The 122,400-nt window shown below is 41.0% G+C and overlaps 6 protein-coding genes across 15 annotated transcripts; 3 read left to right on the forward strand and 3 right to left on the reverse strand.

Moving 5' to 3' along the window:
- The first annotated feature begins 17,470 nt into the window (after window positions 1-17,470).
- Window positions 17,471-25,688, forward strand: LOC119657529 (T-complex protein 1 subunit beta). The gene is made up of 4 exons (XM_038064471.1): window positions 17,471-17,557; window positions 23,670-24,719; window positions 24,834-25,101; window positions 25,163-25,688. The coding sequence occupies exons 1-4, from the start codon at window positions 17,555-17,557 to the stop codon at window positions 25,447-25,449; spliced, it is 1,608 nt and encodes a 535-aa protein (XP_037920399.1). The 5' UTR covers window positions 17,471-17,554; the 3' UTR covers window positions 25,450-25,688.
- A 4,372-nt stretch (window positions 25,689-30,060) lies between these two features.
- Window positions 30,061-72,005, reverse strand: LOC119658463 (probable phosphorylase b kinase regulatory subunit alpha). 7 transcript variants are annotated; one of them, XM_038065871.1, is made up of 16 exons: window positions 71,337-72,005; window positions 71,144-71,278; window positions 66,257-66,787; window positions 65,999-66,175; window positions 65,563-65,886; window positions 65,184-65,331; window positions 45,748-46,077; window positions 45,477-45,692; window positions 45,020-45,124; window positions 38,750-38,779; window positions 37,977-38,236; window positions 37,834-37,917; window positions 31,247-31,514; window positions 30,976-31,181; window positions 30,460-30,839; window positions 30,061-30,393 (listed from the first exon to the last, which is right to left on the reverse strand). In XM_038065871.1, the coding sequence occupies exons 1-16, from the start codon at window positions 71,736-71,738 to the stop codon at window positions 30,288-30,290; spliced, it is 3,702 nt and encodes a 1,233-aa protein (XP_037921799.1). In that variant the 5' UTR covers window positions 71,739-72,005; the 3' UTR covers window positions 30,061-30,287. The 7 variants fall into 7 exon arrangements, with proteins under 7 accessions (XP_037921799.1, XP_037921796.1, XP_037921795.1 ...); XM_038065868.1 differs by lacking the exon at window positions 65,184-65,331 and adding an exon at window positions 57,937-58,084 and having other exon boundaries at window positions 45,020-45,178; window positions 71,337-72,004; XM_038065867.1 differs by having other exon boundaries at window positions 45,020-45,178; window positions 71,337-72,004.
- A 6,817-nt stretch (window positions 72,006-78,822) lies between these two features.
- Window positions 78,823-85,168, reverse strand: LOC119658464 (zinc finger protein OZF-like). Of its 2 annotated transcripts, XM_038065875.1 has the most exons (5): window positions 84,769-85,168; window positions 84,215-84,415; window positions 79,592-79,825; window positions 79,041-79,466; window positions 78,823-78,977 (listed from the first exon to the last, which is right to left on the reverse strand). In XM_038065875.1, exons 1-5 carry the CDS (start codon window positions 85,124-85,126, stop codon window positions 78,880-78,882), a joined length of 1,317 nt encoding a protein of 438 aa, XP_037921803.1. In that variant the 5' UTR covers window positions 85,127-85,168; the 3' UTR covers window positions 78,823-78,879. The 2 variants fall into 2 exon arrangements, with proteins under 2 accessions (XP_037921803.1, XP_037921804.1); XM_038065876.1 differs by lacking the exon at window positions 79,592-79,825 and having other exon boundaries at window positions 78,838-78,977.
- A 5,166-nt stretch (window positions 85,169-90,334) lies between these two features.
- Window positions 90,335-97,344, reverse strand: LOC119657414 (zinc finger protein 300-like). Of its 2 annotated transcripts, none has more exons than XM_038064311.1 (5): window positions 96,917-97,343; window positions 96,672-96,863; window positions 91,063-91,296; window positions 90,584-91,008; window positions 90,335-90,518 (listed from the first exon to the last, which is right to left on the reverse strand). In XM_038064311.1, exons 1-5 carry the CDS (start codon window positions 97,272-97,274, stop codon window positions 90,450-90,452), a joined length of 1,278 nt encoding a protein of 425 aa, XP_037920239.1. In that variant the 5' UTR covers window positions 97,275-97,343; the 3' UTR covers window positions 90,335-90,449. The 2 variants fall into 2 exon arrangements, with proteins under 2 accessions (XP_037920239.1, XP_037920240.1); XM_038064312.1 differs by having other exon boundaries at window positions 90,423-90,518; window positions 90,570-91,008; window positions 96,917-97,344.
- Window positions 97,345-97,475: 131 nt separating this feature from the next.
- On the forward strand, window positions 97,476-104,744 carry LOC119657234 (PR domain zinc finger protein 15-like). Its single transcript, XM_038064047.1, has 5 exons — window positions 97,476-97,891; window positions 103,588-103,767; window positions 103,829-103,918; window positions 103,981-104,428; window positions 104,636-104,744. Exons 1-5 carry the CDS (start codon window positions 97,591-97,593, stop codon window positions 104,727-104,729), a joined length of 1,113 nt encoding a protein of 370 aa, XP_037919975.1. The 5' UTR covers window positions 97,476-97,590; the 3' UTR covers window positions 104,730-104,744.
- Window positions 104,745-109,901: 5,157 nt separating this feature from the next.
- LOC119657617 (DDB1- and CUL4-associated factor 6-like) lies at window positions 109,902-120,220 on the forward strand. Of its 2 annotated transcripts, XM_038064619.1 has the most exons (7): window positions 109,902-110,005; window positions 110,076-110,228; window positions 115,509-115,658; window positions 115,715-116,159; window positions 116,345-117,027; window positions 117,154-117,635; window positions 119,704-120,220. In XM_038064619.1, the coding sequence occupies exons 3-7, from the start codon at window positions 115,562-115,564 to the stop codon at window positions 119,884-119,886; spliced, it is 1,890 nt and encodes a 629-aa protein (XP_037920547.1). In that variant the 5' UTR covers window positions 109,902-110,005; window positions 110,076-110,228; window positions 115,509-115,561; the 3' UTR covers window positions 119,887-120,220. The 2 variants fall into 2 exon arrangements, with proteins under 2 accessions (XP_037920547.1, XP_037920548.1); XM_038064620.1 differs by lacking the exons at window positions 109,902-110,005; window positions 110,076-110,228 and having other exon boundaries at window positions 115,519-115,658; window positions 115,752-116,159.
- Window positions 120,221-122,400: the final 2,180 nt, after the last annotated feature.

The following is a 122,400-nucleotide window of genomic DNA, read 5'->3' on the forward strand; positions in this document are numbered from 1 at the left end:
GCAGCCTGGCCTACGTCATCGTTCCATCTCAGGCAAGGTCTGCCTCATCTTCTTTTCCTACCATAGATATTGCCATTATACACTTTTCGGGCTGGATTATCATCATCCATACGGATTAAGTGGCCCGCCTACCGCAACCTATTGAACCGTATTTTATCCACAACCTGATGGTCATGGTATCGCTCGTAGATTTCCTCGTAATGTAAACTACGGAATCGTCCATCCTCATGTAGGGAACCAAAAATTCTTCGGAGAATTCTTCTGTCGAACGCGGCCAAGAGTTCGCAATTTTTCTTGCTAAGAACCCAAGTCTCCGAGAAATACATGAGGACTGATAGGATCATTGTCTTGTACAGTAAGAGCTTTGACCTTATGGTGAGACGTTTTGAGCGGAACAGTTTTTTTTTAAACTGGAATAGGCTCTGTTGGCTGCCAACAACCGTGCGCGGATTTCATTGTCAAAACTGTGATTTTCGTCGGTCTCCGAGTTGTAGTCTCCTATCCTTATTCTTCTCGTTTGACCAATGCAGTTTGATGTCGTTGGTTGGTTGGTTTTTGGTGCTGACATTGCCACCATGTATTTTGTCTTGCCTTCATTGGTGTGCAGCACAAGATCTCGCGCCGATTGCCGCCTGCCCGATCTGGATGAAAGCAGCTTGTTTCGGGTCGTTCTTCACATGATATCGATTTCGTCGCATAGACCAGTAATTGGGTGGAGTTAAAGGGAATCGTGCCCCACGCATTTACGTCAGCATCACGGATCACTTTTTCCAGGGCCAGGTTAAAGAATACGCATGATAGGGCAACTCCTTGTCTTAGATCGTTGTTGATGTCGAATGGTCTCGAGCGTGATCCTAGTGTTTTTATCTGGCCTCGCACATTGTCAGGGCCAGTTTAGTCAGTCTTATCAATTTCGTCGGGATACCGAATTCTCTCATGACCGTGTACAATTTTTACACTGGCTATGCCATCATAGGCGGCTTTAAAGTTGATGAAAAGATGGTGCAATTGATGTTCATATTCCAACAGTTTTTCCATCGCTTATAATAGAGGGAAAATTTGATCTGTTGCTGATTTGCCTGGGGTGAAGCTTTTTTGGTATAGGCCAATGTATGGGGCTATCTTATAGATGGTACTCAGCAATGTAATAACTCAATAATTGCTGCACTGCGTGATATTTCCCTGTTTATGTATGGGACAAATAATGCCTCGTTGCCAGTTGGCAAGCATTAATTCGCTGTCCCGCACCTTGAGCAAAAGGTGATGAAGCGCTTGTTGTAATTGGTCGCCCCCATATTTAACTAATTCGGCTGTAATTCCAACGACTCCTGGCTTATGATTTTTTAGCCGATGAATTGCATGGACTGTTTCTCCTACTCAACCCATCGCCTCAATATGCCCATTCTGTCGGAAATCAGATTTCCCTCTTTGTCTCAGCAGGATAGGCATCGAGGTGTGTAAGGCTTCGTCCTGCTGACTTGTTGGTAAAGCTTGCACGCTTAGTGCGGTTACTCCCTGTACTTTTCGAGTTCACAGACCTATTGGTTCTCCCAGATTTCCCTTTCCCGTCTATGAAGTCGTCTGAGAATTTAACATTACTCGGTATGCAGCACTCTTTCGTTCCGTTGCTGGCTTACATTCATCGCTGAACCAGCCGTTCCGACTCCTTTTGCGGCAGAAAATGGCAAGTATAAATGCCACCTAATTATTATCAATTCAGATGAAAATTTGTTGCACATCAAATAGTGCTAAGATTATTGGAAAATAAAAACTATTGACTTCTTTATAACCAACGACCTTTCTTCCACAAAGAAATTGTATTTTACAACACCAGAAGGATTTTATAATAATAACGGATTTAAGTAGATGGCTACCAATCGATCCAGTGTTATAGAGGTGCTCACATCTAAGGATCGGCAAAATTTTATTCTAAAAAAAAATCCTGAGAAAACCTCCCTTCAAAAGCATTTAGAGATAATTAAAAGGTAACACCGTTGATTGAAGTGTGAACGTACTTATCACCGAAGCAATGTAGTAAAGCACATATGATGAGTTTTAAAATTTCTGACTTTCTAAATAGAAAATAAGCCGCATTGAGTCGACCCCCCAAAGCAATAAAGGACACGAGTGTTGACGCAACAACCACTAATAACATAAACTTTCAAGTACAGCTCACTAAAAGTTGACTTTGTGCACTGTGTCAAAAGGTCTCTTGACACATCGCTTCAAGGACCCTCACGAATCCCGAAATACGCACAAGTACTCCAGAATATTTGAAAACCATAGAATGGAAACATTTATGGGATTTGTTCAACTCTAGCGTGGATGTGCATACCGTGGCACACTTTTGTCTTATGCCGACGCTCATTTCACCCGACATTCATATTATGAGTTCTTGAAACTTCATAGAATGTGTTCAGCCTTCAAACTTGGTGATGAGATTTATCCTTTGCCCAGGATATGCACTGAAAGCATAGATATGAACGTTTTCAACACATGTAGTTCTCTACCTACGCATCTATAAGGCTTAGAGTTCTCATATCCACATCAAAAGTACATGGCATGCAAAAAAACGTAAAATTCTATTTAACGGAAAAAATTTGCAGATTTATAAATGACGAGCTACTGGAGCGCAAACACGCCTAGAGGAACCCTTTATATGAAAATAATATGCAAAACTTGCAAAAAATCGTTTCCAAAAGAAAAATTTGGTTGAAGCGAACAAAAAATTAACATTAACAAATCGCTCAAACTGTATTTTTTCAACTTTCCAAAAATTGAAGAAAGCGAGCTCATACATACTTTGTATCCATGAGCTCGTATGAGGGTCTTTTGCAGATAAATTTCAGATATCATAACTTAAAAGACAAAGCAACGGCGTCTTGGTGTGACACGTTTTGATCACATCCGAAATGAGGATATCCGCGATCCCCCTAGGGTTGCACAGATCGTGAAAAAATTGTGGCAGAGGCGTCTGAGATGGTATGGTCACGTAATTCGCGCTAAGTAGAATTTACTTACTAAGATTGGTCTGAACATCGAAGTCCATGGTAAACGACCAAAAGGTAGGACGAAACAACGGTGGCTTGATACGCTCGCGATTGCACCCAAATGGCGAAATTGATCACGACGAGCCGACCCCGCTTGTGAACGGGGCAAAGGCTGAAGAAAAAGAAGAACATAACTTAAAAGCCATTAATTTCATCTGGAAGCTCCTTTATTTATATTTGACTGATCTGCAAACTTTATTGATCGATTCCGCCATTTGGCTCTATCGAATGCCTGATCTGGGTGCAATCGCGAATCTTTTAAATCCCCATCCAGCGTATCAAGGCACCGTTGTTTCGGCCTGCCTTTTGGTCGTTTGCTATCGACTTCGATGTTCAGACCAATCTTGGCAAGTGAATTCTCATTAGCACGAATTACATCCGCTGTCTCCTGGATGTCCGTAGCAAAATATATCGGCTTCGAAAGAGAACACTATCCAATGGTCGTTCACGTTCGCTTGTGTGCTGGATCCGCCACGTCTCACAGTGTTAGAGAGCTCCGACTCCCCAAGTCCAACATTGACCACGTGTTTGAACCAGCTATTGCTTGACAGTGGGAGAGCTATCTTACTAATCGGACCGCAAATACATTGAGTAACTCGCCTGAGAATATCAATGAGCATTAGGCTACCATCAAAATTGCCCTTTTCTTGGGTACGGGCAGGTCTTCGGCCACGTCCCCAAGAAGCGTCATAAGATCAAGCTTAATACGGATACGTAGAAGCGGCTTTGTTGACCACTTCGAATTATGATCGACGTGACGTATTTGACGCCGTTAACGTTTGAAATCCCGGGAAGTTCAACCTAGTGTGCACCGTGACAAAAGGGGATTTGCTATTAAGTTAGTCAGGGAAGCGGATGATATCGCAGATTGCAATAATTTCGCAAGTGTATACCGCATCATGATGGAACTTCGATCTGGTTGCATATCTTTCGATGGTCCTGTAAAGAAAATTGACGGTTGACTCCTCATCCAGGACAATCAGCAGCTAAAGAGGTGGAAAGAGCACTTCACCACAGTTCTTAACCATGTTATATCCGATGATGCTCCTCCTTTTATGGATGAAATGGCTAATCGCGTAATATACATGTACGGATTGTTACTGTAAGCAGAATAGAAATCATCTCGGCCATCAGTGCATTCAAATGGAGGAAAGCCTCTGGGCTCGACAGCCTCATGCAGAGTTGTTTCTCACTGCACCTGCAATTTCTGCAGATCTGCTACTTCCACTCCTACGGAAATTCTGAAATTCTCGGATTTTCTCTCCAGAGAGTGGAAGAAGGGACCGATCTTTAAAATTACAAAAGAAAGGCACCCGTTTTGAGTGTGACAATTGGAAGGGCATCTGCGTATCCCCTACCCTCCCAAATTTAATAGCTAAAATAATTCTGGAACAAATCAAACAACATCTCGAAATCTTGATCGACAGAGACCAGGCTGGTTTTCCCCGCCACATCAACGGATAACAGTGTACAGAGTGTAGACCTTCGCTACACCTACTCTTCATCGATTTCGAGGAAACTTTCGACAACCTGAACAGGAAATTCATCTGACGTACTTTACGCCGGAGCTAAAATGAGAATGTCACGCGCTACACGCTACACGATGAAAACTCTCAGTGGAATTCGAGGTCGAAAACGGAGTTCACCAGGGTTGCATATTGTCACCGATTATACTTCTTCTTGTTATGGTTGACGGTCTTTTTGCCTTATCCGGAGGATTTGGAGGATTTCAATAGACGATAACATCTTCCCTCAAACACCTCGACTTCTCTGATGAAATCTGCTCTCTCTCCCTCTGCCACCAGACCATAGACTTTGGATTTGTAAAGGGAGGCAAGTAGAGTTCGACCGAAGATAAACACCAACCATCTTGCTCTCCCTATCTGTATCTGTTTACCTAGGAATCGTAGTTTCTGCCAACCGTGGCACTGAACTGGATGTCGCTCGACACATTAAATCTAGAAATGCAATTATCTTACCATCAAGATCAAGTTGAGATTGTTCTGTGTTAATGTCCTTTCTGTGTTACCATATGGGAGTAGCACATGGACAAGTGACCATTACTGTAACTCAAAAGCTCCAAGCCTTCGTGAATACCTGTCTGTCTATTTCAAACAGGTCTGTCACCTATACACGATAAGGCGGAAATGGCAATGAATAAATCACACTTTAAGGGGAAGCGATAATAAGCCATTCAGTAAAACTTACTCTCCCAAGAGTAGAGAAAGGTGTTCGGACTTTTTGAAAAGTCCAGGGGGAGCTGAAGCTTATTTCAGTGAACCACAATCAATGGCGCGCGGTTATGGTTGACGCGCTATACCCCACCAGGGGGTAAATCGCATCAGTTTAGACATTTGAGGCAAAAGGAAGAATGCACGGGCTGGAAAATTATCATTTCTTTCACAGATCCTTTCCCAGAAACCACTCAACCGAATTATCTAAAAAAAATCACCAAGTTGCCACTATACGGTTTTTAGGCCTCAAAACCCTTTCCATGGCGATACCTATGAAAATAAAGTTAATAATAGTATATCACTATATTTTTGAGATTTACTGAATACTCCGGTTGGATCATGAAATATTGGAGTAATATGTATAATATATGATGATACTACCTAATTCAGTCGTACTATTCCTAACAAATTGGTTTCTTTGTGCCAACTTTGTGTGTGTCAATATCACACCAAAACGAATAATCGTTACGAGCTACGTACAAATAGGATAAATGTCCACTGAAATACACAAAACCATTAATACTTGAAGTGCCGGGCGAGAAGATTGATGTCATGATGTCATGATGGCTTCGAGCTACTTTTGACGTTCGTCTTTAGGACTAAACTCCTGACCTCATGCCTAACGCTCTCTAGTAGTAAAGGCGTAACAATTTCAGTTTGCTCTGTGGCCAGGGTAATGGTTATGCTTTTGTCTAATGGACATATTGAGCTCATCAGCTTGAAATTCTAAGAATAGTGTCTCCTGTTCACTCCTTGGCTAAGTATAAATCATCCACACTGTCAGATTATGCTTCAGTTTCACTAGCATCACACTTAACGCTGTGCAAGTGATAAACTCACAGCAGCGAGACAAACACAAGATGAATACAGACACCCATGACTACTAAGATACGAACCCAAAGCAGCGAGATTAGAAGGCTGACAGTCTACCCCCTCAACTATCTCGCCGTCAACCTTAACCTTAACTTATTATGCAATAATATAGAGCCATTATTTCTCGATAATATACACGATAAAGTACGTGGTACTATACTACTAAAACGGTTAGTCATGAGGATAAGGAAGGATAGTAAAACGAATCTTTGTATTGAAGTCAGGACCGGCGCTGAGCCGGCTGAGGACCAAAGTTCTCCCTCAGGCAACGACCGGATCTTGTTCGAGGACAATCATCATCTTAGTTCAGTACGGGGCCCGACAACCCACACTTGAAAAGGCCTCAGTGATAACTGGAAAGAAGAAGTGGTAACCTAAGGGAGGCGGAAAGCGGGAGAACTGCTGGAAAGGCACATGCTACATATGCTCCAGGAGAACGCGTCGAACCAAGAAGCAGATTGAGCGGGACTTTTGCGAACGGAAGCAAAAACAACATCCGATTAGCAAATCACCAGGGACGTACGAACCAAACTGCTGTAGAGTAGCACCAGCTCTGGATCCCGGGGCTATCCAGGCATTAGAAATGGGAATCAGAGCCATGTTAAAACAATGAATAAAAGAACATTAGGACATTGTTGTTTAATCTAAGAACAGAAGTTTTAATATACGGACTAAATCCCATATGAAGCTAGGCCGTACCCGTACCAATGTTTAACCTAGAGATCCAGAAACCATAGATGTACTGCTTCATTTTGGAAAATAGGTCCCAAGACGCACGGTTGTAGTACATAACATAGCACATATGTATAGTGCGAAGCCCAATTCTTTCGACTGACATCGTATAGAATATTCTAAACATCAAGGTTTGTACACCGAGGATACATGGAGAGATTAACTATAATGTCACTCTCTTGACATTGAGAATACCATAAATGTCTAAACTGGTAAGTTCGCAGAAAAACCCAGAACACATTTTCTTGCATTGTCCGTCGTTGGATGAAAGGTGATTTCCGGACAATATAGTCTAGAATGGAAAAATGTGTGTACTCTTGTATTTCAGGAAAATGCAATTTATAACATACTCGTAGAATGACACATTCAGTGATTTTAATGGACCAAATTCCCACTCGCTGGCAACATATCGTCAGTTTTTTTAGAAGATTTCTACCTTCGACGGGAAGACACATTGACCGACAGTGAGCCGGTAACACTAAGGTTTTGTCTTACAGGTAACTTTAGAAACAAGTTCAACCCAAAATTAAGGCTTTCGCTGCATACCCGGGATTCTAAAAATTTTCGGCTATTTGTGAGGGGCATTCACACGAATGGACCCAAAATTTCCACGAAATCTTAAAAGAGAAACATAGGTTAACCTCAACCCCCCTCATTTCAAAAATACATCGTCCTTCATAGCCGTTGTATAGTTCAATTAACTTTTAGAAAAAGTAACGCCAGAAGGAAGCGAAAGTCAAATTTTGATATTGTGTAATCCTCTCAGAAGAAATGCACCCTTAACCACTCCTGTTTCTTTCAAGCCTCCTTGTTCTCACTCACCATTATCCAGTGAAGCACAGTTACTTAATACTACCATTAAGCTCTGTTTAATGAGAAAACTTTATGGTAAATCCTTTTCATCTAAAAACATTTTCTTACATTTAACCTTCGAATCACGTTCCGCAAATATACGAAACGAACGAAAGAAGAAAGTCAAAGCACATATGAAAACCGAGCATTGCGACGAGCATGTGGTGCGTCCTGTCGTGGCTTTTCCCAGCATCAATCCCGTCTTACTCTGTCACGGCTCCTAGTTGCAGTGCACCCAGACATCCTCTTCCAGTGTTTCCTTCTGTTGGACGTGGCGGCACTCCATAGGTACGGCAGACAGTGTTTTCCTGTGGGAATTCAGTGTTCCCCGGAATCACATCCATCTGAATGTTGTTATCGCGTCACCGATGCGTTCTACCCCAGATAGCTTTCCGTGTGCAGAAGAAGTTCAAGGATGCCAGAACGGAATGCTATTCTTTTTCCCCGAAATCCGGTTTTCGAGCAATTCCGATTTTAAGTTTTTAGGTTTTCCTGCCGTCTTCCAGTCTACATAGCATGTTATCCTACTCGACCAGCAATGTTTAAAGAGAAACAACATAAAAGCGAAACTTGAATAGCAAACAATTGAATGCAGAGCACAGAAAAAGGTCGGCAAAGACGACTTCAATGTCGACGCCAGGATGCCCTTTTTGCTGCATTTGTTATTGAAACCTATGCCCCAAAGGAAAAAGTACTTCCTTGGTAAATAGTCAGGTTCTATGGCTCAGCGGAGCTTTTTTAGTTCCTTTGTGGGGGATGATTAGGTTAGGGGATGTATAGTAAAACAAAAACACGTTTTCAAGGATCACAACATTGTTAATTAAAAATCTAAAATTTCAATAAGGTATGCCTCTGCAGCCAAACGTATTGTTAATATGGCCTTAGATACGCATTAGAAGCATATTAGCTTATTGGAAGAATAAACAGTTGCTAAGGACGTTGATTCCAGTCCCGCTCCAGACAATCCTTCAAGCAGTAATTACGGTATTCAGAGGCGAGAAACCAAACTACCGATGATAAGGCTAAGGTAAGTGGTTGATTGAAATAGTGAATACATATGTATGTTCCCATGTGAACAAAAAAAGTGAGTGTTTGGTAACACAACTGCGGATATTCATTGCGTGTATTAGAAAAACGATAGCTGCGTTGAAGAGGAAGAGACCCTCAGGCACTTCCTTTCCTTTCCAATTCCACAAAACCTCGGGACCTCGAAAAGAGATCTCTGGTAGTGTAGGGAGTTGCTACTCTCGTGAATGCAATAGACCCGTTTTGGAGATCTTAGCCACACCATGTCCTTCCCAAAACTGTCTACATTTTATTGGCTAATTGAGCTTCTTCGGTCAAAGGGTAGTATAGGTCCATGATCATGGATTGATACCCACGATGGAGCATGAAACCGGGAAAACGCCTGCTAAACTAATACCAACAGCTCTACTACCAAACCCTATCTCCACCTACACGTGGTGACCGCTGGGAGCTCTTTTTCAACGAAAAGTTACAAATAGAGAAGGATGATGGCGAATCTCCTAAAAACGGGAGAAATTGTACCAACTGGTCCTCCAGGTTGAGGGTTGGGTAGAGGCTGTCAATCCTACACGGAAAACAACCTGTTACGAAGCCACAAAAGGAGCCCCAAACTGGATTTACTACACAACGACGATTGCACATTTTCTCATGTACAGAGATGGAGTTGATGTAACAGCGTTGCAGGAGATCCGTTGGACAGAGACTGGCTTCCTCGAGAAAAGTCACTACACCATATATTATAGTAGCCATTCAGTACTATCAGTCACTACCTCCTTGGCATGGTGCTTCAGACTCGAATAACAACACCACCTAGAATCCCCTCTGACAATAAGTTGAGAGTTAACACTGAAGCGATCCACAGCAGAGCCCTCCGTAACACCTTAAAGGCCGAAATGGATGCCGCAACAACCGCAGTCAACCGAGACCCTGGAGATGAAGCATCAACAAATGACCTCCACAATCTCCTGAAGAACATTATCATAAATACGGTCACAAACATACTTGACCCCAGCCGCAAAAGGAGCCGGAATGGCTGGTTCGATGATTAATGTGAACAAGCAACGAAACGGAAGAATGCTGCACACCAAGTAATGTTGCATTCTCAAAGGATGCGAGCCGGTGCGGAAACTTATCACGAACTCCGGCGAGCGGAGAAGCGAGTTCATCATCATCATCAACGGCGCAACAACCGGTATCCGGTCTAGGTCTGCTTTAATAAGGAACTCCAGACATCCCGGTTTTGCGCCGAGGTCCACCAATTCGATATTCCTAAAAGCTGTCTGACGTCCTGGCCTACGCCATCGCACCATCTTAGGCAGGGTCTGCCTCGTCTTCTCTTTCTACCATAGATATTGCCCTTATAGACTTTCCGGGTTGATCATCCTCATCCATACGAATTAAGACACCCGCCCACCGTAACCTATTGAGCCGGATTTTATCCACAACTTGACGGTCATGGTATCGCTCATAGATTTCGTCATTGTGTAGGCTACGGAATCGTCCATCCGCATGTAAGGGGCCAAAAATTCTTCGGAGGATTCTTCTACCGAACGCAGCCAAGAGTTTGCAATTTTTCTTGCTAACAGCCCAAGTTTCGGAGGAATACACGTAGGTTTGACCCTGGTAATTGAATAATCCGCAGTCCGTTATCATTTGTATTTTCGTGTAAGCTATGGGAGCCAACGTATCGCCTGAATACGGGCTCCTTCCCTACTTGGCTGTTAAAATCCCCAAGTATGATTTTGATATCATATCTGGGACAGGCTTCGAGGGTTCGTTCTACTGCCTCGTAGAAGGTGTCCTTCTCCGACTCTGCAGTCTCCTCTGTAGGGGCGTGAACGTTAATGAGGCTTATATTTCTAAACTTGCCTCGCAAGCGCAGAGTGCATAGCAGTTCGCTTATGTTTTCAAAGCCGATAACAGCAGGTTTCATTTTTTGGCTGACTAAGAAACCTACCCCGAGCACATGGTTTACTGGATGGCCACTATAATATATGGTGTAGCGGCTCTTCTCCAGGAAACCGGTCCCTGTCCATTGCATCTGGGACCTATACTACCTTTTAACCACCACGAACTCCTGCAAGCGAAAAAGTGACTTCACACAGAAAACTAAACATGGTAGAACCAACAGGTCTGTGAACTCGAAAAGTTCAGGAAGCAACTGCACCAGGCGCCTTATACAACTCGATGCTCATCCTGCCGAGCCAAAGACGGAAGTTTGATTTTCGACAGAATGAGCATATTTGAGCGATGGTCTGAGTACTTGGATGAACTGCTGAACAACCAGAATATCGGCGAGTTGGAGGTCCCGCCAACTGAAGGCGACGGACAAATACTGCCACCACTTAGTATAGAAGAAACAGTCCGCGCAGTTTATCATAAGTCGCTGGAGCCTATGGAATTACAGCCGAATTAGTTAAATATGGAGACGACCAATTACACCAAGCCGTTCATCAACTTATGCTCAAGGTGTGGGACAGCGAATCAATGCTTGATGACTGGCAACGAAGCATTGACTGCCCCATACATAAAAAGGGAGATATCACACAGTGCAGCAATTATAGAGGTATCAGGTTGCTGAGTACCATCTATAAAATATTTTCTACTATCCTCCTAGATCGGATAGCCCCATATGCCTAGAGCATCTTTGACCCATACCAAGAGGCTTCACAACAGATTAGATTTTCTCTCTACTGCAAGCGATGGAAAAACTTTTGGAATATGGACATCAGTTGCACCATTTTTTCACCGACTTTAAAACCGCCTATAATAGCATAGCCAGGGAAAAGGTGCGCACGGCCATGAGAGAATTCGGTACCCGACGAAATTGATAAGACTGACTAGGCTGACCCTGACCAATGTGCGAGGCCAGATAAAACCACCAGGACCACTCTCAAGTCCATTCGACATCAACAGCGGTCTACGACAAGGGGATGCCCTATCATGCGTCCTCTTTAACCTGGCCCTCGAGAAAGTGATCCGTGATGTTGAGATAAATACAAGAGGTACGATCCTCTTTAAGTCCACCCAACTACAGGCGGCAAGCGGCGCGAGATCTTTGGCTGCACATCAATGAAGGCAAGACAATGTATATGGTGGCATCGTTAGCACCAAAAACCAACCAACCAACAACATTAAACCGCATTGGTCAAACAGGAAGAATAAAGATAGGAGACTACAACTTTAAGACCGTTGATAACTTCTCCTATCTAAGGTCGAAAATCACGACCGATAACAGCTACGATGATAAAATCCGCGCACATTTGTTAGCAGCCAACAGAGTCTATTTCAGCTTACAAAAACTGTTCCGCTCGAAATATCTCACCATAGGGTCAAAGCTTTTACTGTACAAGACAATGATCTTGCAAGTCCTTATATATTCCTCAGAAACTTTGTTAGCAAGAAAAATTGCGAACTGTTGGCCGCGTTCGAGAGAAGAATCCTCCGAAGAATTTTTGGCCCCCTACATGAGGATGGACGATTCCGTATCCTAGATAACGACGAAATCTATGAGCGATACCATGACCGTCAGGTTGTGGATAAAATCCGGCTCAATAGGTTACGGTGGGCGGGTCACTTAATCCGTATGGATGAGGATGACCCAACCCGGAAAATCTATAAGGGCAATATCTATGGTAGAAAAAGAAGACGAGGCAGACCCTGCCTAAGATCGAGCGATGACGTAGACCACGACGCCAGACAGCTTTTAGGAATATCGAATTGGTGGACCTCGGCGCAAAACCGGGATGTCTGGAGTTCCTTATTAAAGCAGGCCTAGACCGGATACCGGTTGTTGCGCCGTTGATGATGATGATTGAAACAAACGGGATCTGTCCCCATTTGAAAGCTCCTCAGACTGTACGAAGTGTTGGAAAGTGTTGCTATACACCATCATTCATAAATTCATTTAATTAAAAAGAAATAATTATAATAAGAAAACATATAAAAAGCAGAGAAATCTTATAACTCTCTAATGGAAAAAAAAATAAATTTAAGAAATTTATACATATAGTCAGTTTGCTACTAGACTTTTTAAGACACGCCACAATTATCTGTACAAGTCGGCAATCGACTACATTTATATATGAATTCGGTAAAGTAAAATTTTATTTAAATTTATTAAAACCTAGTTGAGCTTGTATAAACATTAATTAATTTATTTGAATTAACTGAATTAAGATAGGTTAAGTTGTTTGTGCTCTAGGCTCCCCAGGAAAGCGTCAACCCCCCATTTATATAAGGTCCCCCCCATTACATTGGAAGTGGCAAGCGGCGAACGTTTAGGTTGGAGTGGGCCGCGCACGTCCCCTCCCTTATTAAGCCGTTTGGCAGTTTAGCTCCTTTGGGATTGACGTCTTTTGGTGGTATCAATCCGCCTCAAGACTTCACGTTTCTATTAGAGTAGTATACCGCGGGTGGGTTTATTTTTGTTAACTCATGAGTCAAGGCACGTGACAAAATCTCTGTGTCCTGACAAGAAGATAATATTGGAGATCCAAAAACCCCGGCGCTCACCTCACCGAACTGCTAGTATTCGGGTTAGCTCCCGCACGTGCCGTCCGGTCCCATATATTATCTCGCGCATTCAGTGTTCACGACTGGCAAGCCTGTCAGGAGAGCCTGGTTGGTTGACAGCCTTAATAACCGTATTGCTGCCAAAGTAATGCCACGCAGGACTCTCATCGTAACATACCACTTATCCAGGAATTCCCTGAATTAAAGATCTCTGCCGTCTTGGGTACGGCAAAGGGTGGACTATTTGTATGCAAGAACGTGGACTCGCCGAAGGAGCATTCCGAGGACATATGACGCCGACAAGGATCATGTGCTGCATCGAGGTAAAGTTTTTGGAGAAAGGGCAAAACCTCCGTTGCTGGTTATGCCTCTAATTTAGTAGCGTAGAATGGTGGTCAAAGGGTAGTATAGGTCCCGGGGCGAAACGTGGATTGGTACCCACGATGGAGCATAAAACCTGGGAAATGCCTGCTGAACCAACACCAACAGCTCTACTACCAAACCCTATCTCCACCTCCACGTGGTGACCGCTGGGAGCTCTTTCTTGACGAAAAGCCGCAGACGGAGAAGGATGAAGGCGAGTCTCCCGCGCCTAAAAACGGGACAAATTGTACCAACTGGTCCTCCAGGTTGGGGGTTGGGTAGGGCTGACAACCCTACACGGAAAACAACTTGTTACGAAGCCACAACAGGAGCCTCGGATAGGACGGATTTTTAAACGACGGACCCGGCAACGAAAAAGGAACAACGATTTGCGCATTTTCTCATGGAACGTGCGCTCCCTGTACAGAGATGAAGCTGATAAGCAGCTAGCCAATACCCTGTCCCAATATAGGGCTGATGTAACAGCGTTGCAAGAGATGCGATGGACAGGGACCGGTTTCCTGGAGAAGAGCCACTACACCATATATTATAGCGGTCATCCAGTAAACCATGTGCTCGGAGTAGGTTTCTTAGTCAGCCAAAAAATGAAACCTGCTGTTATCGGCTTTGAAAGCATAAGCGAACGGCTATGCACTCTGCGCTTGCGAGGCAAGTTTAGGAATATAAGCCTCATAAAGTTCACGCCCCTACAGAGGAAACTGCAGAGTCGGAGAAGGATACCTTCTACGAGGCAGTAGAAAGAAGCCTGTCCCAGATATGATATCAAAATCATACTTGGGGATTTTAACAGCCAAGTAGGGAAGGAGCCAGTATTCAGGCGATACGTTGGCTCCCATAGCTTACACGAAAAAACAAATGATAACGGACTGCGGACTATTCAATTAGCAGGGTCACACGAAATGGTTGTTGGAAGTACCTGGTTTGCGCGGAAAGCGGTCCACAAACATACATGGGCCTCTCCAGACGGGACCACTTTCAACCAAATTGACCACGTGTTGATCGAACGCCGCCACCTCTCAGCCTTGATGAATGTCAGAACATATAGGGGGGCCAATATAGACTCGGATCACTATCTCGTTAGCATGGTGCTCCGAGTTCGAATAACAATACCACCTAGAATCCCCTCTGACAATCAGGTGAGAGTGAACACTGAAGCCATCCACAACACAACCCTCCGCGACACCTATAAGAGGGAAATGGATGCCGCAATAACCGCAGTCAACAGAGGACCTGGAGATGAAGCATCAACTAATGATCTTCACAACCACCTGAAAAACGTTATCATGGATACGGCCACAAATATACTTGGCCCCAGCCGCAAAAGGAGTCGGAACGGCTGGTTTGACGATGAATGTAACCTAGCAACGGAACGGAAGAATGCCGCATACCGAGTAATGTTGCATTCTCAAAGAACGCGGGCACGCGCAGAGATTTATCACGAACTCCGTCGAGCGGAGAAGCGACTTCACAGACGGAAAATGGAAGCCTGGGAGAACCAACAAGTCTGTGAACTAGAAAAGTACAGGGAGCAACTGCACCAGGCGCGGAAGTTTTACCAACAAGTCAGCAGGATGAAACCTTATACACCTCGATGCTCATCCTGCCGAGACAAAGAGGGAAATCTGATTTCCGACAGAATGGGCATATTAGAGCGATGGGTTGAGTACTTTGATGAGCTACTGAACAACCAGAACATCGGCGAGTTGGAGGTCCCGCCAACTGAAGACGATGGACAAATACTGAAACCACCAAGTTTAGGAGAAATAGTCCGTGCAATTCATCGGCTAAAAAATCATAAGTCGCCAGGAGCCGATGGAATTACAGCCGAATTGATTAAATATGGAGGCGACCAGTTACACCAAGTGGTTCATCAACTTGTGCTCAAGGTATGGGACAGCGAATCATTACCTGACGATTGGCAACGAGGCATTATCTGTCTCATACATAAAAAGGGAGATATCACACAGTGCAGCAATTATAGAGGTATCACGTTGCTGAGTACCATCTATAAGATATTCTCCACTATCTTGCTGGGCCGGATAGCCCCATACGCCCAGAACATCATTGGCCCATACCAAAGAGGCTTCACTCCAGGCAAATCAGCAACAGATCAGGTTTTCTCTCTGCGGCAAGCGATGGAAAAACTATTGGAATATGGACAACAGTTACACCATCTGTTCATCGACTTTAAAGCCGCCTATGATAGCATAGCCAGGGTAAAACTGTACACGGCCATGGGAGAATTCGGTATCCCGACGAAATTAATAAAACTGACTAGGCTGACCCTGACCAATGTACGAGGCCAGATAAAAGCAGCAGGATCACTCTCAAGACCATTCGACATTAACAACGGTCTACGACAAGGGGATGCGCTATCATGCGTCCTCTTTAACCTGGCCCTCGAGAAAGTGATCCGTGATGCCGACGTAAATGCAAGAGGTACGATCCTCTTCAAGTCCACCCAACTACTGGCCTATGCTGACTATATCGACATCATGGGAAGAACCACAGGAGATGTACAAACTGTCTTCATCCAGATCGAGCAGGCGGCGCGAGATCTTGGGCTGCACATCAATGAAGGCAAGACAAAATAATGGTGGCAACGTCAGCACCGAAGACGAATCAACCAACAACATCAAACCGCACTGGTCAAACACAAACACGAACAAGAATAAGGATAGGAGAATACAACTTTGAGACCGTTGACAATTTCTCCTATCTAGGGTCGAAAATCACAACCGATAACAACTACGATGATGAAATCCGCGCACGGTTGTTGTCAACCAACAGAGCCTATTTCAGCTTACAAAGACTGTTCCGCTCGAAACGTCTCACCATAGGGTCAAAGCTCTTACTGTACAAGACTATGATCATGCCAGTCCTTATGTATTCCTCGGAAACTTGGGTTCTTAGCATGAAAAATTGCGAACTCTTGGCCGCGTTCGAGAGAAGAATCCTCCGAAGAATTTTTGGCCCCCTACATGAGGATGGACGATTCCGTAGCCTACACAATGACGAAATCTATGAGCGATACCATGACCGTCCGGTTGTGGATAAAATCCGGCTCAATAGGTTACGGTGGGTGGGTCACTTAATCCGTATGGATGAAGATGATCCCACCCGGAAAGTCTATAAAGGCAATATCTATGGTAGGAAAAGAAGACGAGGCAGACCCTACCTAAGATGGAGCGATGGCGTGGGCCAGGACGCCAGACAGCTTTTAGGGATATCGAATTGGTGGACCTCGGCGCAAAACCGGGATGTCTGGAGTTCCTTATTAAGGCAGGCCTAGACCGGATACCGGTTGTTGCGCCGTTGATGATGATGATGATGATGAATGGTGAGGGAGGATTGCAAGTTTCTCCGAAGGTCAGAGGGTAGGCGACAGCCCGCAAATATGGTTGATGCGCTATATCCTGCATATATAAAGGTTTATGGCAGCCATATTTCCATCATGAAACGGAAGCCCCCTAATGGTGTTTACACATTTTTCGAAGAAAATTCAAAAAAAAAATAAAAACCATGGGGTTGCATTTACCATATTCATTTTTGTAATTCCTTAACTGCAGTTATACCCACACCCACACCCCACATTTAATCCAGGTTCATAAATTTTTAAAACCTCCCACGGATTAATAAGGACGATTTTTTCCCAGAAAAATATGCACATATTTTCCAGCGGTTTATTTTCATACTTTATTTCCCGCCTGTTCTCAAGCAAATCATAGCACATTTTAGTAAAGAGTCCTCATTCTGTTTCAATATGACAAGTCTGGACTGCATTCTAGTCATCTGAGAACTACATTACCATCTGTCATCAGTCTCAGTTCTCCTCGCGATAGGTTTGTCATCTGCTCTGTGAAGTCGCGAAGTTAATTTTGTGGAAAAATGGTAAAAATTCACTCACTTTTAAGAAGTTTCAGTTTTTATTATTATTTTAAGTGCTGTATTTGATTCCTCTGAAGTACATTCGGTTTGGGAGTCGATGTTTCAGTTAAAATTCAAGAATGGTCGCCGGCTGCACCCCACGTGAGAGTGTTTATGCCTTCTGGAGAGTTCTTTGTGGACCTGACAAGTTTTTTGTGTTGCTAATTAGATATTTGGTCAAAATAATTACAATTCAACTATGAAACTCGTGCTTAAAAGGTGTTTCAGGCGAATCTTTTCAATTTGACCAATGACATGACTCATGGGACTGAACCCCGGTTTTTAGGTTATCGTCAATAGAACGCACGGTCTAGACGTTTCTGATGTGCCGTGAATTCTTTCCAGCAAACTGACGCCGAATATTGTTTTTCACATAAACCCGAATACTGCGGCCTTCCCATAGTCTGATATTGTTGAAAGTAAACTCTTCCGAATTCAGAACAGCCGCAAAACCAAAAGGTGTCTGCTGCACGCAGTCTGGGTTTACCCAATTGCTTCTCCCACTTTAAATCTAGGAAGCAAATTGGTGACCATTTGTTTAGATGTACTAATATAAATACAACAAAAAGGCTAACGGACACTTTCGGGATTCTATATTGCAGGATCTTTCTGCAAATAAGATAAATACTTATTAAAAGAGATCAACAATAATTTAATTAGTACAGCAGGGCCGAGACAATTAAGATTCGTATGAAGTCAGTCCAATGAAACAAAGTTCATAAAAATCCACTCCCTTTCTATGACTATCTTCAAGGACTGAATTTGATTAAGCGGAACAACTGCTCCATGAGATTTTTATAAAAAAAAAAAGGGTAAGGAACCCCGCCTGGGTAAGGAACTCCACACAATCCAGTTTTGCGCCAAGGACCACCAATTCCAGATCCCTAAAAGCTGAGTGGCTTCCTGGCCTACGCTATCGCTCCATCTCAGGCAGGGCCTGCCTCGTCTTCTATTTCAACCATAGATATTGCCCTTATAGACTTTCCGGGCTGGATCATCCTCATCCATACGGATTAGGTGACCCGTTCACCGCAACCTGCCTGGCCGGATTTTATCCACAACCAGACGGTCGTATGTCGTATGTAATCTATGGAATCGGAATTCTTCGGAGGATTCTTCTCTCGAACGCGGCCAAGAGTTCGCAATTTGTTTGCTGGACTGGCAAGATCATTTGTCTTGTACTGTAAGAGCTTTTTACTCTATGGTGACACGTTTCGAGCGACAGTTTTTGTAAGCTGAAATAGGCTCTGTTGGTTGCCAACTACCGTGCATGGATTTCATCGTCATAGCCAGGTTAAAGGGGACGCATGATAGGGTATCCCCTTGTCTTAGACCGTTGTTGATGTCGAATGCTCTCTAGAGTGATCCTGCTGCTTTTATCTGGCCTCGCACATTGTTCAGTGTCAGTCTTATCAAGTTCGTTGGGATATCGAATTCTCTCATGTTCAGTTTTACTCTTGTTATGTTGTCATAGGCGGCCTTGAAGTCTATGACAAGATGGTACAACTGATGTCCATATTGCAACAGTTTTTAAGGTTTTGTGTAAAACAAAAAATCGGTTTACTGTCTGTTTGTCTGTCCGTCATAGGCATTTTTCTCGGAGGCTGTAGCCGCGATTGCCATCAATTAACTACTCTCCAAAGCTGGTGTTAGTTTTGACATTTGTTGGAAAGGCGGGGAGTTCGGGGGTCGAAATTGGTCATTTATTTAACGGGGCCATTCCCAGAAACTGCCCAACCGAAAAATCTGAAAAAAATCAAGATGCTGCTATATAGTGGCTAAGTTCCGAAATACCTTCCATACCGATATCCTTTCAAATAAAGTTAATATTACTATAATTTTCAGTAGTTGGCTGTAGAACCCCCCTTAAGTTCATCCTAGCACCACCAAATTTTCCAGCAGTGTAGCCTATAATATTGATCCTACCTTGATCCTACCAAGTTTGATGAAATTGGACTATTACTAACAAAGTTATAATAGGTCAAATTTCTCACTTCTATGTAAATACAAGATTTTGAATGTCAATATCACTCGGAAAGTGAATATTCTCACATAATATATGCGTAAATTACGTGTTACGTACTAGTGGGAAAAATTCACACTCAAATATCATTATAATACATAAAATCTTTCATACCTGAAGCGGTCAGCTTCCGGTTTCCCGACTTGTTTGTTCCTGATTTGCCTGGAATGAAGCCCCTTTGGTATGGGCCAATGATGTGGACTATCCGGCCTAACATGATAGCGGAGAATATCTTATAGATGGTACTCAGCAACGTAATACCTCTATAATTGCTATATTGTGTGATATCTCCCCTTTTTACGTATGGGACAGATACTGCTTTGTTTGCCAGTTGTCAGGGCATTGGTTCGCTGTCCGACACCTTGAGCATAAGTTGATGAACGGCTTGGTGTAATTGGTCGCCTCCATTTTAAACCCATTCATAATTCGATTGGCTCCTAGCGTATTATAATTTTTAAGCCGATGAATTGCACGGACTGTTTCTCCTAAATTTGGTGGTGGCAGTGTTTGTCCTTCGTTCATTTGTGGAACCTCCAACTAGCCGATGTTCTGGTTGTTGAGCAGATCATCAAAATACTCAACCCAACGCTCTAATATGTCCATTCTGCCGGAAATCAGATTTTCCTCCTTTATCAGCGGGATAAGCATCGAGAATTCATCTTGCTGACTTTCCACGCGTACCCAAATCCTTTGAGAATGCAACACCACTCAGTATGCAGCATTCTTTAGTTCCATTGCTAGCTCACATTCATTGTCGAACCAGCCATTTCCACTTTTTTTGCAACTGGGGCCAAATATGATTGTGGCCGTATCAATGATAACGTTCTTCAGGTGGTTGTGGAGATCATTTGTTGATCCTTCATCTCCAGGATCTCTGTTGACTGCGGTTATTGTGGTATCCATTTCGCTCTTATAGGTGTTACGGAGAGCTCTGCTGTGGATGGCTTCAGTGTTAACTCTCACCTGATTGTCAGAGAGGATTCTAGATGGTGTTGTTATTCGAGCCACCATACAAACGAGATAGTGATCCGAGTCTATATTGGTCCCCCTATATATTCTGCCATTCATTAAGGCTGAGAGGTGGCGGCGTTCGATCAGCACGTTGTCAATTTGGAAGGCGGTTCCGTCTGGAGAGAGGCCCATGTATGTTTTTGGACCTAAAATCCCCAAGGACGATTTTGATATCATACCTGGAACAAGCTTCGAGGGTTCTACTGCTTGGTAGAGGTTAAGGCTGAGACACAACAGCGGAATGAGTGCATGCGTGCAGAGTGAGCTCCTGAAGTTCATTACACGGACTTGTATGAAACAATACACAAGAAGTCCTATGCGCAATGCGGCACGCAAAAATGTTCGGAAAATTGAACTTTTTCGATGCGTGACAGATAATATGTTGAATTATGTTGACACTTCACGTCATTTGCAATATGACGGCGTTTTTCGTTTTCGCCAGTTATTGTTGAATGTGAATGAATTCGTTTTGAGAAGTGCGGAAGGCATTATTTGCGTTGCATGTGTTAATTGTCAATGTCACTTGTATTAGTCCCATCGCTTCCATTCATAAGAATTGAATTTAAGCCGGAGGTATGTGCACTCTTAGTGGCATTTAAGTGTATAAATTTCATAACGTAAAATATTGGAAGAGGCATAAACTTGGAGATTATGTGCAATGCCGTTATTTTGTGCGCGGATAATCGACCTGCATGCATATTTCATGTTATTAAAATCATACAATTGATGCCGCTAAGAGTGTACTTAAATTAAATTTTTATGAATGGAAGCTTCGGAACTAATGCAAGTGACATTCCTATTTGGCACTTGCGACTCAAATAGTGCCTTCCGCAGTTCTCAAAACGGATTCATGTAAATTAATTACAATCAAAAGTAACAGCAGAAAACGAAACGCCCCGCCAAATTGCAAATGGGGTAATCTGTCATCACAATGAACCTTACCGTCGTGGAATCTTCATTGTACATCGAAACTGCGTGCGGTCCGCAGCTTCTCTCATCGGCATTCCGCACGCATCGTAATTGTGTTTCCCGCTTTATCCTTCTCCGACACTACAGTCTTATATAGAAGGCTTCTGTTTCTAAATTTGCCTCGCAAGGGCAGAGTGGATAGCCGTTCGCTCATGTTTTCAATGCTGATAATAGCAGGTTTCATTTTTTACTTACTCCGCTAGTCCTCGGAGGACTGGTCGGCCACTGTAATATATGGTGCGATGGCTCTTCTCCAGGAAACCGGCCCCTGTCCAACGCATCTCTCGCAAAGCCTTAAAGGCCGCTTGACTACCAGTCGGAATGACTATGTTATGCTTGGGGCTAGTATCTTGCACAAGACACCGATAAGTTTACAGTATCGCTAGTACCTCCGCCTACAATATACTGACGAATCCTGGAAAACCGTAGGATACGCCTTCCCCCATATTTAATCCATTGGCGAAAAATACTATGTCATAACCTAGCAAAACGTTGCCGGTCCTCCACTCTGCCCTGTTTGGAGATCACACAACAAGATTCTTCTTGAATCTGGAATTACGTGCGGCGAAGTCCTGCTAGGAATTCCCAGAATTCGAAGGTACTTCGTGTAGGATGTTACTTGGCCACAGGGCTTCGCTGTCCAACATCCAGTCTCACGTTGGGGTGAAAAGAGCCAAGAAGCTGTTTTTATTGTACGAAGGTGAGAGTTGCCATATAACCCCTTCTCTGATGAGACCCCATTTGTTAGCGAGCAAAATGATCGGGTTTATTTGCCAAATAATCAAAAGAGAGATGAAGACGGCTACGGTTTCTTACCAGGGCACAGGCAAATCCTCAGGCGCTGCCTCATCTCTACCCTGGGAGCAGCGTGACCGAAGCGGCTCGCCAGTGTTGTATGCTCCCTTTTATAATTCGTGAAACACAACAAGGGTACGAATTCTATTCAGCGTAAATCCGCCCACAGTTCGCACCAAAACTTGACCGGAGTTAAACAATTTATTTTTCGGGATTGAGAAGTCCTAAGTCCGCATCCACTTACTCTCGGACCGGACCAAATGGACAGCAACTTGCTCCCACTCTTTATGGTGCACGGACTCCTCTTTTTGGATTAACACCCAAAGTTCAAAAATGAAAAGAGGGACGAAGACGACTACGGTTTCTTACCAGGGCACTACTACGTGGACCATAAAGAGCGCGAGCAAGTTGCTCTCCATTTGGTCCGATCCGATATTAAATGGATGCGGACTTAGGGCTCCTCAATCCTTAAAAAGAAATTGCTAGATAAATCAAACGAAAATTTACAACTTCGAATGATCACCAGAAGCAGGGCCCATGACGTTGGTTTGATCGCCTATAACTGCCAATAGACGCTCTTCGTCTTGGATGGTGTATTGAAGCCATGGGTAAATCACTAGTTCGGCCGGAAATGCAACCCGTGACAGTTTTCTGCCTAAAGATATTGGACAGAAAGGTTGAGATCGTTCATTTCAAGCAAACTATTGGCTTGACGGAGCCACTTGCATACAGCTTATGGTGCGTTCGATAACCGCATCAAGACTATAATTCGCGTTAAAGGCGATGTAGTGCAAAATCACCCAGATCAGGCATTCGATAGAGCCAAATGGCGAAGCCGATCACGACGCTTGTGAACGGGACAAAGGCTGAAGAAAAAGAAGAAGTGCAAAATCTAAATTATTTATGAACATTTTTTAATTTGGGTTAATAAAATTCATTCAAAAGTTATTATAGCGTCGCTTTTTCGCCCCACGCACACTGGTTTTTTTTCTTTCTTTAGTTTTCGCTGTCCTCTCAGTGGTAATCTCGTATTGTGTAATCCATTCATCGGTTGACTGTCCCTGATTCTCGTTGTAATACAGAAAGGTAATGCTCACCGAGGTATGCATTATTGGACTAAGTCAGCAGTCCTTTTTACCTATTTCCCTTTATAGGAACAACTGGTACTTCTACATTTCTGCCTCTCATAAGAGAGGTGAACAGAAAATCAGACGACACATTTCATTAGCTTCTATTCAGCTCCCGAATTCTAATTGAAAATATTTTATCTCATTGCAGGAAATGTCCCTGAACCCTGTTCGTATCCTCAAAAGTGAGGCCCAAGAAGAGAAGGCTGAAATCGCCCGTCTATCATCATTCATTGGGGCTATCGCGATTGGCGATCTGGTGAAAAGCACATTGGGTCCCAAAGGAATGGACAAAATTCTCGTTGGTATGGGCCGCAATGCAGGAACCGTAGAGATCACAAATGATGGAGCAACTATCTTGAAATCCGTCGGTGTTGATAATCCAGCTGCCAAGATTTTAGTCGATATGTCTCGTGTTCAAGACGATGAAGTTGGCGATGGTACCACTTCAGTCACTGTTCTTGCAGCTGAATTACTTCGTGAAGCAGAAAAACTTGTTGAACAGAAGCTGCATCCACAAATCATTATCGCTGGATGGAGGATGGCTGCTCAAATTGCACGAGATGCTCTGACTAATACCTCCCGGGACAATTCAGCTGATAACACTAAATTCAAAGAAGATTTGTTGAATATTGCACGAACCACATTAAGTTCTAAGATCTTATGCCAACACAAAGAATTTTTCGCAAAACTTGCTGTCGATGCCATTCTTCGTTTGAAAGGCTCTGGAGAGCTTCATGCCATTCAAATTATCAAGAAAACTGGCGGCACATTGGAGGATTCATTCCTGGACGAAGGATTCCTGTTGGACAAAAAACCCGGCCTTCATCAACCAAAACGTGTTGAAAATGCGAAAATTTTGATCGCCAATACTCCTATGGACACGGATAAAATTAAAGTGTTTGGCAGTCAAGTGAAAGTCGATTCAATGGCGAAGATCGCAGATTTGGAATTGGCTGAAAAAGAAAAAATGAAGGACAAGGTCAACAAGATTTTGGGTCACAATTGCAACGTTTTCATCAATCGGCAGTTGATCTATAACTATCCCGAGCAACTGTTTGCTGATGCCGGTGTCATGGCCATTGAACATGCCGATTTCGATGGTATCGAACGACTTGCATTGGTCACCGGTGGTGAAATCGTGTCTACATTCGATAATCCATCAATGGTCAAACTCGGTCACTGTGATGTTATCGAACAGGTTAGTATTTTGTATTCAATTTAGAAAAAAATCGAAAATAATTTCTAACCTTCTGCGGGAACTTAAATCAGATGTAATAATATTTCATAACTTTTTTGCAATCCAATCGTGTAGGTGATGATTGGTGAAGATGTTCTGCTTCGCTTCAGTGGAGTCGCTCTAGGAGAAGCTTGCACAATTGTGATCCGAGGCGCCACACAACAAATTGTCGATGAGGCAGATCGTTCTCTTCACGACGCACTTTGTGTATTAGCTGCAACCGTTAAGGAATCACGAGTTGTATACGGAGGTGGATGCTGTGAAGCTTTGATGGCATGCGCCATCTTGAAAAAGGCTGCAGAGACACCTGGAAAGGAAGCGATAGCCATGGAGGCCTTTGCTCGTACGTCCCATTTTCATTTTGTAATCTCTATGGAAATAAACAATATTTTATTTTAACTTAGGTGCCCTTCTTCAACTCCCCATTGCGATTGCCGATAACGCTGGTTACGATTCGGCGCAACTCGTTTCAGAATTACGTGCAGCTCATGCACAAGGTAAACATTCCTACGGTTTGGATATGGAGAATGGAAAAGTTGCATGCATGAAGGAATTAGGTATAACCGAATCGTTTGCCGTGAAGCGTCAGGTGCTCCTGTCGGCTGCAGAGGCAGCCGAACTGATTTTACGAGTTGATAACATTATCAAAGCAGCGCCACGAAGACGTGTGCCAGATCGTGGCTATTGTTAAAGAGAAACTATTTATCGTAACTTTACGTCTAGCCTTATATTCTATATCTCATACATGCACCTAACGAGTAAATGTTTCCCTAAAATCCTTCAATCCTAATATTTAAAACGCTACTCTATGCAGAGTATGGAGCGTCTTGATTTGCATTATTTTAATTATCATTTAAATAAATGAAAATAACATTGACTTTTGTTCATCATCACTTTATAAGCGATCAAATTAAACGGATTAACATTCGATTCGAAACTTGTTTAACTAATTGGTTTTCCCCATGTTCTAGAAACAAGCTACTCAGGGTGTAAAGAATCACGCCCGTTATCAGAAAATATGAATTATCTCACGCCCAGCAACCTGGCAAGGCTCGAAAGTGCAATCAAGCTAAAAGCTGCAAATTGGATTGATGTAGGCTATGTACTCTGCACCACTACACTGTCTGATTAAGCCAGAACTGAACTGTGCATACACAATATTAGATGGATGTATGTATTTGTATTGAATTCGTTGCGTTCCCTGAGGCCCTGGCAAGTTAAAAGGAAGGCATTGACCGACACGCCTCAGGATTACTTCAGACGGACGAATGGGAACCTATTTATTATCTATGACCCCAGCGGCATCGATACCCTGTTTTCCATTTTATTGAAAATAATTGTTCTGCACAATTAATGTTGTATTTGGACCTTCTCTTAACTTGTATGATGGTATAGTATCTAAAATGTTTGTGTGTGTTCTAAAAAAGAAAGAAGGTGGAACGTCCCGTCCTATTCATCTTGCATGGTTTAAAAGTTAATTTTGCAAAGATAAAACCAGACGAGGAAACTGGAATTTGTGAAAAATGGTGGAGTCCTAAAATTTTATTCACGATAGCGCAATAGGCTCTCCTAGTTCTTCGACGTGACCCGATTTTTTATTTTTAGAAACTGCTTCTAGGGAGTCAAAATCCCCGTCTTTAACGTACTTGTTTTTGAGAACCTCACGCTGAAGACATTTATCGTTAGTTTCTCTAACCCCACACATGTAGGATTAGATGCTGCCTACCTTTATAAGGAAAGATTTGTTGTACGAGTGGTTTGTCAAGAGGGGACACTGGGGTCCACTAAAATGATCAGAAAAGGGTTAGGTTGGTTTGCGCTATTTAATGCTCCACTCGTTTATAATCCATATTTTTAGAATGCTCCAAGGGTCTGTGGGAGTAGACTTGGTAGTTAGCGCACACCACACTAAGTGTCGCTAGAGCTACATTATAAGTGGCCGCATTTACTTGATTGCCATTATCCGCTGGACACCGGAGTGAATTAAGACTCTCAAACTTTGATTCAGTTTTTACAGGCATGAACGGAGAATGATTTTCTTGATGTTTTCTCTTAGACCTTTTTGATGGCTTTGATAATGGTGCAGAGTTATGTCCTCATTACCAAGATGTTTTCTGTAATGAAACGGAGGTTGGGTTTTTCCTAATCACTAAGCACTTCCAGCCTTGTTCTCGACTGCAGCTGCGTCGGTAGCAACCAGAAGGTAATCCTCTGCTACAAGCCTTTTTGTCACCTCCTCAAAAGCTTTGGCTGCGGCACAGAATTTACTGCAGCAATTATTTTCAATGTTATCAAACGTTGGTTTGAAAATTCTATACATACGTTAGGAGTTTCTTGTACATAAGATGGGGCTTTGTTCATTAATTCTTTTGCTGCTCGAAAAGTCGTTCTTGATTGAGGCAGCGGTTTATTTGCAAGAACAGAAATCATCAGCCTCCAGTGCATGCGGGGCTCCCTGGGGAGCAGCCCCATTCTGGCCGCTCTTTTTTAAAATCAGTTCAATGTCTGTCTGTCACACCCGATTTACTCGGAAACGGCTGAACCTGTTGCCACGAAATTTGATGAGAAAATATGGTCTGTGTGTCCCTTTACGTGCAGGGAGTGGCGTCATTTTGTGTTGAGTTTGAAGAGGGGCTTCCCATACATGCGAAAGGGGGGTGTAACATTTTTTTTTTTCACAGAATATGGTCATGTGGGTTATCAAATGAAAGGGCTCAATTAGTGCTTTTCAAAACTCCTATATTTGACATCGGGTGAAATGTAGGGGGTGAGGGCTCAATTAGTGCTTTTCAAAACTCCTATATTTGACATCGGGTGAAATGTAGGGGGTGAGGGCTCAAAAAGCGTAACAGGTCTCGTTCTCAGAACATATCCAATCGAAAGATCTGAAAAAATCAGTGGTGTATCTACGTGAAATCTAGGCCTCAAAATACATCCCGTTCCGAAATGTGCACAAATAATAGCATATTTTAGAAATTTAGCCGGAAGCGCCCTCCACCCTTAAGTTCATGCTAGAAGTACACAATTTGACACAAGCATAAGGCACAACTTTGAAAATTTTTAAGGAAATCCAACTATTATTAACAAAGTTATAGAAGGGGAAACTTTTACATTTTATGTGGAATGGAAAAATGTGTGCAGAAAGTTTTTCACATAAGATGAAAACGAAACTTTCATACCCGAAGTACTAGCTTCTGGCATTCCGACTTATTTTTATTTTAGTGGTGGAAAGCATCGAATGTCACAGTGTGGGACTTTAACCCACTAAAACCACCTCTTCTCACCCGCTATGCCATACGGAAATATCTATAAATATTACACCGTGAGGCGAGTTAAATACCGTACCGGTTTACACCTACGGTGAGAATCATTTTCCCCCTGGCGCATCTTTGTAAGCGCGCTAATCTTTGCAACTCCTCCTGAATACAGCTTACGATACCATTAACTACATTCCATAATTCTTGGGATTGGAGCATTTGCGAACTGATCGTCTCTACTTGTAACGATCTCCTCAACAGTACGCAGTTAGCCTATGCGTTCACCTCTCTTTGTAACAATTATCTCAACGTTCCTGCCACTCCCTGATTGTGCGCTTTCTCTCCTCCATCGTTGCTCTTTGTCATTGTGGTCTCGAGTACCTTATTACTGTACAATCTCTGCATCTCCTAAGTCAAAATATCAATAGGCACCATTTCTACAACAACAAAAGCTGCCTCATTTGACGTCGTTCGGAATGCGCTGGCGACTCTTAACGCGCTCGGACGAAATACTGTCGATATTTCCTCTTAAACGCCCTAACACTAAGAGCCTTGATCCAAGCTGGTGCTACCTGCAGAAGAATGGATGAGCACACTTTGACTAGCAACAGCATTTTCGGTGGCTTGATCTTCCAAAAGTTTTCCTGCTCTCCCGCCCGCGTAGCTTAAGAGTTACTTGGAGGTCAATCAATGATTCAATATAATATAGCGAAGTATTTGAGGAACAGCTTGGACTCTATCATATGCTGTCCCATGCAAAATCTTAGAAATTCTTTCAGTTTGTGACTGCTGTCTTCGGCAGTTACATGGATTTGGTGGTATGCCTTGACTCGGTCCAAGGTCGAGAAAATAGGGCAGCCTGCGATAGAGTGCACAAAATCGTGGTTGAGCGGAATGGGGTATCGGTCTGAAATCGTCTGGGCATTTACAAGTCGGCCTAGGAATCATATAAAACGGTGAACACTATGAGCTGTCTGAAAGTCTGCAAATACCCTGCTTAAGAAGTTCTTTAAACTTTTTTCACGCAACTGCGTGCGATACAGCAGGCTCCTAAAATTCCTGGTCCTGCGCAATGCTAACGTCCCCCGTGTTTGCTGCTGTAATTTTGTGCTGATGGCTGATGGTTCACGGGTTGAAAAGCTTGCGTTGCCTAAGATTGATAGTGATTTTCAGTAGGCTTGTTCGTTTATGGTGTGGATTCTGAGCCTGTGATATTGTTGCGTAGAGGGGAACTGGAACGCAATTGCGCGCGTTCGACACGTAAGTTGTTGGCTCCGACACAGTGGAATCAAGCTTGTGTAACATATTGAAATATTTAAGTGACTCTCAACAATAGCCTTGAGATGCACACCACTATCTCATTTTGATGTTAGATAATTTAGTCTGAGAAACATATACCTCGACGTAGGCATAATGTCTGGTGGCAGGAACAATACTGCTAAATCAAAACCAACGAATTAACTCAATGTTTTCTGTGTAACATCCTTCTTTCTTGATTTGTCACAGTTCAGGATTTATGAATTCGGCGACATGAAACTCCTAAGTGGACACATAAGAAAAGGAAACGCTCTTTTCCAATCCTAATGAATTGAAAGAAAGTCAAATTCCATGTAAGTCGATGAGCTATGAGAGATTTCTAAGCACTCGAAAGATATTTTTCGTCACTGAACACGGTAAAAACCATTATATTTCTAACTGGTGAAATTTCTTCTACTTTCTTATGGTTTCAAATTCATTCACTTTATTTAATTATTAAATACTCATCGCTATAACAACTCCTTATGGTGGGAAATATGGAAAACGATAGTGGGCCCATAACGTATTTCTACCGCAGTGTAGTCCTAACGAAGATATACCATATAATCTTATGCATTGAAAAATATCTCCGAAATCCAGTCGTAACTTGGGCAATCTAAATGGATGGAATTGAATTCTAGAGGAAATAAAAAACTATCATGCAGAGAGGTTGACGAGGAATATAAACTTCTCTTTAAACAAACAATGATACTGGATTACCACCTAAACAATTAACGAAAACAAAGCAATTATATTTCTGAATTGTATATTTATAACTATATTGAAAACCAATTATACCATTTTTAAATAGGAACAGAATAATTCATTTCTTTTATAAATTATTAGATCATACTGTCAGCTAGTTGATTAGAGATACTTGCCTTTCATAGTGTAAATATTAGAGAACCAAAAAGTATTGCAACTACAATATTTCCAAACGCAATAACAGAGAAAAATTGTGCATGTTCAAAAATGTCTAACTAATTGAACAATCCATCTCGCCTTGCTTCGGTACACAATCGAGGACCATAGCAACAGCCCGTGCCATGTACGTCATGGTTCCAAAACTACCGCTTGGAGCACTGCAATCAGACAATAGACCGCATTTGAAATTATTTCAAAGAGTAAATATTCTCTAGACAATTTACCTGTCATATAAATGTTGGCAAATGTACGCAGCACCGCCACACAACAACATACCGGACGGCGTGGTGTCTTTTCCATCTTTTGATTTGGCACAACAGAGGGTGGCATCTCCCTGGACCTTACGTTGGTCCTCCAAGAAAAGTTGATTGGCCTTATGAACTAAATGTTCAACGTAGATTATTTCACCTAACCATGGGACCATATTGTGTTCTGTTATAAGCGTCAATACCATCAACGCTTCTACAACTAATTGTCGATATTCGGGCTGTGGGATTGTATTGAGAGCAGTTTCCACTTCAAGAGCGAACTTCAATTCACCCGGTGTCATTTCTTGAGTCAGACTCTGAGGTAAAACACGACCTTCGATAGCAAGTCCTTGGCACTGTAAACGTAAAGAACTAATTAGCCTAAATAACTGCCTGAACGGGGTGAATACAAGAAAAAATGTCTACATCTTGTTTTTCGTCTTTGAGCCTAAACAACATCAACTTTTAAGGAATGTTTTTAATGAAACTCACCCTTTCTAAAACCGTCCAGACACGTGAGTAGAAATCGCGTGGTACACGATTCAAAGCACCGTCCAAACGTCTGCGACGAATCCATTGGCCTTGTCTATCATCAGTGGTAGGAATAGCATCTTTATCCGGATCACCCAAACCAATTTGACTCTTTTTGCTGACTCGACTGGATTTGCAACTTATAATTGAGAAATTTCCGCGAGCCACTGCAAGAGTTTAAAAGATGATTATAACATTATATTTGGCACCTTTCACACCTCAAAATACTTACCACTACTAACGGCAAACTCCTTGCCACTCAAAATATGATACAAAAGATTTTTCATTTCGAATGGCGACAAGTTTAATAGATGCTCAGAAGCTTGTTCTCCATCGCAGTTCAGAGTTCTTGACAGCTCTTTGGCCATAACTTGGATGATTAAGCCAACACGGAGACGTAACATTTCGTGAAAGAGTTGCGGTTCAGTTCGAATGAACATGGCCAAGTACACCATTAGTTCTTGTGTTAACATTGCTGTACTCTCATCGTCACCGTAAGCCTGGAATTTATTGATGTATAGTATATCACAATAAAAAATTGATACATATGATGGGTGCAATTTATTCTTTTACTATACAAATACAAGAAAAGAAATGATTTAAATATTCATTCATGTGTTTCGGGAATCAGAATCTGTTATTTCATGCATTCATATATGTATCTCCTACTTTTCTATGAAGGGTTAAATAATAGAAATGATAAATCTAATGCGAGATGCCAGAATTATTGCTTATAACTGAAACGTGCACCCCTACACAAAGCTTCAATCAGACGGGAAATACAATTTACAGTCTGTCGTTCGCGGAGATTTTAAAAATGATCAAAGCTGATTCCGACCCAAAGACCTAGGAGGAATGGAATGGCTTTTCGGTTTATTTATTTATTAAAGGACGATAAACAGAGATACTCCAATTATATATTGCCTGCAGAAGGAAGAGAAAGAAGAAACCTTCACCTACTGTTAAAACTAAAGAACGTCTGTTATAGCACCGACAAAACCCTGAAATCGGTGGGTGGAAATAAAGGTGGAGCTCCGTGAAAGGCATTTCGAAAGTTTCGGGGTTGTGCGTGCTTTACAAAGTCGTATGTGATATCAGCAGAGGTGAAGCACTCCATCAGACCAGTAGCAAGTCTAAAGAGAAAACACATACCGAGGAAAGTTCTGCGAAATTTTAAATAATTGAGATTATGGGAGTGGAGTCGGCTAGGAGAATCCACGCGAGAGAAATTCTTTTGAAAGAACAGGGATCAAGTGAAATTGCGTTGGACTTTTTCTTTGGTAAAATAATTACAAATATAGAAGAAAATTACACTTCGCAAAGGCATGCGTCAATGGTATTGATAGTTCCGAGCGATGCAGAAGTTGTGGAAAGAAAAGTCATATTTCCCAAATGGGCCACAGAGAACCAAAATGAATATTGTTCGGGTGAAAGAAAGGATGGGTAACAGACAAATTCTCTGAAGTAACAAATGCCCGGAATTTAGAAAGGCATGAACTGCACGGTGCGGTAGTCGAAATGGTTGAGCGCCAGCATCTAGATCTCGTTGCCTTAGGGTTCAGCATGGAAGGCGTTCACAAGCCTTTGTGCTACCTTCTTGCAGCTGTAAGCTTATCGCCTGCATATCATTAAGTGCGTGACTGTGTGGATGCCCTATATTCTAAAAAGGAGTGAATAGAAAACATACATTGACTGCGAAGAGCAAATGAAATTTATTCAAATAAAGCAAGCAAACGTGTCCAGAATTCTGCTTGCACATGCCACTTACGAATGCTGCAGCAACCTTGGCGGTAACGTGTGGGTCACAGATGCGCCATACCAAATTGTATCAGTTAGCCGTGGCTTTATGTGGGCACAGATAAGCAGTGTATAGAGCTACTGCACACGGTCAAGTCTCTGCCTGAACTCGAGGGCACGCTTGACAACTTGGTTCTGGAGGCAAGGGGCGAGGTCCAAAGATTGTTACCAATGCTTCAAAGCGTTCATCCTCGAGTGAAGAAGTAGGGAAATTAATTTAGGAGAGCGCAATTTTGCACAGTTAGACATAATACTGACCAACAAAATTTATTTGAACATCTATCGAAAGGAAGGGTCTCGTTGATTTCGACAAGTGAATTCTATCAGCGCTTCCTGGGCGTGGTATGTCTTGTTAAGTCAACGAGAATTCATCTTTGGCTGTCGAGAGCACCACAGCACCGGAAACTCGCATAGCTCAACCCGAAAAGGACATCAAGTTGTTTTGTAATAGCATTGGATGAACAAACCTGTAGCTAGCCCAGCCTAATAAGGCAAACATCTCCACGAAACTCTCCAGGTAACGGAATGCATTGCAAAAGTATGCGACACTATCAACGTGGTACACATTCCCCAACAGAAGGACTGATGGAATAGTGAGCGTTAAGTAACAACGACTAGCTCACTATCTACTGGGACAAGATGGAAAGTATTAAGGAATTTCGTTCAGAAACCGACTTAGACTCTTGGGGAAACGCCTATAGAGGTGTAATTGGACAATTCGTGTGTCCCACGCACCTGCTGACAAATTTTCGAGGATTATTCCCGCAGCAGAAGAGGCGTAGTAGCGACCTGTGGGTATGACGGTCATTCTCGCCGTAACAAGAGAAGGGCATTTGGAAATCTGCACTAGAATACGTTATAATAAATGAAGCCTATAAACTCTCCGGGAGTCTAGACCGGGCATGTTCGCTGATTTGTTCGAAGGATGCCTGACGAAGGACATATTTCCCGTATTACATTTTGTTTAGGCACTATGGTGATGTCAGAGCGAGTAATAAACAATAGATCGGTAGTATGGATTTCGGAAAGCCAGATCCACCATTGATTCCGCCAAATAACATTCACAGCACAAAGCGCAACCAAGACAACAAAAATCTTCTTTCCGACAAATCTGTCATGTGTCGTGCAATTTCTGTGCATAGTCAACATATGAAAGAAAATTGTCTCCGGCATGACGTGCTAGTAAATACTCCCTGGCGACAGTTGATACGCCCTGTTATCTCACTACTATTGCCGGTGTTTATTTAGCAAAAGGAGGTTCTGGTGTGACAACCAGTGATGGACCCAAGTGGTATGTGTTTTCCGCCTTCAGGATCGTCTGAGGTGATGTAGCATTATTCATCTCGGGAATAATGTTGATAAATATATAAATGTAAAGCCCATCTCTGTTTTATCCCAGCAAAAAGCACTGAAAGGGAGAGATCTACAAGCAGATGGCAGCGGCGATGGGAACATTCAAACAAGTCGGGAAATCAGAAGCTGGACCCTTCGGGCATGAAAGGTTTTATGAATTTCGTATATAGAACATGACATTTATACCCAGCTCGTAATCGATATGCGTATATTAAGTCAGACTTGTCAGACTATTCATTTCAGCGTGATAATGACATTCAGTCTTGCAGCAAATTCACACAGAACCAACAACTTTGATCTAATATAATTAGAAGTGGAGCATGAGCAAATTCTTCAGTTGAAATCTGCTCGAAATATTCTCGCCATCTATCCGTTGCGGCTCGATGGTTGGAAAGCAAAGTACCGTTCTTGTCATTAACGCAACAGAAGTGTTCGATATCCTGTGTACGTTCTTTACGGCTTTTAGCAAGTCGATACAGATCTCTCTCGCCATCCCAAGTGTCCAGTTTATCGTAAAGATTTTTGTAATGGTTCGCTCGGATGACAGCGATCGCTTTCTTTGCTTTCCGGTTGGCATTCTTATAAATTTGCCAATTGGCCGGTGTTTTATCGTCGAGAAATTTGTGGTAGAGGCGTTTCTTTTCACGGACCTTCATTTCAATATCATCATTCCAAAGCCAAGTATCTCGGTTTATGTACCGTTTACCCGGCTTGGTGACCCCGACGGTTGCAAAGGCCGCTTTGTGGATCGTGTCTTTCATTTGGTTCCATGATTCTTCCACATTCGTAATGGTCGGCAATCGTATGAGTGAGATCGTTTCTTCTTTCTTCTCATGAAATCGTCACCATTTAATGCGCCGCGGGCCAGTGCGTTCCTCACACTGTTTTATCGGTGGCTTAATTCGCAGGACGGCAATCAGCGGCCGATGTTGAGGTGCGGAACGACTTTGCAATCAGTGACAGTGGTAAAATGTCGGGGTCTTATGAGGTTATAGTCGATTTGCGTTTTGCTGTTCCCACTATAAAATGTAGGAAGATGAGACAATCGTTTGATGAACCATGTATTCATAAGTACAAGGTCATGCGTGTCTGCAAAATCGATTATACGCTCGCCATCCTCATTGCGCGCTCCAAATCCCTTTCCCCTTGGCACCTGTTACCGTCTGCCTTTTCATCCACATGACCATTAAGGTCGCCGGCAATAATAATATAGTCGTCAGCAAGCGCGTGAAAAGTCTTTTCAACGAGAAGTTGCCAGAAAGCATCTTTTTCGGCATCAGGTCGACCTGTCTATGGTGCGTACGCGGTGAAGAAGTGAATAGTGCGATCAGCTGATATAATGATGAGCTTCATCAGCCGATCATCAAATCGTTCCGCTTCTTTAATGGCATCACGAAAACCCTCTGAGATGGCAAAGCCAACACCCTATTGAGTGTGTGGGTTAACAAAATAGAGAAGTTTGTAGTCATTTTTACCGCGTTCGCGTTCAATGTCGCAGCTTTTGGCACCAAACCATCGGGTTTCTTGCAGAGCGCAGATATTAATGCGCCTTTTCCAAAGGGCTCTTGCGAGTTCCTCAGTCTTTCCAGTTAGGGTACCAACATTCAGCGCGCAGACATGTATTTGCTTTGTTCGTTTTGTCCGGACTAACTTGCTTACGTCCTGATGCCGTCCATACGTCAAGAACCCTTGCCCATTTCTCGACAGGACCGGGACCCGTCCTACCGCGTCGACTGTGATGGACGTCCTAGCATTTCTCCGAGGCTTGTGACTCAATCCGATCATCATGTTTGTAACGACATTGTATGCAGTTTCTAGGTCGGCCTGTCTACTACATATTTACATTATTTGAGCAGATATCGGTGTGGAGGATATATACACCACATAGTAGCAGTTTCGTGATTTTTTTTTTAGATTTTCTAGTTGATTAGCTCCTCAGAATCGGTCCCCCACGTTCCCTCTTTTGCATCAAATGGCAGAGCTCTCAAGTTTGGAAAGCACTGTGGCGCAGCGGGGTTGATTCGATTGACAGTGTTCTCCGAGACGGAGCAGGCCGTGATTTGAAAAAAGAATAATTGAATTTGAAAAATGAATTAGTGAGATGTCAATTTTAAGAAAGGGAGTATACACAAACTTTCCATTTTTTATGTAATAAAGTTATTTACATTCTAAAATCAAATAAAATTTTATGATTGATTTCCTTCTGCGTTTTATCTAGAAGCGTGGTCCGATCGAAACCATATTTATCGCTACCAAGCTGTACTCCTGAAGAAAAGGTTTGACGAATCGAATTGCATTGAAGCCTTGCGGAAAGCTCAAGATTTCCTCGAGCGAGTTGCATGGAAGATTTACGGAAAACTCAAGATTCTTCCGAAAGTACCAATCGAAACCTTTCATTTAATACCCCACATGACACTCCCTTTAAATTCAACATAGAAAGATATTACTCACTGCATGCGCGGCAATTCACAGTTCCCACCATCGTAACAAATTCCATATACAGAGTGGTAATCAATTCTAGATGTGATAAACAGGCAAACAAACCGTTAAAAACTCAGGGGAACCAATTATAATTTTATCCAGTTGCACACTGGCATAGAGGATCTTGCCTCTATAGGTACAGGTTCAATTTAGACACATCTTTTGATTGTTCAAACTCCGATGAAATTCCTGAAAACCTATCCGACACAAAATCAACAAAACGGGGTTACGACGGCAGCGAACTAAAGAAAAAGATCTACAGTTAGCTAACTCCGTCCAAACAGGTAGTATCTTATGGTAGGTCTACAAAGCATAAGAGGAAGTGGGAGAAGGGGTTGGTTTTAGTAGCCAACACACTGACATGGAGAGGGCAGTCTCTTTTAAAGATTTCCACCCCCAAAAAGACAACTGACATCCATTGCGGCTGGACACTAGCATATATTTCTTTCTGGAATCTACGCATTCGTTTTATTAACATTATCCAATCTTTATAATACCAGTAATCAGAACGTGATGCCTCCCTGATAGCTTAGATAATACTTAGCCGCATGAAAAAAAAAAGATTGCTTCCATCGTGGATAAATTGCGAGATAGGCATCTTCGATGGTATGGTCATATAATTCCTACTGCCGAGAACTCACTAACCAAGATTAACCTGAACATTGAATTCAATGAAAAACTACCTAAAGACCGACTGAAGCAGCGATGGCTAGATACCTTTGATGATTTGAGAGGCTGTCGACTCCACCCAAACAAGTTTATGACCGAGAAAACGAGCAAATCCGGTCTAGACGAAATGAGCTCGCAACCGAACAGGACAAGCTAAAGAAAAAGAAAGATCTCGAGGAAGTCCTGCGCATTTCAAGAGACCCCCCAAAGTTATATAGTAATCGATGAGTTTATTCCTTATTTTTTTTATTTTCTCTCTGGGAAATAGAGGAATTCAATAGAGTGGCTATCTATGTTCCCTCAAGCACCTCAACAAAAATTCCGGCTGGGTTAAGGTGGATATAAATGCCATCAGTCATTGCGACCAGCCATCTCCCTCGTAATCCAACTTTATAGCAGGCAGGAAGTGCTCAATCACTCTGCGATAAGCTATGTTAATGTACTATTTTCCTATTATATATGCATTTCAATATTTGTGGAAGCATAGCTAATGATGTTTACTTAAAAAATCATACTCACCTCGTGTATAACTTGTCGCAGATCGGCTTCTGGCAATGGTGCCGTAATCGTAAACTCGTTATTCGGTGGCATGCCAACTGTCACCTGGATCGTAAAAATATGTTTTATTGAATATTAAAATCATATTTACCTTAAATGCTAACCTGTTTTTGTCTAACCAACAAATCTGTGATAGCTTTCGCCAAATCCTCCACACGCTTGCCTAACATGCCAGCGGTATGACGTACCAGACCCCATAGTTTTTGTTGACATGCTTTCTCATAAAGGCCCTTAAGAAGGGTTCTTACTGTAACCACACGACCTTCATCGAGCATTCCTTCAGATTGAGAAGAACTACTGTCATTTACTTTATCTTTATCCTCTTGCTTGGGTTTAGCATCATCATTGCCTGACAATGCGATTTCTGGTTATATATTTCATAGATTTGCGAAGCCATTGTATCCATGTTAATTGTATGCCACAATGCAAGGTTTTGTGCAATAGTAGTATTAGGTTATGCCGTCAGTATATCATATTCCAGACCCATTTATTATAGTAATAAATATATTATTTCAAGCGATGATTATGATTTATTCGCAATGCATTGTCGAGCGTATTTATGTTTGTTTTTGAAGAAGAGAAATGTTAAAAAGCATTGATTAAAATATGTTAAAACATTCAATTAAGATTATATCTTATATCAAGATCTTTTTAGCTATCCCTACAACTAAAGTGTCCATGTAAGATAGACAAGCAGACTTATCCAAATAGAGTGTAGGGGAATAATTTTGAATCTATAATGTTTCTTAGAATAACTGTTGACATGAAATCATAACAAACAAATGTTTTCCTCTTTCATTCATGAGCCCTGTTAGTTACAAGATACATACACAGATTCCCGATATGATTGTCTACATTGTCAATTTATTAAACTTACCCTTGGATTTGTTTTTAGTTCCAACTGCAGCTGCATAATTAACAAACATATAATGAGAAAATATTTAGTTTTGTCGATGTTCATGCAAAGATTATCACTTTTTTGGTACTTTATTGTGATTACGAAAGATTCTGTTTTATGTTGTGATTCAAATGTGTAAAATATGGAATTGCTCCCAAACCATTCTACTATCTCTTCATTACTCTACGGAGCAAATGGATTGTTGAATTCAGCAGTTGGACCTTATTTCTAGGTTGAAAATATTATTGTTTCCGAACTTAAAAAAAAAATCTTGGGTCCAATCCCCGATAAACTCTATGAATTCTTATTTCTTAAAAGATTAAATGCATAAATTATTTACTTAGAAAGCGGCGCAGGCTGTTGTTACTTCATAAAACAAAACAGGAATATAGTACATTACGTCAAAAAATAATCTGAATAGGAAAGAAAATCGACGCTCACCCAATGATCAAAATGGTTTACAAAGGGCCAGCAGAAATTTGTATTTGAATATTTCCGTCAAACCTCAGGGGATATTTTCGAGGAGTTAGAATGACTTCTAAGAGCAAAAAGTAACCCCATCCTACGAGCAAAAAACCGACGTCAAAACTCCCTGAGTTTTTGTCTATTCAATCGTTGGAACGCCAATTCTTTGGCAAAGCTATGCACTTTGAAACCATATCCTATAAAGAAAGACACTGAAATAACAGCAGACCAAAACGGGAGAAAAAACACGCACCTAAAAATGGTTTTTGAAATGATTTGTCCTTCGCTTGGAGGAAAGCGCACAAATTAACCAGAAAACTAGCTTTGCACTTTGACTTTGATTTTCAGCGTAGAAAACACAAGAAAATACTCTCCGCAAAACATCATGGAAAATAAAGTGAAAAAGATTGTAGACCAAGGTCCCATTTGGTCTGCCAAGACATACCTAACTGCATACAGAAGTACAAAAATCACTGGTCCCCCAAAACCGTTCCAAAAACGATACTTAAATTACGAAAAACAGGGTAGAAGCAGTAGAAGGGTAGATAGTCGATATCGTTAAAAGACCCCCGAGGACGGGAATTGAATGCTTTGGTGAATAAATACAGAAGAGTGCAGCATAAGGTACGAATGAATCGAAAGTATAAGTGATGTCCTCCTCATTCTCCCAACAGTAACTGTAAATCCAAGAAGAGAAAAAGTGAAGCAAAAGCAATTGATCCACATAAATTTTCAGGGGAAATAGTCAAAACTTGAGTGAAAATTTCGGAAATATAGAATGAACATCCTAAGCCTAAGCGAAATAAGATAGTGAAACTTAAGAGACTTCCCTCGCTCTTGCGACACTATCTTTTTATACTCTCTACACAAATCGGATGTTGGACTGTTGCTGACGACTATCGAAAGGCGCATTTTTATGACAGGATATTGACTGCCACATTCCTATCCAGGTTAAGAGGCTTTACAATTGTACAGTTCTACGCGCCAACGGAAATTTCCAATATAAAGGAGAAGGATGTTGCATTTAGTGGCACCATAAGCTGTATTTAGAAGGAGCTTCGAAGACTAGAGCGTTTGCGAAAAAGCAACAGGGAGTGAACAATTCTCACCGTAGGAGTAAACCGATAAGTCTTTAACCTGCCCCACGATGTAATGTCTCTAGATATTTCCGTGGGGCATAGCGAGTGAGGAGAGGTGATTTTAGTGGGTTAAAGTTCCACACTGCGGCCTTCGATGCTTTCCATCTCTACATAAAAAAAACAGACAGACCGACAAAGGTAAAAAGCGAACAAATCGTCTGTAAACCGATTTTAATCAGGTTTGACTTCTATACAAAACCCCAAAAAATGATTTGGTGTAGAACGGTTTAAGTCGAAAACAAAGGTCATCACTATGCGGCGTGAAATTGCTTAACGCACCAGCGCAACTTGGATGAAGCTGCGTTATGATCAACATATCAACGAACGTCTCAAATTCAAAATTTGCCACAGTATTACCCACTCTGCCGCCCTCTATGGCTTTAAGTATTGGCCGATTATCAAGCACAATGAACGGCGCCTAACGGTAATGAAGTCGAAGATGCACAGCATGATCACACCCAAAACGAAGATATTCGCGATCGATAGGGGTTGCACTGCTCGTGGGAAAATTGCGAGTGAGTAATTTTCGATTGTATTTTCAGGTAATTCGCGCTGACGAGAACTCACTTTTGAAGATTGGTCTAAACATCAAATCGATGGGAAACGATCAAAGGGCCAGCAGAAGCAACGATGACTTGATACACTGGATAGTGATTTGGGAGCCTCGTGATTCCATCCAGATCAGGCCTTCGACAGAGCTAAATGGCGCAACCGATCAAAACTAGCTGACCCCCGCCTATTTTTAGGTAGACCTTCCGCGTTCCTATTCTTTGGAAAACGTAAAAAGTTAGTCGTTTTTCAAATTATTAAATTTGCAAAATTCTTTAAGAAATTTGGAAAGCTAAAAGCACAAAAATGGAGCTTAAAAAAGTATTTCCGAGAAATGCAATGGTCGGGAGAGGTTTCCTAAATTTGACATTGTGATCTTGAGGGATAATCTAAATGACAAGCTCTGATAACAACTTGCTGGGCCACGCGGTGGGGAGGTATGGTCTTGGAGACAGTAACAACAATGGTATAAGATTTGCAGATTTTTGCAGCTTTTACGATCTGGTCATCGGCAGCACAGAACCAGTCGTAAAGTTAGCTGGGTTTCGACTGACCGTTAGCAAACATCTAATCAGATCGGCCACATTACGATCAGCAGTAAATTTATTAGTTTCTTTCTGCACCTACGATACAAACTATGATTACCCCGCCCGAAAATAACATTGAGCACTGGACCGCAATTAACTCTTTATTTCGGGAGAATATGAAGTTATCGGTTACGTCCCAAAAGCACGTTATAGAACCTGTCTAAGTGCGGAAAAACGGAAGCGAATTCATGATCGTGAGCTGAGAGCTCTGTTGATAGTTACGACTGGGGTTGAGCACAATGAGCACAACACACTCAATCTAAGTAGCATTACTTCTAACAACGGCGACACAGAATTTTGCGTCGCTCGACAACGCTACACCCGCTTTCACCGTTTTGTCCTAAATCTGAAAATATAACTACCTGAACATCGACATTAAGTTTATGATGTTTCTGAAACACGAAAACACAACAAATGAAGAACTTCGTGGAAGTGGGAGTTGACAGGTCACACATTAAGAAAGGATGGCCGGCGAATTAAGTTCCCTGGACCTACGTACGCGGAACATTAGAGTAAGGATGTAAGCTTCACGTTGCCAGGAGCGAACAGCGACCGCGCGAAGGCGTCCTTGACGCGCTATGCCCCACATCACGCTTTATTCAATTTGATTTTCCACAGAGATCCAAAAAAGGATATATCTTAAACATGCAGAAAGAAAAAAGTATGTTTCCGGAAACCAAACTGATGCCTATTTTAACACTTGTGTTTCTCCATAACATCGCGGTGTATCCCATTCCATTTAAATGCCAGCTAGCTCGTATCGCTTGCATTAACCTTTTCTTCATTGAGTTCGTCATTGTTAAATTTGACACTAAAATTAAGTCTAGTCTCGATGATCTTCCTGGACGTTTCCAACTGAACAAATCACATACGCCTCCCTGTGAGTATAATCGTTAACAAATCTTGGAAGGAGATATTTGTTACCCTTGTTACAAAATAAGCGGAAACCTCACTTTTGCAGATGGTTTAACTTCGTTTGGTGTGGAGGCGCCGCACTTCCAAACGTTCAGGACGTTTGTTAAGTTCATTGTACTGTCCCCTAAAATCGCCTATTTAATAACCAACCGCCTGCGGTTCGCAAGCCTTTGTGAATCTGAGAGCACCTTCCAGAGGCAAAGATGCGCAGATTCTTTGTTGAAAAAGGCCTGAGATATCTCTGTCTAAGATCTATGGAGGCCAGGCAGCTGCATATCACGTGCAGGGCCGTCTCCTCCTCTTCTTTAAATTATCCACATAAGTATATCCGCAATTTTTCCCATGTGGTAGTTTAAGAAACAATATCCCGTTTTCAGTGACACTTTCACTTCGTTCCCAGGATTATTCAATTGCCATGGCACACACCCTAGCAATGCTTCGTTCAGACGGTCAAACTTTAACAAAACCCCCACCCCAACTGGCTTGAATGTTATTGCTATTTAGTACTGATTACACTGCCCGACTATCGGAACAGATTCCAATGGTTTGTCGCAAACATTTTTCTGTTGCCAATAAAATCTGTGGTCAATCGTCGAACATTCTTCTCTTCTGGTAATAACGACACAGTATGTCTTCTAAAAGACAAACCTAGAAATGATATGATCGGCAAGCATCAGAGACTGATGTTTTTCAAAGGAAGATGCACGCATCCGCGTATGGTTGATTGCCTTCTCAGGCGCCACTGTTATCAAGCCTATATGTGTCCTTAGCTACTTTTAGTTGCGCCACCAAATGAATGGGGGTAGATTTAGGATATTTTCCGACTGTCATGGTCGGCGTAGTCTTCACTTTTCCAATAATACCTAAGCAACCGAGCCTTTGAATCTGCCCCAGCAGTTTCCTTCTGTTAACAAAGTTCAGTTCCGGCCGCCATACGATGCATGCGTACATCAAAGTGAGTATTATTATGGATGTCTACATCCAATGAATCCATTGTGGTTAAAGTCCCCAGCCCCCTCCTCAGAGCAATATGCAGGATTTCTGATATTGTTTCTGAATATGATGTTTCCACGCTTACTATACTCCTAAATACTCTTCTTTTTGTACTAGCTGCGTATAACTACCCCGACCTAACGCTCCTAGTGAACAAACTAGTTCAGTCTTCCTAGAGTTCACCGTCAATTTATTGCGTAAGTGCCACATTTGAATTACGTACTCTTGCCAATAACTACCGCCAAAAAAGGACATATTTTCCAAATTTTAGATCTGCGACAATTTCGATGACAAAGTTGACCCGATTCATTCCCTAAATTGTTGCAAGAAGGCCACATCATAGCCTACTAAGCAGTCTTTTCTACAAGGCAACGGTGGGAGGAGTTGTAGGCCACAATTTCTTTCCACGCCAAATTCAACATTCCGCAATAAATTCAAGGCTTAAATGTCTATCAGTCTCGCACCAGGCACAATAGATACAGTGCAGTAAAAGCAATATAAAGAAACTCTAACGGAACTGCCAACGATTATATAAAAAACCAAGAATAATTACAGAGAAAGGTTTTCTTACATCTTCTTCCACTTTGAAGGACACTATGAAAGTGAATTAATTTTTAGTGAATTAACAAAGCGAAACTCACCCTTTCTCCTAATCAGTATAAAACTTTCTATAAGTGTGTCGTATGGTTTCAAAGAATCTGAGTAAAGTACATCCGATGTCCCTTCTCCTCTACACAAACATAATCACTTTAGTCTACTGCTCTTTCGCTACTTTTTCCAAAACTTACAAAACAAGATTTTTTGCTGAGAGTTGCAACCGACATTCGCCTCAAAAGGCAACAATGGCACTAAAACTATGTGTTGTCGGAAATAGGGAGTCAATATTTGAACATAGAACCAGGTACAGTAAAGCTGATTTGGGTACCTGATCGTCCATGGTTGGTTACTGTATGGGAGATAACTCGCTCACGAAACGGTTACTGACTATTGGAAAAGATAAACAAAATCAATCAGGATATCATCAGGTGCTTGAGAAATAAAATAGTAATCGCTCCCATTAATGGAAGTTTTGAATTTTGAACTGCTGCCTAACAGGATTACAACAAATACAAGCGAAAAGTGGAGAGACTTTGCAGATCGCTTGGAAAAATTTTCTTCTTCTCTCCCTTCGTGGGGGAATATTGTTGAAAAATCGAAAAGAAAGATTCGGCGAAAAATAACGGTGACAGGATGTTGATCTATTTGATTCCTTGCAATGAAAGTTTATTCACACTGCGGAAAGAAAAAAGTATTGAAACCAACAGTTTCAAAAAAAGTTATGAACAGCCTTTTTCCATTTTTTTCGCCCCATATCTGATATGAAACCTAAACTAGAAGACAATACATTGAACACGGTTCACCAATATGACAAATACAATTTCCACAAAACAAATTATTGCTTATTAGAACTTGCTTTCAAATTAATAGAAAAAATTATAAAATCAAAACAAAACAGATAAGTTTTCAATAAAATCTGTAAATTTGCCAGTTAAGTCAATATTGTAAAACCTCAATGGAATCTTTGTGAAAATCTCTTTTTTCATAGAATATGAAAATATTACCTGTGTTGAAATCAAGACCTTGTGTGTCCACCAAATACTGCAAAATATCGCCTTGCTCCTCCAAATTTTCTGTTTCACGCAACATGGCAATGAGCTCTTCCACTTCTGCTTCCGCAAAGTTTGAATCAGGACGATGTCTTTGAATTAATATTTTTGGTACTTTGTATTTTCAAAAAGAAATATTTGTTTTCACGTTCAGAAACGAAATCATGGAGAAAATAAAAGGTCCAAAGAAATAACATGTAAGAAAGAAAAAACAAATTAACAAACTAATGCAATAACAACAAATAAATATAAACAAATATTGCTAGCCTGGATGGAAAATATTGTTATTTTCGTCGTAATATTCGGTTGGGCTCTACAGAATTATTTATATTCTCGCGAATTTTATTTCCGAAGCATAACATTATTTTCGACTCAGTCTAACAAGCCTAAATATTGAAAGCTGTCACATTACTATCAGTTGGTGCTTGATGTAGATGTCTCATTGGCACAGGCATGGTTATTTCTTCTGTTGGCGACTGGCTGCCAAGATTATCATCTGTCGGCGAAGCGTTCATGGTGAACGTATTATCTAATGCTGACTGATTCGGTTGCAACCACGGAGGAGGAATGACCGATGACAGTCGTCTTTCATCGAATCTACCCTCAAGCACCAAAGGTTCGGCTTCAGCTAAAATCAATATTCTTCAGCAACATTACAAACAAAAAACTACTGGAAGCCTTACGGTCAATATTGATTGATCTTGTCTTTTTAATAGCTCCTTTGCAAGACATGCGACGCCTTAATTGCCTTGGCCTTAGACCTGCTGTTCGTAAATTCAAAATATTCTTATGGCTAAATGATCGCAATAAGTGCTCTTCTAAATATATTTGCACGTCGGGATTCAAACGGTCTGGATAGCCGTCTTCTTGACTCCCCAGGAAACTCAAATCTGTTATAGCAGAAGTATTTAGGAAGTCTCCTAAATTCCCAAGCATAACACGAGTTCCGTTAATATATCCGGATTTCAATTTCCGCATCGTTTGTACCATGGCCAGTGGCACTCTGTTTTGATCTGTTAATGGAAAATTACTGTTACTTGGGTTCGGCTATAATTAACTTTCAACATTATACAAGAAAATATTACTAGAACCAAGCACAAATTACAAGCATCCAACACCCATGCTATATACAATACAATAACACCATCACCAAAAGCATTAGCAGTGCAAATCATGCAAATTTTGTTTTCAATAAATTTTTATCCGTAATGAATCAAATGTGTTTCTGTGTTTTTTAATTTTTTTTGTTTTGATTATATCTGAAAGTCAAAAGACAAGTTCAAAAGAACTTTTTAAGATGCAAAGCTTAAACAAGAGTTGCGAACATTAGAATTGCCAGGTATGGCAATTCATTCAAATATAACTTCAGATTTATTCATATTGTGGAACTAACTAAAAATGTCTAAATTGACAGTCTCTCAGAAACAATAGAGGATATAATTAAAGTCGAACTTAATCATTTCAAACTTTATTCGAAACCATCAGTCCTCATTTTAGAATAAATTGGTTACTTTGCCGAAAATAGCGTGGGAGAAAGCTCCTTCCTAGCTGGTCCGATTCGTCATCAATTGGATGCGCACAGGGACTCACTCGATCCTCAAACGAAGCGTTTAGTTTTTAATACGATGAAGATGCCCAGAATTTTGACTAAACCTTCATGGGAATAATGTCCCCGCTGACACCTAACTGCATGTTCGTGTTTCCGTTAAAAAAAAAACAAAACCATTGACTTGCCTCAGTCAACAGGACTTCTTTCTTACCCGAAGCCACTACCGATAAAATAAAAACAGAGCCGCCGAACGCCATACCGAAAAGTCAACTTCAAAATGCTTCAAACACCAATATTAGTGCGTTACATCTCAAGGGGTTTAAAAGGGACAAAATTGATGTCCACTGATAGAAAAGAAAATTATTTCTTATTACACCTCATAAAATAACGTAGAGTCGATTACGTAATACAATCCGCCGTAGTCGATCCCAAGCCCGGTTGTGAAAGGAGGAGGGATGGATAGCTTCAGTCTGAATGGCTGTACGCCACGGCAGCATCTCAGGGAGAAGGTGAGGATTACTCATTGAGGAAGCTATCACCACACCTGGCAGTTAGGATTAAAATACAAATCCATCTAATAAGAAGAAGGAGAAACTTGAGGTCTGGTGCGGATAACCCACGGGAGTCGTTTGACTTGGTGACTGGGTCGGGTTCCCGTAGTGGACAGCATGGCGTCGAAACCGCTAGTCGTGGGGCGGTTCGACGTCTAGGCGCCACGACGGCCAGGAGCATTGCTCCGCCTGCTGCAGCTTTTCGCCACAATCTGTGGCAACCACTTCAGCAGGTGCGCGTAGGCAGTGGATGAAGTGGACTGAGGTAATGAACTCAACATTATCTGCTCCTACTACGAAGTAACGGCGGAGGCGGTTACAACATCTTACCGGTCCTTGTTGCACCAGAGATTCGTCGAGCGGCATCAACAACACCACGCCGCACTGCAGGCAACAGTTCCAGTACCCGCCGACGCACTCTTCTCCACCGTCCAGCTGAGGTTTCCGCTAAGGTTCGGCACGAATTCCAAAGAGCGTGTATAGAATTCTCGGAAATAGATTCTTTACATAGACCAGGTATTCCCAGGCTCTATGCATCTCCAGCAATTCCGAGAATTCTATCACAGATCAATGATGAGATTGCATCTCGACTGTGTGCTGATATGCCTCTGCTGCAACTACAATCACTTGTGTATTGTAGTGTAGCTACGACAGACTAGACTGCACGGTCAGAAGATTCGCATTCGCTTTATTGGTTTGAGTGAACAAAGAGATCCACCATAGAAAATTCGTCTGGAACGTCGGCGGGACTCACAAAGACAAGACATTCTACTACTTGATAGTTCTGCTTACAGTATGTATTGGGACCGGCAAGTTCTAACTGATCGCCATATTCCACACAAGCCTGAGGTTCTGTTAGTTGACAAGACGGGACGCTCCGGGTACATTATTGATGTTATTATCCCCCATAATAGCAACATCGAACGGAAATACGTGGAGAAGAATGTAAACTATGACCGACTGGCTCGAGAAATCAAAGAAATTTGGCGTCTCGAGCGGGTGGTTGTAGTTCCCATAAGCTACAGATATGGTACCTAACTCCCTCACGGCTTCCCTTGATGTCCTAGGACTCTCACACACTCTGGTTCAAACCATACAGAAGAAAACCATTCTGCATACGTGCTGTATGTTCCGGGGAGTTCCCGACGGATTCTCCCATTGACCTACAACCGGGCACTACCACCAGCGCCCTTTTATAATTTAAGTAGGTATGATGGTCCGAGCCTAAATGCTTGCCACTTAGTGCATCTGCCGAGATTGTAACAACTCGGAAAGTAATAAATATAATAATCACTACACCTCTCACACTTCTTTCAGAATTTTACTCAATGTTCCAAAATGCATTAATAATTTGTAGATCCATTGCTGATAAATAGTGAGGCTACTCCTCAAAAATATTTCTATGTGTATATTCTGCACTTGGTCTAATCTTAGTGCAAAAGTCAAGGAGCAATATCAAATCAAAAGACTAGCTTGTGTTAATATTGCCGAGATCTTTAGAGATCCCCGTTCGATAGACTCAAATCCATACGGAACAAGCAAATAGGGTAATTTTCAGAAGGTTTGAGGGTAATAGTTAATCCTTTCCAGGCAATATCCCGAAATACTGACGACGAGAAACAACATGGTAATGCAGTTTAACTTCAATAAAAGATTTGGACCTCGAATGATCCGCACAGGAAAGTTTGGGGAAGTATAGCTAAAACCTGTAATCTAAACCAAGCTAATAATCAAGTAAGAGGGGGTCAGAGGAGGAAACAGGTCCGGAAGGAGAAAACTTTGAACAACGAGGTGCTCACTTCACTCTGCAAAAGAACTGCAGGAAGCAGAACATTGAAATTCTAACTAAGAATCAACCAACCCCAAGGTACTCAAAAACAACTACTTAAACTCCAAACAGGTATGGTAGGTACTTTCATAAATTTAATATGCTCGGCCTGTACATTAAAGTCTGGTACTCTGTGATCCGGGACATATTGGGGCAATAACGAAGGAGCAGACAAGTTAGTGGATTGAAAAACATGGACGCTGATCTGTGAGCTTGAAACTTTTTATGAGATTGGAAAGGGACTTATAAGTCATGAGATTCAAGGAGAAGGAAGAACGGCGGGATAATCACACTGGACAAGCCAGGAATTAAACAGTCTAAAGTGCTTCTGTAAGTATATAAATCAAAACGCTCGCAAGACTGTTTATAACTAAACAACATCGTTCACACTTCAGGCCAAACCATCTTCAAGCGAAACTGGAAAAATCCGATGCAGATTTTGGAAGGACGGTAGTTGAGCCGTCATACATACATACATAGTGGAGCAAGGTCCAGCCCTCATGTATAGCAGAAGAATACACCTGAGGGATTTTCAAATAGTTTTCATGGAATATGCTGATCATTGGCCATGTTTATGACATAGTTTGCCTTACTAAGTAAGCTGTAATTAAAACTAAATGTTATTTTTGTAAGCCGCATAGTCAAAAAAGCCGATAACGTTGGCTTGCCCCGCTGTATTCCATTTGAAGGTACTCAACGACTCAATAAAAGTTAGAATATTCCATGATGAACACAATGAGCATGATGAAAGGATATGTTCCGAAGTTCACATGAATGCTCTCTGTATCTAATCAGGATGAAGCTGTAAGCAATTTTCATATTTTTTTGTGAGGAAAATGCATTTTTTTTAGTACAGCATGTTCACTTGAACTTGAATGCTTTCAAGGGACCTCATTGTCGTTGACTATTTAAGTTTGCGATCGTTTGCGATTACTATCTGTTCAAACTACTGCAGATTTCAGGTTATTACTAAGAAACAGAAAATGGCATTACGAGTCTTCCTAGCAACGTTGGTTTAACACAAAATAGGGACTACGAATCATTAGCTAGCTTCGCATATTGAAACTGTCTTTTAATGAGATACGAAGCCCTTTGTCACTAGTTCATATTTTGGCAATTATTCGAACGTAATTTTGTTAAGATTGTGTAATGAGTTATTCCCATATTCCATACATGCTTTGAATACTGGCTGATTTTAATGAAGGTTCTGAAAATCAATGTGATGATCTAGGATGTGTTAGAAGATCAACAAAACCCCCTGGAATTGGCTGTGTATCCTAATTTCGTATATTCGTACATTTCTAAAAAAACTAAAATTCATTTCCGGGACTCAATTTACAATAAGTATTTGAATAAGATTTTCTTTTATTGTTCCAAGCCACCCTAAAAAAAAATTTCGCTGGCCATCTGGCGGGATCAGAAATATAAGTTTTTATTATGAACTGCCGAAACTAGGCGGAATTTTAATTGCAGCAACAACAACTAATGAATTATAACTTGGTATTAAAGGAAATAGGCGAAGAATAAACGAAAAGACACGATAAAATGATTTTGTCCCAAGAAGATATTCGTTTGCATCTTACCAAACTGGCTCACAAAACTTTGGAAATACTGAAATGGCACATGGACATAGGTTCCTCTGTTTGGTACTTATTTCATTAAATGCAGCACAGACTGACTATCGCAACAGCACTTCAATTCTAAGGAAGCGAAAATTTGGCCGCAAAAGATGAGTTCCTTAGGCAGAATATTTGAGATTTGCCGCAAAGGTAGACGAAGGTCATAGCTAGCGACAGCAAATACGTGCATCAATTGATAAATTGAATAAATAAATAAATTTAGTTTTTTAAAGATTACGGAGTTCCAGTTGATGACGGACCGGACCAAATGGAGAGCAACTTACTCCCCCTTTTTTTGGTCAATGAACCCCCCCCCCTCCTTAGGGCTTAGCACCCGAACTTCAAAAATATTAAGCGAAGACGGCTTTACGGTTTCTTACCAGGGCAGCGGTAAATCGTCAGACGATGCCTCACCTCTGCCTTGGGAGCAGCATGACTGAAGCGGCCCGCAGATGTTAAGTGCTCCTTTATATAATTTGCAGAACGCGACATGACTACGAATTATATTGCGCGTAAATCCCCCCACACTTTGGGCCAAAGCTTGGCCAGAGCTAAACGTATTTTTTTAAGGATTTCGGGGTCCTAATAAATTTAAATTTTACCAGATGTACAATTATGAAATGCAGATCTGATATGTGTATGTGATATAAAAATTTGGCCCTGATGCCAGTTTGTTAGGCCATCAGCAAGTATCAAAAGCGCATGCGTGATAAACTGAAGAATTGTTTGGATTGTGTTGTGTGCTTCGATTTAATAGTTCGCATTTTAGACCAAATAAAGAGCATTCGCGTTATTATTTTTGGTTCGACAAAAATCAAAAAATTGTAAAAATGTGGAAATGCAGGCATTGTTGGACGAAGATGATTCCCAAACACAACAACGAGTCGCAGACCAATCAAATATAAGTCAACAAGCAGTTTCGAAGCGTTTACGAAAGGTGGGAAAGATTCAAAAGATCGCAGATGGGTACCACATAAGTTGACCAAGAGAGAGATGGAGAGACGAGAAAAAATCTGCGAAATTTTGTTCGTACAATACAAACGAAAGGAAAGGAAAATTTTTATGTGAAATCGTTACTGGTATTAAGAAATGGATTCTTTTTATAGATCCTAAGCAGGAAAAGTCAAAGGTAGACAAAAGCAGATTATTCAAATCGCTTTGGCAGGACCAAGATGCACTGTGTTCGGTGGGATCGCAAGGGAATAGTCTATTGTAACCTGTTAACGCTCGGCGTAATGATCAATACTAGTCGCTACTAACAACACTCGAATGATTTTAACCGCCCGCTGCTTGAAATGAAACCAAAATACCAAACAAGTCGGGAAACGAGAAGCTGGACGCTTCAGGTACAAAATGTTGTGTGTATTTCTTTTATGAAGATGAAGTGACAAATTTGACATATTATAACTTTGTTAGTAATAGTGCGATTTCCACTTGAAAGGATCATGCTGTGTATTATAACCCACATTGCCGCAATTTCGCGATGCTAGGATGAACTTAAGAGGGGTTCTGCAGCCAATTACCGGAAATTACACTAATATACTATGATTAATTTTTTTTGAGCAGATATCGGTATGAAGGGTATTTCGGAGCTTAGGCACCATATAGTGGCAGACTCCTGATTTTTTCAGATTTTTCGGTTGGGTAGTCTCTGAGAATGGGTCCTTTAAAGAAATGATTACTTTCGACCCCCCGCATTCCCCACATTTCAAAGAAACGGTAAAGTTAAAACCGGCTTCGGAAAGTACTAATCGAGACCTTTCATTTGATACCCCACATGTACACCCCCTTTTGCATGTATGGGGACTCCTCCTTATATTCGACGTAAAAAAATGTAACTCACTGTATACTTGAGCCTTCACAGTTCCCACCTTTCCACCAAATTTGGTGTCAATCGCTATAACCGTCTCCGAGAAAAATGCATGTGAAACACAGACAGACAGTAGACCGATTTTAAAAAGGTTTTGTTTTACACAAAAGCTTGAGATGGCAACGCAACGTCATTTTCCTTCATGACAATGCTCTATCACATAAGGTAGAATCGGTTTGTGATACTTTAAAAACACTCCCCTGGAAAGTTCTACATCATGCGGTTTACTGACCAGACTTGGCTCCTTCCGATCAACACTTGTTTGCAACGATGTATCACACACTTGCTGAGCAGGGCTTTGGTTTGTCGAAAGATGTGAAAAAATGACTCGGTAAATGGTTCGCCGCGAGGGGGGAACATTTTTACTGAAATGATATCTACAATTTTGTTTGAGAATCAAGGGATTCCTAAGTCCGCCATCCACGCAATAGCGGACCGGACCAGTTAGAAAGCAACGGTTGTTGTCAGCGAAACCCTCAATCCTCGGGCAAGGAAACAAGTTGCAAAATGTATGACTAGCGGTTTCGTCCAGGGCAAAGGCAACTCATCAGACGCCGCCCAACCTCTGCCCTGGGACCAGCGTGACCGAAATGGTTACAGTTTGGAATTTGCTTCCTAACATTAATTCAAAAACACGACATGCATATGAATTATAATGAAGACAAAACCGGCTTGTAAAATGTAGGCCTTAGCCGGCCGAGGCTAAACTAAAATTTTGTTTAAGAATGCCTAAGTCCACCATCCACTTAATGGCCAACTGATACTCCGAGAAAAACTGAAATGAACCTAGGAACAGTTGAAGTAACGACTGTCTTAGATAACGCGATAAAAAAAAGCGAGATAAAAAAATTTAATATTCGTAGCTCAAACAATAACAAAAGTACGACATTATTAATCAGAAAGTAAACTAAAATACACTGAAAGTCGAAAAATGAACACCAAGGAACATGCCTTGGAGATTTCGATCTGAAATTCCGACAAACGAAATTCTACATCGGATGAACTCTGCACAACATTTAGAAGTGAATCATTTTCAATATGGTTGGTTCGGCGTTCGAATGTAAAGTGCACAAGATACTTCGCTCGCGTCTTTACTTAGGTGGTAATTAGATGTAGGTTTTTGGGAAGTTCGCCAAAATATCGGATTCCCACTGAGCGAAATTCGAACCGGCCGATTGAATATTCTGCGGAGAATTCTTCTGTGACTTGATTTGTGTTAGGGTCATCTATCTTCTGCAAAACGCTTACTAAGATACAATTCCTTTGCAATTTTCCAGTTACAGGTAGAATTGTCTCAGGCCGGTCTGAGGGTTTGAAAGTGGGATTTAAGAGGGAGGGGGATTTAAATTTCTTGACTTGACTTAAGACGTCACACGCTATAATTTCTGTAAGATTTTTTCCCTAGTTGACAGATGCGTTTGCACATAAATAGGAAGGATTTTCGATATGAAAACGCCGAAGCTATTGCGAAGAATTCTTTAAAGCGAGAAAATATGAAAACTGCTGCGCTGACGTAGTAGCATTTAGTCAATATTCAATGAATAAAGTACAGATAAAGTAATCATCTACGATATTGACCGGTTTGCCGGCATATAATTCAGAAAGGAAAACGCACTGCGTTGGTAATCTGCATTGGTAATCTATGTGAATTTCCCCTGAAACAGATAATACTAGGCTATAAACCGCAAAAAACCCTATGTTGATACCAAGATTGCAGCATCAATTAACTAAGCAACTCAGACAAAGCCAAGATGAGTTCAGTATTTTTAAAAGCTCCTAAAGCCGACAAATTGTTCCATATGACCTAAACAGAATCAAATTTCAATTTTACACGAAATAGGAAAAGCCTTATTCGATTTAAAACCAAAGAATAGAATTGACCCGTAGAATTCACAAAGTAACGGTTAGAATCTGGACGATCGAACAACTATGTGACGATTGGTGAAAAGGTATTACATGTCTACCGTACAAAAAATGTGACTGTCTGTGTTGCGAAAACTATAGAGGAATCTCATAGTTGTGCAGCCATTATAAAGGCCCGGACCATCGACATCTAACCAGTTATTTTCAGTGAAACAGGTTCTTGAAGAATTATAGAAATATAACAAAAATATGCACAAACTGCTCGATGACTTCTGCTAGGCTTACGTAGTGTCAATCATAGTGCTACGTACAGAATAATGATCGAGCTAAAAACCTTATCAAAACGATTCGGGTTAATAAAAGCCACAATGGATAACAACAAATGCCAAATAAAAATGCAAGCTGAACTGTTGCGAAGTTTCCCGATGTGGTCATAACTGAATCAAGGAGATAGTGTCGCACACCTCTACTGATCTGGTACTCAAATACTAAATTGTTCAATAAGTTTTGCGGTTCGATAAGAGTTGGCGTTGTTACTACCCTACATTTTTTTTGTGATGTTGGTGTACTCTTCATGTGAAGTTTCATTTCAATCTATCAATTCATTCTTTGTTTACATGTCATTTAGTATCGACGTGGCGCAGTATTTTTCACAATGGAAAAAATCAAGTATCGCGCAGTGATTGAATTTTTATTTTTGGAAGGTTTAAAAGCAAAGCAAATTTATGAACGAATATTGAAAGTGTTTAAGGATTCTTCGCCTTCAATTAGTACAGTAGAAAGATGGGTTGCTAAATTTAACGTGGTCGTACAAGCCTTGAAGACGATCCACGTCGAGCACGCCAAAAACATCAGAAATCGTAGAAAAAATACAGTATTTGGTATTGGAAAATCGTCGAATGACTGAAAGAGATTTAGTAGAAGCCCTAGGCATATCATTGGGTATTGTAAGTAATATTTTGACTGGAGTATTAGGTTTCAGAAAGCTGTGTGCACAATTCATCACTATGGATGAAACTTCGATCTATCACCATGATCCTGAATCAAAACAGGAGGCTAAAGAGTGGTGTGAACCTGGTTTTTCGCTCCGAAACGAGTTCAGTATTAGCATCAGTTTTTTGGGATGCGAAAAGAATTTTATTTATAGTTTGCTTGTTCTGCTCTCTTCCCAAGCTTAAAAAAATTCATGCGTGGAAAGCGTTTTTCATTAAATGATGAAGTCATAACAGTACATTTTCCAAATTCTCACTTCAGAGATGGAATTCATAAAATGGAATCTCGTTGGAGTACGTGTATTGACCTTCACGGAGACTATACTGAATAATGAACTTTTTCAGTGAGTGAATAATACATTTTTTTAAACCATAAAATTGTGTTTTTCTTATCGAACCGCAAAACTTATTGAACAACCTAGTACCTCATCAATTATACCTAGGGTACGATTTTGCCAAACTCCGTGCAACTAGAGGTGTACGCAAACAACGAGGATATTGAGACCAATCTAAGGAAAATATTCCAAGAGTTAGAGTTAGCATAGGGTGACGCAAACCCGATAAAAATGCTTCTATTAGACAGACTCTTATAATGGACGAATATGATTTCGAGTATACGGACCAACAAAGAATGGAAATGGAAAATATGAAATCCAAACGCGAACTATTGGCATTCACAAAGCATTTGATGTGGCCGCCCCCATAATGAAGTTGAGAAAAGTGCAGAAACGCTATAAGACGAAACGTGAAGCTCAACACCAGTATCAAAGGCAAAGAAAAATTATCAGAACTGATAAGAACCAATACCTGTCAAATAAATAACAATCATGAACTGTACCAATCCACCAGCATTGAATCCAATCAAATTTTCCAAACTGCAATGTGCTGGCCACACCACGCGAATGCACTAGGGAAGGATACACAAAGCAGTGTTAAAAGATAGATCCAATGGTAACCTATCAAAAAAGATGCCAAGGAAGCATTTGGATAATTCACTTGACGGAGTCTACAGATCACTTATAATTTTTTTTTCTAAATGTAGGACATTGTTATAAGAAAGAGATAATAGGGGGTTGATGAGTAAGGAAGGCCAACCCTCGATTTGGGATAGAGTGCCACCGAAGAAAGAAGGGAAGATAATTTAAGTATACCCTAAGGCAGGAACTATATGAAATGCTATGACGAAGTAAACAGTAAAGATTCAAATGCTCCAAAAACAAAACTTTCGAATAAAACTTTAAAAGACTGAAAAATGATGCAATTATCGGTCAAAATATGCAACAGCTTAAGGAGTCCGTCAACTAAAGGAAGAACAAACAAATTCATTGACTACATAATCCCCGATAGGCGGCACTGTCTCACGGATCGTAGTCTTTACACGGACTTAATATTTACCCTAGTTACAGCAATTTCCTTGAGATCACAAAAATAGTGAGCCCTTGTGAATGAAATTGAGTTCCATGAACGTCACAAAGAAAAATCATGGAGTTGCACGAAGAGAACTACTTCGAGGCCATAATAATAATTTTTTTTCAGCAGTACTCAGAACGCCTTAATCCTATCCTACTACAAATTTGCATTTTTTTAATACTTACACGTGTGTCCGTTTCTAGAGAATTCGCTAAATTAACAATTTCGATTCCACTTTCACATTCACATTCAATGAATACTTTTAAGTCGTAACGATATTACAAAGTAAATGGATGTTAACATTGAGCGTCGGAAATATGGTGCTTTATTCCCTTAGGGCAGACGAAATTTCGATTTTAATCATATAACTTGAGGGCCTAGTAAAGCGTTTTTTTTGTTCCCGATGGAGCTGTTGAAACAGTTCTTCAAGACTCTCAGGGTCACACAAGTTGACACACCAGGCCTTTGATGAACAGCCAAGAATATAACATGTCAATATATGCGGAGTTCAACGTGTTAACTACGTTTCTATCGTTTTAATTTACATTTACCAAATACAGTATCTGCTATTCACGTGATAGTGTAAGAAGAATCAGATTATCCTTGAGAGGTTAGTAGTTAGTAGTAAGCATTGCGTTGCACCAGAAACAAATCTTAACAGAAAAAGTTAGTTGCCTACTCAAAATGCAAAAAAAAAAACAAAGGAAAGAGGCAATTATTATAGAATTAAATATCAAAGTATAATTTCATGCAAAAATCTTTCCTCCTATTTTCAATACCACGATATGCTGGCCCGTTTGTTATCAGTTTAACGATTGCATTGCTATCTACTAAATAATATTAGCTTAAAATCCATGAGATGAAAAGATGTAAATCTTTACTTAATCTTTACAAATGAATAAAGAAGAGTTCAAGAAGAGAATGAATAAGTAAATATGAAAAGTTGAAAGTAAAAGAGTCCATGAATGAATCCATGAGTAACTAATGCAAGGTGATAGCAAGCTTATGATACGAGAAACACTTAAAATTGACGAACACAACACATTACCATCTAATATTTATAATAATTTTGAACATATATTGTTTAATTGGTCAATCATTAATATACGAAAACTCATAAGTTGCAACTAATTTAGGAGAAAATTTTTAATACTTATCAATTTTATAGTAATCTTTCTAGACATAATTACCTAACATATAATGTGTTGCCATTAATGTTATGGTTGGACGGCCTAACATGTGTCTCCAGTTATTAGTTAGAAACGCTAAATTAGTTGTGAAATTGCTCGCTAACAAATCAGGATCACGTGTTGTATAGTATTCTTCGTAGTCAAAGTTCTGTACATATACAGCGTATAAATGATTGAAGAAATTTTTTTCTAATTCATATAAAAGTCATATAATCGAATACTATTCAGAACGATCTACACATGTAGATCAATAGTTACAAATCAAACAAAATATCCAAGAGACAAATTTTTGGAAATGAAATCTAATATGATTTTGAAATGGGAGAATGGTAAAACGAAAGAGAAATATGTTAGGAAGTAAATTGTAAACTTACAAAACGATGCAAGTCAATAAACATTACTTTGCTGTTAATTACACGTACGAAATGGTTGGTATATAACACTGCGTTCGTTTTTTAGGTGTGTATTGATTTTTACAATATTCGTGTTTTTGCCTATAGAGGAAACTCGTGAAAGTGCGAACAAAGCCATTCTCATATATGAAAACCACCTTCACCATTGCTCACTAACTACCCGATCTCGTTGATGTCAATTTTAGGTTGTTCAATTCAAATATTTTACCAATAATCAATAAAGAATGCTGTATTTACTAATTGAACAAGCTTCGTCACCCTTAGTTTCAGTATACAATATCTAATAATCCCTTCAGATATCACTATCAATCAGCAATATATCACTTTACATCATCTCTCTGTCTAAGAAATTGGGAGAAGAAAGATGAAAGACAAAAATCACAGCTAATATTTGTAGTTCGAAATCCGAAACCCAGTAGCTCCCCCCCTTCCAGTTCTAATTCTAGTGGCAATATTTAAAGATCTAGTAAACGATCTTCCAGTTACATGCAAACCCCGAAAATTTCCGTCATGACTTCAAGCCTTCCATTAACAATAAATTTTTTTTTATACAATAATATAATATGTATGTATATGTATAAGTGCATGTTTAGTCCATTTACTTGAACTCATCTATCTAAACTACTCCTCAAACAATCGATTCGTAGTTATTGTTCAACTTCGTTTCTACTCTTCCTTACGTAAATCTGAGTTATGACTGCGGCTAAATTCCACATACGAAAATAAAATAGTTAATATTTTGCTCATACGGAACTAGTATATGCCTGCTTTCCAGTAAATACTTGCGGCATTGGTTGATGAGGTCATAAATATTAACGTGTGAGTCCTATTTGAAAAAGACTTCAATGACTCAACCATTGAACGGAAAGCATCTCAGGAGAACTCTCAAAAAAAAACAGTTTATAATACTACAGCCATCCAAAGCTCTAAACAGGGTGTTCCGTTCACGATGATAGAAATTTTAATAGCAGATAGCACCGCTCGTTTAAGGAAAATTATTCCATGTAATAACCACTCTATCTTTTACCGGTGCAGAGTTGGATTGTTTTTCGTAAGTACATAGTGTCAAGAAGCTTGACCTGCCCAACAAAATCGCACTTTTCCTCTGTCCTAATCATTTAATCCCAGATTTGATACGATTTTCACAAACTGTATGAGATTTCATATAAATCGAAATGTTTCCGGTTGTAAAGATCACCGACACTCCGAAGACATAACTGTTCGAACTTTAAAGAAATTTCAAAATCGATTTTTCATCTATCTAATCTATAACGGTGCCTTGAACTTTCGACCTTGCAAAGTTGACAAAAGTTGCACCATTACGTTAACTTTCGAATGACATCTTAAAATGAAGGACTTAATTATGGAAAACTTAACGCTTGGATGAAAACGTAGTCTTGAAGTGAAACAAATCAAACGTCTGCCAAGCAGTTTTTTAGTATTAGAACGATCACATCTAAGTCAATTTTCCTCATATCAAGACCACGTTTTCCTGCATTTAATGCGCAATATTCATAAATTTCCCATAATTAACCGCATCATTTGCACATGTCTTTCGAAATGGGCAAACTTTTGCAATTGATTGAAGTAATAAAAACTTGTTGTTTCTTTTTCGTTGGTGTGGGTATTTATTCTTGCAAATACCGATATTTCGGGAACCACTTGTTCCCTTCATCAGTGCAAACAAGTTGCAACTTGTTTGCACTCGTAAGTTCTAAGTACCATTGCAATATTGCGCTTTGAAATGTTTTGAAGTTCGAAAAAATATCCACTTATATGAAATTTTATGTAGTTTCTGAAAGTGGTATCAAATTTGGGATTAAATGATAAGGGCAGTGGAAAATTGTGATTTTGTTGAGCAATTCAAGCTTTTTTATTCTACTTCCAAAAAACGCTATAACTCTCTCTCTCTCTCCATGGAAAAATTTTCCTCAAAAGTGGTGCTATCCACCATCAAAATTTCTACCATTGTATAGAACAGTAACCCTATGTCAATTTTCTTCGAACGTGCACTCATAAATTGAACTATTAGAGCAAATGCGTTACCTTGGACCGAGCCAACAAATGTTACTGAATCACTCGTGAATTCATAGCCTTACTCAATTTCAGATAGACTTGAAAATGAACTTTTCCGATCACACTTGTAGAACGATAAACAAGTTCGAATAGAAAACTTTTCGCTTATTGGCCCTTGCCGAAGGAATAATTCGCAGCTGATGCCGTCTGCTATTTCACGGTTAGATATATAATTAGGGCAGATGACTGTACTTTTTTATCAAGAACTCTATCTTCCTTACCTAAACAACACACGTAAATTTATCAAAGCTTAAAAAAACTAGCCAGAAACAGGATTTTCTGATTCTGATTTATCAAAACAACTGAAGTATGTTAATGCAGATGAGCTATTAAATTTGTAGCCAATTTATTCAGAGTGATTGTCTGATCGTAGCTATCTATCAGAATAACAGTTTCATTCCTGATAGAATATTTACTACTCTCAACCAAATTGACCACATGTTGATCGAAAGCCGCCACCTCTCAGCCTTAAAGAACGTTAGAACATATGATAATAATCATTGGCGCAACAATCTATATTGGATCAGAGCCTTGAAGTGTGTTAGAGCACTTTATTCAAGACTTAACGGTACACTACAATACACTGTACTCGGCAATCTGATCAGCATTGCGCTCGCCCGAGATTATTACCCTTATTTGACTCAGGTACTAATTCACAGCTGAGTCAGCTGGTATCCGACATCCAGTCATGATAAGAAATCCCTCTGCCACCAGTGTGATTTGAACCGCGACCTTCCGCTTTAACCACTTGAGTCACCCGGACAGCTGCAGCTTTAAGTTCTTCACATAACATTCAGCCGATCATCGTTCGTAATTATTTTTGATTGAACTCGCTATAGTTCAATGTTTTAATTGTCGATCAAGGCGCTTCGCAAGGTATTTCACTTTTTAAGCTCCAAGCAGCTCCACTCAACTAGACGGATTGATGCCTTTCTCGTTTTAGTGCGAAAGCACTCTAGCAGGTTAGGATTTCATTATCTTCACTTTTACCCTAGCCTGAGGTGAAAGTCAAGCATTATATTTATCGATTGTCGATTGGAGTGTGCATCCATGAGTGCCACAACGTCGATAAATATCAAAGTTGTTGGGTTGAGGTCTAACGTGAAAATAAGGTACAGCCCAGAACCCAAAACACCGCCATGCAGATTACTGCTCGTATATGATGATCCCAAAATGTAAAAATGTTTACTTCACTCGAAGCATCCGTTTAACAAGAAGGATTCCGAAATGCGATGAATTTCTACAATCATTTCTTGTCCCTATATACTAAGTTTGTCCTTAAGGAAGTAACCAAGGCTATATTCTCGGCCTGATGTTAAGAAAGTAACCAATTTAATTTGACGCTGCTGAAAGTGGCAGATACTTTAAATAAGTTTCAAATTCTGGAGTTTCCTTGAAAGCCCTCTTTAACTAATGTTTCAGCGGCGATTCTGTACTTCTGGCTTTCCCCTTGGGTCATGTTTGGTAAGAAATAGTTGTTAGATCTCGTCAGATCTTTTCAAAGTTGATTTCTTCTTGTTGTTCCTTGAACTTCGCAATACTCATCCAACAGATAATCCGATTCTAGACCTCTATCAATATTACCGCCTGGATGCTTCTTGCCGAAAAATTCACAATATTCGTAAATGTTGAAGTTATTTGCTTTAGGAGGAAGATCTCCGAAATTAGCAACACATCAATTTTCTTTTGAAGCAGGAAATTCTGAACCTAGAGATCTCGCAGTGATTTTCTACCAACAAACAGCTGTAAAATTTGGGTGTTATGGCGCATCGTCTGTTCAAACACATTTTGCATTGACGTTTTTCTTCTTCTTTAACCTTTGCCTCTCAGTAGCCCTGTCGACTTTTCTAGAGCAAATTCGGCATTTTTTTCGGTCATACGTTTGTTCCAGGTGGAGTCACCTATCAAATCAGCAACTAGTGTATCAAGTCATCGCTGTTTCGGTCGACCTTTGGTCATTTCCTATCAAGTTCACTGTTCAAGTCCATCTTAGCTAGTGAGTTAGCGCATATTGCATGGTCACACCATTGAAGAAGCTTCTCTCACAATTTCATTAATGTTGGCTGATTATTCGGCATTGTAGGAGGTAATATATCTATACAACGCTTGAAGAGCTTTTAGGTTTCTGTATTATGGCAAGTTACAAGCGTGGATAAAGGAAGAAATCCACGTAAACTGGTTATTACAATTTTCAGCATTGGATAACCATTTTTTGAACAAGAAGCTGTGCTACGTAGATGCGTACAAATCAAGTAAACACTGGAGAGCTACATCATTTTGTGGGATGAAATTTTCCAGAGTTCTGCCATTGTACGGAATCATTTCCTTTGTGTAATTATTCAATAAGAATTTTAGTGTTGCGTGTTCACTCCTTAGTGGAGTATAGGGCATCCACACAGGCTATGCTTCAGTTTGACTATCATCACACTTAACGCTATGCAAGTGATTAACTCACAGCAGCGAGACAAACACAAAATGAAAACAGACACCAATGACAACTGTGATTCGAACTGAGATCAGCGAGATTGAGAGGCTGACGCGTCAACCACCGCCCCAGTGACTGACATCACTCTAATTTGATATGATGTAGATGTAGTACATTGATTTGTGTTGAATCCTTCAGCTATCAAAGTTTTTGATTTCATCAGTATTAATATCTCTGTCTACACCTATTAAAATGACTGCTAAGCTCTTAGGTCCCTTGAACTGATAGGTGTGGTGTGACTTTTCTACTTGTTCGACTTTCTATAATAATTTTCATTAAATTTTTGTTTGGTGTAGTTGCTGAAACAACATTCAACGTGTTTTGCCGATCAGTTGTGATTATTGTTTGTCAAGATTTATATATGCCCGGCATAAACCCATATGTGGGATGTAGTGTGTCAACTACAGCTACGCACCATTACTACCAGTTCCTGGCAATGCGCTTCGACCTCCTGCCCCCAAGATTCTGCGCTATGGGGAGTGAGATGTCCGTTTTTATCAAAATATGACCTATCCACTGTTATTTTCACCTTGCAATCAACACGTCCAAGGGTCTCTGGCGGGTGCGCCGATGAAATTCTTCGTTTAATATTCTTTCAGAGCAGTCTACGCTTTGTTATCATCCACGGCTTGTGCGGAATACTGAAACGTAGTACGTGGATTGCATTAACGAATGCCTCGTTTCGATTCCAAATATTGCAATATTCCGATAGAAGAGTTTTTTTTAAATTTGCTATCGTTACATAATTTTCAATTTTTTTCTTCCGATTTCCCACCGCTTATCTAATAAATGAAGTGCGGCAATGCCAATCTTTCTCCCGAGCGTGGGTTATCGCGCTCGGCATATGTGAACGTCGCAGAACAAATTGCTGTTGTTAAGCGTTTGCTTAGGATTTTGCTTTGCCCGCGAACCCTTCGGATGATGATGGCTATTGTAATTCGTGGTAGACGATGGTTTACCGCGTAGGACGTAAAGATGGACATTTTTAGTATTCAGGAGTGAGTTGTGGTGCACGGAATAAGCGGAATCAATTAAAGCTCGGAATTCCAGAGTGTGCTAGCACAACCGAAAACTCGAGCCTTCACGTCATTAGAGGCTAAGTGAACATTTGCGATAGGAATCTAGTCCATCGTAGATCTTCCATATCTGGTTCACTGCTGGGTAACTCCCTGTTGTGCCTCTGAGCAAAATATGCAATTTTTTATAGTCTCGAAAGAAGAACTTAAATGTCGAAACGAACATCCCCATATTCACGAGCCTGACTAGCATAGAAGCATGCAAGCACCTGTCACTGGGACATTTGAATCAAGCTTCATATAGGTGCTGGTGGTTAATCTTACCCTGCCTTTTTGGCTCTTCGAGAGTTACATGCACGTACGCTGAAGTTTTCAAAGAATAAAAACATTTACGGTATGGTTACAGTTCGGGAGTTTTCTTCTCACTTGTTGATCGCGAGCTCCCTTTCTGCTTCGTGACCAAAATGTGCCTATCTAATCCAATTTAAATTTATTACTTTAAATGTTGTGGTATTACAATTACTAGGAAGCTAGAACAGGTTTAATGCGACGGACTTCTGAAGATGAGCCCTAAGTAACCTAATTGCAACTACACTTTTCATGCTGAACTATGAAAGAAATGAGACCCATCATCTTGTGTAAACGCTTTTCTTCCACAATTCAAATCTTTGTTCTACTTCTTATCCTTTTTCAAACTGAATTTGGAACCTTTTCTAGTACTGCACTACCAGATATGTTAAGCTTTGAGCAAGTCAAGACCTATGTTCAATTCGATATAATACACCGAAGAACAAAAAGTAGTTGGAAGGCTTCAGTTAAGAACTTCTGCAGAAAATATTTAAGCTTGCCAATCGACGTATTGCTTTCAATTATTCACATCGAAATTTCGATCAGAAATCAATGGGGCAATAAGCATTATTAAAAAAAATAGACTGGACAGCATTCTCGTTATTTCATCGAGGCTCAGCTGTTTCAACTTAGAAATGCTTATTTAAAATTCCATTTACAGGGCGATAAATGAATGCATCGCTCTATATCGTACCTACAGTAAATACAGCAAAATTTCATTGTTACCTTAAAATCGACACGAACGAAATGAATCTTTACACTATGACTAAAACACCATGTACCTGTACTAAGGTTATAACGTAAAGAACGCTCCAAACTCAAAGAAATTCAACAGAAAATATTAAAGGAAAAAAAAACTAAATTAAAATTTAGAAAACATAGGGAATTCACAAAATCATAGTAACCGACCTAGGTGAATTTTTTTCAAAACCAATGTAACAAGTGGTCGTCCCAGTAAGTTCTGCCATGCTGATTTTAGAAAATTGATTTCACCCTTTAGTATATCAATCAATAATTCATTGTCCGATGCGATGTAGAATCTTGTCAAATCGACGAACTAATCATACCATTGGGGACAGTAAATATAGAGTAGAAATTAGCATTTGTAATTTAGTGTATGGTATCAAATTATTCTAGAAAATTATCATGACTACCATCCGACTACCATAATATACCAATTCTCCCAATTAATGAAAAAAAAAATTAAATGATCAAAATTCGCTTTGAATTTCAAATGAAAAATAAATAAAATAATCTGATGCATTCATAAATATCCATGAAACATTACCTGAGGAGTGAATACAAATATTCGATCTTTTAATGAATACAATTTACTCGTACTCAATATACCGACATCACGTGACTTCCTACCAGTTAAGCCAAGCTTCCGATTTCTTCCCAAATAAGTATATAAATGACTCAATACACGCGCTGGCTGAACTTCAATTGGGGCCACATCAGCTACTGTTTGCACATGTAAGTCATGTTCAGCTAATTTATCACGAATTTCATTGTCTTCAGCAATTATCACAACTTGTACAACAACGTCTGGTTTCTTTTGTGCGCCCAATCGACGATTAAGCGGATCTAGTTCACCGACAGCAAGAAAACCCTGTTAAAATATAGAAAATAATACATCCAACGAAAAAAACAGAAATTAGGATAACTATCTACTCAGTTCTTTATTCTATCCCGTAAATGTATTTAAAGTGAACATGACTTACCTCTTGTAACAATTTGCCTAGTATATATAAAGATTGTCCCCACAGGAATGGACACCGACCCACCACTTCACGGCGCTGAGATCCCGGCTTTTCATATTCTGCCGACACAGCGTTATTTGGCACAGCATAACTTTCTGGTACTAGAGATATACCATCCTCCCCGCGTACAAGTACACTCTGAATGTTTCAAACAATTTATGATACAAAATTAATTACATATAATATCTGAAAACAACATAACAAATAAAATAAACCCACCTCCAACTTCGACGAATAATCTGCTACTGCTGCCTTGTCATTTTGAAATAAACTGAATAAAATTAAGTACGTATAAAATAGCGGCCATTCACACTCAATATTTTCAAACATTCGCAACTCCCATCTTTCATAATATAATCTGGTCGGGTCCTCACGAGGCGTTCTATAGCCGTCTCGGAGAAACCGCTTACAACCATAATTGCCAAGTAGTCGGCTTATGATTGCATCACGAGTGTTCATGATTAGCTGGGGATCATCAACAGCAAAAGCTGGAAAACCAATCACTGACAGCAGACCTGCATCCAATTCTTTGCTGTTTGATTCTCTCGGCAACATAGATTGTAGCACAGCTTGACATTTATGTGCTTCGTCAGCTAGTACGTGTATAACACTAGCGGGGCCACCCCGAGCGCCAAACAGATCGAGCTCATTCATAGCTTCTAGTGCTGCTTTTGCCATTCCAATTGAACTCGCATTCAACTCTGGCTGACCATGATTTGTTTTATCACCTCGTTCCCATATTCCATAGTCCTAGAATAAGAAGCAATCATCGGACAACGCTTTGAATATATAGCTTAGCATTAAAAAAGTTCATTCATATTAGAGCAACGACTAATAAACAATTCAACCATCGCGAAAAATGTAGTGCAATTAGACGCTGTTTATTTTATAGGACTTTTCAAAAAATATAATAGAATTGTTATGCATAAATAATGTTAACGTCAATAACTTTTATTTTTGCGTTTCCATTGTAATTGCATTACCAAGAGACAACTATAAAAGAGAGGATCGTACACATCTCACCCCGTGATATAGAAACTTGGGCCCACTACCATCCTTTTTTCAATTGTTTCGCTGAGAATAAACACTTTCTCAAGTAGTTTTTTTTTATCATTTTTTTAAGAATGTTGTATTTCGGAATACCTGCACACCGCATTCAAACAGAATATTGTAATCACACGTGATCTATTGGAATGGCTAGAGTGGCCACCCTGATGTAATTTAACCGAGCAGCACCCAAGTGCCGTGTCGGATTCTGTATATGTTATTCTTCAGCTTATTCATGGACTTGAAACCTAATATATTCAGGGCTGGCAGCAGGTTGGAAAAAAGCAAGAAGTTACAGAAAGAAAGACGAAAATTTAATACCGGAATTAGCCGACGTTATACGCTCCTGCAAGCAGACATCAAATCATGGTCCTTTTCGAGCCGATGTCAACCCCTGCTTTGTTACGCACCTTCAAAATGCAAGCCCTAAATCTACAATGATTCGACCTGATTAGAAGTTCGTTTGTCGGTCAGTCAGAACCCGATTAATTTCATAGCAAACCCTATGCTCCAAAAATGTGTCGAGGTGGTGAAAGTTGCAGAAATCTACAAACATTTGAGCATTGTTGTTTGCGACTCGGTGCCATGGTTCATGCTCATGGCAGGCAGACCAACCAAAAAACTGGTTCTGATGCCTCAAATTCGGCGGTTAACACCTTTATATCTTCGACACTGCCGCGAGTTTAAATATCTTGATCGACACTGGCGCGAACGTATTTGCTGTTCCTCGAAATCACAAACAGTATAATTCTCACCCAATATAATTTCACCTTTATGTCTCTAATAGCATCAAGGACTAGAAAGCTCTGGCGCTCAATTTAGGACTTCGCCATGCATTCCCTTGCCAGTTTTATGCCGGCGACGTCTCTCGCGTAATAATTGGGGGCGATCTACTTAACCCATACGAATTGCTAGTCGATATGATGCGTTGCAAAAAGATTTTGAGTGCTGTCAAGTACTCAGTAGTATCATCAGTTGGAGGCCTTTTCCTATTATCACAACCTGACTCGAGAATTTCCACATGTAACATTATGATATTCACCATCCGGAACGACGCCAAACATTCTCTAGTGATTCAAATGTCGTTTGGGTATGATAAATGTCGAAAAATTAGGATAATAAGAAGCAATGTCACCCGGGAAAAGACATCAATGAGGTATCACCCAATATCCAAGAAATGCAAACTGATGAGTGGTACAAATATTTAGAAATGCTACAAAATAGCCAGATACTTAAAGCCACGATGGAACAGAAGACGGACGAGGTCTGATTGATATGGGCAACATGCAGGACAAGATTATAATGAAAATGAAGAGCTGCTTTCAAGGCAAAGCAAAAATATCGCAGATTCATAAAGCAATTGTAAATGTAAATGAAAACCTTGCCCCTCTCATTTCCAATGGAGAACACAATCACCAACCAGGAAAAGAAAGAAATAGTGTAGTAGTGTTTCTCAAGGATCTGAATCACCCTGATGTAGACAAATCTGGGCCTAACTTGTCTGGTGCTGGAAAGTACTTATTTAACTAAAGAAATGAGGAAGAGTACTGAAATACTGATGAACTTCAAAAGGTACTAAATTTGATACCTTTGGATTGTGTGGAAACGCTTAGTGGATCGAGGGAACACTTAGTCTTGCACTTCTAGCATCCGATGTACTCTCTGGCCCAAAAATTAATGTCCTTGTTCATGGACGGCCAGAAATACTTCGCGATGACTCACCGATTCGCTATCCGAATGCATATGTGCGCCAGATCGTGAACGGCATGAAATACTTCCTTTCGGAAATCAGCCGGAATACATGGCCTTGGTCCCTTGTCTGAGGTCTCGCATGTTGAGCCGAAGATAGGAAACTCCGCAAATATGTGTTTGGAGTTGGTCTTCAAACTCTGAAGAACTGCGTCGTGCTTCTGCGCTTCGGCAATTGCCGGAAAATCGACGATGGCGGGGACCTTGACCTCTGCAATACGTGACAAAGCGTCAACCACTACGTTATCTTTTCCAAACGCAAGTCAAAATGGACGCGGCACGCATGACAACGCATCAACAACTACGTTATCTTTTCGAGTCAATTGTTGGATGTCGGAAGTCAACTGGCTGATAAACCTCAAATGCCAAAGTTGGCGAGGGAACGTTTTATCGGGCTTTTGCTTCAAAGCAAAAATTGGTGGCTGTCTTCAAGGAAATACCGGAAGTATTTAATTGCGAGGTACGCGGCGAGTAACTCACGAGCATAGGTGCTGTAGTTCCGTTGAGGAGGATTGAGCTATTTGAAGAAGAAGCTCAACAGCTGCCAAATTTGTTTCACTTTTTGGTAAAGAGCAGCACCTAAGGCAATATCTGAGGCATCGACGAGTACGGCTAGAGGTGCAAAGAGTCTCTGGTTTTTGGTCCAGACGAGAAGGCGTTAAGGATCGATTGATGGTGAGCGGCCTTGGGCAAGAAACGTCGATAGAAATTTAACATGCCCAACAGCCTCATCAGATCCCTAATAGTTTTTGGGAGCGGGAACCTCGAAATCGGTTGCACCAGGACTGGGTTCGATTGGATGCCAGGGGTGATCAGGTGACCGATGAATCTCACCTGTGATTGTAGGAATTTGCACTTTTCAACATTAAGTACTAAACCGGCCACAAGGAGAGGTTGAAAAAGACACTCGAGGTGCTCTAAGTGCTCGGACTCAGAGGAAGACACGACCAGAACATCGTCCAAATATACAAAACAAAAGTGGAGATTTCGCAGCACAGGGTGAAACGATTTGCGCCGCATTACACAGTCCAAAAGTCATCCTAGTGAACTCGAAGAGTCCGAAAGGTGTGCATATTGCCGTTTGAATGTCTTCGGGAACTGCAAGGATCTGATGGTATGCCTTGGCTAAGTCCAAGGCCGAGAAAACACTGCAGTTTGCGATAGAGTGCGCAAAATCGTGGATGAGTGATGCAATGGTCGGCAGACGAATGAGAGAGATTTCTTTTTTTCTCGGTAAGTGACCATCGTTTGATTCGCAGCGGCAGGGCAGCAATCGAAGACCAATGTTTTGGTGTAATGGTGTTGTAGGAAACGGTTTTGGTATTCAGTTTTGGAATTCAAGATTTACTAAACCAACCATTGATAAGTACAAGTCAACGATAGGTGTTTGCCCCCATGGCACCGATTCCGCATATTTCTTTGCCGACATATCCATTGATATTGCCTGAACTGACCAGAAGGTGCTAGAAAGTAATCTCTGGTTACAGGTAAGGTAACTACTGTCCTTCGTAAACCCTACGGACTAGCTACGAAGAACAGAAGCGGCTATAAGAGGGTACCAATATTTAGCGTAGAGAGACGAATTTGTCTGGACTAGTTCGCCGTCCCTCCTCGACAGGACCGATATGCGTCCCGATTTTGATGAACTCCCTTGTGAACCCAAAGCCTGTTGGTTGGTTCTATTTGCTGTTTTTATTTTAAAGACCTTCAATTGTCGCGGAACCTGTCAACAGAGAGGTCAAGTAAGATTTAGGTTTGTCGAGTAACTTCAACTAAAATGTATTTATGACTTTCCCTGGTCTCAAGCTTCTTATTTGACTAAGGATAGCACTAGGTACATTGCCTCATGCCTCATTCGCATTCCTCTCTACGAAAATGGGATCTTCGACATTATTTTAATTACTTCTTATACCATGGGATCAACAACTAAACGCAGATTTGAAAATTAAACGCAAATTGCACACTTCGAAGATTCGGCTAATCAAGCCTGGACGACAATTTGTCTCCCATTTCCATACTATACTTGGCAGTCTATGTGATGACAAAACAAGATAACTGGGGGCTGCAAATTTGTATACTCATACTATTGGACTTAGTAAAGAGACATTAGTTTGCTACGTCTGGTTAAGATTAGACCGCAAATATACCCCCTGGGAATTCATTCAGACATTTCAAGTGTCTTATCTCTCAGCCAATTGATATCGCAAATTATCTCCGTATCAAGGAGATACGGGGGCATATCACTTTCGCCGATGATAACATATCGCAAACAAAATTTCCCGCATGAATAAAAGCATGACGAAAACTTACCGGTATGCAGTATGCGGACTCGATGTAAAACACCAGATTCTGAATAAACGACACCTCGTCCAAAGTGAACACGATCTGCAGCCCCGACGCAGTCATTTGTGCGAGTATCAGCAAGTAAAGTGACGTCGCGTCAATCTGGAATGAAGCAAACATTATTCTCCGCGTTGCTAATTGCCCGCAATCGACGACCGACCTGTAAATGTCCCCACTCATCGTCTCCGACCACAATTTGGCCGTTCTTGCTCGACACTTTTGCATGCAGCGAATCCAGTGGACTTTGCGTAGTTTTGAACCGCTCGACCTTATCCTTCTGCTGCATCATTGCCATTAGCAAGCCGCGCATCAACTTCACACAGCTCTGCTCCAGTTCATAGGCTTTTGCCCGGTCCTCGTCCTGATCAGCGATTTTCTTGTACGCCATCGACAAGCCCCACACAGCCAAAATACAATAAACATTATCACGAATCCACGCATGGTGATTTTTGGGACTGGCCGGAAAAAGTCCAGTCACAGGTTCTTGATGGGCCATTATCAGTCGGTGAACGATCCGCTGGTAATAGTCCAGACGGACACCGGAATTGCTGCGACTCCGCATTTTCACCAACTTTCACACTTTAGGTTGGCAAATTCGCGTAATAATCGCCACACGACAATTATGTACAAAAATAGAACTCGGTGCGATGTACAGTTTTTTCGAAAGAACGGGAATTTGCACGCTCGACTTTCCCAAATCACAAGACTAAATTATCCGAACTATTTAGCTTTCACTTGCCGCATTTTTGATAATGAACCAAGCAATTTATCTTCACGGAATTCCAAAGTTCTCTCGGCGCGTTCTATTTCAATCTTTTTGCAGTAAGAATGTCACGTCAATGTCAGTTCAATCAGATTGCACTTATGACAGTTCCTATGTGGAAAAAAGGTAAATAAACGACTCTTGTTCTTCTTCGCGAGTAGTTTTCAAACCGACTGGAGGTTTGAATGGTGAACGCCAATTGCCTCTTTTGGTACAATGCTGTATTAACACTTTGTACACGATAAGAAAAAAGACTATGACCTGAGAAAACAATTTGCACCGTGCAAATAGAGAATTATTATTATTCTGTTAAAGGAAGTTGTACTGCGCCCCAAAAGGACCATTGTGCCTCTTTTATTGTTGATAGCCTACTGCTACTACTAACACTAGTATCTCAAGCAAGCCCATAATCATTAGGATTTTTAACATATCCCCTACTTCCAAGTATTTCTTCTTGGCTTCTGGTATTAAGTATTCCCCCAGGTGCTTCGATCTACTTCTCACAAGTGGTGAACATTTTCCCCGAACGTGTATGGAGATTTCGTTACACTCCGCACATAACCTGCAGGCAGGGTCCATAGATATCCCTGGGTCTCCAAGTGATATTTTACTCGTCAGTAACCAGTATACCCACTATAATCTGGGGGTTTTTCTTGGTAAGGCTTAAACAGTCCTTTTGCGCTTCCATCCCTCCACCCCCCTCCCATAAGTAACCTGGATTCCTTCATTCTTCGCCCAGTATAGTTCCCTTTGCCGTTTCTCTTCATTTTTTTAAGACACAGCCACAAACCCGTTTCCTAATTATAGAAAGGTTATGGTCCATGTAGAGGCATCATTGCCTTCCAACCCAACATGGTCTGGAACCTAGAGTACCCAGACCTTACTGCTTAGTTGTCGATCAAAATAGCAATGTTTGCTGTCCCCTAAAGTACCTTTGGAGGTTGCAGGAGGCACATCTGTCTATGACGTATATTTGCGTCTAGAATATGCTAGTGTACTTACACATTGGCTCTAACTAAATTTTTCTTGGATCAATGACTCTGGCGCTTGCTCCCTCTGCCATTGTAAACAGTGATCAGCCCCTCATTTGAGCCGTATAACACACCCACTGCCTCTCAGTTTGCCCTGTTACTCCAACGTGTTTCAAACTTTTTATCGAAATGAAACCTCGCTGTCATGTTATCCCTTAGTATCAGTAATTCGAGGTACCGCCTAGAGAGAATATCAATCTTCCTTCGATTTTGGCAACTCCTCGCCTCACTGATACTCCCGAACATTATGAAGATCGCCCTCCTTGCCTGCATTTGTATGTACAGATGGAGGGGACTCAATCATAAAAGGACTGCCCATAGGTAATCATAGGTCTTACAATTTTAGTGTATATCTAAAGTAGTATCTTCGGGGTGCAAGCCCATTTTTTTCCTGCTATGGATCTGCAAGTCATCCTTGTAGCTTTCCGACAAGTGTTTCCGGCATGCGCCTTCGCGAGTAATTTTTGGTCTAGTGTAATTCGCTAATTTTTGGCCCCTATTTTTCGTTTCACCTCTATGCCATGGCTCTCATGTAATCACCTCTATGCGATGGCTCTCAGGTGGCTGGATTAGTGCGCAACTCCGCCTTTCTGCACCAGGCACTAGTAACTCTTAGTCCAGTTTTAATTCCAACAAATAGGCTAGCCTCATATTTTTCCCTACAGATCAAAACAATGTTATCAGCGTAACCCTGGACTTGTATTCCAGTATTTGTTAGCTCTCCTAGGAATTCATTAACTACCATACTCCCCATAAACAGTGATAGTACCCTGTTTTATGGTGCAGGGCATCGGAAACCCAGAACCGGCGGTTTTTGGGAGTAAGTGGGCTCCCGGCCGTCAATATCCAGCGACCGCAGCGCCTCAGTGGTGATAAACTTAGCTGCTTTGGCACCTAAGGCTACAAGAGATCTTAGTGGAGTAGAAATGAGATCTACACCGGATCCTTTCCGACAAAGCTCGTTCCGGAAAGGAACTCGGAGAGAAAAAGAGAAGAGTAAGTTCGGCATACCGGCCAATCGCGTTGAAGGTGTGTAGTGCATATAGAACGGTATCAGGTGTGTGTCATCGTGGGAATGATTCCCTTGGATCTTCTGGCGAATGAGGCACACTGTCTCTACCGGAAAAGGAGGGTGAATCCGGCCGAAGTAACTACGGGCTTCCGGGCTCCACTAGGAAGGAGCTGTACAGGAGATGAGAGCAACGGTGGGATAATTCCGAAAAGGGCCACTGGATCCATACACGGATCCGGTGTATTGAGAGATGGGTCGAGCGCAAACTTGGAGCATTAAATTACCACCTAACGCAGCTCTTTACGGGACACGGTCGATACAGGAAGTACTTGCATCACTTCGCATTGGATAAATCTCTAGACTGTCCCGAATGCGCCGCTACAGCTGAGGACCCGGAGCATGTTATGTTCCGCTGGCCGAGGTTCGCGAATAAAAGAAGGAGGTTAACGATGCTCTCAACGCAGTTATCGGACCCCATAATTTCGTGGAGTAGATACTGAGGTCCGCAGCAAACTGGAGTGCCATACGCGGAACGGTAACTGCGATACAGGAGGAGTTGAAGGAACTGGAGCGAGCTCGGAAAGCACGACGGACGCGTGACTTAGTTGCGCTGATATAAACCAGAGCCCTCCTCGCGAAGTAATACTTGACGGTGGTCTCGTGAGGATATGGGCGGAGAAGTGGGGGCGTTTTAGTGGGTGAGAATCTCACACACTGCTGCAACCTGGCGCAGCAGCGTCTTTTTCAGATTTCCACTTCCACTCATTAAAAAAAAAGTACCCCTCCCTGTGGACAATCTTGAGTAGTATTCAAAGCAATAAAATTTGTACCTATCGGTATTTCTATTTGGACACTCTCTAATATTCTGCCCCTCTAGAAAGATAGGGCGTTTCCCACTTCATTGCGAATCATGTGCGATGTATTATCGAACTCTCCTTCGATGTTCTAAAACGCACACAGTGCTATTTCTTTCGTATCTATGGCATCTCGTAAAACCCCTGTCAGCTGATCAGAGCGGTTTCGTTTGACCGTCCAGTCTGGTAAGCGTGCTGACATGAATGTAGACGATTACGCATTAGAAAATTAGTTCTGATATAGGTATCTATGACCTTCTCTACCGTTTTGAGTACAATGTTAGTCAAATTGGTTGGCGTACATGACCTAACTGTCTTAGCCGGACGGTCTGTCCCAATGACAACTCTTTTGAAGTATTCCACCAATGATTCCAGTTCGCTCCTGATATCACCCCTTTGTAGATGAGCCATGTTGTTGCCCATTCCTTATTATTCCATTTATTTCGGAGATGTCAAAGCTGTTTATTATGTGATGCGACACAGAGGACTCATCCGACACCTTCTAATTCTTGACTAGCTCGTTCATCAGAGTATATTTCTAACTTATGTAGTGTAGGTTCAACTTCATTAGTGTAGGCAGTCACTCATGAAGCTGATGAGGACTTAGTATACCAATCCTTCAATGGAAAAAAAAATATTTCATTCTTATTTATACTTGATTCTTAAAAGTTATTTACATTTTATTGCGACACTTCCTATTACCAACCCTAAATATAATATGGCGATTACTTCTTTTGTCTATTTCTGATTATTTGGAAAAGTGTACTAACAAAGATTAGCAAGGCTAATCGTATACAGTATACGGAAACAATCTCCTTAGTCAGAAAGGATATGCCTGTATGGGTGGTTAGGATAATTACATAAGTATTCAACGAGTATGAAGATTGTGGTGAAAAAAGAAGTAGTCCATTATAGTGCTCGTTTTACTCAGGCGGTCAAACGGTAATACGGGTCGCAGGGCGAAAACTTAGATTGGTACCTACGATGGAGCATGAAACCTGGGAAACGTATGTTGAATCAACACCCAGCAGATCTACTACCAAACCCTATTTGCGAATGCGCGTGGTGATCAATAAGAGTTCTTTCTTAATAAAACCTGCAAACGGAGGAAGATGAAGGCGCCCATTAGAACGGGACAAAGTGTACCAACTAGCCCTTCAAGTTGGGGTTGTGTAGTGCTGACAACCCTATAAGGAAAACAAAGATTACGGGGCCACGAAAGAGGCCTTTGACTGGACGGATTCTACAACGACAAACCCGCAATGAAAATAAGCGAACGCTGCCCAGTAGCCCAGCTCAAAGTCTGGAACATCGAATCAATGCCCGACCACTGGCGACGAGACAGTATCTTTCCTATACATAAAGAGGCGGATATCACGCTATGTAGCAATTATAGAGGCATCACGTAGCCGAGTACCATCTATAAGATATTTTCCGTTATCTTGCTATGCGTATATCACTATACGCCTAAAACATTATCAGTCCATACCAAAGAGTCTTCACTTCGGGCAAATCAGCAACAGATATTTCCTCTACGACAAGCGGTGAAGAAACTGTTGGAATATGGCCATCAGTTGTACCATCTTTTACGACTTCAAGAAACGCCTATGATAGCATAGCCCGGACAAAACTGTACACGACCATGACCACGAACGGTATCCGGATCAAATTGATAAGACTAACTAGGATGACCTTCACCAATGTGTGAGGCGAGATAAAACCAGCAGGTACCATTCATTTTAAGTCCACCTAATTACTGGCCTATGCTAACAATATTGACTTTATGGAAAGAACAATTCGAAATGCACAATCTACGTTCATCCAGACCGAGCAAGCGGATATCGCGAAATCTTGGGCTACATATTAATGAAGACAAGACAAAATATATGGTGGCAATGTCACCACTAAAAGCAAAAAAAGTAACAACATCAAATGGCAAATGAGAATAATAAAAATAGGAAAATACAATTTTGAAACCGTTGATAACAGCTATGACGACGAAATCTGCGTACGGTTATTGACAGTCAGTATTTTAGTTTACAAAAACTATTTCGCTCGAAACGTGCCACAATAGGGTCAAACTTCTACTGTATAAGACAATGATCTTGGCAGTCCTCATATATTCCTCGAAGAACAAGAAAAATTGCGAATTTTTAACCGCGTGCGACAGGAGGAAGAATTTTGGTCCTCCACATGAGGATGGACGACCAAATTTGTGAGCGATACCACGACCGTCTGGTTGTGGATAAAATTCGATTCAATAAATTGCAGTAGACGGATCACTTAATCCGTATGATGAGGTGAGGATGATCCAGCCCGAAAAGTCAAAGGGAGCCAACTAATAAATTTGATCAATCATTTGGATAGACTAATATGCAAGGCACAAAGGTGTACTGTAAACATTCCTACATATATAGAATACTTCAAATTTGCTGCGTGTATAATGCGTGTAACACTAAGGAGGCAGTACATCGCAGCAGTATCACCTTACTAGCCAATGTTTGAGTTGAATCGTATCTCACTAGGAGGTGTAGTATGAGTATGATGAATAGACTGACTCACACATTTGATTCGACTCACTGAAGAGTTATATATTTCTAATTTAGAATGGTGTTTGACTTAGACTTTTTATTTTTATTATAATTTCCAGCAGAACTTTGCCATGTTGCCGAACCAAATTGTATAGACAGTAAAACATAGTGGAGAAGCAAACACCTGGAAATATCGAAATATTCAAACTAAAAGAAATTGAGTCTGCAATAATGAAATAAATTGGCAATCTTGAATTTATCAATTCAGGCAAAAAAGTCTGCTTTGCGCCTGTTCAACAGTGCGTCCGGCAACAAGTGCCGCAACGTCGTCTGCATAACCGACCAGGTGCGACTCTTCGCAGACTATCGTAGGAAGCGTTCCAGAGTTCCGGCCCTAGGATGGATCCCTGTACTACTCCTGACGTGATGTCCATCCACCTTTGGCCCTCTAGCGTCTCATAGAGGAGGAAGCGGCCTTTCAGATAATCCCTCAATATCCGCAAGAGATAGCTTGACACGTTAAAAAGGAGTTCTCTAGTGTGCCTAGCATATCTGTCCATCTTACGGAATTGAAGGCATTTCTGACATCAAGCGTAATGAGGAGCACTATCCGTCGAGATCGGCGGCTGTGCGCCTCGGCTCGATTAACCACATCTACGACCTCCATAACAGCATCCACTGTAGATTTCCCTGTTCTGAACCCGAACTGCCTTGCGGATAAGTCCCCGGCAGCACAGATCGCTTCAGCGAGTCTACCACTGATGAGCTTCTCGAGCACTTTTCCAGCCGTGTCAAGCATACACAGCGGTCGCTATGCAGACGGGAGCCCCGGGTCTCCTTTACCCTTACTGATCAACGTGAGTCTGGCCACTTTCCAGCGACAAGGAAAAATGCCCTTCTTCAAACAGGCGTTGAACACTTCAAACAGCAATTGTGGCCGTTGGCGGAACACCAGTTTGTAAACTTCCGCCGGGATGCCATCAGGACCTGGCGCCTTCCTCTTTTTCATAGTGAGAATCGCTTCTTCGAGCTCTCTCATTGTGAAAAAGGGGCAATCCACGACAATGTTTACAAATGAATAGAAGTAACACTTACGATCACGCTGATCAACGGGGAAAATGTGAAGCAGCATTTGATCTGTCACCTCTGCAAATGACGAAATCACCCGTCATCGGTGTGGAAATTTATGACATCAAATAATGGGAAGCCTTTATGTGTGCATACGTAGTTACTCGCTTTGAATATTTTGTAGCTTTGGTATTCTTAGATGTTACTGTGCCACAACAAATCAAAAATCGAGCATGGATGCTGGGAAATCTGATGTCACGCGATTTATATCCAAAATAATGTATTATATTACTATATGTTATATAAGGTAACATCAACGAACGGATACTAAACCATAAATCGTATAAGGTACCTTTTTCGAAATTGCTTAATATAGTACGTACACGATGTTGTTCGGCTTTCACTTAATTTATTTCAAGTTCTATAATAAAAATATAGTGCTGATTAGTGCCCGTTCTCGTCACTTCCTGCTGTCATAAATAATTTCGGGTCATCTCGTATATTATGCATCTTAACCAAATGAATTCGAAAACTGTACAACTCTGAAATAGATTCATGAAAATCATTCCATTTGATCACATAACATGTTCAAAGCTAATACATACTGGCTGCTCTCAGCGGACACTGTGGACATTTATACGGTCTCGTGTGAATATTCATGTGACTACGTAGAACGCATTTCTCCTTGAATGATTGTCCACACACATCGCAGGTGAAATTCCGGGCATCCGAATGCGTCAAAATATGTGAAGTCAGATGGCTTTTTATTCGATATTTCTTGTCGCATAAATGGCAAGCGTACGGCCGAATATCGTCATGTACCCTTAAATGCACCTTCAAGAATGATATTCGACTGAATTTCTTATCGCATTTGGGACATTTTTCAGTTTTGCCTGTGTGAAGGCTCATATGCGTACGCAGAACTGAAGACTGACTAAATCCTCGTCCACATATAGAACATACGTACGGCTTTTCTCCGGTATGCGTCCGTTCGTGAGAGGTCAATTTACTTTCGGTGCTAAATTTTTTATCTAAAAATTATTTCACATAATTTACAATTCAAACTTTTCATAGTTTCCATAGTCAAAATATTAGGCGTATTTAAATAACTACGATTTTTCGAAAATAAGAAGTCATTTCAGTGAAAACCACTTACCACAATATGTACAATCGAATCGGGAGTTTGGATGTTTATGGGTACGTAAATGCGTCATCAACTTCCCTCGGGTGGGGAATGTTGTAGAGCATTGAATACAAAAACCTTTAGTATTATCGTTTCCATGTTCCGAATGGAAATGTGTACGCAATTCATTTTTGGTTTCGAATTCCTTATGGCACTGAAGGCAATAAATTAGCCTTGGATTTTTCCTTCGGACAATATCGGTTTTATCTTTGAAAAAGATAGTTATTAGTAATTTAATAATTATTGATAAACAGGGCTAGGAAGTAATTATATGTAGTGCTTTGCATCAGATTGGATTATGCCTTTTGCCTTATTTTATATCCCACCAAAGCTCATTTGCGTGAAAAGTCTCCTTTCTTCTGGGTTTGTTATGACCACGAGATAGGTTCTTTCCTCTAATGTAAAGTATCTGTAGTAATCCTGGATCCAAAGCTAAATTGGAGATTGAATATAGAACTGAGGGTTAAGAAGGCCTGTATAGCCTTCTATGCCAGCAAGAGAACCTTTACAAAGAAATGGGGTCTCCGGCCGAGGATGGTTCTCTGGATGTACACCGCTGTAGTGCGTCCGATCCCAACGTATGGCTCTAGTGTATGGTGGCAGGCTTTGAGAAAAAAATACAATAGGATGAAGCTTATTAGGATTCAAAGAACGGCGTGTGCAGGTGCTCTGCAGTCTTGCCCTGCAGATGCTCTCAATGTAATGCGCTTTCCCTAGACCTCCACATTAAATACGTTTCAGCGTGCAGTACCGTCAGGCTACGTGAGTCTGGATGCTGGGCAGCGAAGTCCTACGGCCACAGCAACATCCTGGACGAAGTACCCCGGGAAATCTGGGCATTCCCCATGGATTGTGCCACACGCACGTTGAACTTCACGAGAAACTTTGCTGTGGAATTTTCAACCAGGGCAAAGTGGAAAACTGGCGGCGTGTTGCAAGGTTATGATTCAGTATTCTTTACCGACGGATCAAAGATGGTCTGTGGAGTCGGCGCGGGGGTTTTCTCGAATACACACAGTGTATCCAAGTCGTATGGTCTCCCAGGTTTCGCCAGTGTATTCCAGGCGGAAGTACTGGCGATATTGGAAGTTTGTCGATGACTGGAGCGAGATTCGAGACCCAAGCGTAACATAGCCATTCTGACCGACAGTGAAGCGGCCATCAAGGCCTTGTACTCAGCGGCGAAATCTTCCAGGTTGATGGGGCAATGCAGAGACGCGCTGAACCATCTGGGCGGCACGCTCAAGGTCATCCTCCTCTGGATTCCCGGGCATTGGAACATAGAAGGGAATGGGCGGGCTGACGGATTGGCGAGACGGGGCTCTACTCTACGCAGTCCTTCGGCGAATGCAGTCGGTGTTCCGCTGGCGGCTGTCGGGGGCCGAGTCTACTCGCACTACCTAGCACCCGTGGGCCTAAGATGGCGAACGCTTACGAGCTGTGCCAAGTCAAGGAGAATTTGGACCGCTTATAAAATAGCCCCATCACGAGAGCTCCTGTGCCAGACGCGTGCAAATGCATTCAAGATTACGGCGGTCTGCACGGGGCACTGGCCCATAGGGGACCATGCCGCTAAGCTCGGCATACCCTACAACTCGCATTGCCGAAGCCACGGAGAAGGAAGGGAAACCCTCACGCACTTTCTCTGTGATTGCCCAGCTCTAGCTAGAGTCAGGCTACGGACACTGGGTAAACCATTCTTTGGGGACCTCAGAGAGATTTCTAGCTGCAGGATGGGAGAGCTGATTTCTTTCGTGAATGCTACGGGCTGGCTCTGAAGATCCGGGCCGGCTCCCATAACGGCAGTCACGGTCTTAGGAGTTTGTGGCATCAAAACGGCGCACCAAACCGGCTACTGATACCTACGTACCTAACCCATAATATCGTTCTCAATATACTGTTTGTCCCAAACGTTTGGTATGGCGGACAAAGGATAATACACCACCATAGAGCATAAAACCTGGGAAACGCCTGCTGAACCATCACCAACAACTCTACTGCCAAACCCTATCTCCACATTCACATGGCGATCGCTGGGACTTCTTTCTTAATGAAAAACTCTAGACGAAGAAGGATGAAGGCGAGTCTCCTAGGCCTAAAAACGGGACAAATTGTACCAACTGGTCCTCCAGATCGAGGGTTGGGTAGGTAAACCAAACTTACGAAGCCAGGAAAGGGGCCCCAGACTGGTCGGATTTTACAACGAGAACGAAATAACGATTGCACATTTTCTCATAGAACGTGCACTCCCTGGACAGACCGAATGCTGCCGATTTTCTGGAGGAAAATCACTACACCATATATTATAGCGACCACCCACTAAACCATATGCTCGGAGTAGGTATCCTAATCACACAAAAAATGAAACCGGCTGTTATCGGCTTTGAAAATAGAAGCCAAAGACTATGCACTCTGCGCTTGCAGAGCCCGTATTCAGGCGATACGTCATCTCCCACAGCTTACATAAACAAGTCGAGAAACAGGAAGCTTGATGCTTCAGGTGTAAAAGGCTTTGTGCTTCTCTATGTGAGGAGCATAACGCAGTTCTCCATTGGCTGATAGCATTGACTCGAGATATTTAAATCGCTCAATTCTAACAATAGCAGTAACCTGCCCAGAACAGAGCGATTTAAATATCCCGGATCAATGATATCAGCCAATGGAGAACAGCGTAATGAAATTGCTTCACGCATTAACGCAACCAGAATGAAGTGGCCTTCCACAACTGGTGTTCTTTGTAATCGACGTATCAGCGAACGTCTCAAATCTAAAATTTACCGCAATGTCGTCCATCTACCGTTCTCTATAGGCAGACCCTGGCAGACTCTGCCTTGGCTTGAGCTAAGACGCCCAACATCTTTCAGGGATATTGGATTGGTTGACCTCAGTGTAAAATCGAGATGTCTGGAGTTCCTTACTAAGGTACCGGATACCGGTTATTGCGCCGTTGATGATGATGATTAGTTACCCATTTGGGCAGAGGTGTACCGGCCTTAAATAGAGCAGATGTTATTAATGTTGTAGAAGACGTTGCTATAGTGTAGTAAAGATGTTTTCTACGCTGTCGAACAAGCAGTGGTAGGAGTAAACCTAGGAATAAACAAATAACAGTAAGCCGACGCCCTCATAAGGTTGCAATGGAAAGTTGTGATCATTCTAAAGAAATGTATTGAGATTAATTTTTTGAACGAAAAAGGATAACATCGAAGACTGAGTGCCTTAATCAAACTAAGAACTTCTAACGTTTATCAACGGCACAACGGCGTTTATCAAAGAAAGCACCGACGAAAATAACAACCCCCTGGTTTCCAACCGAGTCGAAATTTTTTCACCACAAACCGTGAAGAGTAAGATAATGCATTTAGTGACTGTTATTGTTGCTCTACCACACTGATGATACAAACCACGCTGCAGACCGTGCAAAGTAAGCTCCGCTCACAAACATTATAATTTTTCGATATCCTTGCAATCGTTACTGCAGCTTGAGCGCCGCGTTTTACATCAAACACCCTTTGTTAACGTTGCTGGAAGCCTTTCTCCACCCCAGGGAAATAGCTAAATAGCTAGTTAGGTGGATCTAATTCCGCATATTGTTTCATGTGCATGCGATATGGTAGATACAGAAGGATTCGGGACTTAATTAATGAACACACTCAAATCTTGCTATACGACTTGAGTTGATTTACATAATTTGCAAGACACTGGAATCTCAACTGACAAGTTCCGTGATCGAGCAAGGCACAACCATTGATGAACCGGTGAAGTCAACGTAACATCTTCTGTGTTCGAACTGCATGCCGGCATTAGTATATGATTATTAATCATCGCTGGTGGGCTATAGCATGTCAACCACATCTACACGCCATCGTATCCAATCCGCTTACATACACGTTACCTCCTTCTTGGACTTCTGAAGGCACCCGCAGTCCCTCTTTACAGTTTTGCGCCAAGTGCCTTTGAGGCGACCCAGTTGTCAGCTATCCTAATGCACCGTGAGAATGTCACCCCTTCTTAATGTATGATTTATCTATTTCCACTTCCGCCTTCGGATCACACCGCCCACTGATAGCTTGTCTTAGCGACGACCACGTTCTTTGTTCGGAATAGTATCAAGCCAGCGTACTCTGGAAATATGTTGCAGACAAGTGTTCACGAAGGCTTAGAGTTTTTGAATAAATATAAGGATCACTTCCCATGTTCTACTCGCATATAGCAACACAGAAAAAACAGTCTCAACTTGATGGTGTTCAGGTAATTGCATTTCCAAATTTTAGACAAGGCAACGAAAGCTAACCTAGCGCTGTTAATGCGCTCGGTGCCACCGTAGGCAGAAACCACGGTTACTAAATATACAAATTGAGCGACGCCTTCGACGCTCTGTCTAGTAATATAGTAGACACAATGCAACACGATAAGACAGGAAATTGGTTTTAGTTAGATTTCGAAGTGCCAATAGCTTTACTAAAGTCTCGGATTTTTCGACATCCGTCAAACCTCTACTACTTCTGCATTTATCACAAGCCTGTGCAATGACTGCGAAGAAAGTGACGATGAAAATTTCCCCAGCCAGCATTTAATATTCAACTATTTACTCACCATTACTTGTATCAGTCACAATCTCTTTAGTCACATCTACTTCACTTTCGCTATCGTAATGTTCAACCAAATCATCAATATCCGATGAATTCTCGCAATCTAAACTTTCAATTTGTATGCTGGTGTGAACTGAGGTCATGTCAGTTGAATGTCCGGCGGACAGAAAGCTTGAATTCGAATCCAGTGGGTCATCGTTGAGATCTAAAAAAAAGATACATAGATAGAGAAGTAAATACAGATATTTGGAAAAGAAGTTATTCTCTTTGTCAGTATTAGGCAGACAATGAAGTCATTGCCTCACTTTCCTAACTCTCTTGATTTATAGAAACACCAGAAAACATGTATTTTCTAAATCCACATTAAAAATTGATTTGGTAGATAGTTTCCTTTATTGGCTAATAACTATGTAAAATAGATAGAAATACAGTATTTCAGGGACCATTATTAGCCGATTAAGGAAACTATCACCTAAATCAATCTTTTATTTAAAACTTTGGCTAAGTAACCACCTCCTAATTCAAACCAACAACATATTAATAAGTTGCCACCATTACCCTGTGCATCTGCTGTAGATGTAAAGTCAGGTAATTCATCAAAATCATTCACATCATTCACAATCTCACTAGTAAATGCTTCCGTTTCCGGTTTTTGATTATCCGGATTTACGTACTGTCCCAAAAGACGTTGCTCCGATTCGAGGAACCGTAGATGAAACTTCCGAACTTTCAGCAATGTGTCCAAACAGACGAGACATATTTTAAAGGGGAGGCCATCATCTTCCCGGGCATTCACATTCAAATGAATTTTAAAACAATTGGAAATCGTCAACCAATCGTCAATAGTTGACTCCATGGACAACAAGCCGTCGCCCGTTGATAAGCAGGACCTACAAATATTCACCGAATTATACATGACGCTAATGACGGCGGACAGACATTGGACCTGTGAACGAATTCGTGCAACAAGCCCATAAATGTCAAACCGATACATGTCGCCGGCATTGCCAGCAATTATAAGTCAGTTGAACCAATATGCCTTCATTCGATACGACCGTTTGGTAACTGGCTGTAGCAAGAAAACTAAACATAGGAGGAGAAAATCAATTTTTTATGTCTCTAGCGCTTTTAATGCAAGCGCAGTTTGGAAATAATTCAGTTCAGATCAAAGTAATTGTCAAGATCGATGTATTAAACTTAATACAATTAAAGCAATAATTACACAGAGGGTCGGGTAGGCCAAACAATGGTAATAGCCACCCATTGAAATAAAGTTAAGTTAGTTAAGCTAAATATTTAAGCTAGAATGTAATTAATAATGTATTAGAGTAAGACACTATCGAACATAAAAAAACTTAAACTTAAAAGTGTCTAAGGGCCACGGAATATCTTTGCTTATTCGGAAGGTAGGTACGATGCAGTGTACACAGACTAGACAAGGTAATATCATCCGAACTTTTTTCATAATTTTTCTAACAATCGTGTTTAAGACAATTTTTATGAAAAATTGAAAATTTTCCCATGTTATGCCATGTCTCTCTTCAATCATGTGCCGTGCTATCATAGCATGGTTAAAGGACGACGCTGTTCCGAGCCAGTATTTAGCACCAGGGTAATGAAATCGATCGATCCAAAAGATTAGAGTATTGTTTTCCGCTTATATTTATTCGTCGTGCCTCCTTCTTGGACGAAACCGTCTAATCTTTTTTCTTTCATTGAGTGCTTGCCCATGAACGGGAGGTCTGCGCATGAAAAGTGGCACAGCAAGCTGCTTTGCACTTAATGCAATCCACCATTAAGTTGATGGTAGACTTAACACTGCTCAAATAAATCAGTAAATAAATCCAAATTTAATTTCCAATAGTTGTATTAAAGGCAAGAGGAGATTGAAAGTTGTCAATGCGAAGTAGAGAGTATTTCGCCTGTTCAATCTACTGAAAAAGGCACCGAGGCTTACATAAAGTAAGTTAACATTACAAATAAAATAAAATGTCTAAAACAAGGTTTAACACGATTGTAGCAAAAAATTGGAAATATTGGAGCTACAACGGGAAAACAGGCAACTCAAAGCTAGCAATAAAAAACACTTAGACGTCTACAAATAGCAGAACGTACTATTTTTTCGTTATAAGGTATTGTTACGAAAAGGCAAATTTGGGAAATCCGAATAAAAAGATGCGTTGGTGTAGTGAGAATATTTCTTCTGGCATTTCTTTTCACTCTGCTGGACCACGAGCAAACAGACACACTATAAAAAATGAGTTGCAAAGATAAAATTAAATCCTGGAATCGTGGATTCTGCGCTACAACTACTATCAAAATCAAAGTACGACATTAAGGAACGACTGTGTGTTTTAACTTTTGACGAGATGAAGATCAGAAGTACTTTTGAGTACGATAAGACGATAAGGCTTCCACAACCGGCCACTAAAAAAAGAAAAATTATCATAACTATTTATTAATTTTATGTTCATGTTACGTTTATGCTCTTTATTGAAAATAAACATGATTGATAATAAAATCATTATCACGAATTTTGCAAAATTTTCTCTTTGGATTTCTTAAAGTGAGGTGTTGTAACATTGGATTTACTAACAATAAATTTTAGTTTTGACTTCATTTTTGGTCGTAGCATTAACAAATCTGTAATCATCTTACCAAATTGGAATTTCGAAGATCGAACATATGGAATGATTTTATTCCACTATACAAATTAAAGCAATGCGCTGGGAGACAAATTCCCTGTATATAGTCTTCTTGAATTGAAGGCTAAGTACTTTAATTTCATTCTAAATAATGCGTTGATACTAATTAGGCAGCGAAACCTTTAACAGTGATATGTCAAACAAAAGCCGTCCTAACGGCAACTTCGTTGGGGAAAATATAGTTGTGTTATCGACGCAGATCAAATTGTATACGGGATGAGATTTTGTGATTTATGCATGAAAAGTGTAAATGAAAAAGTAAAATAAAAAAATCTATCATGAAGATTTGTTATAATAAATTGTAGTTGTAAATTTTTGTATTTGGCGGTTCAAGATATTTGTAGAAGCTAAAGTCGTTATGAAGTTGAAGTGGTCACCCCGTGTGAAGACTTCTTTTTCGATTTTTTGGGATTTTTTTTGAAGACCTAGTGCCCTATTTAACTTTTTTTTGTAAATTTTGTTTTTTTTTTCATGGCTTCGTTAATGCCACAAACCCGAAGCTGGACGCTTCACATACGAAATGTTTTGTTGATTTTGTATGTAAGAATATTTAGTTACTTGATATTTAATTCGATATGGTATTGACATTTTATCCGTTAAGGAGTAGTAATTAGACGCGAGAGAGACAACTTTGTCCTACTATATCTTTGTTCATAATAGTAGGATTTCCACTATCCAGTATGATGCTGAGTACCAAAACCTATATTACTGCATTCTGAGAAGAACTTCAGGGGGACTGCAGTAAATTTTCAAAATATAATAATATACTGTTATTAACTTTGTTCGGTCAGATATCCTAATGGAGAGTATTTCGGGGCCTAGATACCATGTGCATGGACCGCCATATTTTCTTCAGATTTTTCGGGTGAATAGTTTGTGAGAACGGGTCCCTTGTAGTGATTGACCCCTTTCAAACCCTCCACTCCTCCCTTTTATACATAACTAATATCCTTTCCTTTGGGACTATATACGATCTATGGAGAATATCCCGGTTTACGTGTATGGGAACCCCCTTAAGTTCAACGTGAAACAATGCATTTTTGAAGGTCCACAATGCCAAACTTCCACCAAATTTCGTGTCAATACGTGTAATTGTTTCTGAGAAAAACACAAACACAGACAAACAAACATTAAACCGCTTTTAATAAAGCTTTCTTTCACACAAAACCTTAAAAACCGCCCGATGAATTACAATTATACTAGTTCCCAAACCGTAGAAATATGTTCTGAATAAGCCACGAAAATTGCAAGGAATTTCGCTGGATTTTTAGCTATGGTGTCATCCGATTTTCAACATACAATTTTGAGAAAAACGTATTTAGTGATGTAAAGGTGAATATTGCTTCTTGACTTCAATTCTGGTAAATTCATGCTCCACTACGACGGTAGACATAAACTTGACATATGGCACCTTATCTGTAATTTCCGAATGACTCGGAATATCGTAAAATTACTTTGCCGAAATATTCTACTGTATAGCTGGATACAATAGACTCCCCGCCTTATTTTTTCGGTGGTTGCAACTAATTAGAAAGAAGTAGTAATATACTATTAACTTTATTTGAAAGAATATCGGTATGGAGGGTATTTTGGAGCCTAGGCACAATACAGTGTAAGCAACTTATTGATTTTTTTCCAGATTTTTCGGTTGGGAAATTTCTGAGAATGGGCTCGTTAAAGAAATGATCACTTTCAACCCCTCACACTCCCCACCTTTCTAATAAATGTCAAAACTAATCGAGACCTTTCATTTGATACCCCACATGGCTATATTTGGTGAAAAAAATTAACACCCGCTTTTTGTATGTGTGAGGACCCCAACTTAAATTTGACGTAGAATAGTGTAGCTCACTGTATGAACGTTCACAGTTCCCACCTTTCCAGCACATTCGGTGTTAATCGCTACAACCGTCTCCGAGAAAAATGCGTGTGACGGACAGACAAACAGACAGTAAACCCATTTTAATAAGGTTTTTGTTTTACACAAAACCTTAAAAACCTACGTTTTACTGCCGTTTAGGTAAGAATGTGCTATATAGCTTGTTACTATTACTGCCGAAACGTGAAGTAACTTGGAGGATTGTCCATTCACGCATCGATTTCTCACTTTCCTGTTCAAAACTGATTGATTATTTAAGAAGTAACAAACACTAAACCGGATGCTTTCACGTAAATAAGGTTCAAATTGCTCGCTTGATGACGTCACTACGTTTTCTTTCCGCCTCGTGAGAATTCAATTTTTAAACCATTATAATTAACAAATGAGCCTTCCGAATTGTCTTAGCGGATATGGTAATGGTAAAAAAACGTATAGTTATTTTCTAACGCGGGAAGTCTATTGATTTACACGTGCCAGCGTAAAAGTTCTAGGGACAATGCACTGGGGAGACTGCAGCTAATGTACAAGGACAATGTTTACACAGCTTCGGCGGAAATATTGCCCGAACACAGGTAGCCAAGAAACTTCACTCGCATCTTTACCTACGCGGCGATAAAACCTGCGTTTCTGGAAGATTCACAAGTGCATTTGCACTGAGCGGAATTCAAACCTTGATCCAGATGAATATTTTGCAGAATCTCTTTTTCTTCAACTGAAACATGGAAAATAAATAATGGTGACACAAAATTCGAACGCAGTCGTATATTATCAGTTGAAATTGGAGTTCAAGTTTAAAACATGTTAAATCACATTGAAATGATTCCCAAAATTTAAAACTGATCAATGGAAAGGGTGATGGCGATCCATTTCTTATGGATATTTCCTTTTGGGACAGTAAAAAAGTGTTCAGCGGGCTTTTTACAGTATTATTTGTGCAGCAAGGCACGAAACAATATTTGTCCTTGTTGACATTTCACAAGCGAATTTAATTTTTGTATTTGCAACTGGCAGTTGAAAAATAAAAACTTGTTGTTTCTTATTCGTTGGTGTGGCTAATTTATTTTTGCAAATACCGATATTTCGGGAACCACTTGTTCCCTTCATCAGTGCAAACAAGATTTTACGGACCTAGGACAAGCTTAAAGGGGTTCACAGTAAATTTCCAAAAATTAAAAGTTGAGCAGATATCGTGACGGAGAGTATCGCTATCACAGACGTGGGCGACTATAAGTTTTTTCTGATTTGGGTAGTTCCTAAAAAAAGGTCGTTGAAATAGTTGAATCTTTTCTAGCCCCCGCACTTCTCCACTTTACAATCAATATCAAAACTACCTGCTCCAAATACTGCTCATCGAGATATTTCATGTGATACCCCGCATGACTATATTCGATGAAAAGATGTTGAACCCCTATTTTGTATATACGGGGCCCCCCTTAAGTGGAGGCTCTCAGTTCCAACTTTTTCAACAAATTTCGTGTCGATAGCTATAACCGTTTTTTTTACACAAAATCCTAAAAATGCCCAACGGTAACGAACAGCTAACTAGATTTGTTAGAATAAATATGAATTATATTTGCGAAAATTTATAATATTAACCAAAATGTAAATTTGTACTTAATTCAAAGCTTCAGAAATATTTTTCTCGACTGTCGGTTTCATAAATAACTTTGGATCGTCGTGTATATTGTGCGCTTTTGCCAGATGAATCCGAAAACTATGTAAATCTGTAAAAAGAATAATTAGTGACTTTTTTATTATTAAATTCTATTGCTAACAAAAAAATACATACGTCCCCCTTCCAGTGGACATTTAGGGCATTTATAGGGTCTTGTATGAACCTGAATGTGACGACGAAGCGCAGACTTCTCTCTAAAAGCTTGTCCCAGATATCACAAACAAAATTTCGTACATCCGAATGCGTTAGTATATGTGAATCTAGATGACTTTTTATTCTGTAGTTCTTCTCGCATAAATGGCAGGCATACGGACGGATATCATCGTGTGATCTCAAATGGATTTTAAGGAATGATTTACGACTAAATTTCTTATCACATCTCGGACAATTCACAGTTTTTCCAGTGTGAAGGCTCATATGCGTATATAAGATTGAACTCTGACTGAATCCTCGTCCGCATATTGAACATAAGTGGGGTTTTCCACCAGTGTGGGTTCGTTCATGATATTCGAGAATGTGCTTCTGTTTGAAATGTTTATCTGAAAGAATCTGTGGATATAGTAAACGGGGTTCACGTAGGCTAATTTACTTACCACAGTAAGAGCACCTGTAGCTTGGCTTAGGTTCAGGGTGACTATGCAAATGTGCCATTAATTTACCTCTTGTGGGAAACGTTGTAGAGCATTGGTTGCAGAATCCTCGCGCGTTATCTTTACCATGTTCTGAATTGAAATGGGTACGCAGTTCATTCTTCGTTTTAAATTGCTCATGACATTGAAGACAATATATTAACCTTCGATATTTCTTTCGATGCAACAGTCTGCGTTCTATAAATTACAAGAAAAATTATTTTCGGGTATATATTAAAGTATATATGTATGTGAGTCATAAGCACACATAATAGGGTTTACTATGAATGCCATGGCGATTGATAGACGGAAATCCATTGGGCTGCATATGGATAGGTAAGTTCTAGCGGAAGCGAATGTAACGGTTGGTGGCATTCAATTAGCCTTAAGCATTAAGCCTTCGAAGTACTTTGGTGATGCTTTCATTATTCTAAGAGAATTTTAAGTATTAAGTGTGATGATAATAAATCTGAGATATAGTCTCACTAAAAACTGAGACTGCTTGGATGCCCTAAACTTCATACAGAAGAAAAAACTTTCCCCGTCTGGGCTATCTTTCCCCGCTCCCCACTCTCTTCCTTGATATGTAAACCCCTTTGAAGCCCAATAATTGCCCGATATTATCTCCCGTATTGCTTCTCAACTACTTTCATACCCCAATCCCGAGATTATACCGGCTCTATAACACCCTATAATTTGGTTCCTTAGTTTAGTTTAGTTCAGCGGGGGAAGCCGCAGCTTCAAACGCTCAGACGTTTGCTAGGCCCATTGTACTATCCCCAGAAACCGCCTATTCATCGGGTTCTCGCCGACGGCGTTCTTTTTCGCGAATCTGAGAACATTCTCTAGAAACAGAGGACGTGGAAACTTTTCGTTCAAGAAAACCTTACTAAGGTATCTTCGTCTGACGTCTGAGAAGGCCGGGCGGCTGCATACGAAATACAGGGCCACGTCTTCCTCCTCCTCGCATTTTCTGAATATGGCCGAGACCACCACTTCGATTTTTTCCATTTGGTAGTTTGAGGGCGGTGCCAAGTTAAAAGCCCTACTAGGGTTTTTATGTCCCACTTCTTAAGAGACAACAAAAATGCGGTTCTAGCGGCCTCGGGTTCATTCACAAAGATGCCGGCAGAAGTTCAAGCTTCCCCATTCGGCTGCGATTGAGTAAACTTGAGAGTAGATGGCCGGATGCCAAAAGCTAGTTCTGGCTCCACCATTGTGGATTTAGAATCTTGGCGAGTCAGTCTGCCAACTTCCTCGTTATCAGCGATGTTTGAATGCCCTGGCACCCACATCAGGAATGTTTCGTTCAGTCGGCCAAATTTCAGCAGCACCTGATGACAACTCCACACCAACTGGATGGATATATCGTTACTGTTTAGTGCTGATAATGCTGCCCGACTGTCGGAACAGATTCGAATGGTGCGACCCCACCATTTTTGCCCCAAACATTCTTCTGCTATCAATAAAATGGCATATATCTCCGCCTGGAATATGGTCGTCATTTTTCCGAGAGGTCGAGCCAGTTCCATAATCGATTTTCCCGAGAACGCTCCTGCGCCCGATCCGTTTTCCCTGACTGACCCGTCGGTGATGATTATTAAGTCTGCAACCCTAAAAGACTCGTGGCCATTTATAGACCATTCTTTTCTTCTGGTGATTACGACGGAGTATGTCTTTTCGAAGACGAAAGAAAGAAACCATATGATCGGCGGGCATCAGAGCCATCTGATGTTTGCCAAGAAATTTACAGATGGACGCACGACCCTATGATTGGCCGCCCTTCCACGTGCCAATAGTATCAAGCCCATATGAGTCGTTAGCTGCTTTCCATTTCACTTCCAACTGCATTGGGGGTAGATTTATAATAGCTTCGAGTGATGTCGGCTTACTACTCATTGCTCCAGTAATATTTAGGCAATCGAGCCTCTGAGTTTGCAACAGCAGCTTCCTGTTGTTAGCAAAAGTTTAGTCTCGGCCGCCAGACGATGCATGCAAACATCGAAATAGGTTTTATTATGGATGTATACATCCAATGAATCCGTTTTGATGAAAGCCAGGTCTTACCTATCGCGCTCCTGCAGCTCCAAATCTGCTAAGTTGGGTAGCGTGTAGCTACCCCGCCAGTCGTTCCTAGTGAACATAACTAGTCCAATCTTCCTAGCCTCCACCGTGACTTCAGGCACCAACTGATTACATGCAGTGTTCTATTGCCGATAATTATTAGGGCTAGATCGTCCACAAATGCTTGTGCGGAGACCTTTGTGTCCTCCATGAGCCATAGCAAGCTCTCCATTACTAGGAACTATAACAGAAGAGAGAGAACCCCTCCGTTTGGGCAACCCCTAAGACACCCTGCCTCAATAGGCTTCTATCCGACCAATATGTGAATCTGAAGGATCCAACTGATTAACAGCGAATCAATTCCATGCTGTTTTGCCGCGTTACAAATCGCCGCGAATTAGACATAATTGAAGGCGCCTTCGATGTCCATGAATGCCTTACCTTCATTTCACGCCAGCTTGTTGGAATGTAAGTGTGTGCGGTATATATTTCGAATGTGTAGACCCAAGGCATCAATCCCCTCCATTACTAGAGCAGGAATAATGCCATCTGGACCTGCGGACTTGTATCTACGGAACGAGTTAAATGCCCATTTCACTCGTTCCAGTGAAACTACTTTGTATGCCAGAGTCAAATATTCCGGTTGAGGACTGTATGTGTCTCGCGGCCCCCAGATGAGATTTTGGATGCTTCCTGGGACAGTTTAAGCAAATTGTTTGTCGTGTCCTCATCTCCTTCTGCGTACCTCCCGCTCTTTAAACATAGATAACCCAACTGCTGGCTACGATCTTTCACAAGGATCTGCTTTAGATTTCTGGTTGCCTCAACAGAGTTGGTCTCTTCGCAAAAGCGTGTCCACGATGATCGTTTGGCCGACCTTATGCTCTTCTTTAGAGCCTTTTAGGCATCTTTGAGCCGAATCCAACAAGCGGCTGAATCAGACTTTATAGCTCGATTGAGGAGCACCCTTGCCGTTCTCCTCTGTTTCGCTAAATCCGATTTCCACCATGGTGTTTTACTCTTCTTTGGCATCATGAGTGGACAGCTCTCTTCGAAAGCTTCTCTCATGCTAGTTGTAATCAACTGGGTTATTTTCTCAATTCCAGCAATGGATTTGATGCGTCTCCCAGGGATCGTAACTCGGGCGCTTAGTTCTGTTTTGTACGTCGCCCAATCGGCCTTACGTGGATTCCGAAATAGAATGGGTGGAAGTGGATCCATCCCCATTACGAAGTCAATGCGCCTGTGATCCGAGAGCGTGAAATCGTTTGATAGTCTCCACTCTCCAACAAGAGCCACAATGTCAGGGGATTCCACCGTGATGTCAATGACCCGTGACCACGTTGAAGAAAGTGGCTTCATTACCCAAATTAAGAATCTGCAATTCGGTTCCTACCAGATACTCCAGTAGTCTCAATCCTCTCGCGTTGATGTTGGAACTTCCCCCGCAAAATGGTGGGCGTCAACACCACATCCTGCATTATTCCCATGCCTTTACTTTTGGCATATTGGTTAGCTCTGATGAATGTTCCACTTGAAAATTCGTCTATGTCATAAGGGAAATAAGCAGAGCACCATAGAATCGTCTTATCTTCCTGATGGCTTTTTATGGTCAATTTTACCGGTGTGGTGTCGCCAACACATAGGTTGTTTACCAAGATAGCTTGGAAGTCTTTTGAAACCACCAGGCAGGAGCGGGGTCCATCACTTCCATTGGCATACAACAAGTCAGCTTGGCGAAAGTTTAAGCCCTTAATTACCCCACCAACAACCCATGCTTCTTGTATGAGGTATATACATGTCTTGCAGCTATTGATCCGACAACTGATAAGTGCAGTCGGCGCTTTACATTGCTGCAAATTTATCTGAGATATATGGCACCTCATCTGCCGTTCAGATGAAAATACCCTGGGCTGGACGTCCTCTTCGATGGTTTTAGGAGCCGACACTTGTAATGTGACGGTCCCAAGCCCATAGTAGAGCCGGTAGCCCGTTTGTTACTGAACCTTCTTAATATCCGGTTCAGGAAAGCCGATAGTGAGGAAAATACGCGCCCTATCGATGGTTCCTCTTGCTTTGTTGCCTAATGTCACGTGCTGCACCGACTTTAAATCTCACAGAAATTTGTGATCCAAAGCGGAGTCCATTAACGTTATATTTTGTCACCGATGTTATTTCTTTTTGTTATCGGTGACGTTCTTCAAAGTGCCTGTTCCGAAGGACGTGGATGATGACATTTTCCCTCAAACTCCTCGACTACGCTGATGAGATCTGTTTACTCACTCACCTTGACCTTAGCCAGATTGCTCTGAATTTGTAAATAGAGGCAGGTACAGTTGGACTGAAGATAAACCCCAACAAAACCAAGGTTCTCAGTCTGACGGGCCATCGCAAACTCCCTATCTACATTATTGAGCAGAGCGTCGAAGGCACCGGACTGGATGTTGGTCAACGAATTAATAGCGCTAGCACCGCCGTTGCTGCTTAGTCTAAAATCTGGAAAAGCGCTCAAAACCAACAATCAAGTTGAGACTGTTCCTGCTAATATTCTTTCTGTATTTCTACATGGGAATAGTACACAGAAAGTGACCCACACTGTCACTCGAAGGCTCCAAGCCTTAGTCAACACCTGTCTGCGTCATGTCTTTGGAGTACACTGGCCTGATACTGAAGAGCTTGGTCGGCTTATAGGGCTGGCACCCGTACAGCAGGTGATTTAAAGGCGGAAATGGCAATGAATAGGTCACACATTAAGGATGGACGACAATTGCATTGCTGCATATATCATGCAGTTAAACCCACTCTCCCCGAGTGAGTCGCCCAAGAGCAGTCGGTGCAGAACAGTAAAGAAGTGCGAGCGTCTCGGAAAGTCCTGGGGAAGCTGAACCGCATTCCGGGTGTTGTTGACGCACTATACCCCATCAAGGGATAAATAACCATATATGTATACCAATTAAATAAGTAACACGTTGCACATCTCACCTACAATGATCTTGCCAGTCTTCATGTTTCGTTTCAAGGCTCGGGTTCGAAAAGTAAATCATGTGAAGACTGTTTAGCCCCTTACGGGAAGGTGGATAACATTGAACAGAACTATGAATAATATTGCGACGGTTTGGTTGTGGATAAAATCCAGTTCAATAGATTGTGGCATCCATATGAGTCAAGATGTTCCAGCGCGGAAATCTATAAATGATATGGTATGGAAATCAATATCTATGGTGAGGCAAATTTTGATAGCAAAAATGATTATAATTTAGAGATTTTCCCCCCTTTTTGACCACTGTGTGTACCGCTGCCGTTACCATTTTATTGGGTAGACCTTTCTTCTTCTTATTAAGGGTGCATTTCCGGTCCTAAGCATGACTATTTTTATTTAATTTTTTTTTTTTTTTATTTTAAAAAGTCTTTAGCGGAGTTTACACATTGGAAACGTGGAAGTTGTCTGTTGTGAAGGCGTTCTAAAAGTTGGCTAAGGTCATAAGAACAGTTAATTTTTAATTGCTTACCGTCATTTGCCCCGTTCGTTTTACCGTTCTTCTTTTCATTATCCAGAAAAACTTCATAACTCTCTGTCGAATATGTGCTGCTTAAATTTAATGAACAATCGTTATCCAAAACTTCTATTTTTGTTTGCTCTGTGGACTCCGGATCCGGTTTCCCTGATTCAATTCTAGAAGCCAAATGTGCCCCATAATCAACTGGAATGAATTTTGCATTGAATGAAAAAGGAACACTTAAAATGTGAAGCTACCTCTGGATTCCTTGATAGAACTTGTCTCAAAGTCGAGAGTGCAAACCATCGAACTTGTAGGCAATGAATATCCCGTCGTCTCGTAAATTGGGACCTCATCTTTTGAGTTTTTATACTGCTGCAAAAGGAACTTTTCGGACTCTAAGAACTGCAGATGAAACTTCCTGATCTGAAGCATCTGGTCCAAGCAGTCAAGGCAAATTCGATAAGGCAACCCGTCGTTTTCTGAGATATTTATATTCAAGTGGATTTTAAAGCAATCGACCACTAGTACCGTGTCATCGACTGTGGAGTCCATTGAAAGCAGTGCCTTCTCCTCCGTTAGGCAAGATCTGCAAATATTCCGCGAACCGTCCATAACCGCCACATCAATATGAACAACCCACGAACCGGACGGATAAATGTTTGGCAACTAGAAACCAGCTGATTGGCCAAACATTTGAATTGATGGAGTTGCCAGCATTAAGACCGGTTAACACTTGCATTGCCCAGCAGATAGAGAGCAACATCCGACGGCGGGAAAGAGATCCCTATGGTTTTCTACTGAGAACACTTTACCTTTAAATGTCAAGTTTGACAGAACTTTGTTTCCCAAACGTTTTTGGTTGAGGCGGTTAGTGTCGCACCCGCTTATTGTCCTTCCTAAGCATACTTCCTTCTAGTGTAAAAATAGCATGTTCATTATGATGGAGTTTTTAAAAATATGTCGAGCGTGTTCATCGGAGAAGACAAATCTTCTGAACTTATTCGCAAACGACTGTGATGACGAACCGACTCTCGGGGAGAAGTTCCTGGTCTGCACATCATTGGACCTTCAGGAAGCCGATGAATATCCTCAGCACATTTGTTATTCGTGCGCCAAACAGTTGGAAACAGCATACAAGTTCCGGAAACAATGCGAGCGATCATTCTGTCAGCTTCAGAAAAGATTGATGAACTCGAAGAAGGAACTTGAAAAGGCGGTGAAAATTGAACGTAAGTCTCCGTACTATAATTGGCAATAAAGGAAGGCTTCCTTTATTGATCTAGATAAAGTTGCTAATAAATGTCTTTTTTTTCATTGATTTTAATATCTTTTTTTGCTCTGAACCGAGAAGGATCTGTTAGGCGAGTTTAATAAAATCAGAACGCCGAGGATTTGAGCAAATCCATGGGCAACATTCTTCAATAAGTTAAAATTCAATCAGATCGGCCTATCATCCACGTCTTCCCAGGAGTATTTAGACCTTAATAGACGCTTGAGATAGTTTATGATACATCCACTAGACTTTCTAACCAATTTTTATGATTAAATAATAAGAAATTCATTTCCGGCTGATGAGAAAACCACCGGATTGGACTATTTTTATGTAGGGCAAATAATGCTCTTGCGTCAGCCTTTCGCGATTTGCTCTGGCTTTTGAATATTCCCTAAAATCGTATTCCAACAAGATATTCCGACTACTTTCAAAAGTTATACGTTTAGCCCCTGCATGCCTCGTGCCTTGGCGCGTGTGATTCTAAATTTCAGGATTTTGTATAGTTTTTGTCATACTAGACTTCAGCTGGCATTCCTTAATTATGTAAGAGAAAAGGATGTATTGCGTTTACAATGTTCAGTGCCCGATATGAATATCATCATCATCAACGGCGCAACAACCGGTATCCGGTCTAGGCCTGCCTTAATAAGGAACTTCAGACATCCCGGTTTTGCGCCGAGGTCCACCAATTTGATATCCTTAAAAGCTGTCTGACGTCTCGACCTACGCCATCGCTCCATCTCAGGCCGGGTCTGCCTTCTCTTCTTTTGCTACCATAGATATTGCCCTTATACACTTTCCGGGCTGAATCGTCTTCATCCATACGAATTAAGTGACCCGCCCACCGTAACCTGTTGAGCTGGATTTTATCCACAACCAGACGGTCGTGGTATCGCTCATAGATTTCGTCGTTATGTCCATCCTCATGTAGGGAGCCAAAAATTCTTCGGAGGATTCTTCTCTCAAGCGCGGCCAAGAGTTCGCAATTTTTCTTGCTAAGAACCCAAGTCTGTGAGAATACATGAAGACTGGCAAGATAATAGTCTTGTGCAGTAAGAGCTTTGACCCTATGGTGAGACGTTTCGAGCGGAACAGTTTTTGTAAGCTGAAATAGGCTCTGTTGAATGCCCACAACCGTGCGCGGATTTCATCGTCGTACCTGTTATCGGTTGTGATTTTTTTGTCTCAAAGTTGTAGTCTCCTATCTTTATTTTTCCTGTATGACCAGTGCGGTTTGATGTTGGTTGGTTGGCTTTCGGTGCTGCCGTTGCCACCATATAATTTTGTCTTGTCTTCGTTGATGTGCAGCTCAAGATCTTCCGCCGCCTACTCTCTCTAGAGTTTGTACCTCTCGGGTCGTTCTTCACATGAAGTCGATATCGTCAGCATAGGCCAGTAGTTGGGTGGACTTAAAGAGGATCGTACTCCTCGCATTTACCTCAGCATCACGGATTACTTTCTCGAGAGTCAGGTTAAAGAGGACGCATGATTGGGCATTCCCTTGCCGTAGACCGTTGTTGATGTCGAATAGTCTTTAGAGTGATCCTGCTGCTTTTATCTGGCCTCGCACATTGGTCAGGGTCAGCGTAGTCAGTCTTATCAATTTCGTCGGAATATCGAATTCTCTCACGGCCGTGTACAGTTTTACCCTGGCTATGCTATCATAGGCGGCTTTTAAGTCGATGAAAAAATGGTGCAACTGATGTCCATATTCCAACAGAGAAAATCTGATATGTTGCTGATTTGCCTGGAGTGAAAGCCTCTTTGGTATTGGCCAATGATGTTTTGAACGTATCGTAACGGGGGCTATCTGGGCTAGCAAGATAGCTAAGAATATCTTATAGATGGTACTGAAAAACGTGATACCTCTATAATTGCTGTACTGTGTGATATCTCCCTTTTTATGTATGAGACAGATAATGCCTCGTTGCCAATCGTCAGGCATTCATTCGCTGTCCCACACTTTGAGCACAAGTTGATGAACCACGAGGTGTAATTGTTCGCCTCCATATTTAACCAATTCGGAGGTAATTCCATCGGCTCCTGGCAACTTATAATTTTTAAGCCGATGAATTGCACGGACTGTTTCTTCTATACTTGTTGTTGGCAGTATTTGTCCATCGTCTTCAGTTGGCGGGACCTCCAACTCGCCTATGTTCTGGTTGTTCAGTAGTTCATCAAAGTACTCAACCCATCGCTCCAATATACCCATTCTGTTGGAAATCAGATTTCCCTCTTTGTATCGGCAGGATGAACATGAAGGGTGTAAGGCTTCATCCTGGTGATTTGTTGGTAAAACTTGCGCGCCTGATGCGATTGCTCTCTGTACTTTTCGAGTTTACAGACCTGTTGGTTCTCCCAGGCTTCCTTTTTCTGAATACCAACAATCTTCAGTGTTCTTCTTTCTGTAAGCTACTCCGGAATATATAGGATATTGTCGTTCGACACCGACATTCCGGATAACCAGCTTGTAGTTGAGTTATTAGCAAGATGTTCCCTTTTGATTGATTTACTTCCTCCTTGGTATTTTATCTATTTGCTGTCTAAGATGAAAACAAGGAACTCAATCAATTGTTAATTAGGATATAAATTATTGGTAGACGAATCGTGGGCAGTGATTGCTAGACTTCTCTGTGGTATTTGAAGTATCATGCTCTGTGTGGCCTGTCTATTTTTATGAAGGCAAACATCCAATTGAAGTGTTTTCTTCGTTTTGGATATGTTTCTGCACGGATCGTGGCTGTGGTTCGACTAACAAAAAAATGATTGGCAACTGCATTACACTCAGTCTGTCATCAATCCAACCAGACTGATTAAGTTTTTTTATTATCATATTAAAAAAAATTGTTCCTTTGAGTCAGTGAATTATGAAGCTTTCGTAGGGATCAAGCTTTGCCTGCTTGACCTCTTAAATATTTCCATCTCTCCATTACATGCTTTTCTTCTATTATGTGTTTCGCCACGGATGATTTTAAGTGTTGCCTATTTTGGCGTTTGGCTAATTCTGCCTCCTTTTGGTGCTCTCTGACCCGGACATGAACCAGTCTTTTCGTCTGGCCAATGTATACTTTAGGGCAGTAATTATGCGTCATTCGTTATATCCCGCTCTTTTCAATGTGTTGTTTTTGATCCTTCTCTGTAGTTAACCAGCACTTGAGTGGCTATTCTCTGCTTGAGCCGACTACCTCGACGTCATTTTTAGACAAATTCTTCCGTATCTCCTTGACAAATTCCTTAGTGATGCGCAAAATACCTATCCTATATGCTTTGCTTGTTTTTTTTTTCTAGTTCGAACAGTGTAGTTGCTTCTTGATAATCTAGTTTGTTTTTTCTTTATCATTTGATCTATCATCCGGAGGTTAAATCCGTTTTTTTGCAGTATCTCTGATGAACATTCTTTCTTTGTTGAGTCTTTCCTCGGTTAAAGGTACTGTTAGGAGGCGATGTATCATTGAATGAAATGCGGCTGCCTTGTGTTAGTATGAGTGGTTCGATGTACTTATGATTGTCCTTTGTGTCGAGCTATCTTACCTAAAGATATCAAATTCTATTTTATTGTTATAATAAATTACCTTGAGTGGAGGAATGGGATTTCTCCTCCTTCGTCTATCATCATGGTGAATTTGATGTTGGGATGTAGCTGGTTTATTTTCTGTAGAACTATTTCCTTTTCGTTATCTTTAATTATAGCAAGTATATCGTCCATATCCTAGGTCTTATGTTGTTGGCTGCCATTTTCTTCTCTAGGTTAGCCATAAATATCTCTCTAATCAGAGGTGATAGTAGGTTACCCATGGCGGTTCCTTTGGTTGTTTTGTAGAAGTGGCCCGGTGCTCAGAGGTGGCGGTGAGGAAGATGGGGCGGGGTTCCTGTCGGCCAAACCAAAACCAAGTGGCCGAGGAGAACTTCCATAGTGGTGACACCGGGAGACGCTGTACTCACTTTGGCTTGCCGGCCGTGATGCAGTAGGCGAATGCTCCAATGGACTAATCAGGGCGATAAGACCCGAGTCTGCACGGGAACTCATCTGAAGTGGCACTTTGGTCACGAAACCTTACCAGGGGTATACTGGTACCATGGGAACCGGGATATCCCCTGGACCCTCATACTTCGAGTGAACTCCCGTTGTATGTGCGTACAGCTCGTTTGTTTGCGGTTGGCCCCTAGTGGGAGCTTCATGGAGGTTGTGATTATGCTCAAGCGAGAATTCGGGCCTCGGCGTGGTGTTGCGTTTCAACACGGGTGCCGCACTCCTTAGTTCGGTAGAGATTTAGGTAGGTCTTGCATTCACCAGTATGAATGCTAAGCCGCATGGAAAGTTTCTCTAGTACAGAGCATTCATAGAGCTTTAACTCCGCTAGTGAGGTGTCGATGTCAACGATACAATCTGCAATTTTTTCCAACTAAATGCCGTTTTCCTCCGGATTGAGTTCAATCGAATCCAAAATTCGTTTAAGCATTGTTTTTTGTAATAGCCTTTAAATTTCGCAATTATGTCCTGATCAAGAGGTTGAATTAACGGTGTCGTATTCGGAGGCAAAAACATCACGTTAACATTAGGATGAGCTCCTACCAAAGATAAAGGAGCTTTCTTTTTATTTTTGGGAAGAAAAATCCTACTCGACATTTTCTTCCAAAATAATCTGGTGTCGTCTGCGTTGCACACCTGCTGTGGTAGATATCCTCGTCCTTTAATTATATGCTTCAGTTCTTCGGCGATTTTTTGGCTGCTTCTTGGTCAGCGGAAGCTCGGTAATTTTATATTAAATTTTGTGTGAAACGAAACCTTATTAGGATCAATTCGATGTCCGTCTGTCTGTCTGTCACACCCGATTTATTCGGAAACGGCTAAGTTGATTGTCACGAAAATTGGTGGGAGCATGTGGTCTGTTGTTCCCTTTACATACAGTAAGTGGCGTCATTTTGTATTAAGCTTAAGGGGAGGGGGGCTCCCCATACATGTGAATGGAGGGTGCAAATTTTCTTTTCACAGAATGTAGCCACGTGGAATATTAAATTAAAGGGCTCAATTAGTACTTTTCGAGACTGGTCCCATATTTAATATCGGGTGAAGTAATGGCTCAAAATATGACCCCCAAAAAGTGTAACAGCTTTCGTTCTCAGAACCTATCCCATCGAAAAATCTGAAAAAAATCACTGTGGTGTATTTAACCGAAAGCGCATTTTAGATAACGATTGCTCCTAAGTGTGGCTGACATGCTATACTCCACCAAGAGGCAAATGGAAAACCAAATATATATTGCCCATTTCCTTTCTAAAAAAAATAACTTACAAAACGACCCTCTACTAATATTTCACTTCTGCAACAAAAAAGGATTTTGTCCCTTTTATTATTTCTAATACTAGTCTACTCTAGTAGTCTACCAGTAATTACTACAGCAAAAGAGAATGGCTAATAAAGGACCGTTATTGAATTGAATAATTGCTGACCTAAAATAGCTTTGACGGCAAATTTTTGTTTGTTGAAATGTTATACCCTACCAAGGGGAAATGGCTATACATAACAATGCATTTTACTCGAAAATTTTGCATTTCAGTAAGTCTAAAGAAAAGATCAGGTAGAAAATTCACTAACAATTTACCACCTTTTATTATTAAGACCCAATACAGAACGTACCAATGTAATTTTAGCTTCCGAAAACAAAAAGCGAGAGCTCGAATCGATATGTCTTGACGATGATGACGTTCTGGAGGACCATGTACAAATGCATTCAAATCAAGACGAACTTGAAGGATCCCCTGAGATATCCGCCCCAATAAAAGCTGAAAATTTCCAAAGTGAAAATGAAGAAAATATATCAATAATTGCTGGTAAGTGTATTTGAAAATGACTATAATAACAAATTTACGTAATAAACCAACGAAAATGCAGCTCCTGAGGTTGAATCGAATACTGAACGTATAGCGGACACAGATATAATAAATGAAAAGAATATAATAGGCGTTGACATTTCTATTGAAGGTAGAGAACATTTTATATATTATTGTCTTTTCCCTGATTTCTTTCTTAAATTTACACTTTAGAACGACCACATCAATGCAACGAATGTGGCAAAAACTTTTTTACTGTACGAGCTTTGGAGCTCCACATGAGACTTAGCCATAAAACGAAAAGTAGCGCAGCCAACACAGATAGTTCAAAGAGTCTTCATATTCAACCTGCAAACGCCTTTTTGTGCTCAATATGTAATCGTAATCTAGATAGTATCGATGATCTCAGAATGCACCGAATACTGGAGCATGGTCAAAGGTCAATGAGATGCAATATTTGTGGGAAGGCCACGAAAGACAGAAGAGCTTATAAAAAGCATTTGCTCACCCATAAAAACTCAGAAGGTGAATCTGTATGCAGAGTATGCGGTAAAGAATACACCGATTCTAGGTACCTATATCGTCATATGTTATATCATCAGGAGGCTTTGTTTAAATGCGACGAACCAGGTTGTGGGAAGTCATACAAAGTTAAACATAAGTAAGTCATTCTGTATACCAGTTTCCGTTGGAAAAATAGCGTTCTGGTTCACAAGCGTGACTATGGAGCATTTTGCAAATGTAACCTAAAGACTTCCACAGTTTCAATTGAGAAAAGTACCATTATGTATAATTATTTGCATTGCAACTATGTTTAGTTATTTCTACTTCGGCAATATCGCAACTGTAATTCAATTTCAATTTCCAGATTTGTTGAGCATATACGACTCTATCACAACAGACAAATCACATCAGATGAAGTTCGTCAAATCCAACCAATGGAAGAATCAGAAGCAGAATAAAAACTAATGAACTAATTTCGTGTTTTTAATTTAATTTTCATATCTCGTTTAAAAGAAAGGAACATTGAAATAATGACAATCGAGGTACTAAGATCTCGATATGACAATTTCAGTACCTCGATATGCGTTAGAAAATAACTATGTTTTTGTATGCCGAAATAGTAACTTCACCTGCCCAATAGCCATATGAGGTTGCTCATTACGTTGCATGGTGTGTGGCAGATGAATTGCAACTTGGTTGACAACCAGGCTGCACTGTATAGGACTAATCTTCTTCTTTTTCTTCAGCCTTTGTCCCCTTCACAAGCAGGGTCGGCTCGTCGTAATCGGTTTCGCCATTTGGCTCTATCGATTGCCTGATCTGGGTGCAATCTCGAGACTTTTAAATCCCCATTCACCGTATCAAGCCACCGTTGTTTAGGTCTCCCTTTTGATCGTTTACCATCGACTTCGGTGTTCAGACCAATCTTGGCAAGTGAATTCTCGTTTGCACGAATTGAGTGACCATATCATCGAAGACGCCTCTCTCGCAACTTTTCCACGATTGGTGCAACCCCATAACGATCGCGAATATCCTCATTTCGGATGTGATCAAAACGTGTCACGCCACTAGTCCAATGCAACATCTTCGTCTCCATTACCGCAAGACGCTGTTCATTATCTTTTATAATCGGCCAACACTCAGAACCATAGAGAGCGACAGGACGGACGACATTGCGATAAATTTTAGATTTGAGACGTTCGTTGATACTTCGATCACAAAGAACACCAGTTGTGGAACACCGCTTCATCCAGGTTGCATTAATGCGTGAAGCAATTTCATAAAGTAGTTCTCCATTGGCTGATAGCGTTGACCCGAGGTATTTAAATCGCTCAGTTCTGGGCAGATCACTAATAATTACGAATTATACTCCTTAACAAGATACACTGATTCCGGTACATTGATTGGGATGCAAAGTCGTATTATTGGGGCTTATGGTTATTGTATGGTCTTCACGAGGCCATTTCTGCTATGTGCTCTTGTTGATCTCCTTCGAACAAATTATCGTCTTGCTGTTATTGCCTCAAACCTGCACTCGCGATCTAGATGAAGGGAAAACGAGTTATTTAGAATTTTACTTTTGAGTGAAAAATAATGGCAAGGAAATATATATGTTAATCCGTATGGAATGTTCATTACTCCTGTTATCGTTTTATGCTGATAAACTCTTGTGAACTCCAACCTAGTTTTCACATTTTTGCAGCCAACATATATAGACTGCATATACTCGTTTCTTTAAAGTTATCGGTTATATTTCTATTCCTTCCTCCAGTGCACCTTAGTGTCAATTTCTTAAAGATGAAAACTTTTTTTATAATGTCGCCTTGTTGTTCGTTTACTTAAGTTGCTCTCATTTTTAACGACACTCTCAGCAATACTTTTAATCCGGGTCCTATAAGGAGGAAGAGCGAGTAAAAGACCACTCCCCAGGGGCAGGAAAAGGGTATAGGATTTTTCATTTTGTTCATATTATTTTCAAAATTCATTTCAAATTTCAAAAAGAAAGTTCTAATTGATGAAAACCGGATTTTTATAAAGTTACAGATAGAAATTTCAGAAAACTGAGATTATGTTATTTATTGACAGTAGTTAGGTTCCCAAAAACTTTGTGATGCCGGCAGAACGCATGATGTTGACAATACTTTAATATTAGTAGATCTATGCTATGCTCACGCAGAGATTGCTGTGTGCTGAAGTGGGTGTCGATCTTTACCTAGCATCAGAAGCAACGAAAGGCTGCTCCCGAGAAGGTGTGCTATTGCACACTTCTTTGGTGTATGCTTACCGACTCACTACTATGCAAACTGCAAAATTTGCCGATACACGCTCAAGCTTATACTAAAGACGGGGCTGTGCTTGCTGTTGATCGGGATCTTGAAACGGTATGTAGAAATATACAACGTGTCGTTGATCTGATAGACAGTTGGTGCCTCTAGCATGGACTTTCAGTTAATACAAATAAAACGACAATGGTATTATTTACAAAAAGGAGAAAATTAGATGGACTTTGCCTCCCAGAGATGAGGGGTACAACCCTTCAGCTCTCCAAAGAAGTGAGATATCTGGGAGTTACTCTAGATAAAAAGCTTCTTTGGAATAAACATGTAGAGGTAAAGTTGAAACGAGCTCTCACAGCTTATGGGCTATGCAGACGGATCTTTACCTCGACATGGGAACTCAGGCCTCATGTGGTAATGTGGATATATGTTGCTATCATTTGCCCGATTTTCGCTTATGCATCTGTAGTGTGGTGGGTTAAGGTGAGACAAAAAGTTTTCACCGTAAATTAGCCACACTGCAAAGAACTGCATGTCTGGATATTACCGGTGCCATGAGCATGACATCCGGTGCAGCTTTAAATGCATTACTGAATTTGCAGCCCCTGGATTTATTTATTCAAAGCACTGCACTGCAAGCAGATCAATTCATAGACTAATTCTATTAGATCTATGGGGAAACAGCGGACGTGAGGGGCACAGAGCATTAGAAGAGTTATTGGGAGTACCGAATCCAGTTCTTACAATGCCTTCTGATCCTTGGGTCCCGATACATGAGAGGAATATACGACGGTATATACGAAGTCTTCTACACTAATAGCTCAAAAACAGAACAGGGTGCCGGAACCGGAGTCTACTTCTCGAATCAAAACGAGAAGTGGGCTTTTCCTTTGGCACAATATGCAACGATTTTTGGAGCGGCAAACTGGGTGATTGATGAGCCATTGAAGGCAGGTTGCAGGAAAGTTATCTACCAAAAGCAGGATTTTCTTTTTCGTTAATTCGCAATCCATTTGGTGAAAATATCAGCGGTCATCCAGGCCTGGCGATTTACTCTCATAATCTGGTAAGAAATTTACCCTTTCTTTTGATAACTTTCCTCTCGTGCATGTTTCGCCTTTAAATTGCAACGTCTTGTCTGGGGTTAGTTTATATTTTTATTATTACTAAATTATTTATTATTACTAAATTAGCCCAATTTTTTTCTAACCAATCACTCTGTTGAACTGCTAAAGATTCTCCGATAATCCGGAAGATTATTAAAAAATTAGGTTGCTAAAAGCAGTCGACCGCTTAAACCGATTCATAGTAAGTTTATATGAAACCTAACTTGAGTTTCTATTTTCGTCGCTAAAAACCGGTGGCCGTTGTAAACGAAGTCGTAATAAACGGATTCTACTGTACTATTGATGGTAAAATCATATCACTCTCAAGGATAAAGTATATGATGGTACTCTTGTACATTCTGATACAAATGATGCAGAAGTACACCACTCTGCATACACTTCGATGTTTTGGTAAAGGAGGAACTTGGCGAGTTCACGTGATAAGCCCTCAGTAATAGTGTAATTTTTTCTCATGCGTGTTTTTTGTATTAGAAGTAAGAGATAATACTCCTCTTCATTGCCTGCATGCAAAATACGTGCCCCTAGGCTCTCTAACCCCATGGAACCCATGTTTGTATATTATAAACCTTAGTAAAGGAAAAAGTCAATATCTCTGCTATTTCCTTTTTCCATATTACCCGCTTATTATTGCCAAAAAATGCAACCAATACTTCAGCTCCTCGAGTATCGCTTCAAATACATCAAACAGTGCGAGCATTTTCGACAGCCTATCATGTTTCGGAGCAATCCTGAAAGCCACTGCCAAACCACTGAATGCGCGGATAAATTTCAGAACCGCTTATCGACGAAAAAGGCAAATTTTAAAAAATTTCCGAGAAAAATTAAGATAAACAGCAAAATTTTGGGGCGGGAAAACCATTTGGAAAGCTATCACTAGCCCAATGCAACATCTTGGTCTCCATTACCGCAAGACACCTTTCATTATGAACACTCAGAATCATTCAAGTTACATAGTATGTGGCAAATGAATTGCAAATTGGTCGGCAACCCTTCTTAACAATTTTCATCCCACTGGTTAAAAACATCGTTTGATGCATAGATGTATGTAACTTGTTCAAACTTTATAATTACCGGATATTATTTGCTGTAAAGCGACAATACATGTAGCGCAAACATTTTTGAGGTTCCTTTTGTGAAGCCCGTTCTCTATTTGCCCTCACCTATTCCGAGACTGTGTTCCAAAGTCTTGCAGCTAGGTTTTTTTTTTGAATCTCTTCCCAGTGTTCAGTAGAGTATAAGTAATTTACCCCCATGAAAACTGTATGTAATTAGAGTTGCGAGAAGGATAGGATTCGAGTAACATCGTTAGGGATGACAACATGTAAAAGAAAATATGTATTTCTTTTATTTTCCATGAAAACTGTCAGTAGAATTAAAAGAACTTTATTTATTAACACGCAACAATTTAAATTTTCAAAACCAAAGAACGAACAACATTGAATTGCACTGGTCAAACGAAAACAATAAAGATAGGAGATGACAACTTTGAGATCGTAGAAAATTTCTCCTATCTAGGGTCGAAAATCACAAATGATAACAGCTATGACGATGAAATCCGCGTCCGGTTATTGGCTTCCAACAGAGCCTACTTCAGGTTACAAAAACTGTTTCGCTCGAAACATCTCACCATAGAGCCAAAGCTCTTACTGTACAGGGCTATGATCTTGCCAGTCCTCATGTATTCCTCACAGACTTGGGTTCTTAGCAAGAAAAATTGCGAACTCTTGGCCGCGTTCGAGACAAGAATCCTCCGAAGGATTTTTGGCTCCCTATATGAGGATGGACGATTCCGTAGCCTACATAACGACGAAATCTATGAGCGATACCAGGACCGTCTGGTTGTGGATAAAATGCGGCACAACAGGTTACAGTGGGCGGGTCACTTAATCCGTATGGATGAGGATGATTCCATCCGAAAAGTCTATAAGGGCATACCCTGCCTGAGATGAAGCGGTGGCGTAGGTCAGGACGCCAGACAGCTTTTGGGGATATCGAATTGGTGCACCTCGGCGTAAAACCTGCTTATTTTGGTCCATCCATACGACAATAGTCAATAACCACTCTTTCATATGCAGATATTTGGTTATCAACCATGAATTTCACTGATAATTTTGACTGCCTGATAAAAATTTGGTGCTCCCGTGAAGCATATCTACCACTAGCAGTCATTTCCTGTTTAATTCTTACCGCCGCTGTATGTATGTAGTAATATCTTGCTAGGAGTTGCCCGATCACTCGATAGTAAACAAAAGCAAACACCTATGACCGTGAAGGCTGTCAAAAACAGCTGGTCGCTACATAGAGTAATTTTCCCCGGTGTAGTTGTTTCACGTAATTTTCGTTATAAAAAAGTCGTTTCCACAAATCCTAAGCAGCTTATTTTTGTTATTTGTTATTTCAGAAAGTCGACAAAGTTTTAATTTAAATTTTCAGAGTTTTCTTTAATTGTGTTGCATCCAAAAAGGAGAATTTCAAGCAAAAATTATGGTGGTATCGCAATCCAAATTTGTCTTCTGATAAAAATCAAAGACGTGAAAAAATCAAAATAATACAGGTATGTCAGCAATATTTTTGAATAATAGAAAGATACATGCATAAGGTGGAGATTAGAAGGGAGTGGATTGTCCGAAGAGTTGGCGACGAGAATTTTATAGAATTGGTCAGGCAGAGTAGAGAGAAAATTCGATAATGTGCCCCTCTATAAACATCGTGATAGAAAAGAGCTTCTATTTTTAGAATTTGATAACGCAGGAGGTAAACTCAAGAGAATAGATAAATAAAAGCGTAATAGACATTTTTTTATTTATGAAATAATGCGCTGCACGGTACGCGGCAATAACATTGGCCGAAGTGAATGATGGTTGATAAATAGGCGCGAATTCTTCTCAACTGCGATGGTTTGTAACAACCGATAATTTGTCTCCTATTATGAATGACCTTAGCAAGAAAGAGAAAAGATAGTAGTTTTAATAAAAGTGTCTCCAGGCTCTCTGCTCGGTGTATATGTGGTACTAAAAGGATTTCGATCAAAAAATTCTAACATGAATTTCAGTTGGTCTGTTGAAGGACAAATTAATAACTGCCTTCTAATGAATTAAGAATGTAAATGCGAAGCGAAAGCATTTTTAGTATAAGAATTAAAATGAAATTCGTAATTGATGATTCAATCTTCCTCATTTGAGAACAACTCACAATGACTCGCTGTACAAGATGTAGTGCGCCGTTTTGATCCCACAGCTGGGCAATCATCAAGAAAGTGTTCGTGGGCTTCTCCCTCTTCTCTGCAGCTTCGACAATTCGAATTGTAGGGTATGCTGGCAGCATGGTAGATTGTCCTATGCATGTTTCTATGACAGAAATCCAAAGGAGAGTGTGTGTGCCGCCCTTACTATTCAGCGCAGAAGCAACCAGGCTGCACAAGGCTGTAGCCAAAGACGGGGGAATATCCTCTGTCTGTTTGAAAAAGGAAGATGGGACACTTACCGAGAATGAGGAGGACAGGGTACACCTGCTTCTCAGAACTCATTTCCCGGGGTCCTACCCCACGGTGGCAGGCGACAACATTCTGCCTGACACCCCAACAACGAATAAAAGGGGAAGGAAGGAGAGCTGGTAACTAGCAAAAGGGGTATGCTCAGAAGTTAGGCTAAGATGTGGGAACTTTTAAACCACTGAAATCTCCCGGAGTAGATGGCATTTTCCCAGCACTAATCCAGAGGGGCCTAGGAATTATCTTAGCGTCTCTTCTGAGGGTGGTAAGGGATACTAAGGGCATGGAGACGGGCAAAAGTGGTCTTTATTCCGAAAGTGGGTAAAAGGGATCCTTTTTACCCTAAATCTTTCCGACCAATTTGCCTAACATAGTTCGTACTCAAAACGGTGAAAAGGTCATAGACAACTATATTAAAACTAACTTTCTAAAGTGTAATCCCCTACATCACTGTCAACACGCTTACCGGGCAGGACGGTCAACTGAAACTGCTCTGTATCAGCTGACAGAGGTACTACGGGATGCCATAGTAACAAAAGAGATTGCACTGTGCGCGTTTTTGGATATCGAAGGAGGATTCGACAGCACATCGCACACAGATATGCAAGATGCCTGAGCCGCAAAGGAGTGGGAAACACCCTGGCATTGTGGATGGGCAAAATGCTAGAAAGCAGGCAAATAGAAGTACCGACAGGTACAAATTCTATTGTCATGAACACCACTCAAGGCTGCCCACAGAGTGGGGTACTACCGCCGCTGATGTGGAGTATGGTAGTGGATGAACTCCTCGACATGTTAACAAATACTGGAATACAAGTCCAGGGTTACGCGGACGACATTGTTTTAATCTGTAGGGGCAAATATGAAGGTGCCCTATGTGATAGAATCCAAACTGGACTAAGGGTTACTAGTGCCTCGTGCAGTAAGGTGGGACTGCGGACCAACCCAAACCACCATAGTACCATTCACTACGAGATGTGAGCTTGATCACCTGAGAGCCTTAACATTACATGACATGGAGGTGAAACGGGAAATAGAGGTAAAAAATTTGGGAATTACGCTAGACCAAAAATTACTCTGGAAGACACATGTCGGAAAGCCACGAGGGTTCTGATGACTTGCAGATCCATAGCAGGAAAAAAATGGGGTTGCAGCCCGAAGATATTACTTTGGATATATACTGCAATAGTAAGGCCAATGATTACCTATGGAGCGGTAATCTGGGCAGAAAGAACCGAACTCAGCACACAAGCCAGGGAATTACATAAGCTCAAAAGACTGGCTTGCGTGCGTATCAGTGGGGCAATGAGGACATGCCCAACGGCATCCCTGCAGGTCCTTCTGGGATTAAGCCGTCTCCATCTGAGGATATATTAAAATAGGCCGCCAACTCCATTGCCAATTAAGCTATACAATGGAACTCACTATTCCAAGATATCCGTCAAGTGAGTCGCTCTAGAACTAAACGGCATAGGATAATGGAGGGTAAGTGCAAGCTTCTCGAGAAATTGTTGGGTGAGTTGAAGCACGTTGCGACATATGAGTGTGGTTCTCAATGCTTGAAATATAATTATAAATAAAGAATTTTTATATGTAATTTCATTATAATAAAACAAAAAATAATTCTTCAAAAAAGAAAAAATCTACTGTACAGAATCCTTCAAAAATAACAATTTTCATAACAATATAATAAAAAAGGGATAATTTTCGCAAAGAAAACTTCATGTAACACAAAAAATAATTGGAAACCAATGATAATTGTGCGGGCATGGATTTGTGTGACTCTGACTAATTTGCTTACATCTTGTTTGTTCTTCGTTTTTCGATCAGCGCAACAGAAGTCGAGGAAGCTATCAAACGAATGATATGAAATCGCGGAAAACTGCCGAGATCAATTCTGTGGCTCAGTGAGTTCTTCAATGGGGTTATTGAGGAGGGTAAAACACTATCTATCTGGCAAGAAAGCACGGTCGTTCCAATATTTAAAAAGCAAGATAATCCAGTAGAAATTCAAAATACCGTCCATCTCATACCAAAAAGATTTTTATCGCATTTTTGGCAATCGTATTCCCGACATCGTTCAAATAACCGTAAAGCAGGCCGGATTTGTCAATTACTGCGGAACTACTGACGAAATATACGCTGCGCGTTTACTCGTGGAGAAGCATCGCCCTCTCTACATTGAATTTCTGGATCTAAAGAAAACAATTGACCGTGTGCCACACACAATCATCTAGTACACTTGGTTAAATTGCTCTACCACGACCAGAAGGATAAAATTCGAAATGTGCCAGGTATATCAAAACTGCCTGTCAGTGTTCATCAAAGAAGCGCTCGTTCATCATTCCTTTTTGTATTCGTTATGGATACTGTCACACGAGATTTCCAACGTCCATCGCGCCATATATTGCTCTATACAGATGTTTTTTTTCGTAGCGTCTCATAATAAACCTGATCTTGAGCAACTTGTCCAAAAGTGGAATGATCGCCTCATGCAACAAGACCTGTCGAACACTGGGCGATTTAAATATCTCAAATCAATACTACCAGCCGAAGGTGATCTGCGATATGAGATTGCTTCACACAAGTGCAACTTGGATGAAGTGGCGTTCCACAATTGGCGTTCTTTGTAATCGACGCATCAACGAACTTTTCAAATCGAAAATTGACCACAGTGTCATTCATCCTGACGCCTTCTGGGGTTCTGAGTGTTGGCCGACTAACAAAGACAATGAACCGGCGCCTCGCGGTAATGAAGGCAACAATTTTGTGTTGGACCAATGGCACACAATGATCACATCCGAAATGAGAAGACCCGTGATCGATATGGGAGTGTACTGATTATGGAAAAATTGCAAGCGATGATAAAGACATGACCTAAATATCGAAGTCGATGTGAAACGACCAAAATGTCGGTCGAAAAAACGCCAGACGCTAACTTAAGAGTCTCTCGATTCCACCCATATCAGGCCTATTACTGAGCAAAATGGCTCAATCAATCAAGACGAGTCGACCCCGTTTCTGAACGGGACACAGGCTGAAGAAGAAAAAGAAGCCTTGCAGTTGAGTTAGTTAGCAACTCACAGTTAACGCAGAACTGCTCTTCATCTTGTTATTTCGGGCACTTATCTGATGGGTGTGTGCCAACACACTTCAGCTGCAGTTTGAGACACTAATACTTCTTGAATTGCATTGTTTCCTTGTTTCGAGTACTACGTTGGAATGATTCGACTCAGCAGTTGAGCTTTCTCCCCTCGGCTGAAGCGACGAGTTCCATATAGCCGGTCGTCAGTAGCTTTAGAAAGACTTGCTTGTGCGAGAGCAGTCATCACCTTTGTCCTCGGGCGAAAGTCGTGTATCCACGTCTTGCGGTATATGATAAGGAACTCTTGTTTGTCGAAGACAAATATTTTTTACCTTCATCGAACTCTTTTATGAAGTTGACGAAAACTTTAGTGCATTTGGCATCTTTCTCTATTGTAAATTTGTTCGGGCAGCTTGTCGAATTATGTCGAAATTGTCTCGATGGTGATTAGTAGGGTTTTACCTTTCACGTTATTACTATCATTATTTGATATGTTGTCTGGAGATGGTTGATGCGCTGCTGACATTGGAGCGACAATTTTTTTGGGGGGTGTGCAGATGCAATTTGAGTACTCTCGAGCTGCTAAACTTTATTTGTAAGTTCTATGATCCATTAATTTTTCTCTTGAATGATGCGATTAGGACCCTCAACGCTTTTGGTCAGGTTATTCCGGCGAACTTTGATGGCGTTGAAATTATATTCCTAAGGAAAAACTTAAAGACGATTGTTTTCGTTTTTGCATTTGATTCTGGCCCACTCAGCCATGGCGGTAATCTCACTGCACTGAAATTGCACGCCGTTAAAAAAGTATTTGTTTGGAAGGAATCAAGAACAGGTAGCGGTCGGTGATTTTCATTAGAAGAAACTTTACCACCAAACCGTGGGGACGCACCAATGTGATGCTATGTTGAGTAGAACGCCTACGAAATATAAGCTGACGTTTCACTTCTTGCACGACCGTGCTCACAGCTGAATTGATCATAAGGAAAGGTATACGAGTACCTTGCTAGAAAACTACTTTATTATTTTGGTGTGGATGTGTGTTTTTGCCGATATTCAAGTGATCTGTTATCAAATATTCTAAATAAATATTCCCCTAACGTTACACAATTTTGATGTCTTTACTATTTTTCGTTACTGCGAATTTAAATTCACACATAGTTTTCCAAAATGATTTGAAAATCAAAGGGAATAACAACGATTTCGGAGCTATTATTTTACTACCTTAAGCTATTAATGCTTCTATCATTCGTTTCTAGGTTCTTTAAAAACAGAAAATAGGACCAAACTCTACTAAAGGTGCTTTTCTGAAATGTATACTGGTCCAGCCAGTGTTTTTCGCAATGTCTACAATCAAGCATATTACCAACAACACGAAGTCAGTCGCAGATTATCTTATAGCGCTAAAGGTACTATTAATTGTCCCATACTCTCAAAGCGTTGAGATAATTTTTCATATTTTCAGATAGCTTAGATTACGTTCAACGTCTCGATCTTTACAGTCAATTGAAGGTTCACAAAGGGTGTGTCAACACCATAACATGGAACGATCGGGGACAGTATATACTCTCAGGATCTGACGATCAATCGCTGGTAATAACAGATCCTTTCGAAGAGAAAATACTGATAAAATGCAAGACTGCACATCGAGCTAACATATTTAGTGCAAAATTTATGCCTCAGTCGAATGATCGTACCATTGTATCATGTTCGGGTGATGGAATGGTTATGTGCACAGAACTAACGTCAGATGCATCGCAAATACCAAAAAATGATAACTTAAAGTCTTTTAATTGCCATAATAATGGCACAACGTACGAGGTGATGACTGTTCCTACTGAACGGCATACATTTATGAGTTGCGGCGAAGATGGTACTGTACGCTTATTCGATTTACGCACAACTTCTAGGTAAGTTTCTATCATAATATTTACAAATTTATCGCTTAGTTAGATCACAATTATGGAAATTGCTTCAGCGCTTATGCTAATTCGTTTTTTTCCTTGTTATTATGAAATCATCTTAAATTTTGCAAAAACCCCAGAGATGAATACAATGTTAATTTTCTATTGTGTTTTTTTTTTACATTTTGTAGTTGCCATAAAACCTGCTGCAAGGATAATATTTTGATATTTTGCCCATCCGCCATAACAGCTATGTCAGTAGCGCCAATATCGAACAACTATATTGCAGTGGGGAGTTCGGATAGCCTCATTAGAATATACGATCGACGATATTTGTCTTTGATTGATTTCAGTGTGCCTGGCGATCAAACAGATCGGCACACAGCCCCTGTAAAAGCCTACTCAATTCCATCGCCAGTCAAGCGAACGTATCGAGTCACTTCAATTAAATATAGTTCCGATGAAACTGAGTTACTGGTTAGCTACTCGTCAGACTATTTATATCTGTTCGATTTAAGTCAGCCTGGCATTGACTTGAAGACCTTCAAAAATGAGAAGAAAATGAAAAAGAAATCGAATCTCTTAGAGTCGCCGCCACCAGTTCGTAAAGTTAGATTGCGCGGTGATTGGTCAGATACAGGTCCAGATGCAAGGCCAGAACGCGATGCAAATGGTCGAGTTGAAATTGGCCAAGTAAGACCTCAGCTGCAAGGAGTAATGATGCATCGGATGACAGAAATTTTGTCGAGAATGTTAGCTGATCCTCGAACACGCCTAGGATTGAATACTCATGCTAGTGATCCGGCGCAGGATAGTACGCTGTTCGATAATGCTGCCCAAGAATTAGAAAGCTTAACACAAACAAACTCTTCAGGTAAGGGTTCCAGTTAACTAAATCAAGTTTGAAAAGAATTCTGGCGTAAAAGCAAGTTACAGAAATTCATAAAACATGTTTTCTACTGCACGCCTTACATTAAATTTGACTTCTCACAAATTCTAGGGGAGCCACAACCTTCTACTTCAACTGGAAGAACTCACAAATCAACACCGTCTTCCTCAAATCAAATACCGGAGGAGGATGTCTCTAGCTGTGATAGTGACGATGAAATAACATCAAACCAACATGGAAATGACTCGTTTAAAGTTAAATTATCAAAAATGGAGGTGGAACCAGAACGATCGCCATTTAGCTACATGAAAATGAAATATGACGGCCATCGAAATGCTCGAACAATGATAAAGGAGGCCACATTTTGGGGCAACGAATATGTTATGTCGGGATCGGATTGTGGTCATGTTTTTGCTTGGAATCGAAAGAGTGGTAAATTAGTAATGCTCTTGCAAGCTGATCAGCATGTTGTTAACTGCCTACAACCACATCCAACATTGCCCATGCTTGCCACGTCTGGGATTGATTATGATGTGAAAGTTTGGGCACCAGTTCGTGAAAGCAACGGATTTGATGAACAACAAGCTAAAGATGTAAGTGTTTATAAAATATTTCGAAGCTTTGAAGTATTTATCAATATATTTTTCGCCTTACCTCGCCAAAAAAAAATGTGACTTGGTGGTGGGCATTTTCTCGCAATTTTCGAGAATCCAGATTATGGTCTCACAGTTTACAACTGAAAAATTTCATGCAAGTTCTGAGGTATATTGCATTGATCACACCTTGTAGTCATTGTTTTCATTTCTTGAATCTGTGTTCCAAATCTCGTAAATAATTTCTGAGGAACATGCATCTCGCATAGCCTCGTAGCCCATTTACATCTAATCTATTTAAAGACGCCCGTCACGGGTTTCTGTTATCAGTTCTTTTCGTCCAATCAGCTAAATGGAGTATAAGAAAAAGTAATAGAGATGTAGATTGGTATGCCAGTTAAATTTATGCGCCGTCAATGTCGGCCGTTGGTAACATGCTTCAAATTTCCCCAGGAATTTTATTTCTATTTAGGAACAAAACCCGTTGGTCTTGTGGAAGAGTTAGATGCATTGCATGGAATCATTATCATGAATGGTGCAAAAACCGGTATCCGGTATAGGGCTGCTTTAGTAAAGAGCTCCAGACATCCCGGTTTTAAGCTGAGGTCCACCAATTTAATATCCCTAAAAGCTGTCCGGCGTCCTGGCCTACGCCATTACTCCATCGGAGGGAGGGTCTGCTACGTCTTCTTTTTCTACCATAGGTATTGCCCCTATAAACTTTCCGGGCAGGGTCATCCTCACCCATACGGATTAAGTGACCTGCTCACCGCAGCCTACTCAGCCGGATTTTATCCACAACCAGACAGTCATAATATCCCTCATAAATTTCATCGTTAATAGATTACGAAATCGTTAACCCTCATGTAGGCGACCAAAAATTCGTCAGAGGATTCTTCTCTCGAACGCGGCCAATAATCAGGTCCCCAAGGCATATGAGGACTGCCAATATCATTGCCTTGTACAGTGAAAGCTTTTGCTCTATGCTAAGACGTTCTCAGCGGAACTGTTTTTGTAAGCTAAAGCAGGCCTTGTTGGTTGCTGACAACCGTGCACGGATTTCATCGTTGTAATTGTTATCGATTGTGATTTTCGACCCTAGACAGGAGAAATTATCAACGGTCTCAAAGTTTTAGTCTCCTATCTTTATCGTTCTCATTTAAATAGTGAGATTTGATGTCGTTGGTTCTTTCGTTGTTGGTGCTGACGTGACCACCATATACTTCGACTTGTCTTCATTAATGTGCAGCCCAAGATCTCACGGTTATGTTTAATCTGGATGAAGATAGGCTATACATCTCCCCATAATGTCAGTATCGGTAGCATAGGCCAGTAGTTGGGTGGACTAGAAGAGGATGGTGCATCTCCCATTAACATCAGCATCGCTAATCACTTCCTCCAGGCCCAGCTTAAAGAGGATGCATGATAGGACAACCGCCTGTCTTAGACCGTTGTTGATGTTGAATAGTCTTGAAGGCGATCTTGTTGCTTTTATCTGGCCTCGGACATTGGTGGATGGGGATTTAAAAGCTTCGCGATTATATCAAGATCAGGCTTTTGATGGAACCAAATGGCGAAACCGATCATGACGAGCCGACCCCGCTTGTGAACCGGATAAAGGCTGAAGAAAAAGAAGAAGTTAACTTTCCCAAGCTTGGTTCATAAGTTGATGAACTGCTCAGTGTAGTTGGTTTTATACTTAATTGATACCAGCTTTTAGATACACAAGTATCGAAACATAATGACTGTATACTTCATAATGAACTACCTGACCCCGTCATTAGATGCTTCCGGATTAATTAGATAGTTACGTCCTAAGTTCAGCCTTCTATAAGCATTTAAGAAGATGCGGGCTTAAAACTCACTCCTTAAGGTTTACACGTTAGCTCAGGGTCACCAAACAAGGGCTGAACTAACTCCGTCTTTCTAAATCTACCATTCCTAGGCTTTCAAAGTAGCGCATTACATATATTTATCATTTTGCAATTATTAGCTACTCAAATTATCAAAATATTTCAATATTCAGCAACAGATATTCCTAATTTCCCTTTCATGTCTTTTCTTTCAGCTAATGGAACGAAATGCGGTTATGTTAGAGGAAACCAAAGACACAATAACCGTTCCAGCTGCTTTTATGATGCGTATGTTGGCCTGTATACATGCTTTGCGAAATCGCAGATCATCTGCTTCCGGAGGCTCAGCTGCACCAAATAATAGTTCGACTAGTGGTGGTCAATCTAGTGAAGATTAAATGTGTTAATACGCATTCTCCCCCGATCTCAAAACTCAGTAGATTTACACCATTTTTTTCATGTTAGCTAGGGAACTATCGCGTGCAAATGCACAATTTTAAATAACATTAATTCAACGAAGCAATGCAATATGTTTCAACTGATTTTCTGTGTTTAATTGCTTAATACCAAATATTTGACATATTTTTTTAAAAAAAAACTGGTACTGTATTTTTAGGTTTAAATAATTTGCTGTTAAAAACAATGACATGATTTTAATGATCAATATGCATATGCGAAATGAAATTGTAATATTTCTTGTTGATATCTGATTAAAAGAGATTAATAATCAAAGGCGTTTGTTTTGGCTGTTCTGTTTAGTATTTCAGGTTCTTCTCCTAGTAACAGCCGCGAATGAGTTTGACGGTTTCGTTTAGCAACATTCATCAAATGTTGTGTATGGATAAGCTTCCCCAATGCATTCGCAAGTCCGGAACCATTGAGTGTGGATACTGCCTATTAGAAATACTGTGCACTCATCGATAAGGAGAGGTTTTTTTTTGAGTGGAAATTTGAAACGATGTTGCTGCGCCATGTTTTCGCTCAGCCCAACTCTCAATACACGCAGTCAGTGTATGGGTCCAGCGGCCTTTTTCGGAATTATCTTCTCGTTTCTGCCATCTTCTTCCTCGCGGCTTTTCGGAAGTCTGCAGTCAGTTCGGCCGGATTCGCCCTCCCTGTTCGGTAGAGACAGTATGCTCCGTTCGCTAGAAAATCCAAGGGAATCATCCCCGCGATTACATACACTGCTTCACCGGATACCCTCCTATATGCACCGCTTACCCTCAGCGCGATTGGCCGGTATGTCGAACTCTGCCTTCTCTGGATTATCGTATTAGCAAGTGGCCCCGTCCAAACAGGAGCCGCGTATAGCAGGATGGATTTCACTAATCCTGCGGTAAGCAGCCGGCAACTAGATTTTGGCCCTCCAATATCAGGCGATCACTACCTTCAAGTATCTAATGATTGATTTTGAAACGACCTCGTGATAACCAACCCGGATTTTGACAGTGTTGTTTTTCCTGCGATTGGTAATAAGGACCGCCTCTGTCTTATAGTCCGCCAGGTCCAGTTTTACCATTTGTGGCTATATTTTAATGGGATGAATGGTTTCACTTCCATACAGTTCCACATCCTGGGGGTGTTTTGTAACTATTACCATTGAAGAACACCTGTTACCACAACATACTCCATCTCGCCGTTGTCCGACTAATACCAAATAAGGCTCTCCCAGAGGTTCGTCTCGATTATCCGAGTAACCAGAGACACGCAGTTCTGCCTGGGCGCAAAACCTACCAGTGACCAATGCTTCCCTAGTCAGGTCCACGACCGTGGCTATTGCATCGACCGTGGACCGCGCTCTGCGAAACCCATACTGCCACTCCGATAGACTACCCGCTAGCTCGACGAACGGAAGCGGCCTGTTGTATATCACCCAACATCTTTCCCATGGTGTCTAAAAGACAGATAACAAGAAGTAGTATCGACTACTGAACGCAACCCTGTTGGTTTTCGCCTTGGATTTCAAATTCTTCCGAGTAGAGCACTCCAAGTGCAGTTGCTGTGAAATTCTTTCTCGAAATCAGTGACTAACTTATGGAGCCAGCAGACTAACTATCTAACTATCATGTGGCCAGTACAGTAGCATACAAAGCGGATACCAGCCTGCTCTATGTCAACCACGTTTTCGAAGTGTTCATACATTCCAGAATTATTTTAACTATTAAGGGCACGCGAATGTCCAATTCTTGACTTTCTTTCTGCGCTCCTGACGTTTGTTTTAATTGTTTCCTACAGCGCCCCCTTGAAAAAATCTCTGAATAGATTGAAGCAGCAGCTCTACAGAGGCAAGGAAGACTTCCACGAGGAGACTCAAGCTCGCTGGTTTTATTCTGCATGATTGCATTGATTCTTAGAGATCGCTTCTATTTAAAGCAATCCGTATCCGTATGTTACGGTAGCTTTATTTTATATTTTATTATTTATGAGAGGTGTATTTTCACCGAATGTTATACTATTAAGTACAGTGGTCAGGTGCTCCTTCTACCTTTTAAGCTGCCCATTATGATGAATTAAAAGCTTACCGCTAACGTCCGTCTATCACCGGACTGTTGAAAGACAATCACTAGTAAGTTCTTTCATGATACGATATACGCTTCTGCTTACTTGATCAACGCAATGGTTTCCTTTTCTTTTTTCCTTCGTACCACATCGTGCTTGTCTCCACATATCGATTATTAAACCTCTCAGCTGCATACATTTGTGAATATGCCAAGAGGTTTTCACAGTGAGGCAAGTGATTCATTCCTTTCGGAGCTGCTAGCGCGAGGTACATATCAGCGCGGAACTTCGCTGACACTCAGTGATCTGCGTGGTCGCTTTTGGGTAACCCACGGTCGAAGACTGGTGCGATCTATACGACTTACGTGTTCAATGATGCCCCACTCGTTTTTACACTCACGCGTAGACTTTGC

This window comes from Hermetia illucens, chromosome 5 (genome assembly GCF_905115235.1).
Source record: "Hermetia illucens chromosome 5, iHerIll2.2.curated.20191125, whole genome shotgun sequence".
NCBI lineage: Eukaryota > Metazoa > Arthropoda > Insecta > Diptera > Stratiomyidae > Hermetia > Hermetia illucens.

Coding starts and splice junctions, on each gene's coding strand:
- LOC119657529 (XM_038064471.1), top strand. Junction 24,720..24,833: donor ACTGTGATGTTATCGAACAG/GTTAGTATTTTG, acceptor CCAATCGTGTAG/GTGATGATTGGTGAAGATGT. Junction 25,102..25,162: donor AGCCATGGAGGCCTTTGCTC/GTACGTCCCATT, acceptor ATTTTAACTTAG/GTGCCCTTCTTCAACTCCCC.
- LOC119658463 (XM_038065868.1), bottom strand. CDS start 71,738: ATGCGGAGTCGCAGCAATTCCGGTGTCCGTCTGGACTATTACCAGCGG. Junction 66,788..71,143: donor AGTCCGCATACTGCATACCG/GTAAGTTTTCGT, acceptor TTCTTATTCTAG/GACTATGGAATATGGGAACG. Junction 31,515..37,833: donor TGCGACAAGTTATACACGAG/GTGAGTATGATT, acceptor AATAAATTCCAG/GCTTACGGTGACGATGAGAG.
- LOC119658464 (XM_038065875.1), bottom strand. CDS start 85,126: ATGTATAATTCGGTGAATATTTGTAGGTCCTGCTTATCAACGGGCGAC. Junction 84,416..84,768: donor ATCTACAGCAGATGCACAGG/GTAATGGTGGCA, acceptor TCTTTTTTTTAG/ATCTCAACGATGACCCACTG. Junction 78,978..79,040: donor GTGTCCGCTGAGAGCAGCCA/GTATGTATTAGC, acceptor AATCTATTTCAG/AGTTGTACAGTTTTCGAATT.
- LOC119657414 (XM_038064311.1), bottom strand. CDS start 97,274: ATGGACGGTTCGCGGAATATTTGCAGATCTTGCCTAACGGAGGAGAAG. Junction 91,297..96,671: donor AACGAACGGGGCAAATGACG/GTAAGCAATTAA, acceptor TGTAATTTATAG/AACGCAGACTGTTGCATCGA. Junction 91,009..91,062: donor CTACAGGTGCTCTTACTGTG/GTAAGTAAATTA, acceptor AGATTCTTTCAG/ATAAACATTTCAAACAGAAG.
- LOC119657234 (XM_038064047.1), top strand. CDS start 97,591: ATGTTCATTATGATGGAGTTTTTAAAAATATGTCGAGCGTGTTCATCG. Junction 103,768..103,828: donor AAATATATCAATAATTGCTG/GTAAGTGTATTT, acceptor ACGAAAATGCAG/CTCCTGAGGTTGAATCGAAT. Junction 104,429..104,635: donor TCATACAAAGTTAAACATAA/GTAAGTCATTCT, acceptor TTCAATTTCCAG/ATTTGTTGAGCATATACGAC.
- LOC119657617 (XM_038064619.1), top strand. CDS start 115,562: ATGTATACTGGTCCAGCCAGTGTTTTTCGCAATGTCTACAATCAAGCA. Junction 116,160..116,344: donor GATTTACGCACAACTTCTAG/GTAAGTTTCTAT, acceptor TACATTTTGTAG/TTGCCATAAAACCTGCTGCA. Junction 117,028..117,153: donor AACACAAACAAACTCTTCAG/GTAAGGGTTCCA, acceptor CACAAATTCTAG/GGGAGCCACAACCTTCTACT.